The sequence below is a fragment of the Canis lupus genome, chromosome 14 (genome assembly GCF_003254725.2).
Source record: "Canis lupus dingo isolate Sandy chromosome 14, ASM325472v2, whole genome shotgun sequence".
Classification (NCBI taxonomy): domain Eukaryota; kingdom Metazoa; phylum Chordata; class Mammalia; order Carnivora; family Canidae; genus Canis; species Canis lupus.
The window spans coordinates 46118710-46262888 of record NC_064256.1 but is presented as its reverse complement, the minus strand read 5'-3'; the positions used below and the strand labels follow the sequence as shown (position 1 = coordinate 46262888).

General features: G+C 40.2%; 1 long non-coding RNA gene and 1 pseudogene across 1 annotated transcript; one reads left to right on the top strand and one right to left on the bottom strand.

Annotated features, from left to right (window-relative positions):
* Positions 1–54661: 54661 nt before the first annotated feature.
* LOC125752487 (uncharacterized) lies at positions 54662–114223 on the bottom strand. The gene is made up of 3 exons (XR_007402101.1): positions 114024–114223; positions 113469–113610; positions 54662–54807 (listed from the first exon to the last, which is right to left on the bottom strand). It is a non-coding gene; the product is annotated as an uncharacterized LOC125752487 (long non-coding RNA).
* A 28682-nt stretch (positions 114224–142905) lies between these two features.
* The window catches only part of LOC112670886 (rRNA-processing protein FCF1 homolog), a 1498-nt pseudogene continuing 224 nt past the window's right edge, over positions 142906–144179 (top strand).

Below are 144179 nucleotides of genomic sequence, written 5' to 3'. Positions count from 1 at the left end.
TAGGGAACTTATGAGTCAGAAAAATCTGAGCTTAGAGAAAGAGGTTGGATGGGGAGGTGCCTTTCATCTTCTAGACAGAATGAGCTGTGGGGAAAGGGAAAGAGAAAGGACAATGTGGGGAGGAATAAAGCTGTTGGATTTCCTGCTTTTTGAGAGCTGAGTTTTTGTAGCTTGGCATCATTATTTGATTAGACATATTGGAGATTTTCAGATATCAGACTTCTTATAATCAAACACAAACAAAAGAACATTCTAGAGCCAAATTAAAACCATATTTTGGACAAAAAAAAAGTGTGTTTGGCTTATCTATGTTGTAATGCCCTGGTGCAAACTGCCAGATTTACTGAATTTGTACACCAAGAGAGCTGGAAGGAAGCAAGGAAATGGACATTTACTGAGGGCCTTCTTCATGCCACAGTTTAACATGCCTTCTTTCTTACTCATTTGACCCTAAGTGGTAGGATTTTCCTCACACAGTTTACAGATGAGGCCCAGAAGCAACAGGAAATTTGTTCGTAGTCACAAAGCTGGTAGACACCAGAGCTAGGATCTGAATTTCTTAATTTCCCCATTTTGTGGGTTCATATTATTTTGTCTCCATCCTGCTTCATTGCATTAGTGCAGAAGTCAGCAAACTATGGTCCATGGCCACACTGGCCTGCTACCTATTGCTGTAAAGATAAGCATCCTCACTCATTATTGTCTATGGCTGCTTTTTGCGCTAGAAAGGTAGAATAAGTAGTTGTGACAAAGACTGTGTGATCTGTAATGTCTAAAAGTTTGCCAACTGCTGCATTACTGCCCCTGTGCCATGGATCAATGCTTCTCAAATTTTAATTTGCATTTAAAACACTTGCAGCTCTTGTACCCTTCAGATTCTGATCCCTCAAGTCTGAGGGTGGGCTGAGATTTTGATGCCCACATTGCTGCTTCTTGGGCCACATTTTGAGTAGAAAGGAGATAGTCAGTAATGCAATAGTCTGAACACAACTGTCTTATTTCCTCAATTTTTCTGGGCTAGAAGCATAAAAATACCTCCCCTGGTCCCTCTTAGGTAAAAAAAGGTGTCATCTGTCTGACTTCTGACTCATTCCACAAAGACTTAGAGTTCATAGACATGCCCTCCCCCCCCCCCCCCCACTAATCTGCTGTATGATCTGAGGAAGCCAGAGAAGCTCTAATTCCCTATTTGACTAAAGGTAGATACTAATCTCACAGATGTACACCTGTGCTTCTCAACCCTGGCTACACATCAAGATATCTTTGAGAGCTTTGAAAACATTCTGGTTCCAACTCTCAGAAAATATGACTTAATTGGTCGAGAGCAGTATTTTTTGAAAAAGATTTTATTTATTTATGAGAGAGAGAGAGAGAGAGAGAATGCACGAACAGGAGGGAGGGGCAGAGGGAGAAGCAGACTCCCCACCAAGCAGGGAGCTTGATGCAGAACTCAATCCCAGGGCCCCGGGGAATCATGACCTGAGCCAAAAGCACATGCTTAACAGACTGAGCCACCCAGGTTCCCCCAGAGCAGTGATTCTTATTCTTCACTTGACATGGAGAGTTTTTAAAAACCCTAATGTCCAGGCCAAACTCATACAAAATATATAGTGATCAAGGTTAACATCCCAATCATGAGACAAACAGAGATCCTGTGCTTCTTGCTGTGATGCAGGAAGGACACAATATGACCATGATATTCCTGCCAAAAAAAAAGGCATAACCTGAATTTAATCATGAGGAAACACAGTCGACTCAAACGGAGAAATGTTTTAAAAATGCACAAGTACGGTACTCTCTGAAAATCTCAAGGTCCTTCATGAAAGACAAAAGAAAATGAAGGAATAGTTATAGATTAAAGGAGATTACGGATGTGCAGCAACTAGAGGCAACAGTGACGCTTGACCAGAAAGAGACTGCTACAGGGGACATGACTAGGAAAACCAGCAAAATCTGCATATGTTCTGTGGATTAGATAATAATATTGTGTCAAGGTGATATTTCTTGATATTGATAACTGGACTGCCATTATATAAGAGAATGTTTTGTTATTAGGAAAAGTAGGCTGTGCTTTGAAAAAGGGCGTGATGCTTGCCACCTATTCTCAATTGGTTCAGGAAAAATTATATATAAAAATATATATAAGAAAATAGTTAGCAAATGTGGCAGAGTAACACGTGGTCCACCTGGGTAAAAGATATACGAGAGCTCTCCGTGTATTCCTGCTCCTGGAAACTAAATCTGGGTGAAGTGTGTATGAGAGTACCTTGTATTGTTTTTGTAATTTTTTTAAGTTTAGGATTCTTTCAAAAACAAAAGCTAAAAAAATCAAAGGAAAACACATTATTTCTTTCACAAGGGACTCGTGTTTGGAATTGGCCTACATGGATGGTTATTAACCGTGCAAGCGTAAAGCCCAGCCATAAGGGAAGAGAGTGATCCATGGCTATGCACAGATGCTGCCAAAAGCCCCTTCCGGGCTTGTCCATCTGGTTTACCACTGTTGGGTCCACGTGCAGACCTCTGATAATCTGTGCCCACAACCCAAGCCTGGGAGTATAGGTACGCGGAACAAAGTGACAAGGACATGGAGGGAGGCTAAGTGACGCCCTATCACCCAGCACAGACAGAAGAAGGAGGCAGAGAGCCACTGCCCATGGATAAAAGGATGGCTCCTGCTCATTCCAATCCTGCTACTTTCCGAAGAACACCACTCAAAGTCTCCCTGTCTCTTCCTAGGTTCAGTCGGAAGACTGTCTGAATGGATGCTGTGAGTAGAGCAATGTGAGTATCCTAGTTGAGATCCTTGCCAGAAAACAAAAGGAGGAACATGCAGAGAACCTGGAGGGCTTTGCATGATTTCATTCACCTTTGCAGTCCCATGGATTGCAAATGTAAACAGTGTATTAGTAGAGCAGTGAGTCCCCCAGCCCCTTGCTGTGGTCCTCTTGGTATCATTCACCTCTTTGGAAGTGTTTGTTTTTCATGTAGTCCCTTCTCACAGGCTGAGGACTTCTTGTCTCCTCTTCTCCTTTGTCTTGGTCACATGGTCACAATGTGGACAGTCAGAGCCCCAGGCTGGCCAACACTTCTGTGGCTGGCTGGTAACTGGGCCCTCCCCTCCTGCCAATCCGTCCAGGCCTGCGCATGGGTTTTGGATACCTGGGTTCCTAACACCACCACCACTGTGTTGGCTCAAAACACCCACCTGCCTTCAGTATTATTCCCTATTTTTTTACCCAAAGTTCTCAGTTTTGACTCCTCATTTTATCTTTTGCTTTAAGCCCCACCTTTACTCCCTGTAAAACCGACAGCTCTTAGAACCTCCCCGGCCATTTTCAGGTAAGGAAAATAAAGTACGGAGTGACTAATTTATTAATATCACACAATTAGAACTCCAGGTCTGTGTGTTTATACTGGGCTCTTTTTAAAAAAAATTATTTATCTATTTATTTATTTGAGAGAGAGCACAAGCAGGAGGAACAGCAGAAGGAGAGAGAGAAGCAGGTTCCTTGCTGCAGGGAGCCTGACGTGGGACTCGATCCAAGGACCTTGGCATCACAACCCGAGCTGAAAGCAGACACTTCACCGACTGACTCACCCAGGTGGCCCCTCTATTCTTGTTCTTGAAGTCGAAGTTCTCTCCTCCACTTGTATTCAGTGGCATAATATCCAAGAAAGGCATCTGATGGCTTTTCTTCTACTTCATGGATTAAGGAATCTGAGTTTGTGTTTGCCAGTTACTAAGGTTAGATGAAGAGATGCCAGGATCGAGATGAGGGTTGGGTATGTCTTCTTCTCTTCCCTGCAGCTGACCATTTCTTTGGAATGTACAGAAACAGAAGCGAGTGATGTGATTCCAATGCAAATATACTATCAAAACTATCAATGCGCCATGAGATCATTTGAAAAGGAAACCCCTAAAAGATACTATAAAGATCTTTAAACAAAATCTACTAGTCAATAGAGTCAGTTCCTCTCATGTCTGGACACTGAGCTCAGCTGAAAGCAACTCACCTGCAGAGAAACACAAGGACAACCGAATGCAGCCTGTTGTTTTCAACCTCACCTTGTGGCAGCTTCCAGAAGGCTCTTTTCTGGCTTATTTGGTTTCAGTGTCTGGCATCTATTTCTGGTTGTGAATGCTGAAATGAACCCCTTTCAAAACTGGTGCTCCCTAAGCTTCCCCTTGCTTTCAAAAGGCTGAACCAGGGGCACCTGGTGGCTCCATGGTGAATGTCTGCCTTTGGCTCAGGGTGTGATCCTGAGGTCCTGCAGGAAGACTGCTTCTCCCTCTGCCTAGGTCTCCACCTCTCTCTGGTGTCTCTTATGAATAAATAAAATCTTAAAAAAAAAAAAAAAAGGCTGAACCTACTCTTCTGGCCCTTCCTGGAGGGAATGCCCATGGCCAGATCATATGAGTCTGAAATTCTCACCCTCCTGCTCCTCCTTAGGATGCCTTCTGATCCTTTTTTTTTTTTTTTTTTGGTCTGAAGTTGCCCATTGTCTCAAGAAATGTTCATTCCATATGAAGTAGTCTCTTAGAAATAAATGTGTTAAAGCCCGAGGACAGCAGGGACTTGCCTGAGGTCAGGCAGCAGGTAGAGGACAGTGCTGGACTTAGGCTCAAGTCCTGAGCTTTTATTTAGACCAAGCCTCTTTTCACTACCTTGTGCCTTTGAACCAGATGGTTTCAGAGGAGAGGCGGCCTGATGAGTCATGACTCAGGAGTCCAGCAGATGTGAGTCAAGGCCCCAGCCCCACCACTGGCTGGTGTGGGACAGTGAGCAAGTAGATTAGAGGTTTTCTTTCCTCAGCTCTAAAATGGGCATTGTAGTCCCTAACAGGCAAGGCTGTGAGCATAAAAGAAGTTAAAATGTAAAAGTGCCCATACATACAAAGTTGCTCCAGAAATGTAAATATCTGCCTCCACTCTTCAAAAATGCCTGGTAGCGGTCAGCCTTCCCTTCCCATCAGTAGGCTTGAGCCTCTGCAAAGGCAAGCGGGGAGTCAGGGTCTTGCACACACACATAGCCCGTGTAAGCCTGAACACCTGAATCACTTCCTAGAACTTAAAAAAAAATAATTGCATAAATTACAGTTGTGCAAACCTAAATTTTTGAAGGCCATAAGGAAGTTTGAAAAGTTTGAAAAGTTCGTGTTTACCTCACTTAATTCAAAGCGAGTAATAGAATCCCACATCCTTTCTATGTATATGGAAAAGGAAATAGACTTGAGGTTGAAAGTCTTACTCACTACACAGTGCTAATTAGCGTCGGAACTGAGACTAGATCCCACGCCTCTGGATCTCCAGGCCACCACCTTCCAAGCACGATGCATGCGGAACGTACGCTCAGAGATAAGTATTTGCATTTTAAGAGAATTATTTTACCTGTGACATAACCAAATTGGGGACATAATGAGATCCTGTCCAATGGAATTTTATTATTTAACTCTCAGAGTAAGATTGTACATCTTTGCAAATGCTCTTGTCATCCCTTTATTCATTAATTTCCTGTGAGTCTTCATGTATTTGTTGCTTTACTTATTCAATATAACACTTTTTTTTCCTAAAGACTTGCAAGCAACAAGCATATTTCACAGTTGATAGAAGCTCAAACTCCCACCAACTCTGCCAGCTTAGTTGCTATGGTGATAAATGGTTTAAGAAAGTCTCGTTTATTTGAAAATATATTTAGAAATAATTGAGCCCCTTGAGAGCAAAATGTCCTAAATTCTCTCTATGGCAGTGCCTGATATGTTTCCTTGAGGGAACCAATAGTCTTTGAAGGAAACTTCTCTTAATCATAGTAGCTCAGTTGCTTGTGTATGGGTTTCGTGCCTTCTTGATTGTGTCTTGGGCTGGCAGGGCTTGTCCCAGGCTTCGTGAGCATCCTCCTTGCTTGCACACACCAGGGATGCAGATGTTACTCCTGGTGGAAGATTTTTCCCTGTAGGGGCTGTGGATTCAAATTTGATGTTAATTAGACAAAATGTGATTAGAGCAGAAATGAATGCCAGAAGCAGACCTGGAGACAAATGTGGGATAGGGACTTGTTACGTGGGCAGCGGAGAAGGGGCCTGGGCAGTTCGTGTGGATGTAATCCTCTGAACACCCTCCTGTTCTAAAATAATCCTTGCTCTTCCTCTCTATTTTCATCTTGTTTTATTTTTCCTTCCCTTCCCCTATGTTCATCTGTTTTGTTTCTTAAATTCCATGTATGAGTGAAATCACATGGTATTTCTCTTTCTCTGACTGACTTGTTTCGCTCAGCATAACACTCTAGTCCCATCCGTGTTTTGCAAATGACAAGATTTCACTGTTTTTGAAGGATGAGTAATATGGAGGGGAGGGGAGTATGTGAGGGGGGTAATTGGGTGATGGGCGCTAACGAGGGCACTGGAAGTAAAGAGCACTGGGTATCTCGTATGCAACTGGTGAATCACTAAATTCTACCTCTGAAACTAATAATACACTAGATGTTGATTAAACTGAACTTAATTTAAGAAATAAAATAATCCTCACTCTTTTGAATTTCCTCAAATAGTGGCTGCTAAGGCCCCATTAACTACTACTACTACTACTACTACTACTACTACTACTAGTAGTAGTAAATATTAGGACCATTTAACACATGTGGATAATTTATTATCACTTTAATCTTACAACAAATTTATGTGGAAAATACTATTTACATGCTCATTTTACAGATAAGGAACCTAAGATTCAAGTGGTCACAGACACTGGTATTTGGGCTGGAATCCAAATGCACGCCATCTGGGTGCCAATGCCCTGCACCACCCTAACACGAGCTTAGGGGTGTGAGCCAATTTTTGCTGATCCATATCTTTCTGAAATAGACAGACTCTTGGACTCACTATCTTAAGAACTAAGATTCCCATCCCTGTGATGAACAGAGGTAGTAGAGACCTCGATGCCTTAAGATTCTCTCTGTGCTGTTCCGCCCAGGATGATTTGATACTTAGCTTATGTGGCTCTCCATCTGACTCAATGGTACTCCACATCCCACTTTCTTTAGCTCCTTTTTCCAGATATTGGGAAGAGCAAACGGTGACCATCCACATCAGGCAACAGTGGTGCTAACATAGCATTGTGGTTGAAAGCATGTGCTCTAGAGTTTGGGCTGCCAAGGCTCATATCCCAGTTTTACCACTTACCGGCTGTGTGAGACTTCTATATGCCTCTGATTTCCAATTGATAAAATGGTGATGATAGTCCTGCCCACCTCATGGGGTACTCTGGAGGATTAAAGGATATGCATAAAGCTATTAGAATGTCAAGTTCACAAAGCCAGGCCCTTTGGTTTACCCTCTGTTGTGTCTCCAGATCCAGCACATTATCAACACTCAATAGATAGATGTTGAATCAATGAATAAGAGCATTGAGGACAATGAACCCATAATCAATGTCAGCCTTCATTAGTATCAGAGTATCAGAACTTGATTTCTACAGTACTTTTTTGGAGCTGCTGCCTTCTTACAGCATTTCCTTGAATTTTGAGTTGGAGAACTCACACTCGACCTCTCATGTCCTGGTTTGTAGACCCATTTTTGTTTTTTTAAAGGCACTGAGAGTTAGTGTGCTCATTTGTTACTGCAGCACACCCCAGCCTATCCAGACAAATTGCACCTGGGACTGTTGCCAACTTCAGCTGTGGGTCATTTCAATGGGCTTAGCTCCCCTACTAGGCACAGGAATAAGTCTGAACATTCTTCTTTCCCTTCTCACAGAGACTGATTCTAAATCATTGCCAGAGAATTCTTCCCCCTTTTATGTCTGTCCCAACTCTTCCCCTAAAAGATTTAATAACTGGTTACATGGAAACCTTATGTTTCTGGGCAAGTTTTTATTGGCCTACCCTGGATGGTCTTTGAATTTATATATGGTTGAGGATAACAAGTTTGTTTTTCTTTTTCTGAGTATAATTTAGGTTGTGAAGCAAGGACAAAAGCTGAAAGGTTCACTAGGAATTATAATCCCAATGTTCTTTGAACATTTCCAATTTATATTGAAATATGGCCAACCCTATTATGATTTGGCTTGAGAGAAGTGATAACTCTACATGATAACTGAAAGGAATTGAGGTACCTAATTGCCAGCACTAAGAGCTACCCATGTTTTCAAGAAGATGTCAATTATTTTTCCTGGCCAGAACTCTGTAGAAGAATTTTTCAAACGTGGAGCAGTTTGCGGTAACATCTGGTCCTCTGTTTAGTTGAACAGGGAGCTTTCTGTAAACATTTCCCTATGGCTTTTTGTTGCCTGCCGCTTCCTGATCACATCTAAACTTCTCCCATGCAAACTATGTTCCTGGGTGTTTAACAAATTAACATAAAGAATCAGTTGGAAATTCATTTGTTTGTCACTTTGTTTTCTTACCCAATTTAAAGAAAGCTATTTCTTCCAAGTCCTCCTGAAAGTTGATTTACCTCCACATTTAAGAGAAAAATTCAAAATGTTGTCTTTAGCATAAATATGCTACTGTGGAATTCTCCAGACCCTGGTGATAAGTTTGTGGTGATGCAGCTACTAGCTTTGCCCCTGCCACATTCAGGCCAGCATGGCAATCCAGGTGTAGCCATGAAAGTGGAAAAACCTGCCAAGAGAACCAAGCTCACAATGGTGGCCTCTTTACCACCTTGCTCTATGCTGCTGAATAGGCTTAGACATCACTGTGGAGACAAGGGGAAAACCATGGGACCATGTGGCAAAGGAAGAACAGGGTGATAGCTTCTACCTGAGTCTCACCAATGCTCTTGTCAAAGCCACAGAGTCCAGGGCCCCATGTAAGCCCACAGAATCCCTGGAATCCCTGTATCCAGGGATGACAGCGAGACTATGTAACTTAAAATGATTCCATGTGGTTCTTCAGAACGTGCTGGCCCTGACCCATGGACAGTGCATTGTTCAAAATAGCACCAGACTTGGAGGCAAACTGGTTTCAAATTCTGGTTCCATCACTCAGGAGCTATACAACTTTGGAAAAATTACTCTCAAGTTCTCTGAATAACTCTTCCTGACATAATTCTGTCAATTCATTAAATTGTGAGAATAGGGACACCTGGGTGGCTCAGTGGTTGAGCATCTGCCTGTGGCTCAGGGCATGATCCCCAGATCCTGGGATTGAGTCCCTAATCAAGCTCCCTGCATGGAGCCTGCTTCTCCCTCCGCCTGTGTCCCTGTTTCTCTCTCTCTGTGTCTCTCATGAATAAATAAATAAAATCTAAAAAAATAGATAAAAATAATAAATTGTGAGAATAAAACTTTTTAAACAAAGCATATGTGACAAGTGCTGTGGTGTCTGGTACATTGTAATTGTACAATAATATAAATCTGAGTTTGTATTCACTTATTCATTCACTTAGCAATCTTACTGAATCTTACTGAATAACAGGATCATCATCATCATCATCATCAGTAGTAATAGCAGCAGATTTAGTAGTAGTAGTACTGATCACTGTGTACCAAACATGGTTCTAAATGCTCTAAATATGTTAGCTTGCTTAATCCTCATACTGCCATTTTAATTTCCAGATGCAGAAACTAAGGCATGGAGATGTTAAATATGTTGTTGAATTTCCACAGATAGCAGATACTGAAGCTCTGGAGTAAGTATTTGGCCTCAAAGTGTGAGACCCTACTGGTTCCTATTGTGCTCAGCTCTGAGTGTACTGCACAGTGATGTGTGTCAGTCTAGGAGACAGATAATAAACAATAAAGCAGAAATTATAAAGGAGGAAACAAACAGGAAGTTGGAATGGAGAATAAAGAGGTGGGGGAACAGTTGTGATTCACGGAGATAGGAGATGTCATCCCCAAGGTAGTGATATGTGCACCAGGACAGAAGGATGAGAGGGAGGGGCCACACTGCAAGGTCGGGAGGTGCAGCTCAGTCCTAGGCTACAGCTATGCACACGGAAGCCTTCAGGCTGGATAAAACTTAGCATGTTTGGGGATCCATGTGGTTGCACCTTGGTGCCCAAGGGGAAGAAAGGCACAAACTTAGGCTGAAGAGATGGGCAGAGGCAAGGGCATGTAGAGGTCTTGCAGGCTGACAAAGGAAATGCAGCTTTTATTTGAAATTCAGTGAGGAGCCAGATGGTTTTAATCCATTCATGCTCTTTTTAGAAGATCACTCTCACTGCTGTTTGAAGAATGGATTGGGTAAAAATGGGCAAAAAAGGAAGCAGAGAAAGCAATTATGATTTACAATAGTGGTCAATTAAAGGTGATGGTGATTTACTCCAGGTAAGACAAAATTAGAAGTCTCCTTTAGAACATATTAAATATGTGGTGATTATAATAAATTCAAGAAGCGATATCAAGTAGACAAGTGGATGTCTAAGAATAAAGCTCCAAGAAGAGAATAAATGTAGAAGTCAAGAAGGTAGTGACAGTATTTATAGCCCCAGGGAATGGATGCAGTATCCTGGACAGTGGGTGGTCGGGAGAGAGAGACTGAAAAATGAATTGACACCTGGAAAGACTTGGATTCTCCAATATTTGAAGGTTAGGCAAAGGTAAAGGCCCCAGGAAAAAAGAGGGAAGAATCAGTGAGAGAGGTCTGAGGAAAATCAGGAATATGACTTGAGAGAGTGGGAGAGAAGGGTTGAAGCCCAAGGGGTTATTGCTCATGTAGATCCTGCTGGGGGGTGATAGATGAAGAGAACAGGAAAACATGCATTTCCTCTGAAGAGCTCGGTGATCTAAGAAAAAAGCAGTTTCAATATAGTCACAAACAAAATTCAGAATAGAGCTGTTGGAAGAATAAATAGAAGGAGACAGAGAGATGGTGTTCTAGAAATTTGGGGTATGAAGGGGATCCGAGAAATGGCACAATAGCTGAATGGTACTGTGAAACTGTGAGAATTTTTTTTTATTATTTCTTTCCTTTTTTGTTTCTAAGATGGGAAGTATCAAAGCCTATTTGGACACTGGAAGAGTATTGTCCAGTAGGGAGGTCAGTGGTATAAGGAAAAAGAGGGAGGCACTGAAGGAACAAAAAATGTTTTGGGGTAGCAGGGGAGACCCCAAGTGTGAGTTGAGGAAGAGCTCTGCCTCCCTAAAAACTGGGAAGAAGGGGAAACTGTGGAAGATACGCTAGCTCTCTAGACCTGCTCATTGTACAATGAGATCTCCTTTGGATAGTTCATGGGTTTTTTTGTTTTGTTTTGTTTTTCAGTGAAAAAAAGAGGTAGATTACGCAAGCTGAAAGTACAATAGGGAGAGAAAGGTTGAGAAGTGTAAAAAGAAAGAGATGTGAAAGTCAGTAATGAACAAGCAAGAGGCAGATCACCAAGAACTGAGTGGACACTTATTTAGGGCAAAAATTCTATCTGGAGCTAGTAATCATCAATGTGGAGACAACAGCCTGCATACCACGTGATTTTTCTCTGGTAATACTGGCCTCTAGGGGACAATTCCACCAGTGACAGTTTTTTAAGTTTATCCAGATTTTTGGATTTGTAAAGGGAAGTAGGATGGGAGGTGGTAAGTAGAGAGTTCAGAGTTGTGTAATCTCAACTGGATATGGAAGAAAATGAGGTGAAAATTTTTGGCAAAAGACAATGGTGATAAAAATAGGTAAGAATGGAGTGCCTGGGTGGTGCAAGTGTTGGGCTTCCAACTCTTGGTTTCAGTTCAAATCGTGATTTCAGGGTCATGAGATCAAGCGCCACATTGGGCTCTGCGCTCAGCACAGAGTTTGCTTGAGATGCTCTCTTCCTCTCTTTCTGTCCCTCCTACTTGTGCTCTCTCTCTCTCTCAAATAAATAAGTAAACTTAAAAAAAGGGATATAGATAATAATAAACTTCCAGTTTTAAAATAAACAAGTCATGGAACCATCCAGTACAATATAGGGAATATAGTCAATAGTATTATAATACTCTTCATGGTGACTGGTGGTAACTGGATCATTTCATAGTGTATAAAAATATCAAATCACTATGATGTATACTTGAAACTAACAAGATATTGTATTTCAATTATACTTCAATAAAAAGAATTTATTAAAAACTAATAGATAAGAGAAGTTGCCTTCAAACTTTATAAATAGGTCCTCCTATATGAGTGAAAACATTTCGAGTAGATATCCTTCATACATGTATGGGTATTTTCTTGTTTAGCATTTAGATATACTTACTATGTTCCAATACTGAGCTAAGTGCTTTACACATGAACTCTCTTGAGCTTTGTAAACTTCATCGTAACTCCATGAAGTAAAAACTGTAACTATATAATTTTACAAATAAGGAAACTAGGCATGGATTGGTTAGGTAACTTTTCCCAAGGTCACACATTTAGTAGATGCCACAGGCTTTGACTTCACAGAGTCGCTGCAGAGTTCAGGCTCTTATTTGCGTGCATAAAAGTAATCTAATGAATTATTCTACGAGTATATCATGTATGTGATAAAACATATGCAAAAAAGATGAGTTAAAAATAAACAGAGGTCCTAATATTTTCTTTCCATAGTCCAATACATTTACTTATGCATCTGCCCAGGTACATGCACTGTGAAGCCCAATATTAAGGGTGTGGTGAACTGGGTATTGTGCAATTTGAACAAGTGAGCCAGAGGCTACAAGGTTGTGGTTAGAAATTAAGGTTAAGCATTTACAATTTCAGAAGTGGCTTAGCTTGTATGGATAACGGGTCCAGGGTGTGCCCTTAGAATTGTGTGGCTAAAGTAAAGGGATGGAAATATATATATATATATATATATATATATATATATATATATATATATATAGTGATAGGGAATGAGCTGGGTCACCCACATTGACCTTAGCATCTCTAAGAATAAAAACAAATGTTGAGATGGAAGACAAGACTGTACTCTATCCCTTAATATCTTTACAAAAGGAGGGAGGACAACCAAATATCATCTGATGACAACCATGAGGATGGTGGGAGAAATGTCCACAATATGCAGAGCCAACTGTTGAAATATGAATGATGGTTCATCTGCAGGGAATGTTAGACATTAGGTGGTGACTAGAAAGGAAAAGTGACTTTAATAGGCAGAAAGACTTAGGAATACTCACGGTTGTAATCAACCTGTATGGTGGGCAGGAAGAGACCCCCACATTTGCCTGCAGCATCAAGGAAGGACTCACAGAAAAGCTAATGCATCACTTGATTTTGAGTTTTGGCAAAAAGAGAATATGTCAGCCAGATAGACATGGGGAAGAGGACATTAAAGACGGAAGGCTCAGCAAGGGTAGAGTAGACATTGAGACAGGAGAGAATACGTTATAGATTCAATATTGCTTGAGTAAATTATTAGGACATGGGCAAAGTGGGGACTGTAGAAGTAAGAAAAGGTCAGATCAGGAAGAGAATTGCATGCCATTTTAAGGAAGCTGAGATTTAGCCTAGATCTGATGGAGACCCACAGAAATATTCTGGGCTGCAGTGTATTGTAGTCAGATTTGAACCTGGAAGCAATATTGAGGTGTGATTGAATGGAGTCAAGCTGGAGGGAGGGAGATCAACTAGGAAGAGCTGAAATAGTCCTAGCAAGATGTGGAAAAGCCCCAAAGTGTGGATTCAAAAAATAAGGTGGGAAATTATAGTAATATTTAGGAGGGAGAAAATGGCAAGATTGCTTCAGTAGTTATGGGCGAGGGAGAGGTAGGAGCCCATGATAACTAGCAGGGTCCAGGGCACCTGGATGATCTGGGTGTTGCTCACAAGCACAGGAAAGATAGGAGGACAAGCAAAGTTGGAGACTGGTGGCTTCTGCTGGGCAGGTGTGAAGTCTAAAGTGTCTGGAGGAGTTTCAAGAGATTACCTAAGAGGGTTGAAACTCCCAAGGAAGAGATTTATCTTTTTCATTGGCTGTCCCAAAAGATCAAGGAAGATTCTATGACTTCTAGATGCTGCTAGCATTCCTGTGTCTTGTTGACCTGAACTGGACCACCCGTCCTTCCAGGATCAAACATGGTGCCTAGTTATAGGATACACTGATTCTTAAAAAACAAACAAACAAACAAACAAACAAAACAAAACAAAAAAACTCTCCAGCCATCTGCAGAGCTGAGAGTGGATAGGTCTTCCCCAAACCAGATGGTTGACTTGAGAAAAGGCAGGTTCCCAAAGGAAACACCATCAAATATGCACTTCATGGACACTCCACCACCATCAGGCTAAGAAAGAAGTAATAAATAAATCTTTGCTTCAGCTCCCACAGAACACAGGGACCATGGGAACACAGAGAAGGGATGTTTACCTCTGTCTAGGGGGATTAAGAAAGTCTTAATAGAAGATACTATGTATGAGCTGGGTTCTTGGGGACTGTGAAGGAGTTTGTGAAACCATGAAAGTACAAGGAAGGGGGAAAGGGCATTCTGACACAGAAAAAAATACTCAAAAGCCAGAGGTCCAAATAGCATGTCCTGATTAGACTTGTCTGAAAAACTTCCTTGTGACCCAGAGACCATCCTGTTTTGGCCACAGGGATTCTTATTTGTGTGTAGAGAATTAGGTAACATTGTCTTAATCTATTTTGTTTAATTTTATTATAACTTTTTACTTGCATTCCGTATCACTTTGACAGTGGAAAAAGGGAATGGGGATGTGTGTTGCAGTGTTCTTGAACGTAGCTGCTGTCATCTGAGTTTGTGCCCAGCATGGCTCATTTTTGGACACAAAGGGGTTAGATGACAGCCGTTTGATACCAGCTTTGGGAGCATGAGAAAGTCACTTAACCTCTCTGCACCTCAATTTTCTCATCTAGGAAATAAGAGATAATAATACCTTTACTGCAGGCTCATTATTAGATTTAAGCACTATTACCCATGTAAAGTACCCTGCAGATCATATCTCTACTCCCCTGTCAGAAAAATGATGATTATTATCATTATCATTGTTAGTATTGGAAACCACTGGAAAATAAACCCAGAGGAACACTTTAGGACCTTCTGGAGAAGCAAACTTGCAATGACCAGCTTACAAGCAGATGAAACAGCAGGGAGCCTTCTAAGCAGGTTGAGTGCACTGCCTCTCAGTGTCTTGGCTATAAAGGAGATAATCCATCCACTGATTCCTTCAAGGACTAAAGTTCCATAGCCACACAACACAGAAGTCAGAAAATTGCCTTCATCAGTAGCATGGACTGCATTTGGTTTGTGGAGCTAATAATAACTGAGTTTCTACTATATGTAGAGCACTCACTTGAGGCATTTTTATGTATTACCTTCTTTGAGCCTCCATTTAATCCTGTAAGGATTAATTCCATTTATAGATGAGCTAATTGGGCCCAGAATACCCAGTCATACTAGCAGCAAGTGGCAGCACCAGGCTCAAACTTCTGACTGTAAGCCCATGCTCTTTCCATGTATGAGTATGCCTCTTCTGTGGTGATTCTGAGTGGGGTTTCCAGAGCAGCAGCAGAAACACCTGGGAAGTTGCTTGAAATGCAGTTCTGGGGTTCTACTGTAGACCTCCTGAATTGGAAACCAGGAGGTGGTCCAGCAATCTGTGTTTTACCAAGCACCTGGAAATGGACTATGATAAAAAGGGAGTCAGATTCCAAGAGCAGCAGAAAAGAGGGTGCAGGAAGAATTAATAGGAAAAGTGGATTTTGAATTAGATGGGCATGGCTGGATAGGGAAAATACAGTTAGAACCTTGGAACATCTTGGGCTAGAAAACAAAGAAGCATTCAAAGAATGATGGTGACAACTGTGAAGGACAGAAAAGTTAGTTTGAATGAGCTCCTACTGGCCTAATCAAGAACAATTGGAATATCAAAATAAGTAAAAATAATAGGGGCACCTGAGTGGCTCACTTGGTTAAGCGTCTGCCTTAGGCTCAGGTCATGATTCCAGAGTCCTGGGATTAAGCCCCATGTCAGGATCCTTGCTCAGCAGGAAGCCTGCTTCTCCCCCTTCTGCTCCCCCTGTTTGTGCTCTCTCATTCTCTCTCTGTCAAATCAATCAATCTTTAATAAATAAATGAAAATAATAAAGTGTTATAACCCATTTAATAATAAATACAAAATTGGAAACCATAAATCCATATAGATATAAATAGGCGAATAGATTTAAGATTTGATGAAAATGAGATATTGTTATATTCAAAGTGCCTTCCCCCAGAAATACTTAATTGGAAAAGAGAGAAGGAATAACATTACCATGAAGAAGTCTGGCATATGTAACCTCAAGAAAGGGATCAAAGGAACATGATTAATAATAGGACAAATGGAAATAATTTGCTGTCTGATAGAAAGCATTGAGAAGAGCACGGCATTACTTCTGTGATGATCCTTCCAACATTACAAAGCTTGAATGTAATCACAAGGAATCACCACTCAAATTGAAGAAATTTACAAAATAGATTGGCTTATAAACCAAAAAGGCAAGGAAAGGCCAAGAAACATCTCCATATTGAAGGAGACAAAACAGACAGGTGTGATTCTGAACTAGATCCTTCTGTTATAAAAACATTATTACTGGGTACCTGGGTGGCTCAGTTGGTTAAGCACCTGCTTTTGGCTTAGGTCTTGATCAGGTCCTGGGATCTAGCCCCACATCGGGCTCCCTGCTCAGTGGAAAATCTTCCTCTCCTTCTCCCTCTCCTCCTCACTCATACTCTCTGTCTCTCAAATAAAGAAATAAAATCTTTAAAAAAAATTACTAGAACAATTGGCAAAACATATTTTTTAAGGATTTCATTTATTTATTTGAGAGAGAGAGAGAGAGAATATGAATGGGGGATGGGGGAGGGCAGTGGGCAAGGGAGAAGCAGACTCCTCGCTGAGCAGGGAGCCCCAGTGAGGCTTGGTCCCAGAACCCTGAGATCATGACCTGAGCTGAAGTCAGATGTCTAACCCACTGAGCCACACAGGCACCCCTGAGGGAATCTTTCTTTCAGAAGAAAATAGAAGTCACCTTATAATTGATATCATGTTATGTTTATGAATATATGGTAATTTTAGAACATTGTTTAGGATATTGTAAGGTGACACTTGTATTCATTGATTTGAATAAGTAGATAGTAATGTAATAATTATAATTATAAACACGGAATACAAACTATCAGGAGACATCTTGGTGAAAATATAGGCTCTGGGGTCAAATAGGGCTGTATTTTAATCTCACTTAGACTCTAGTCAGCTCCTTTATATTGAGCAAGTTGCCTCACTGACCCTGTTCCTCATTTACAAAATGGAACTAATAATAGTCCCTCCTTCTTTTTAATGTGATACAGTTAAATGAGAAGTACATGGAAAGTTCTGGGTGGAATCTTGGCACATCATAAACCCTAAGTATTTATTAGTTATTACCGCTATTGGCTTAAAGTTGTGGGGTGGTATATTCTTTCTTTGGCCCTTTCTACATCCTCTCCTGTAGAGGACTAATCCTTTACCCAAAGCATCAACGAGGAGAAACCCAGAGCTTGAGAACCTGATAGAGTTGCCTGTCATCATGCAGCAGACAGCCTTCAAGTTTGCAGTCAAGAAGCTTCAGATTCATATCGGAAAAGGTAGCTACGTGAGCATTAAATACAAACATTATCTTTTCCCTTTGTTAATTTTTTAAAAGGACATGGGAGCTTAGATCAAAATTATAGCATTGTGTGGTAAAATTCATAGCATGTTTAGTTGTGAGTTAGATGACAACTGTAGCACTCAGGGTGTGTGTATAAATGGAACTATACTGCTAAAAAGAAGATGGAAGGGGCCCCTGGGTGGCTCGGTCAGTTAAGTGTCTGCCTTTGGCTCAGGTCATGATCTCAGGGTCCTGCGATCAAGCCTCTTATCAGGGTCTCTGCTCAGCGGGGAGCCTGCTTCTCCTTCTCCCTCTCCCTCTGTGCTCTCCCTCTAATCCTCTATCTCATTTTCTCTCAAGTAAATTAAAAAAAAAAAAGATGGAAATAAAGACTCTCACTCAAACCCTGGAGCCACACCATCCCAGCTTTATGACCTTAAAAACAGGATTTCACTTTGTTGAGCAATCCTCTTCCTTGTTGGTACAGAGGGAATAATTATAACCACCTACAGGACTCCCACGAACAGGAATGGATGTGGCAGTCAGTGCCTGGTGGTTCTGGAAGAGAGTAAGCACTCAATGCATTTGAGACCCTCTTTCTCTTTCTTCTACATGTGACCTTGATTTAAGTAGAAAGCTCTTTTAACACCGTATAGAAAGATGAACTGTTTCAGAGTAGTTTTAAATTCAGGAATCGGAGACAGTCTATTGTAATTCCCTCTATCTCAGCAACCCATATCAAATGAATTATAATATTTTAATATCAGGTATGTAAAAAAGCAGTGAGGTCTATTAGTGGGTATAATTAAGCTATAAGGGTAAAGTGACAGCAACTGTCAATAATCAAAGTCATGATCATCATAATAGCAAATACTAATTGAGCACTTCCTATATGCCATTATTACTTTACTTGCAATAATTCAATGAATCACCACACTAACCTTCTGAAAAGAGTGAAGTTGTGATGGAGAACATGTAGCACAGCGTGAGTGTGGTGCTTACACGGAAGGCTGCCTGGCCAGATCGAAAGGCCCTTTAAAGTGAAATTATCTTCATAAATTAATGAGTGTTGAGGAACTGGCCCTCAGCCACATGGGCTCATAAAAACACTCTCATATATAGCCCCAAGTTAATTGGATTTGGAAATGCTGATTCAGGCTTGGGGGGGGGAGGAAGACATTTACAGAAGTCTGATGAGCAAATTAAGATCACAATGTATCCATTTGCAATAAGAAAGAACTGTCAAACAAAACAGATATTTGTGTCAGCCTGACCAGTACATTCTCTCCCTATAGGCAACTCTGTAGAAAAAAAAAGCCAAATAAAAATTAAGATGACTTGGTGAGTGAAAGTAGTTTGGCTGTTGATTAGCATCAGACCACATTAGCCCAACACATCCATTTCCAGATGGGGCCAGTTTTTCCAGATGGGCTTTGGGTCAGGCAGACGTTTATAGGATTTACTCTGCCAAAATTTGCTTCTGTGACTTTCTATTTGCTTCTGATTATTTGGATATAAAGTTAATTTAAGTTAGTCCTATCTCTGTGAACTAGAATATTTTCTCAATGCCTTTTCATGCTCCTGTTCTAAGGCAGGGGTTGGCAAACTATGGCCCACAGGCCAAATTCAGGCTGCCATGTGACTTTGTATTGCCTGAGAACTAAGAGTAGTTTTGTATTTCGTTAAATGGCTGGAGAAAAAAAAAAAAAAAAGAATAATTATATTTTGTGACATGTGAAAATGATATGAAATTCAAATTTGAATGTCCATAAACAAAGTTTTATTGGAACACATGCACGCTCATTCATTTTATGTTTTGGTCTATGCCCGTTTCCATGCTCCAATGACAGAGTTGTGTAGCTGCGATGCTGACCTCATAGTCTGCAAAGCCCAAAATATTTACGATGGTGGTTCAGAGAAAAAGTTTGCGGACCTTTACTCAAGTTCATTATTTTGATTTTATAGTTAGCCTCTCAAAGAGTGACCTCATTTCTCTTACATTCTCTATACTCTGCAGCCCATTTCCACCCAACTTCCTTCAGGTTGCCTGATTTTATTGCCCTCAAGTCTTGATTAAATCTGGAGCTGGAATATAAAATTTAATGATTAATTGGTCATTTATTGAGCAGTTATTATGTGTTAGGAGCTTTGTGCAATGCTCTTACTTAATCCTGAGAGGCTCACTGTGTGATAGATTTTATTACACCTATTTTTAGGGATGAGGAGGCTGTGACCAGAATGTGACTCTAGAGCCTTCAGTGCACCCGGAATTATTGACAGAGCTGGAGTTTTAGCCGAGGCCACCTGCCTCGAACCCCTCTTTTCTTCTTTGCCATCACACTATGATCTCATATAGAGCAACCAAAAAGAAAAGTAACAATCCATTTTCTGGCAAAAATATATGAAAAAAATAACATCAGGTTTTATTTATTGGTATGTTCAATACAATCTCAACAAGTTCTTGGCTGAACATTTTCTCTATGGAGAGTGACCAAATCAGAGGCACCTGGGTGGCTCAGTCAGTTCAACAGCTGTCTCTTGATTTCAGCTCAGATGACACTCTCAGGGTCATGAGATCGAGCCCCGTGTTGGGTCTATGCTCTGCAGAGAGTCTGCTAGAGAGTCTCTCTCCCTCTCCCTCTGCCCCTTCCCCACCACTAGAAAGCTCTCTCTCTCTCTCTCTTTCTCTCTCTCTCTCGATCTCTGAAATAACAAATAAATCTTAAAAAAAAAAAGAGTGACCAAATCAAAATTGCAGCAAAGATGAAGCAGGTAATGCAAATAGGTGACAGGGACCACATGTAGGAAAAATTGTATGTTCAGTTTTGTTTAATTTTCAATTGTTTAGTTTTCTATCTTTATATGGACAAGCAAATGAAGACTATTATTTTTAAAAATGAGCATCAGTAGGGCAGGGGAGATAGAGGCTTCCAGTTATGGAATGAATATGTCACCAGAATAAAAGGCACAGCCTAGGGAATATAGTCCATGGTGTTGTAACAGCGCTGTGTGGTGAAAGATAGTAGCCGCGCTTGTGGTGAGCACAGCATAAAGTGGGGAGTCGTCAAATCACTATGTTGGACACCTGACACTAATGTGACATTGCGTGTCAACTCTACTCCAATAATAATTAATAAATTAACGAATTAATTTTAAACAGTTAAATCAAAAAAATAAAGCAATAATGCAAGCCCTGAGCTTATGGTGACCTGGCTAAAGAGACAGATGCTGCTATGAGGAAATTTAAAGCCAGAGCTTGGGCAGCCCGGGTGGCTCAGCGGTTTGGCACCGTCTTCAGCTCAGAGCCTGATCCTGGAGACCTTGGATTGAGTCCCACGTCGGGCTCCCTGCAGGGAGCCTGCTTCTCCCTCTACCTGTGTCTCTGCCTCTGTCTCTGTGTGTGTGTCTTGTGAATAAATAAATAAATAAATAAATAAATTAATTAATTAATTAAAAAAAAAAGCCAGAGCTTCCAGGTCTGGTTTTCCAAGGGAAGTCATAGAACTGGATTGCCCCCCCACCACTACATCATGAGAATCTTAACCACTGTGCAGGCCAGCCAAGTGCGCGCGCACACACACACACACACACACACACCTATCTTCAGGTGGAATATGGGGGACCGGCTGCCAGGCTCTAAGCTCTGGGATATAACTGGTGGCCAACCTGTCATCGGTAGCCTTCAGACCTCATTGCTGTCAGTAGTGTGGGCTCCGTACCAGGATTCCTGCTCATATCTCCATCTACACAGACGGGGACTTTGTTCTCTCCAGAGGCATCTGAGGGTAGAGGCAATAAAAGTCATATATGAGGCTTTAATTATCCAAATGGCCCTTTTAGCACTCAGTTCCCTCATAACAGTTGTATCTAACGGGCTTTTGATCTCCCTAAGGGTACGGCCTCCTGATTAAAAGTCTTTTCTACTTTTAAAATTCCCCATTTGGCTTTGGCATCTTCTGCCAGCTAATTTGGCCAGCTTTCTCCACTCCCTCCTAGGGTCCGTGGGGAGCACCACAAGTCTGCAAAACAGTGTGCTTGGTCTCATTCGCGTTCTCCCTTTTCTAGAAGTCTGTGTTCCCATCAAGGGGTTGATGCCCCCTGTACATAAAAGCCACTTGCGCTCCTGGCCTTGTCTGAAAGCTTCTTTATAAACCCAAATGTTCATTTCCTCCCCTCAATTATTTAAAACTTTTTAACAAAAATAGTAAACCAGTTTGAGCTGGAACAAATCTATTTTTATAGCTACTGAATCAGCATTCAAAATATCTTTTGAACTGAACCTAAACCCAGCCAAAATTTCATTCTCTTTGGGACTCTGATTCAAACCAGTTTTGAGAAGGGCCCTGAAACGGAGCTGCCAGTAGTCCCCCCACCTCTAATTTAGAAACTTCCAGGGAGGAAGCTAGGATGAACCTTATAAGGGTGCTTATTCCGTGGACTCGTCCAGGAAAGATATTTTACCATGGGGAGTAAGGCTGGAGAAAGGGATGCCCTGTTACCCGGCAGAAGGAGATGGGAAAATGAGTGTAGCTGACAAAACCAGGGGTTTTGGCATTCAGTGTTTTTGTAGAATAATGTGACAGTGTCACTACAAATCCACCTGTTCTTATTCAAAAGCTTGCTGCTGTGTCCATTATCATTCCCCTCTCCATATAAAGATGAATTATTCAAAAGCTTAGTGGACAGGAAGGTAGGAGTCTGGAGTGGTTTCAGGACGAAATTTCACTTAAACTCCATTAAAGGCAGACATGGTCAAGTCCAATCAGTGTTTTTTTACCAGGCTTTTCTGGACTGACTATCCTTCCTCCTGCTAATTCCCAGTTCTCCCCGACTTGCTTTTTCATTCCTTTCCCTGATATCGCTCATTTTTCCCCACACATCATCTACACTGGTTCATTATCACATGTTCTTCAGTTTTATGGTTCCGTCTTAGCTCATCCAAACCGATAGCTCCTGTTTATAGACCAAAGAAATCTAATTATAATACAAAAAAAACCCAACAAGAACCGGGTTGTATAATTAATTCATTTAACAAACAATTCTTGTGAATTATACTGTGTGAGGCATTATGGTAAAGCACTGTGTACAATTCATAACATAAATTCTGCCTCTGGCAATTTTATAATTCAGTAGGAATATCAACATATCTGGAGTGAAAATTATGACCAAAATAGACTTGGGTAAAGGTGTCAAATAGGTACAGATAAAGTACTGCAGAAACAAATGAAAAGTTTGTGAGTTTTCTAAATTACCTTCCCTCACTGTGGATGTTTACCCTGCACTTAATCTTTGGATGAATTGTTTTTTTGCCAGGATTTCTGCATCTAACAACACAATAAAAAAAAAAAAAAGATAACTCTCATTGATGATTCTGAATGCCTCCATTTTTCTGATTATATATTTTATTTGTATTTATTTATTTGAGAAAGAGATGGAACATGCACATGCAGGGAGAGGGGCAGAGGGGCAGGGAGAAGCAGGCTCCCTGCTGAGCAAGGAGCCCTACACAGGGCTCCATCCCAGGATCAGGGCCTGAGCCGAAGGTAGACACTTAACTGAGCCACCCAGATGCCCCCATTTTTCTGATTACAAAAGAAATGATGTCTTCTCCAGAGATCGCACCAGTATGCAAGATGGGAAAAATATGTATTTGATGTGACTTAAAAAAAAATTCCCCAGTGCAAATTCTGGGTTCCCCACTGGATAGAATTATGACTAATAGAGCCACTCACCGATTTTCTTACTTCACTCCTCCGAAAGCCATCTGTATGATGAGGAAAATAGCAGAGTTGTTGTGATCGAATACATCAAGTGAAAATGTTTCAAAATGTATAAAGCGCTGGGAGATATTAATATAATAGTAATTATTATTAACATAACTAAATGAAAAATTGGTTTAAACACAAATGAGAAAATAAAATCTGAGCTTTAATCAGCAAAACCCGGCAGAAACGTGGTGGGCGAGTTGTCATTCTGCTCCATTTAGAATGGCTGCGTTTAGATTTCCTTGTTGCTATTATCAGGACAATTTTGTGTTGCACGTATAATTTTCCTCTCTTTGTCAGAGCCACGTACAACATTTACCCTTCTGAGAATACTCAGGGTACATAGTCATTTGCCCATTTGTAAGCTATTCATGTAGACTCCTTTATCTCAGAGGTACAGGTGATTTTATGAAAGGCGGAGGATACAGTGACTAGAGTCTAAAAGAGGTAGTCGGCAAATAATAACAGAAGTACTGATAATAATAAGGTTTTGTCTACACACAATTTTTTCCCCCACAAAACCCATGTTCTGGCCGTATAATACTCTCTTGTGGTCCTGAGTAACCAAATAAGTTTAGCACGGAATGTGTGTTTATACTAATCAATTAAGAGAGGGTAGGAAATAATGCAATAACTATCACAGCAGTACCTTGTATACTTAGAAACAGCGATAAGTGATAAGCAATTGCCGCTGCACTACTATCCAGAAGCCTATCACAATTTATCACCCAAATATAATTTATAGTCTTTTACACCTGGAGATAGTATCAAGTATTTATCAGGCTTATCTTATTTTTATTTCAGTCCTCCAAGCCAGAAAGTTTTTTTTTTTTTTTTTTGACTTTGAATGTACTAAAAGAGAAAGCAAATGTTATAACTTCTCCCTCTGGCCTGTTTAAATATTTAACAAAGAAACTTCCTTTTATTCTTAATTTTAATTTCGGTCATTTTCTTTTATATTAGAATCATAACTGAGGAGAAGGAGGAATGGGCTGCTATTATCTTTAAAATAACATGTTATACATCCACAGATGACTAAATTATTCATCATTTTTATTCTTCATACTCTTCTTGACTCTTCGCCCAAGCTCATGATAAAACTCACTCTTGCTCTGATTTGTCCTTCTCTACTCTCTTCTCTGACCAGGTGTGAACAAACCAGTGGTCATGCCCCTGAAAACTCCCAATTCTGTTACTTCTCTAGCCTCAGCCATCATTCTTTCCTAGCCTACACAGCATGGCTGGGGTAGATATGGCACTTTGCATAGCTTAGGGGCATGAGTGTTACCAACTATTTCCCATTTCACAGAAATGGACTAAATGGCCTTACTTCTGAGAGTAGCCCAGTTGGGGACTGGGTAGAGGGAGAGATTCTCTCCCTCCAAAACAAAACAAAACAAAACAAAAAAACAAATACAAACTGGATAACATTAGTTAAAACAAAAATGTCCGGGCATAGGAAATTGACCAAAGGCAATCAACAACTTGAAAAGGTTTACTCAGGAATAATTGACGCTCCATTGGTAAATAATGGTGAGTTATGGTGGCCTTCTTGCAACGTGACCATTTCCGCCCCTTCTATGCTTGGGTAGTTAAAACCTATAACTTCACCAGACAAAGAAATTTGATTTACTTTGGAGTAGGTTGCAGGGCAGCTAAGAATTCAGGAAGAATACAGAAAGATTTTGAGAGCTAGAACCAGGAGATCTGTCGAGGAACAGATGCTAAAGGTTCCATGCATACCTGGAGGATTGCTAGACTATGCATGTATATGTGAGACTCCAGAGGACCCAGCAAGCTTGGAAGGACATGCAAACATGCTTTGCCTTCGAATGTTTCTCACATTTAGGATTGCTAAAACTAAAAAGACTGATGATATCAAGCTTTGGCAAGTCATGGGGCAACAGTAAGCCAACTGCATTGTTAGTTGGATTGCAAAGCAGTGCAGCTACTTTGGAAAACATGTTGGCAGTTTCTTAAAAAGTAGAATATAAACTTACTACATGACCCAACAATTTCACTACCCAAGAGAAATGAAAATCCTTGTCTGCTGATCAACTTTATACAAATATTTATAGCAATGTTATTCACACCCCAAACTGTAAGGAGCACACATGTCCATGAACTGCTGAATGAATAGACGGAATGTGAGATATCCATAAAATGCATATTGCTCAGTGATAAAGAAAGACCTACTACAAACTACTGAAATCCTAACGATAGAGATATGGCTAAGAAGCATCATGCCGAGGGAAAGAAACCAGTCACAGAAGCCTATGTTCAGTATGGGTCCATTTATATGATATTCTAGAAAAGGAGAAGCAATAGTGACCAGAAGCTGACCAGGGGTCCCCAGAGGCCTTGACCGACTGCCAGGAGGAGCAGGGAGCATTTGGGAGGGGATGATGGAAATGTTATTAAGCTTGAGAATGCTGGTAGTTGCATGACCATGTATATTTCCCAAAAGTGTCCAAACTGTGCATGTAAAATGGGTGAATTTTATTGTATGAAAATTATACCTGTATAAAGCTATAAAATATAGATTAAAGATTATTTTCTTATTTCCCAATAATTCCTATGAATGAAGGGAGGTTATTAGAGACCTCTAATTTTTGGCTTTAAGTCCCTCTTTATAGAGACACTTGGGTGGCTCAGTGGTTGAGCGTCTGCCTTCGGCTCAGGTCGTGATCCCGGGGTCCTGGAATCAAGTCCCACATCAAGCTCCTCACAAGGAGCCTGCTTCTCCCTCTGCCTACGTCTCTGCCTCTTTCTCCCTGTGTCTCTCATGAATAAATAAATAAAATCTTTTAAAAAAGCACTTCTTTATAATTTCTGTATTACTATTTATTGCTACTATTCATTCAGTTATTTTCTGTTCCTCCTTATGCATCTCAGAATCCCTGTTTCAGTCCCTGAGCAAACCATAACAATGCTCATACAGTACTGGATTAATACCTGCATCTCAGACATTTTATTTGACTAATACTATATATTGCAAATTTCATTTATTAAATACAATCACTGCAGACATAATTTATTTATGACCTGCTGTGAATCTTTAAATTTTTCTTCTGTGTTTTGCAAGCACTATCTACCTTATAAGAGATATGTGTAAAGAATATCTTATATTTCTATTGAAATGTCTTTTTTTAAAACCATTATGTGATAGCATTTGGCTAGCTTTCTCAAATTCAGTTTTGCCCAGTTCCCAATGGAATACCTGTGGGAATTCAGGAAGTTATAATTTGTAACTATATCTAAGACTAAGGCTGACAGTCAACATATTGCCTGACCATAGGGAGCATTTTCATTAATTAAAAACATATGAAACAGAAATGAGAATTAGAATATGAAAGAGACATTGGCATATGGTTTTTCACCTAAGGGAAGGCAAATATTCTTGCCTGAAGTATAAAATATAAAATTTCTCACTAGCAATCTTTGCCTGTGAATCAGAAACCCAGACCTTTATTATCCAAATATAGGAAATCAACCTCTCTGTTACAGTAAATTATTATTTTCAAGTAGTGAGACTTGTTCCCACCTCACTCCAGAATTTCTCCAGTCAAGTAGCTTCAGAGATTATGCCCTTCAGGAAACAATGAGTCAGGTAATAACAGGTAAGCGTGGTGGTGCTTTGCTACATTGTCCCCTGGAGGGAAATGCCACAATGCATCATGGGCATTAAAAATTTTTGTACATCCCATCAATAGTTTATGTTTTCTAAGAAGAAGTAAAGAGGTTTTTAAATTACAACTAATTAGGCAAAAGGAAAGCTAAACCATAAAACCTAACTGTTGGCAAACACTAGATCCAGATTATCCTTTTCTCATTATTTTGAACACTTGAAGGAAATCATATCATAGAAATGATTTTATGAATAAAACAAGCTTTGAAAGCAGGGACATGGAACCATTACAAAAGAAGAGATGAAATAGAGACAGGAATCCAAAAGGGAATGGATGCCATAAAAAAAAAAAAAAAAACAACAACAACAACAACAACAAAAAACCTGGCTAAACGAATCTAACACCTGAATTAAAAGCCTCTATTGAAAGACAGAATTAAAAATTCAGAATCTCAAGTAAGAGGCCTAAGGGCCAAATTTAAGAAGCTGTCTTACGTAGAGAAAAAAACCCCAGGGGAAAAAAAGGAAAGAAAGAAAGAAGAAAGAAAGAAAGAAAGAAAGAAAGAAAGAAAGAAAGAAAGAAAGAAAGAAAGAAAGAAAGGAAGGAAAAAAAATGTTACAGATAATAGTAATGGGAAGATAGTGAATGGAAATCCAACTTAAGAATTATGAATTTCTTAAGAAATAAGTCACAACAATTGGAATAGGAGCAATAATCAGAAGATACAACTAAAGAATACTTGGTTTGCATTGAAAATATAGCCAAGTATACAGACGTAAAGAAAATGACTGGATTCCATGCGTGCCCTAGAAAAAAGAAAGTTGTGAAAAAAATAAATATTCCAGTGCATTTAAAAAAATAAATAAGGGAAATAACAATAAGATAACATTACACATTAGAATAGTTAAAATGCATAAAAGCTGACAATAGCGGAATTGGTAAGGATGCTGAAAAATAGGAACTCTCATTCATTACTGATTGGCATGTGAAATGGTACAACTACTGTGGAGGACATTTGCCAGTTTCTTACGAAACTCAGCAGTCTTAACATATGATCCAGCAATTGCACTCCTAAGTATTTACCCAACTGATGAAAATTTATGTCTAAGCAAAAACTTGCACACTAATGCTTGTAGCAGCTTTTTAAGTATCTTTAGAAAGACCAGGATTGATCAATTTTGCAAAATCAATTGCAATTTTGAGGGGGGATGTTACTTCTATGTAAAGCAATTATAATTTTTATTTAGATAAGATAAAATAGAATGTTTAGTTACTCAAACATATATTTTGATTAATAGAATTAAGAATTAATGTAAAGAACTCAAAAGTAGGAAAATATCTTTAGAGACCAGGAGAGTTTTTTGTCATGTAAATTTATTCTTGATACAAAGTAATTATTGTTAATATAATTATAAAACATTAAAAATGTAAAACATATTCTTGGGAGTATAAGGATGTAATACAAATAATAATTTAATGCTAGAAATCTATGTTTAAATATAAAATCGTTATTACAGAATCTGTGGTGTTAGGAGAGTTCTGATTAAAAGTAAATGTGCACTAATTTCCTTACCCTCTATAACAGTGTTTGAATGGATGCTACTTCCTTTGTGACATATTTTTTGAAGATTTTATCAATTTATCTGAGAGAGAGAGAGAAGCACAAGGCAGGGCAGAGGTGGGGTGAGGAAGAGGGAGAGGGAGAAGCAGACTCCCAGCTGAGTAAAGAGCCCTACATGGGGCTCGATCCCAGGACCCTGGTATCATGACCTGAGCCGAAGGCAGATGCTTAACCCACTGAGCTACCCAGGCACCCCGCTTTGTGACATTTTTAATCATGAATACTAAACACTAGCTTTTCAATAAAGGCAAAGGTAATCTACGAAAACATAATTTTCAAAATAATAATGGAAGAGAGACATTGTACCAGGAAGATAAAAGGCAAAAGAAAGAACATTAAAACAGGGATATAACTGCACAGAATTTGTGGTCAACCACCTTTTGTGATACTAATTATAAATGGGTAAAAATTTACCTAATGAAAACATGTTTTTAAAAAGATGTAAATATACAATATCTAGAAACAAAACAAATGTAACAAAATGGCAGAAAAGTTTAAAAGAAAGAAGTATTAAGGAACCACAGAACTAAGGACAACTAACACAATGTTATACACCAAATTTATCTCAATTGAAAAAAACAAACAAACCCCAAAACAGAGATAGGCATGTCACTATCACTGAAAAGAGAATTCAAGGCAAATTTTACCAATAGACAGTTTAATTTGCATTGATAAAGAGAAAACATAGTAATTATCCATATTTATGCTGGGAAATATGTAAAACAGAATCTTAGAAAATGGGGAAATTGAGGAAAATGTGTTGGGGGAAAACATTACCACATCATTCATAACTTTTGATTGATTAAGGCAGAAATCAAGAAAAAGAATATTACTATTAATATTGAGGTCTTGATTTGTGCCAGGTATTATGTACAGTTCTTTACTTTCATTATCTCATCTAAAGATGTATCTATATGTATGATTGGCCCCTTTTTTGTAAATGTTATTGAGACCCTGAGATCCTAAGCAACACACAAGCCTCCATAGCAAGAGAAAAGTAGGGCCTGGGTGGAACTGTGTCAGCTACACTTCAAAGCTTACACACTTGACTCCAATGTTCTGTGTAAATAATAGAAACAATAATGTAAGCATGCTTGCTTCTAACTTTGTGCCCTTCAGGCAAATTGCTGAGTCTATGAATAATTGTAAATTAAATAAGCCTTTAATAATAAAAAATTATTAAAAATAGTAACAAATAATACATAAATAATTAATGATTAATAATTACATTTGTGTAACTTAATGGAAAAGGTTTCTTAGAGTTTATTAAAAATTAAGTAAATAAAATTAATTCACCAAGAAGAAATACTTGTAGAGGTATCCTGTGGGGCACCTGGGTGGCTCAGTCAGGTAAGCCTGTGCCTTCAGTTCAGGTCATGATCGGGGTCCTGGGATCCAGCCTTAGGTCAGGCCCTGCTCAGTGGGGAGTCTGCTTCTCCCTCTCCCTCTGCCCCTCCCCACCCTCCTGCTCATGTCCTCTCTGTCTCTCAAATAAATAAATAAAATCTTTTAAAAAATATTCTAGGGGCAGCCCCGGTGGCTCAGCAGTTTAGTGCCGCCTTCAGCCCAGAGTGGGATCCTTTAGGCCTGGGATCGAGTCCCATGTTGGGCTCCCTGCATGGAGCCTGCTTCTCCCTCTCCCTCTGTGTCTCTGCCTCTCTCTCTTTTTATGTCTTTCACGAATAAATAAATAAAAGCTTTAAAAAATACTTAATAAAAAATATTCTAGAATTTGGGGGCAAATGCAAAATTAAAAAGAAAAATAGCAAGAACAAGTCACATAAAAAATATAATGTAGTTAATTTGTAGTTAAAAATTAAGTTCCAAGGGTGCCTGGATGGCTCAGTCAGTTAAGTGTCTTCTTCCGCTCAGGTCATCATCCCAGAGTTCTGGGATTGAGTCCCCTGTCTGGCTCCCTGCTCTGTGGGGAGTCTGCTTCTCCCTCTTCCTCTGCCCTTCCCCTTACTCATGCTTATGCTCTTTATCACTCTCTCTCTCTCTCTCAAAAAATCAATACAATCTTTAAAAAAAGATTAAATTCCTAGCTTTAAATGTTTCCATTATGACTTAAAAAAAATAATATAAATACATTAGCAATTTAATTCAACATATAAAAATAATAATATAAATGAGAACTAATATATTGAAAAACATAAAATCAGAACTTATAGACCTAAGGGTGAGTCACTGAAAAGGGACAATAAATAACAAAATTGACATAATTCTTTCAGTATGTATAAGAAAAAGACAAATACAGTAAATTGGCAATGAAAATTAGCTATGCAGGAGATTGAGCACATTTAGTATGTGTAATCATCAATATTTTGGTAATAGATTCACACAATTTTGATGAGATGGGTAATTTTCCAGGAAAATGCAAATTTTAAAAATCTATAAACTAAAAAGCCTGAAGATATCAGGAATTGATAAAGGAATTTTTAAAAAGGGGTATCCAAATTTCCAAGCTCTTTAAGTTAATGTAGTTAATCTCCTCTAGAGCAAATAATTTATGAACTGTCCTATATAAAAATGATTAAATGTTTCAAATTCATTTAAAAAAGAGACATAAAATTACTTTCAAATCCTGTGTGAAAAAAGGAAAACAGAGCTCTTTCATATGATTAAAAAAAATCTTAAATAGAATAATTAGAGCAATATTTTAAATGACTAATCATGACTCAGTTGCCTTCATTTCAGAAATACAGGGATGATGGGATACAGAAAACCTACAAAGTTCTCATCATGTAGTCAAAAGATAAAATTATCTGATTGTTGCATAAGTACAAAAATATCTATAAACCAACTGAGAAAACCTTAAACTAATATTCAGCAAACATATTTAAAAATATATTGCAAGTGTTCCTTGTCCAGAAACAGGACAAGGCTGAATCATCTCAACAGAGTCATTTAATGTTGTTTTTGTATTTCCAGCCAAAACTATGTGAAAACAATCAGAAATACGAGACATATGGTGATGGAGACAAATTATCATCATTTGCAAGTTATATGATTATTTTCTCCTCTATAAACCCTCCCAATGCCCCACAAGAATCACATGCTAAGTATGATTACAGTTACAGATATAAAAATGTAAAATCTTTCTCATATTTTATGAAAAATAGAATGGAAGGTATAACAAGAAAATCCTATTTGCAGTAGCAATAATGTATTTAAAAGCTAGAAATAAATTTTAAAAGGAATGTTCTAGACATATATAAACTACAAAATTTACTGAGGAATATAAAAGGAAACTTGAATAAGTGGAGGGACATATCTTGCTCTTGAGCACTGAAAACGCCTTGATTATTTTTATGAGTTAATATGTAGATCTAATGTCAGTTCATTCAAAATCTCAACAGGACTTCTAAAACTGACCAAGTAATTGTTAATTGCAAAAAGTAATTAATCAAAATATGGTCCAACATTTCTTATACGTTAATATTTATTTCAATTTTGCTCCAAAATGCATTACATTGATTCAAACTTTCAAACTGATTCTTAAGCTAGTTGTTTTTGCTTGCTACTTAAATTAATTTTCTGGCTGGAAACTTTCCATGCTAGACTAAACATAAATTGGAGAGAAAATCCAGGAACATTCAATTCTGGTCATCAGAAAGGGTCGATTATGCACAATGAAACCGCACACAGGGGAAAAATGTCTAACTTCTCTCTAACTTCTACAAGCTTCTTTGTAGCTTGGCAAATTATTTAATTTCTCCTGTCCTATGAGCTGGGGATATATCTACTCAACTGGATTCGTATGATAATTAAATTAGATAGCATCTACAAAATGTACACCACAGAATACAGTATAGATTCATACCTGATAGATATTTTTTTCAATAGGCTCCACTCCCAGCATGGAGCTCAACACAGGGCTTGAATTCCTAACCCTGAGATCAAGTCCTGAGCTGAGATCAAGAGTCTGATGCTTAACTGACTAAGCCACCCAGGAATCCTTATAAATTTTTTCCCTCCTCTTTTCTATTTCAATTTTCCTCTCCCTCTAGTCCAACCAGAGGTCTCTTGCCCTCACTTCTTTTATTGTGCAGAACCTGTAAGATCAGTGATCCAAAAGTAGTGATGACAGCGGTTTAGGCAATCCTAATTATGGACCCAGAAGGAAATACCATGCCCAGAGTCAGGAATCTAATTCTAACCACCCCACCACTTAGCTAAGTGTCTGGGTCTGAAGTATGTTATCTTTAAAGCAAAGAACACCAGTTACTTCTATACAGTCAAGAGATTCCATCCCAGGTGATTTTTTAAGGTATGTCTAAGATGTATGATGGCAGGAAGATGTGGTGGTGACTTGGCTCTGCCCCTTTTTCTAGATTTCCACTCTCACTCTATCATTGACTCGGGTGCTTTGACCCAAGGTAAGACCTACCGGAGTCTTTTAAAAAATTGTCTAGAGTCATGACTCCTCTGTCCTGCATAGTAGACCTGCAGACTCCTTTTTTTCCCCCAATCTGATTCTTTTCCAGACATTCTCAGACCCTTGGTCTGAGAACTGGTATTGGATTTCGTGAAATGTGATCAAATATCAAGGAAGTATATAAAACAAAACTGATTCTGTCACAAGAAAAGCAGAGAAGCTATCAAATTAAGGTCTGGGTGATAACAGGACATCGGTCTTAGCTTACCTGTTTCTAATACCAGCAGGTAACAAGATTCTTTACGGCTCCCAAGTAAATGCAAAAGCAACTGCTGGAAGCCAAATTTAGAAAGATAAGGCAGTTGCACATTTATTGGGATAAAGTGGTGTTGAAAATGAAAGAGAGCTCTGCTTAGCAAGAACTAACACTCTGTGTTTGTTGGAAATGTGCTTTTCTTATGTTCTGTTGGAGCCATTGATGAGGGAAAAGGATAAGGAGTCTCCAGCTAAGTCAGAGAGTGAGAGAAAGGGGTGGGGCTGCCGGGCAGCTGCTGAGGTCAGTGGAACACACAGAACAATGAAGCATCGCAGCACTAGAGCGTCTTGGGAGAGTAATGAGGTGGAGCAAAATTGTTGAACAGACCTCCTTTCAGGAAGATTACAAGGTGTGCTCAAAAGGAACATTTGACAGGCAGCTGGGGACGGAGATGAACGTATCCAGTGCCCACCTGGATGTCAAACAAGCAGCTCATTTTTAACGCGATCAAAATAGAATTGTGTCCTCACTAACCTTGTTCCTGGTCCCTCCCACCTCAATAACTGAACCCCCCCCATTTATTATGCTTGATGCCCAGAATCTAGTCCATGTCCTTGGTTCCTCTTGACGTTATTGTCTATACCAAACCCATCAGCAAATACTTTTTCCTTTGTCTCCAAAGCATCCGATGTAGACATGCACTTTCTGTGGTCTCAGTGCTTCTCAGACTAGTAATTTGTTTCTTTTTATTATGCAAGTGCAAGGGCCTTTTTGTCTTAAAGACACACACACACACACACACACACACACACACACATGCTCTTTGGAACTCGGTGCAGTTTCTTTTGAAGCCTACTGATTGTACAATCAATTTCATAAATAATTCATAAGCAACCAAAAAAGAAGTTACATTATTTAATATATACCTATAAGTCGTACATTATGAAGTTTTTAGACCTCTATCCTCAGGAAGTTTTTGTCGGTAATCTATCTGTATCTGTGAGAAAACTGGTAGTCTTCCATTTTCAATGTTTGTTCTATTTCTCTTTCCCCTGGTAGTTTGTGCTTTATGAAAATGGATGCTGTCACTGAGAGCATAGAAGTTAACAATGATCACATCTTTGTCGTAAACTGTAGCCTCTAGCAGTAAAAAGTGTCCCTCTTTATTTCAGGTGATACTCTTTGATATGAATTCTACTTTGTCTTCTAACAAGATTAGGACCAGCTCACAGTCTCTGTGTACCGCCAACCTCCTCTGTCTCAGAGCTGGGTTTGGTTCAGGGGATTTCCTGTCTCTATCCCTGAGTTTATGAGGGATCAAAAGGCCTCCCCTTCCAAGGCAGTGCTCTCACCTTTAGGTAGGATAGTTTTCCGGTTATTTCCTGGGATCTGCTCTCTCTGGGCCTCTCTTTCCCTTAGCCCTCTGTTGTTGTCTTTGGCTCAATTTTTATTCTATTTTCATCACTAGTTTCTCAAGGTGAGGCTTAGTTTTGGGGGGCGCAGGCTTAGGCTGTGACAGCACTGAACCGTCTGTACTCTGTGTAGCTCGTGCCCTTTCCCACTCCTTGGACTTCTTGCAGGCGTTCCCAAGTTTTACCCTTATTTTACTAAAGATTCCGTCTGAGGGATTTTCCCCCTGCTATCCTAGACACTGCATTTGGTGGGAGAAGATCTGCAGTGATTGAGAGCTCCATCTTCATCATGACGCCACTGCTCCAGTGTGGTATTTCAAGACTTAAAACAGGTCCCTTCAACTTACAGCTTAAAACCTCAAAAGTTTCCCGCAAGCCTCAAAATAGAACCCTAATTCTTTACTCCAGGCTACAAATTCTCACATGATCGGGTTCCTACTAACCTCTCTCACTTTGTTCCTTTAAAGATTTTATCTATTTACTTTTGAGAAAGAGAGAGAGAATGAACAGGGTAATAGGGTAAAGGGAGGGGGAGAAGCAGGCTCCCCCCTGAGCAGGGAACCCCGTGCATGACTCGGTCCCAGGATCCTGGGATCATGACTCGAAAAGAAAGCAGACATTTAACCAACTGAGCCATCCAAGCACCTGTTTCTCACTTCATTTCTAATCACTCCCCTTGCTCCTTACCCCCAGCTTATGTCCTGCCGGGGGCTGTGCCTGGCACAATGTCCCGTCCTCAGAGAGATCTGGCCCCCTGTCCAACCAGAAGCAGCCACCCCACCGCCCCTGCTCTTACCATGCTAGTGCAATGATTGTGCCATCCACTTTGTGATCTGATTCTATTCCTGTTTACACACCTGGTCACATTATGTCTCCTCCATTAGACAAACTCTAAGCTCTGTGAGAGCAGAAATATCCTATCTCATTCACTGCTCTATCCCTGGGGCCTGGAACCTTCCTGGCACACTGGGAGTCAGGAAATATTTATTGAGTGATCAAGGGAGGAATGGGAGGAAGGGAAAGATACCAAGGCACATTATGAGATGAGTGTTTTGCTTTGGACTCGGAAAAAATGGGAGTTTACATTGTACTTCAGTCACCTATGAGCTCTATGACTTTATTAATATCTCAAAGAATCAAATCCATGGGGGATCCCTGGGTGGCGCAGTGGTTTGGCGCCTGCCTTTGGCCCAGGGTGCAATCCTGGAGACCCGGGATCGAATCCCACGTTGGGCTCCCGGTGCATGGAGCCTGCTTCTTCCTCTGCCTGTGTCTCTGCCTCTCTCTCTCTCTCTGTGGCTATCATAAATAAATAAAAATTTAAAAAAAAAAAAAGAATCAAATCCATGTAACATAAAACAAGGAAGAAATAATCTCTTTTTTTCACGCTACTTGGGAGAATATGAAATGAAATCACATATAGAAAAGCACTTAGCAGAGGAATTGATATAAGGAGTTAGCCTGTCTTTCCTTTTTCCCTCTTTCTCTTCCTCCTCTCCTTTCCCCAGTTTCTCCTTCTCTTACTTAGACAATTGCCATGTCAACTAAGACGCAAGTCTTCATGGCCACTCTCAAACATGGAATTTCTTTCCCGAGAAGGCATCAGACTAAAACTTCTGGCACAAAGAATTCCTTGGGATGGCTGTGATGGCCATCCAACTGGATGGTTGTCATTTCAATTCTGGATAATTCCACTAGTATATGAAAAGGTTCATTCTGAGGCATTACGGTCTTACATGACAAGTGGGGGGGGGGGGGAAATAGAGGGAAAGGCTTCTTGCTGAATCTCTTGAGCCATTTCTCCCTTAGACCAAAAAAAATCACTGCTCAGCCATTCAATTAGCAGCAAATTCCCCCAAACATGTCATCATTTACACATTCTTTGATTTTGAATCAAAATTCACTTACTGCTCAGTGAAGTAGCAGTAATAACACGTGTGATAATGTCTTGCTAGAGGAGGCTGAAAGCCCAAGTGCTACTAGAGAAAATGTGGCCAGGCTGAGCTGCGGTGGCCTCAGGAACAAATGTATGAAATGGAAAGTACTAGAAGACCAGGTTGCCATTTTAAAACCTGTCCTGTGATTTTCTCTGATGCTACCCAGAACACACATTTGCATAGTTTAAAAGCAGATGCGGACAATTGTGAGAATTTTCCCTTCCCCTATTTTTACTCACACTCTTACTGCCTTCTCTACTTTTTTGAGCTGAGAAATTAACTCACTTATTTGTCTTCTTCCACTTTTATGGAAAAATGTGTTTGGAGTAACGAATTGTCATTTGCTCACTCTGGGAAATGCCTATCAGGAATTCTGATATGTAGCAGTTTTTATCATCATTTTTGAAACTTCTATAAGTTCAAGGGCACTTGGGTGGCTTAGTTGGTTGAGTGTCTGCCTTTGGCTCAGGTCATGATCCCAGGGATCTGGGATCAAGCCCCGAGCAGGGATCCCTGCTTCTCCCTCTCCCTCTGTGCCTCCCACCTCACCCCCAACCTCGCTTATGCTCTGTCTGTGTCTCAAATAAATAAATAAATAAATAAATAAATAAATAAATAAAATCCTTTTTAAAAAAAATTCTGTGATTTCTGTTTGTATTTCCCCTTCATCCAGGAGTTTTTAATAGCAAGTATTAAAAATTCCTAGGTAGAGGGACTTTCCCCTTGTTGTCATTAGCTTTGGTTTTAAAGTAAATTCTAATTTTACTGCATTATGACCAGAGAGCATTGCTTCCATTATTTATGCTTTATGGGGGTTACTGATACTTTCCCTGTTTCTCAATATTTGATCAGCTTTTGTGACTCTGCCAAGGGCAGTTGAGAAAAATAGGTAGTCTCTATTATTGTGGTGCATGGTTTGGTGTGTATCCACACAATCTACTTATTAAATTGTTCTGATCTTCTATCTCATTAGTTATATTTGCCCTCTTGATCTGTCTTCTCCTGAAAGAGGAATAGTAAAGCCAGCTTTTATTAGTGTGTTTCTAGGTCTCCTTGCACTTCCTGTGGTTTTATTTCACAAAAGTGGTTACTATTTTATTTATGCATATTCTTGTGCTACATATGCATCATGGATTATAGCCATTAACATTAACAAGAATCCTTCTTTGTCATGTCATAGACTTGGGGCCTGAACGTGCAGATATTGGCATTACTACCCTGCTCTTTTTAAATTTCTATTTGCTTAGTATTTATGTGTCCATTACTTTATATTGAGCTTTTCCAAATCATGTTGTTTTAAGTGTATCTCTTGACACAGAGTTGGGTCACGTTTTGTGAACCAATTGAAAATCTTATATGTTTGATAGGTACTTTCTTTGTTATGACCAATATATTTCATCTCAACTGTATCATAATATTTTATGATCATGTGTGTTTTGGTTTATTTGTTACCCTTCTTTCTCGAAGTGATGTGTATTTCTTGGCATACATACACATATATATGATATATATATTTGTTTTTTTATACATAATATATGATATATATTTATGTGTATGTGTTGATAGATACATCCTATTTTTGACATTCAGGAAAATTTGTATTTTTGTTCTAGTAATTATCTTTGTACCTATACCTTTTGAACCCAACATGGGACTCAAACCCAAGACCTGAGCCGATATCAAGAGTCAGATGCTCAACCGACTGAGCCACTCAGGAGCCCCCATATCTAAATACCTTTTTAAATGTCCATAATCCCCTTTTTCTTAGTTGGCCTTTTACTAAGTGATGTATCAGGACTTTTTGGTTTTGTTTTTATATTAATTAATACCACCTATTAGCATATAACAATGAGTTTTATGTACTTTCCTCTTTGTCTCTCCCATCTCCTCCAAATAACATCTACATTATTTCTTTTTTTTTTTTTTATAAATTTTTATTTATTTATGATAGTCACAGAGAGAGAGAGAGAGGCAGAGACATAGGCAGAGGGAGAAGCAGGCTCCATGCACCGGGAGCCCGACGTGGGATTGGATCCTGGGTCTCCAGGATCGCGCCCTGGGCCACAGGCAGGTGCTAAACCACTGCACCACCCAGGGATCCCCATCTACATTATTTCTACTTCATCACAATATGCAACATTTGTGTATTATTCTTCCACTTTCACTTGATTCTTAAATATTTATCAGTGTATTTGTAATACTCATCCCAGTCTTTTTGCTGACTATTCCCCCGTCATCACTGTGTTGGAGGAAGTTCATCCCCTCATAGATTTTTTCAGGACGCAACAGGCTCAGCATTCGCCGAGTTCTCGTATGTTAAAAAACCGGTTTACACATCTGGTGATGTTTGGAGGACAGCTTGGCTGGACATAAAACATTTCTTTCACTTAGTTTTCCAAAAGTAGTGCTCCATTGTTACTTTTCATGCTGATTTGAAAGGAAGTTGTTACTCTAATTGCTTCATCTTGGTAGTAAATATTTTTTTCTTTTCGCCTGGAGACCTTGAAGACTTTATCTCTTTATTTGAGATCTCATAGCTTTGCCGGGATATGTCTCAGAGTGAATCATTCTGGTTTAATCTTTCCAGGTACTCAGGGAGCCATTTCATTGTGTAGATTCAGATGTTTTCTTTCTATTTCTGTAATGTTTTTTGTGAGTTATAATTTTAATTATTAACTCTCAATATTCTTCCTTTTAATGTGTTCCAAGAATATGAATATTATTGTTTCTCTGCCAATCTTTCATTTCTATTACTTCCTCTTTCTCTTTTAGTTTTTACTTCAAACTTTATGCCATTTTAATTTTTTGGTTGTTTTCCTACTTTTCTTTAATGCCCCCTTTTAAAAGTTCATTTGAGTCTATTCTCCCTTGGGCACCTTCTACCTCTTTCTCCATTTCTATGGAATTTTTGTCTTTTCCTTCCACTTCTTTCCTGAACTTAGTCACCTCTTTTATATTTTTCCTTATACTTTGTCCATTCTGGTTTAGGTTAGAGATTTTTTTTTATTCTAGGTGATTTTTTTCACTTCGTCAAATGCTTGAGTACATTAAATCTTATTTAGACTAATATTTAAAGTTATAGTCTGCCCCATGGTTGTTTCTTGACATACATGACATTTCGTTTGCTTATTTGACTTTTATTTAAGATTTATTTGTTTTGAGGGGGGAGTAGAGGGAGAGAGAATCCCAAGCAGACTGCACTGAGTGAGGAGCCTGATGCAGGGCTTCATCCTACCACCCTGAGATCACAATCTGAACTGAAATCAAGAATCGGATGCTTAACTGACTGAGCCACCCAGGTGCCCCTTGTTTGCTTATTTTCTGCCATAGTTTTCTATACAGTGTTCTCCCTTTTTGCTAATTTTTATTATATTGTGGTGTTTTACAAGATTCTTAGTTTAATGGCAACCATTTTTCTCAGCCTAGCAAAGCCCTGGTGCTTTAGTGGACTGTTTTGTTTTGTTTCATTGGTGGAAGAGGGGCTGAGAGTCTTCTGATTTTGTAGTTCCCTTTGTCTTGCAGGACCTTACCTTCCACATATTTTCTTCTTTCCCCTTCTCTGCCAAAGAATATATTTTGCCTTTGTATAATCCCTAAATCTGTGCATAGGAAGGCTGTCTTTTTAATTTATTTATTCATGAGAGACAGAGAGAGAGAGAGAGGCAGAGACACAGGGAGAGGGGGAAGCAAGCTCCATGCAGGGAGCCTGTTGTGGGACTCGATCCCAGGACTCCAGGATCATGCCCTGAAGGCAGGTGCTAAACCACTGAGCCACCCAAGGATCCTGAAGGCTGTCTTTTGAATCATGCTTATCCTTTTGAATTGCATTTGCCTCCTTTAATAGTCTCTGCTCCCTAAAGTCACAGGTGGCATCTGGCTATTTAAATCGCCTGTACTTGGGGATTTCTGCCCTGTAGTCCATGCCTGATAACACTTTCTGTATTTTCAGATTTAGGGTGGATATGATGGAGTCAGATAACTTGCAGTCTTCTTTGCTTTCCTTTCCCTTTTCCCTACACTTTTCTAGATCAGTGTTTGCTCTCCATAGTTGTCCAATGGGATGAGAGAGGGATGGGGCATGAGGGATTATACTTAGGGACATGTCTCTTTTTACTCACAAATGCTTCTTAGTATTGGCATTCTCTGTCTTCAGATGATACTGAGAATATGGTTATGTGTAGAAGTTCGGTGGTCATGATGTTATTTAGTATTATTGGAGGAGTAAATTTGGGGACAATTTTCCACTGTCTTTAGGCAGAAGTTTAAACATGCACTGTAATACACAGAATTTACTAAATTTAATGTAATCTTATTTATGGGTTATTTCCTTAATAATGTATGTTTGTTTTTGTTAAGAAAACTTTGCTCATACTAAGGTCATGGAGATGTTCTTTTATGTTTATGAAGATATTCTTTTACGTTTTATGTTTAAAAAAACATTTTTTATGTTTTTACATTCTCACATTGTAAATGACATCATCTGAAATTAATTCTTTTGGGTGGGTGTGAGCCATATTTCTTTCCTCTTCATCTCCTGTCCCTTTCATTCCCGTTCTTTTTTTTTTTTTCAGAGAGAGAAAGAGAGGGGAGGGATGGGGGAGGGGTAGAGGGAGAGGGAGAGAGAAAATCTCAAGCAGGCTCCACACTCAGTGTGAGCTCAACTGGACTCAATCTCACAACCCTGAGATGATGATGTGAGCAGAAATCAAGAGTCCCATACTTAATCAACTGAGTCACTCAGGTCCCCTCCTGTTGTTCTTTTTCACATGAATATCCAAATAATTCGCCAACCTCATATGCCTAGACGATAACAATAACAATAAATAAGTCCACTAAAGAAGATTTCAGGATCTGTTTGTACTTCTCACTCCTCCCCTTCTTAACTTTCACCCTGCCCAGAGAGAGGTGAGGGTGTGTGTGTGTGTACTGGCAGGATGAAATATATATATAATATATAGTATATAATTATATATTATATAAATATTAATATATAATAATAGTATTCAGATATATTATAATATATAAGTTTTCAGATATTATGTTTATAATTTACCTGCATCAGTTCTTTTAGACTAGTTCTTTCTTTTTTAGTCTGCACTGTGGTATCCTGGTTTATTCCTTCCTTCCTGTGTTTCTTTTCATAAAGAGAAGGAGAAAAGTATAATTTCTTACTACTCCTTCTCTTTTACACAACAGGTGGCATATTATTGATTCTCTATAGCATTTTGCTGTTTTCATTTAAGGATACCATCTAGGAATCACTCTATCATTTCATAGAGATCTTCCTCATTCTTTTACAGAGCCACACAGGACCCCATTATGTATTTGTACCTCAATTCATGCAACCTGTCTCCTATTCTTGGACATTTACATGGTTGCTCATATTTGTCAACTATAAATAATGCTGCAATGAATAATCTTGAGCATGTATATTTTTGATTGTTGGAGGTGTATCTTCCAGGTAAAGTTCTAGAAGTGAAGTTGATGAATGCTAAATTTTATTAAATATTGTGAAAATACAAGGATTTTGCATATATTGTCTGCATTGACAAACTGTTGGATATTTGCTTATCTTATGGATTGGAAAATGATTTCAGTGTATTTTTAAATCTGACCACGGGGGCGGTTGAAACTCTTTTCATGTGTTTAAGGGCCATATTTTTATCTTTTTGTAAATTGTTTATGTCTTTTAACCATTTTTCTATAGAATTTGGGGGATTTTTAAAAATTCATTTTTTGGAAGTTATTTATCAAAGAGGGACCGACCATATACCTTTAGCTGCATTATAGGCTGCAAATACTTGGTTTTAATTTGTCATTTGTCTCTGAGTTTGCTTATGATGTTTTTGTCTTGCAAACTTGTTTTTACGCAGCCAAACTTTTTTTTTAATTTTTTATTTATTTATGATAGTCAGAGAGAGAGAGAGAGAGAGAGAGAGAGAGGCAGAGACACAAGCAGAGGGAGGAGCAGGCTCCATGCACCAGGAGCCCAACGTGGGATTCGATCCCGGGTCTCCAGGACCGCGCCCTGGGCCAAAGGCAGGCGCCAAACCGCTGCGCCACCCAGGGTTCCCTACGCAGCCAAATTTAAACAATCTTTTATGTATCTGAAGTTTCAGTCATAATTAGAAAATCTTTCTTATACCCAAGTTGGACAGGGATTCATCTGCGCTTTCTTCCAGTACTTGCATAGGTTTGTGGAACTTCTTCTTAATTGAGATTTCTGCTGTATTTGGAGTTTCTATGTACATACATTGAATGGATCTCTCTTTATCTTTTTCTGAATGGTTACTCATTTTTCCAATGTCATTTATTTAAAAAAACAAAACACTAAAGTCATATAAGGGAACTTTTTCTGTGAAAGACTAAATCGTAAAGATTTTTGACTTTGACTTTGTGAACCCCGTGCACTCCATTGATACTACTCAGTATAGTTGCTACAGGACAGCAGTGGTCACAGAGAATATTCAGATGACAGGGTGTGTCTGTGTTTATCTCTCTCCTCATTTACAAAGGCAGGTGGTGTATCTCTCCTGGCCTATAAGCTGTAGTTTGCTGAACTCTTGTCTGTTTTACTACATATTTATGAGCCAGGCCTGCACTGTGCTAATTATAGAAGCTTTGTAGTATGTTTTAATATCTGATGAGGCCAATCTCTGCTCAGAGCCCTATCTATCCTTGAATTTATTTTTCTGTATAAAATTTGACATCAACTTGATAGGCTATAAAAAATTAAAAACTCATGGGAAATTTTATTAAAGGTACATTAAATTTAAAATCAAATCAGTCTCAGTTCTATGCCTTATTTGTCTCCTGGGCTTTAGCTCAGCTGCCTTTGGTACTTAGGAAAACATCTATTTTTAGTGTGAAGGTTCCCATTGTATGAACACTACTTGTGCTGCTCTTAATCTTATTTTTCTTTCTTATCCTTTTACTCTCTAATGTTCAATTTCAAATAGCATCTGTTGACTCCATCTAAGACTTATATGCCAGTCAGTAAGGTTATTCTATTTTCCTTGTTATCTGCCCCTTCTTCACACATTTAAAAAATTGTATTCTCCTTACTTTGGCTCCTTACTTACATGTGATTTTTAACCCATGTTCCATATTGTTTTAGTCCTAGCTGTATAATTTAAAAATATTAAATCCTTATTGGCTGTCCTTTTACTGAATTTCTTCTAATTATCTTTTGTTTGAAAGAAGATCATATTCTAATAAATTGCTCAAGAGGAGCACATGTGTACAGTATTCATCGAATAAATAAAAGAAATAATGAAAAAGAATTCAATTCCTATAACGCAGCTCTTGTTTCCATTCTAAGGTAGAAAAGATGATAAATTATTCCAAACTAATTTTTATTATTATAAAAATAATACTACATTTGGGAACCTTTGCTACTTCTATGTCACCTTCCTGAAATATCCAATCCTGTATGTCTGGTAGAGTTGGGACCATCCAGAGCTCTATTCCTTGAAATATATTTAACCTACATTGCACACTTAGCAAGCAGAAGTAAGCAAACAAACTTTTAGAATATGAGTTGTACAGAGGGGAAAACCAAAAAATAGTATCTCAGATCCCCGACAAATACAATGCAACATATGAATGTCTTAGGTAGTGGATTTCAAGTGTAGTAAAATAATGTTAGGCATAATGCAAAATTCAATGCAAATAACTGATACTTATTTCCAATAATTTATTTTTTAAAAATTCCTATGATGATCCATGAGAAGGCTCTGGTGTAATGTGTCTTCTGTCAACAAGCCCGGCATAGTGTTATCTACAGGAGATACTTTACATGCTGATTCTAGCCATGGACCATGGATGATTCTTTCTCTTACATTCCATTCTTGGGCTGTTATGAGACCAAAAGTAGAAGCCCTGGAGAAGCATTGCTTCTGAGAAAGAACTGGTTGTGTAGAACAGGTGTGGTGTGCCTTGGAGGCATGCAGTGAAAGGAAAGAAAAAAATAAGAGGGGAAAGTGAAGGATCCTGGTAAAATAAAAGCAAAATAAGACATATTGACCACTGTGCCAACCTTCCCTGTCCTTTAAAGAAACTGCATTGAAGACAATATAACAATCTCCCAGAATAGGATGATCCCAAATATTAAACACTACCCAAATTACAGGTAGGGATAGAACAAAAATTAAGATTTTAAACACAAAGAACTACTGCAAAAAAAAGTCAGAAAATAGAAGTTTCTGCTGATGCAAAGGTTCTTCACAAAAAAATTCATTCCCTACTTTTTTCTAATAATCATCTTCATCCCATAACCTTTTACTACCAGCATCAGAAGCCTTGACAATTCAGGTGTATTTGAATATGCCTTATAAATAATAAGTAGCACCTCCAGAATCGCTGTCCAATTCTATTAATAAAACATATGAGTGGTTCTCAGAAAGTAGCAAATTTTACGAAGGCTTCTACACACTGTCTAATCAAATTTTATTTTTTCCAGGTTTGAGCAACCATTCCTTTCCTCCAATTTTAATGAATGGAGAATTGCAGCCAAATCTCACATTCCATTGAAGATATCTCCAGAAGTGTTTTGACTTTTTGGGAGATAAGACACTATTTCTGAGGACTCTCAGAAATAATTATGTTCTAATGAAGATTGAGACCTCCTTCCAGCCAGATCCTACCCGCTAGAGAACCAATAAAGTAGAGCAGCCAAGTGTAGAGCAAACATCATCATTCATGAAAATCTGATTAACTCCTATAAAGCATAGAGTTCCTCGGGTAATGTTCAAATGGTAACATCCAGGAACATAAAGGATACCTCTTATGTTCTCCTAAATTCAGGCCAAAATAGAACTTGGCACAAACTTGCAGAAAGACTTATCTCTTAACAGACTCAGAGCTCACTTACCCAGTATGCTGAGGAGCACAGTCTGTCCTGAAATCTCAGGCACCATCAGAATGGGACAGAACCAGAAAGAGAAGGCTCTCTGTTGTCTTGTCCATGTCAAGAACCAGACCTCATGTTAGCATGGCCGAATAGATGTCAGAATGTCATTAATTTCACCCCTCAGAAAAGTCATTCCTACACTGGAAAAGAGTGAGTAAGAGGTAGCTCAGCAGTTTAGAAACATCAGCTTTCACATTCTCCATATAGAGAAGGTAGAGAAAAATCTCTGCTATAAAGAAATATGAACAAGAGGGGACAAGTATCTCTCACTAATAGATACATTCCTTTCAGTTGCTATGGTGAGTGCAAACACGAACACTGCATGCTCAGAATCACACGTGCAGATTGGGACTACCTGAAATAAATTAACTGCTGAGTGGGATCACAGCAAACTCCAAAGTAACCAGCAAACAAACAAAGTAAAAAGAGAGAGAGAGAGAGGGAGAGAGAGAGAGCCAAATATTCAGTTCTGCCATTGAAAATTCATGGGTTACCTGAGAAAAGGAAGAAAATTTAATTTTTTTTCTGATGATTCAAACTGCTTATTTCTTTTTATAAGTTGTGACTCTTGACAGGTTAAGGGTAGGCAGTTTCCCACTACTTATAGCCTTGAAATGCAACCAGGCCAAGATCCATCTTAAATAGACCCAATTCAAAACTTTAAATATTTGAATATTTAAAGCCGGCATTGCCCCAAACTGGGAGCCCTGGATATGCTACTGACATACTAATTTCCAATTCTATTGAAGCTATCTTTCCAATGAAGGGTTTCAAGGGCGCTAGCAGAGCGCTGGGGAGCTGTTGTTCTGATTAGTTGTGTTTGCTCACTCATTGCCTTTCTCATGTGCCAGAATGGGCTGGAGAAGTGGAGCAGGGGCCCTCAGGATCTGAGATGAGGTGGATTGCAGCGGGCTGGGTTGGATCCTTCCTCTCCCCTCCAACCCAGACCAAAAAAAAAAAAAAAAAAAAAAAAAAATCTATGAGTTGTCATAGCAACCAGATTTGGAAGAATCTGAGGTGGAGGTCAGAGAGCTAAAACATGCCAAAACAAAGAAATAAAATCTGTCCACAGAACAGGGTAATTCCAGAGACCATCGCCTGGGGGCTCAAATGAAATCTGCTTCACATCTTCGTGAATTTCCATCTTGATTTTATCTTTACTATTTTACCCTATTCCCGGATTTCCTCTAACAGCAACAAGACTCTGATAAGCTGAGAAAATTGGTCTTGATTCCTGCTTGCAAACCTTTGTCCTGGGGGCTCACAGTTCTTAGTTGCTCACTGGTAAAGCACCTGACTCCCTTAGCAAGCAAGTTACCCACATTGAGATTCAGAGCCCGATTGACCCTGGCTGGCCTTTTAAAGACCTATCAAACATCTCCGCTCAAGGCATTTCAAGTACTTGTACAGAAATAAAAAGACAGAAGATTTGATTCAGAAGTATGAGCATGAAAGCTGCATGTATACCAAAACACTTTAGACTGGGAAAGTGTCGGTGGTAACGATACTAACTTATCTGGTCAAAAAATGTTTTATGAAAAATAAAAGAACTTACTAATTTCAAACATCAATAAGAGTAAGACTCTTTCACCAGCTCTGCTTGCCCACTGACTGGTTAATTAGCAGATACTCAGATACTGGGCAGCCCGGGTGGCTCAGCAGTTTAGCGCCGTCTTCAGCCCAGGATGTGATCCTGGAGACCTGGGATTGAGTCCCGTGTTAGGCTCCCTGCATGGAGCCTGCTTCTCCCTCTGCCTGTGTCTCTGCCTCTCTCTCTGTCTCTGTCTCATGAATAAATAAATAAAATCTTTTAAAAAAATAGTCATATACTGTCATATACTGACTTTAGGATAAAATTCTTTTTGCTTTGAATGCCATGTACTTCTATCTCTGCATCTCTATCCCTTTTCCTTTAAGATGGAAACATCATTGATGCCTACTGTTACTGGCCAGGTATGTGCAGTAAGTCCAGAATTCAATCACTAAATAAATATTTGCCGATCATTCACTGTCCTTATGGAGGCAGCTAGGGATAGAGAAATGAGCAAGATCAATTTTTGGCTATCCTATAGATGGATACCTCTTACCACCTAAAATTTCCTAAAAGATTTGTCATCCTTTTGACTCAAAGATTTTGCAAATAGTACAACAGAAACCCTCTTGTCCACTATTGTGACATGTACACCAGAGTTTAGGGAATGAGAAAAAACCAGGTAGTACTCAAGCCTGAAGACCATATTCCTTATGTTTTAATTGACATCCTGAATGGATCTGATCCTTACCTTACACCTTTGTTTTCTGTCTTGCAAAATGAATGTCCTATGACATTTTAAGCTTTCAATTAGGATGAAAGTTTTTTGGAGCAAACAAAAGAAAATTGACAAATCCTATGAGAACAAAACATTTTTTTTTCATTCATATTGGTTATAGAGTCTCCACCCCAAAGTCCTAATTAGTGTAAGGTGGAAATATTTCTATGTACAATGCAATGAACTTTCATTCTGAAACTAAACAATCCTTTAAAAAAAAAAAAAGGAAGACAATTTATCAGGGTCCAGGAGAGCTGATATGGGAAACTGAGCTGGTCTTTAAGTTGATTCTCCTGTCTTCTACATGATTTAACTGTAGAGAAAAACAATAGGATTATTTACTTTTTTCCTCAAGTTATCTTGATAGTTTGTTTTGGCAGGAGCTTTCCAAGCATTAGGAAATTACAAACTTATATTAATATGTTGAAGAGAGAAATCTGCTGAGTCTTGAACATATGCATGTGCAAGTGCCTAAGCCATGACCCAGAGACCCTATGGGTTATATGGCTCACCTTTGGGAGCTGTGCCTGTGACTTTATGCCGTGAACCAGAGCAGTGTAAACTCATCCCAAAGGATAATCAGAGTCCTCTCCTTAACAACTTGAATGATGCTCTTCAGAATCTTGCCTTTCCACTTCAGTCACAGAGGCTCACCAAATTCTCTAGTGAATGGCACAGTCTCTCCATCTCCATGTATTATGGGCTGACTGTGCCCTTCCAAAAAACCATATGCTGATGTCTTAACCCCCAATACCTCAGAATATGACAATATTTGGATATAGGCTGCTTAAAGAGGTAATTATAAATAAGGGGCAGAGGGAAAGACCATGTGAGGGTACAGAAAGAAGAAGGCCATCTATAGGCCAAGGAGAGAGGGCTCAGAAGAAACCTAACCCTGCTGACACCTTGCCCTTGAACTCCTACCCTCCAGATCTGTGAAAAAATAAAATTTTGTTGGTTAAGCCACCGAGTCTGTGGTGCTTGGTAATGGCAACTCTAGCAAATTAATATACCAGGCAAACAATAAACTCAATTTTTAGTTGCTGTTTTATATTTTTCAGCTCTGTGGTTCTTCACATCTTGACTAACAAATGCTATGTTATATTATGCCATAGAGAGCATAGGTATATATGACTGATACTTATGAAACATTTGGTAGAATTTTGAATAAATTACAAACACAGATATAAATTTTATGTACCAAACCTTGATTCATGGAAAAGTATTAATATTATAATGAAAAATAATAAACCATTTAATGATTATTAATTGGAAACTGGCAGACTAACATGCTAAATGTGGAGAGAAGACTGAGTAAAGTGATAGTAAAAATCATAATTCTATGAGTAAGGCAAGTAGTTATTTTAATAGGGTTGAGAATAAATATTGCAATAAAATTCCCCCTTTTTATATTACTCTTTATTTTGGATTATAGCCTAACAAAACAATATTTTTCAACATATGTATTGCTATGCTGATTACACTTAAAACATATGTGGGTACAGGGTGAATGTGAAAATTTGCTTGAGAGGAGAGAAAAGACGGAAATCCAAAATTTTACCTTCTCAGAAACAAAATATGTAATTTTATAAAACACATAAAGCAGAAGTAGAAGTCCTTACCTTGGAAATTTTGAATGAACTTTGATGTTTTTATGAAAAATGTATGTGTCCACACATGTATTCTCAGGAAGGGATCTAATGACATTTTATGTCTCTCAAATAGTAGCCACTTCATAAGAAGGTGAAGAACCATATACCTAAAGTATAACTCTATTTGTTTAAAAAAGGCCTCCACCTCTTATCAAGTTTCAATGACAGCTTAGAATTGGAAAATCTGAGATTCACCAAATTCCATGTTGTACAAACATTTGTTAAATATTGCATCTATAGATCTGGATAGGGATGAATTGTTTTGCTGGAGATGCAGAGTGTGTGTTTGTGCATGTGTTTGCAGGATAAATTATGTATCTGTCTGCCATAACTGAAGTGTGTCTCCAATGTCTTCAGGCAGGTATCAACTAACAGATCACACAACTTCAAAACCACAAAACCATTTCCTCCTATAGCTACGTTTTTACAAAGGAGAAGAGGGGGACTCAGAAAATGGAAATGTTCACGGTGAGAGCTGGAGTGAGCAGACCCCTACTTCCTTAATGTCCAGCCAAAAGCCTTCTAGCTCGTGTCATTAAATGGCTGGACATCCTTTTCCTGTCACCACAGACAGAAGTGTGTTTTTCCTAGACTTCAAGGTGTAATGGCTACCAGGATTTATTCTGTAGATAAAGGGGTCCTCTTGGCAGTATTGAGCAAAGAGAAGTAATACGGTGTGTTTGCCAAACAGAACAGTAGGAGATTTGGTGGAGTAGAGGGTGGTGGTTGTCAGCACAGGTTCTGGAACCAAGACCACCTGATGGCAAGTGCTGGCTCTGTCACTTGCCATGTGTGAGGTCACAAGCAGGGTTCTTAGTTTACTTGTAGAAACCTGTCCTTTGTCTGTAAAATGGGGATAATGTGTCTGTTTCCCAAGAGTTGCCCTGAGAATTATGTGAATTAGTAAACACCAGGCCTTTAGAAAAGTAGTTGGCTTATGGTACAGATGGGTTATGCCAGAGTGAGCTCATTCTCTCCTCCTTTCTTCCTAGGTGAAGGCCTCGGTGAAGCCTGTTTTGAAAAGAGAAAGAGATTTTTACAATGACTTTCCAAGCTGAACGTCATTTGTCCCCTTCCATTACTTCTGCCCCTGCCCAACACAATTCCACAGTTCCACAACCATCAAGGGACTCAGTGGGACTTTTACTAGAGGAGAAAAGACATTGGTTTGCACACTTTCTGTTTTTCCTGTTAGTTCTCTGAGCTTATCTCTCAGTAATCTTACAGTTTGATATATAGTATGACCCAGGATAAGTCTCTCTGGTGTCTTCATACATGTTAGCCATTCTAAGCTTCTTAGATTTTACATATCACATAGGAAGAAACATATGTTCTTCACTTTTTCTACCTTTGTCCTTTTTTAATCCTTAGCAAATATGTCTTCAGACCCAAACATAGGAAGGGCAGTTAACGTGCATTGTCCATCCAAAGGCCATTCCTCTACAATCAAAGTGGGAAAATGAAAAACACTCACACGGCCAGCCTGCCAGCAGCTGTGGTGACCACGTGCCCCATTTCTGGCCAATGACTTCTAAGATGAAGCCTATGAATTAGATGTCTTGGAAAGTTTTGGTTTTTTTTTGAAAGTTTTTTTAAAAGGATCAGACTCAGATGGCATATTTCTTAAACCCTTTGCCATCCCTTATCCTCTTCTCTTTCTTTTTTGCCTGAAACAAAACCATGTTTAGAAGTAAATCCATAATCTTGTGATCTCAGGGTAAAAGCCACATACTAAAGACAGCAGAGCAAGAAGATAGAAAAAAACTTGAGACCAGCCCTGGTGTCTCAGTGGTTTAGCGCCGCCTTCGGCCCAGGGTGTGATCCTGGAGACCCGGGATCAAGTCCCATGTCAGGCTCTCTGCATGGGGCCTGCTTCTCCCTCTGCCTGTGTCTCTTCCTCTTTCTCTCTCTGTCTCTCTCTCTGTCTCTCATGAATAAATAAATAAAATCTTAAAAAAAAAAGAAAAAGAAAAAAACCTTGAATTCTTGATGACATTGTTCAGCTACAATATCAGCCCAGAAAGCCTTACCCTTGGACTTCTACTCTCCTATGAGACAAATAAATCCGTTATTCACATTTCATGCTCTTTGTAACTGAATACAATCCTAAATGATATAACAGACATTCTAATTCAATTAGCTAGGAATAAAAGGACCCAAAGAAAACAATTATGCAAGATGTGTGCCCTCTCCAAACCACATGCTTTGTAAAGCCTGATAGAAATGGAAAAGACAGCAGATGACAAGTTTTTGCAAAGTTATAAAACTTTCTTATGACTAATGTAGGGCATCTGAATGGTTATTAAAAGTATACCTCAGTACAAGTAGTACATAGTAAAAATGGCTCTGTGGGATCCTAGATGTATATGAGGAAAGCTTGGAGTCCCAAACTGCTTATCCTATTACTCTGAAGACTATATCTCTCTAAACCATGCAAAAATGTAGTTATAGTAATATCCTTGTATGGGACTCACTGCAAAATGGTTGCTTACAGCTCCCTCTTGGTGTCATAGGAAGAAAAATCTTCACAATAACATTTTCCAATTATTTCAACGCACCAAACATTCATTAATGGCCTACTATGTGCAATTCATGGTGCTAAGCATTGAGCATGAAAAGATGGAAAGATGTAGGTCTGATTATAAGTATTCAATTTAAGAGTTGTATAGCTCTATACAGCACTATAATGGTAAGCAGGGGAATATATGTATGTGTGTGTAATTGTATGCATATATGTGTATATATATAAAAAATTGTAAAAAAGATGTTATTTATTAAGTTGAGGGGGGAAATAATGTTAATTAAATGTTAATTAAGCTCCTGTTCCCATACCAGGAGAGTATGTCTTCATCTCAACTCCTCATGGGAATTCTGGCCATAATTTCACCAAAAGCCCCAGATTTCAACTTATATTGAATGTATATATAATGCACTAAGGAAGGTGTAATGACTGTTGCTTATATATAGAAAAGTATCAGTTTCTTATAGATCTATTTTATAAACAACTTATAAAATTCTCTAATCAACTGTAATATTTTTTGTGGGTTTTGTCATTGTTGTTTACTTCCCTAGGTACTCCTAGTAAACCATTAAATCAACAGCAAAACCAAAATAAAACAATAAAACTCAAAACTTAAATTTGCTTTATTTTCAGATTTTTTTCTATTTCCTTTTACTTTCTTTTTTTTAAAAAAAGATTTTATTTATTTATTTGAAAGAGAGAGAGAGTAAGGGAGAACATGAGCTGGGGGAGAGGCAGAGGCAGACTCTCCACAGAGCATGGAGCCTGATGCAGGGCTCCATCCCAGGACCTTGGGATCATGAACTGAGCTGAAGGTAGTCACTTAACATACTGAGCCACCCAGGTGCCTTTCTATTTCCTTTTTCTTCTCTAATTTCTTTCATTGGGCAGTGCTGGTAAAATAGTACCAAATGACTGGGATGATAGTGTCATCCTTGTTTTACTTTTGCCCTTAAGGGGAAACAACCTGCAGTATTACTAAACAAACAAACAAGGAAATAGATAGGTAGGCTTAGTGACAGATGGGCTAACTTTTCATCGGATGCTAAAGGAGAAAAAGAAGAAGAATGCACGCCATATGGGTTTGAAATATCTACAATCCAGATTTCCTTGTCACTAAAAGGTCTGTGAAGTCCTGGTAGAGCTCAAGCAACTCCATCTGAATGGCTTCTTTTAATCTCTAACAAATCTGAGTTGGGTCTTAGAGGGACACAGCCTGGTATGCCTTATCTTTCTCCAACGAGATGAAACAAAATCTTACTACTGACTTACTACACAATTTTGGTTATGATTCAGTAGTATCCCTGAATTTATAGCCCAAGTTTTTCATGAGTGCCTATGACATTCATAACTCATGACTTGTCCCTATATCTGATTTTTGATACTAATAACACCTCATATCCAATAATGTTACTTGAGTAGAATAACATTTAACTTAACATGAATAACATTTAACTCCAGACCTTGATTGTTTTTTTTTAAGAAGTTAGTTGATATTTTTTCTCTCTCATTTACAAGTTTCCTCTCAAGCAGGTTGGTAACTTATTACCTAAATATATATTAGTTAATAAGCCTTTGAAAAGGTGGAAGTTTTGTAGCCAGTCACTTTTTAATAAAAGATACCATCTGTAAAACAATTAATTTACAATTTGCCCTACAATTTTGTATTTGCACCTCTTTGGGTTACTCAACACGAGAGTATACTACCAAAGTTGAAATCACTTACTATATAGTTTAGTGATGCTCCTCTGTCATCCCACCAGGTCTCTATTTTATGTGTTGAGTGCAATATATTCTAGTAAAGTGAGTAGTTGGAAATGCAGTTATGTGCATTACCTTGCCACTATAATTTTTAAAAATATTGTCAGCTTCCTGAAATGTCAAACAATGCCATTTCAATTCTAGTGTGCAATTTTCACCTTATCTATGGAAGTATCCTGAGACAGTAATTGGGTGGGACCAAAGTCGTAATAATTATTTTCTGTAAGCAATGGATAGCGTATAATACATATCACTCTTCCAAGATGTCAGAAAATTTTACTTTTACTTTGATCAGTGCAGTATAGTTAAAAAAAACCTGTCAAAATTATTTCATTGACTGTGTTACTTTTTGTAGAAGTCAGTATTAAGGCATTTAGAAGGAGAAAAGAATGAGGGCTATAAAGAACTGGATAGCTGCTTATAAAGCATAGAGATTTAAGTGTTTTAAATCCTGCATTAGACACTAGGAACTCAAGTTCAACCAACAATTTTATGCATTTATCCTTTGAAAAAAAGAAAGTGGTTTACCTAAAAACTAACTGGCTGTTAAAACTGGATTGTAAAGGACATTGTTCTTCTTTGCTTTGAACCATAAACTAAAGATTAAAACTAAACTAAAAGACTAAAACCATAAACTAAAGACTAAAACTCATTTACTAGGAAAAAAGGTGAAATTATATATATATATATGTATATATGTATATATATGTATATATATATGTGTGTGTGTGTGTGTGTGTGTGTGTGTATTCCTACTTCATTAATGCATCCATCCATCCATCCATTCATTCAGGTAACATAAGCATCTCATATATTCAGAGTCCTGTGCTAAGTGCTAGGGATACAATGTGAGTGAGAAGGGCATGGTATCTGCTTTCATGGAGGGAGCTTGAAGACAAACAAGTAAACAAATAAGCAATATAATTTCAGTTTGTTATAAAGGCTACTAAGGAGTTAAACAAGTGAAAATAGATAAGATGACCTACTTTGATGCCATGATGTGAGGAGGACTTTCTGAAGAGGTGACATTTGTCCTGAAGGAAGAGAAGAGATGCTTCAAGTATTTGTGTCCATTCCTGGGCATCTGATCCAATGATCTGAGGATCTCATTGATTACTGGTATCACAGATGGTGGATCCTATATTACAAACATAGATATAGTAAAGATTCCCTTTGAATGTGTAACAACTCCAAAACAAGTATAAAAGGTCACTAGAAAGTGCACTCATAAAATAGAGTGCAAGATGTATGTCCACTGGTAGCATTAATTGTAGGTAAAGAATTCCAAGTTGTTGGAAAATGTTATTTGCCTGTATAACTGGACAATGAGAAGGATGCCTGAATAGTGAATAGTGTCAGCCCTTCACTCGTTGCTCCTGATTATTCAGAAAGACAATACACCATGGCTCCTTCCAGTTAAAATTGAAACACCAAGTTACAACTTTCATTGGTCTTTTGCTGTTTTCTGCAACTCTGTCTCCCCTCATTTTTATTCTGTTAATTGCACTGTTTTCCTTTTAGGGAACCTTCTTTTCCCTGTGGTATGCAATATTAATAAGGTTGTAAATCACCATGCCCAGCCTGACCTTCTCAAACCAAGCTAACGCTCTCATTCAGGGACACTGAATTTTGAGCTGAGTGATCAAGGATGGAAAAATGTAGTTGGAGTTCATTTATTCCAGCAGCAGCAGTGTGGTTTGACTGTCAGTAATTCCTAGTGTTCATAGCCAGAGAGTAGCCTTGGTTTCCATGAACTTTTAAGCCTGATACTCTCTGTTCAGGCTTTTTTCCATTCTATTAACCATGGAGGATCCTGCCAATAAATTATTTTTTGCTCAAATTATTGAGAATTGGTTTCTATTGTCTGTGACCAAAACTCTCTTATTCTTATGCTTCCCAGAGGGAAGCTATGATTTCATTCCAGAATGAAGTACAACCACAAAAATAAGTCAAATCAGGAAATGTCTTCAGTCAAATAGGTAGCCATTATTTTACATAATAATAATGATAATAATTGAAATGGAAGGGAAGGAACCTCCCTAGAAAGATCATGATAATTCTGCATTTAAGCAGTGATTTAAAAAAATAAAGACAGTATTTTCCATAATTATTATTAAAAGATGTACTAACACTAATTGAGCATTGATATGCATATCAACTTGAGACAGGACCTAATGGGACACAGAACAGGAATGAAAAGAGAAGGTCTTGAAAACTTCTTCGGAAACATGCTCCAACTCAGGGGAACAGGGGCTTCAGGGGAGAGGCAAACATGAGCTATTATGAACCAAACACATTGCTGCCTTTTTCTTACCTCTAAAAACTAGTAGTAATTGCACTAATCAAAGAAGGGGGTGGGTGTCTCAGGGATCACTCCTGTCCTAGGCAGGTATATCATCAGGGAACCATGACTAGAGGGGACTTGATTGCAACGTGGGGACAGATGCCAGCCAAGAGTACTTGAAGGCATAGAAATAAAGCTTCCTACTGTGAGTATCAAGAGCCCCATATCCACATCTAGTATGTGAACCCACTAGCTGGAGACAGTGAGGAGCAGAATGGATATTATTAGGAATCAAGGCAATGAAGGAGAAGGCAAACAAAATAAATTATCCCACCGCATAGAGAAAGGACAAAGAGACTTAAATGAGAATTGATGATAAACACTAAAGTTACATTAAAAAAAAAACAACCAGCAGAAAACAGGAAATAGAAACAAAAACACATGAAAATCCTTAATATATGTGTTTAACAACAGTATCAAAATATGTGAGCCAAAACGAGATAGAACTGCAAGGAGAAATAGATGAATTCACTACTATAGTTGAAGATTTCACATCCTTTTATTGGAAATGGACATACCCAGCAAGTAGAAAATAGGTAAATTTAACAACATCTCTAATCGAGTGGATATAATTACCATCTGTAGACTACTTCATCCAACAATAGCAGAATGCATGTTCTTCTCAAGCTCACATAGATCACATAGATCATTTATAAAGATAGACCACACTCTGAGCCATAACACACACTTTAACAAATTTTAAAAATTAAAAATCAGGGATCCCTGGGTGGTGCAGCGGTTTGGCGCCTGCCTTTGGCCCAGGGCGCGATCCTGGAGACCCGGGATCGAATCCCACATCGGGCTCCCAGTGCATGGAGCCTGCTTCTCCCTCTGCCTGAGTCTCTGCCTCTCTCTCTCTCTCTCTCTCTGTGACTATCATAAATAAATAAAAATTAAAAAAAAAAAATTAAAAATCATATCGTATCTGCTCTTAGAGCATAATGAACTTAAAATAGAAATCAATATCAGAAAACTGGAAAACTCCAAACTACTTGTATATTAAACAACACAATTATAAATACAACAATGGGAAAAGAAGAAATCTCAAGAAAGATTTTAAAATATTTTCAACTAAAATAAAATAAAATTTTTATAAAAATGAAAAAAATTATCAACTTTGGTGGGATACAGCAAAAATGGTTCTTGGAAATCTACAGAATTGAATACATATATTAGAAAAGAAGAAAGAAAAAAAAAGAAAAGAAGAAAGATCAAAAATCAATCATAAACTTCAAACTTAGGAAACTAGAAAAAGTAGAGTAAATTAATTTCAAAGTAAGCAGAAGAAAATTAAATAATAAAAATTCAATCCACAATCAATGACTTTCACAATAGGAAACCAAAAATTGATTCTTTGAGAAAGATCAATAAAATTGAGAAATCCCTAGCTGGACCAGTTAACAAAAAAAGATAATACACAAATGAATAAAATCAGAAGTGAAAGAAAAGATCCTATAGACTTTAAAAAGAATTGTCAAGGAATACTTTTAACAACTCTATGCCAATCAATTCGATCATCTAGATGAAATGAACCAAATCCTTGAAAGACACAATCTGCTAAAACTCACACAAGAAGAATTGGATGATATGAATAATCCTGTATCTATTAAAGAAATTGAATCTATAATTAATAACTTTCCAAAATAGAAAGCACCATTGGTAGATTCCACTAAATATTTAAGGAAGAATTTGTACTAATTATCTATGGCCTTTACTAGAAGATAGAAGCAGGGAAAGTACTTCTTAATTCATTCTTTAAGGCCAGTGTCACACTGATACCAAACCTAGACAGACATTACAGGAAAATAAAACTACACACCAATATCTCTCATGAACACAGATGCAAAAATCTTCAACAAAATTTTAGAAAATCAGATTCAACAATGGTAAAAGTAATTATATGCCACAACCAAATGACATTTATTCCAGATATGCAAGGCTGAGTCAATATTCAAAAATCAATTAATGTAATCTAGTACATCAAGAAGACAAAATAGGGGATCCTTGGGTGGCGCAGCGGTTTGGGGCCTGCCTTTGGCCCAGGGCGCGATCCTGGAGACCCGGGATCGAATCCCACGTCGGGCTCCCGGTGCATGGAGCCTGCTTCTCCCTCTGCCTGTGTCTCTGCCTCTCTCTCTCTCTGTATGACTATAATAAATAAATAAAAATTAAAAAAAGAAGACAAAATACATGATCATATCAATAGATGCAGAAAATCATTTGACAAAATCAATACTTGTTCATGATAAAAACTCCACCTAAACTAGGAATAGAAAGGAACTTCCTCAACTTGATAAAGATAGCTACAAAAAACCTACAGTTAATGTTATACTTATGGGGAGAACCTGAAAGCTTTCCCACTCAGATCAGGAATAAAGCAAAAACATCTCCTCTCACCTTGATTATAAACACTAAAAGTCCTAGTTAATGCAATATGAGAAGAAAAGGAAACAAAAGGTGTACAGCTTGAAAGAAAGAAATAAAACTATTTTTCCACAGATGGTATTGTTGTCTATATGGAAAAATCCCCCCAAATCAACAAAAAACTCCTGGAACTAATATTCAATTATAACAGACAAGCAGGACAAAAGATTAACATGCCAGTTAATTTTATTCCCATATACCAGCAAAGAACAAATGAATTTTGACATTAGAAGCACAATACCATTTACAATAGCACCAAAAATAGACAGGAAGAAATGCTTAGGTATAAATCTAACAAAATATATATTATGTGGGGAAAACTACAAAACTAACAATGAAAGATATCAAAGAACTTAAAAGCTAGAGAAATATCCCATAGTCATGGATAAGAAAACTCAATATTTTCAAGATTTCAGTTCATCCCAGATGATCTACAGATTCAATGTAATCCCAACAAAAATTCCAGTAAATTATTCTGTGGATATTCATAATTTGCTCTAACGTTCATGTGAGAAGACAAAACCCAGAACAATCAGCAGAATATTGAAGGAGAAGAACAAAGGGCTGACACTATCTTCAAAACTTAACTAAAATCTATGGAAATAAATAAATAAATAAATAATAAATAAATAAATAAATAAATAAAATATATGGTAACCAAGACACTGTGGCATTAGCAAAAGAATAGACAAATATATCAATGGAACAAAATAGAGAGCCCAGAAATAGACCCACAGATAGTCAACTGATCTTTAGCAGAGGAGCAAAGGCAATGGAGGAAAGACAGTTGTTTTAACAACTGGTACTAGAGTTACTAGACATCCACATGCATTAAAAAAAATCTATACACAGATGTTACCGCTTCACGCATATTTTACTGACAAATGGAAGAAAACACTAAAAATAAAAGTGAAACTTAAGGTGATGTGTTAATTCTATTATCTTAAGTTCTTGGACTAAATCCTGGAGATTATATTCTCTCAAAGTGATGTAGGTGATGTCAGAAAGGAAAATATCTGCTTCTAGGATTATTCTGGGATTTTAGACTTTTCAGGATTTTTTTTCTGTCAAAATTATCAGAGATTCACAAAATTAATGTAGGAGAAACATCTTCATGGCTCAGGTGGGAAGTGATAAGAAGTGGGGCAAACTGGATAATATAAATCCATAAACACAATTCAATTTTTAAAAACAAATGTGCTGTAAGACACATCAGAAGACATTGATGCAAGAAATTGAAGAAGACACAAACAAATGAAAAGACATTCCATGCTCATGTATCAGAAGACCTAATAATATAAAAATGTCCATATTATCCAAAGCAATCTACAGATACAATGCAATCCCTATCAAAATTTCAATGGCTTTTTCTACAGAAATGGAACAAACCTAAAATTTGTATGGAACCAAAAATGAATTCAAATAGTCAAAGCAATATTGAAAAAGAAGAACAAAGCTGGAGACATCACACTTTTTGATTTCAAACTATACTACAAAACTCTAATAATCAAAACAGTATAGTATTGCATTAAAACAAATTATATAGGTCAATGGAACAGAATAGAGAGCCCAGAAATAAACTCAAGCATGTATGGTTAATCAATTTTGACAAAAGAGGCAAAAATATACGATGGAAAAAGGAGAATCTTTTCAAAAACGATGTTGAGGGCACCTGGGTGGCTCAGTCAGCTAAGCATCCAACACTTGATTTTGGCTCAGGTTATGATCTCATAGGTCATGAGATTGAGCCCCATGTCAGACTCCACACTCAGTAGGCAACAAAAACAAAAATAAACAGGTGGTAGTATACATCAAACTAAAAAGAATTTGCACAGCAAAAGCCATCAACAAAATGTAAAGACAGCATACCAAATGGGAGAAAATATTTGCAAATCATATGTTACAACCCAATTAGTCTAATATCCAAAATATATACAAAAACTTATGCAATTCAATAGCAAACAACAACAATAATAAACAACCCAGTAAAAAAATGAGCAGAAGAATTGAATAGACAGCTTTCCAAAGAAGCCATTACAAATGGTCAATAGGTACATAAAAAGCTGTTCAACATCGCTAACCATCAGGGAAATGCAAAGATATCACCTCACACCTGTTTGAATGGCTACTATAAAAAAGACAAAAAATAACAAGGCAAGGATGTGGACAAAAGGGAACCCTTGTGCACTATCGGTGGGAATATAAATTGGTGCAGCCAATGTAAGAAACAGAGATTCCTCAAAAAATGAAAAAGAGAACTGTTGTATTATCCAACAATTCCACTACTGGGTATATATCCAAAGGTAATGAAATCACTATCTCAGAGAGATAACTGCACCTCCATGTTCACTGTAGAATTATTTACAATAATCAAAACATGTAGATAACTTAGGTGTCCATCAACAAGCGAATGAGTAAAGAAAATGTGATATATATATATATATATATGTAAAGAAAATGTGATATATATAAAAGAAATATATAAATATATAAAGAAAATGTGATATATATATTTCTTTACTCACACATATATATGAGTCGAGAAAATGTGCTATATTATATATATATACACATATTATATATATACATAATATTCAGTGATAGAAAAGAAGAAAATCCCACCACTTGAAACAGCATGGAGGGATCTTGAGGGTATTTTGTTAAGTGAAATAAGTCAGGCAGAAAAAGACAAGTACTGCATAATCTCACTTATATGTGGAAACTGCAAAAAGTCGAATTCATAGTAACAGAGACCAGATTGGTGATTGCCAAGGGTAAGGGGGTGGGAGATGGAGTAATGAGTGAAGGTAGTCAAAAGGTGCAAACTTCCAGTTATAAGATAAATAAGTTCTGGGAATGTAATATACAGCATAATGACTATAATTAACTATACCTTATTGTATATTTGAAAGTTCCTAAGGGAGTAGATCTAAAAGTTCTCATCATAAGAAAAAAAATCATAACTATGTGAGGTAGTGGGTGTTAAGTAACCTTATTATGGTAATCATTTAACAGTATGTACCTATGTCAGATCATTATGTTGTACATCTTAAACTAATACAATAGTATTTGTAAATTATATTTCAATAAACTTGGGAAAGAAAGGAGAAGAAAAGCAACAAACCAGTGTGCTGGACACTGAAATTAAAAATATAATACTATTTACATAATATTAGCTAAAAAAGAAGTGTTTAAGTATAAATTGAATAAAACACGTATAGGATTCACATCCTAAAAATTATAAAATACAAGTGAAAGAATTTTTTAAAAATCTAAATACATTATATTCCATTGGTCCTTTTAAGTATTATATAGAAGGACCAATGGATTAGAATAGCTTAAATAAGTTTGAAAAAGAAGAAAAATAGAGGAAGAATTAATCCAATTTCAAGACCTGCTATATAGCTAGGGTAATCAAGATGCTGTGGTATTGGCAAAAGGATGGACACATAGATCAATAGAACTGAACAGAGATCTTAGAAAAATATTTCCAACAGGCTTTTGACAAAGTTGCAAAGCAATTTAATAAAGGAATGGTAATTTTAAAAAATATGCTGGAGCATTTAGATATCCTTAGGTGACATTTAGCTTCTATCTACACCTCATACTTAATACAAAAATTAACTCAAAATGGATCACTGATTTAAATGTCAAACATAAAACTTTTATTAAAAAACAAGATATACATGATGAGACAGCACAAAGTGTTATACTATATGTTGACAAACTGAATTTAAATAAAATTTTTAAAAAATGGATAAGCATGTTTTAAAAAGACAGGATAAAAATTTTCATGATTTAGGGTGAGACTTGACATCAAAAGCATAATCTATAAGAAGAAAATCAGTAAATTGGACTTTATTAAAATTAACAAGTTTTTTATCTGTGAGGTTAAAAGGAAAAAAGACAAGCCACAGAGTGGGATAAAATATTTGCAAACCATATATATGAGAAAGGAATAATATCTAGGATTTTCAAACAACATAAAAACAGTCCCATTAGAAAATGGGCAAAAGATTTGGAAGGATATTTCACTGAAGAGAATGTACAGATGGCACATAAGCACATGAAAAGATGTTCCATGTCATTAGCCATTAGGGAAATTCAAATTAAAACCACAATGAGATATCACTAAACATCTACCAGAATAGATCAAATAAAAAATAATGACAGCATCAAATGCTGGCAAGGATGTACAGAAATTAGGTCACTCATGCATTGCTGATGAGAATGGAAAATAATCCAACTATTCTAGAAAATAGTTTGGCAGTTCTTTAGTAAATTAAACATGCAACTACCATATGACCCAGAGACTGTACTACTGGGCATTTATCCCAGAGAAATAAATCTTATGTTCACCCAAAAACCTGCACACAAATATTCATAACAGCTTTATTGATAATGCCCCAAACTGGAAACAACCCAGATGTTCTTCAATAGGTGAATGATTCCCAAACAATGGTACCTCACTACCCAAGGTACTTCTCAGCAACAAAAGGGAACAAATTATTCAGAAACCCAACAACGTGGATTAATCTCTAGAGAATTATCCTGAATAAAAACATAGCAGCCCTAACAGATTACACACCCCTTAAAATGATATTCTCAAAATCACAGAATCATAGAAATGCAGATTAGTAGTTCTTGGGAGTTAAGAAGGGAAGTGGCTATAGCTACAAAGGACAACATGAGGAATCCTTGTGGTGATAGAAAGTCTCTATATCTTGACTGTGTCTGTGACAATATCCTGGTTGAGGTTTTGCAGTATGTTACCATTGGGGGGAAGCTAAATGAAGGGGTACTTAGGATTTCTCTCTATTATTTCTTACCAATGCATGTGAATCTATAATGACCTCAAAATAAAAAGTTTTATTAAAATATTAATAAAATATTTACTAAATTAAATAAAAGTATTAATTTAAATTAATAAAATATTAATAACTTTATTAAAATTATTTAAATGATTTACTGTGCTCACCTACTCTCAACCCAGCAGTTCTTCTCCCAAGTGTATACTCAAAAGCAATGAAAAGTTAAAGTCAAACACGAGGCACATATAAAAATGTTCATAGCACCTTTTTTCTTAAGAGCACCATTTGGAAACTATCCAAATGCCTAGCAGCAGAAGGAGAGATAAATAAATTGTGATACATCCATGCAAAATATTACACAGCAATAAAAAAGCCAAGCTATTTCTATATGTTCCAATATGGATGAATCTCTCAGACATAGTGATGAATTAAAGGAGCTAGACACAAAAGTGTACGTACTGTATGAGTCCAATTTCATCAAGTTCAAGATCAGGCGAAATAATTGACAATAAAAAAATCTCAGAACAAAGATTACGGCTAAGGAGGGAGGTGTTGATTGGCAAGGGGCACAATGTCTTTACCTTGATCTGGGTAGTGATGAAACAGGTACATCTAAATATCAAAATCCAAAAAAGTGGTGTTATTATGGTTGTACCCTTTGTGCAAGCTATACCACAATAAAACATGTTTAAAAGATGCCAAATAATTTAAAATAGAACAAGCCAAAACTACCGTGCTAATCAAATAACACACCTCTATAGCCTATGGCGTAGCTGTTTATAACCTGTGGTCTAGAATTTTTCACTTCAATTTGGAAATACTATAAAACACAAAGACAGCTGGATATCAGGAATTAGACTAGAATCTGGGCCATCAATCTTCCATCCAGCAGTTGAACCAAGGGCAGTATGCAAGTAGCACATAAGGAAACAGATGCTGGGGCTAAGAACAATTACCCTCTCTGCAGTAAGCTCCAAGATGCGATAAGCCTCATAGATAAGCATGAGAAAATTAACAACATAAAAGCCAAGTCTCCAAACAAACAAAAAGCAGTAAAAGGAAAAGCAGAAATCATTCTAAAGACTTATGAGAGAATCCATGAATGTGATTCCTCGTTGGAACCAGAATGGAAATGAGGGAGGATTTCACTTCCTCAATATTATCGAAAACTCTTGACTTTGGTGAAAACAGACTTACAAAAAAAGAGTTTGTTAAAAAGCTACAAACCAAGGTTAGGAAGCAGTGAAACATATTTAAAAATGAGCTAGGTCCTATAAGGAATGAATGCCGGAAGAGTAAATCTGTAGCAGTAAGCCGTAAATGCACCATTGGAGCTGGTGAAGAGTAGAATTGATACTGAGGACAATGTAGTCAACAACCTGAACTGTTCTCAAAGAATGCAGAGAAAGGACAGAGCAATGAAAAGTGATAAGATCTCAAATGGAAGAGAACACCAATGAAAGCAACGGCAACCAACAAAAACTACAGATTCAATATAGAATTATAAGTGTTATTTGGGACAAAACCAGGACATTATGAAAGAAACAATAAACACATAATTAAACAAAATTCATCAAGAAAAATAAATAAACTCCCAAAATCCAGTTTTGTTATGTACAAACAGAAAATATTAAGCATGTACCAGACCAAACTGAGGAAAATAGATGCACGCCTAAATATACACTAGCCAAATATTTGAATAAAATAGATTTATTTTAAAAAGCTCTTCAGAACTTCCAGGCAGATATTACAGGATTTTGAGGCACCTGGGTGGCTCAGTCAGTTGAGTATCCGCCTTTGGCTCAGATCCTGATCCTGAAGTCAGGGATCAAACCCAGCTTCAGGCTTCCTGCTCTCTCTCTCTCTCTCTCTCTCTTTCTCTCTCTCTTTCAGATAAATGGATAAAATCTTTAAAAAAAAATTATCAGCCTTCTAAAACAGGAGCCAACTTGACTGAAGAACAATATTACAACAGCTACAGAATTTTGAAGGAAAAATGTTGTGTCTGAAAAATATTTTACATGGTCGTTTCTTTTTTATGTGAAGGCAACGGAAAGATAGTCTTAGATGTCTCTATGCAGGGTTTGCCTTCAAAAAAATGTTCTTCAAGACATGCTTCCCCGGACAAGAAATAAATTTAAAAAATGAAAATCTAACAAAAGGAACTTGTTGTGATGAAAATAGTAGGTGCCTGTCCTATGAGGAAGCCAAGAGAGGCAGGCACTCAGCTCACCAGAAAAATCTGTAAGAGGCAAGTCACCCCAAACCACAGCCAGTTGAACTGTCTGTGTCCATTCTGTTTGAAAATGGTAAGGATACATCAACCATGACCTAGAGATAAGACTATAAAATAGACAATTTCATTGCGAATTATTATTTGTCATTATCACAATGACTCTATTATTGAACAAGAAATAGCCCTTAAATAAAAATTCTCCCTCGGATTCAGGGATTAGTTAAGTGATTTATTAAAATGTCAAAAGCAAAATCTCATCCTATTAACTGGAATGAAATTTAAACAAAATGTTAATCTATTTAAATATAAGTGACAGAAATAAAAATAATATCTTTTACAGAATATTGTAAATTTGTCATAGAAAAATCAAGAAATACAGAAAGTAAGCAAGAGGAAATAATAACCTAACCAGAACTCCAACTCTCGAAGACCCTGAAAGTTTCAACTTAAAAGTATGAATCTAGATTTTTGCCAGCGTCTGTTAATATTTAAAAATAACGGTTTTAAAATTTATAAGTATACATACAAACATATATACATGCATATATATAAAACCTACATTTGTTCCTTGACAATAAAATGCAAACAACTTTATATAGCAACACATATGCTTCTGTAACTTCACCTTTGTTAACTGTGGGAGGAGGTAATGGAGAGGATGTGAGCTCTGGTTGACCCATTGCAGCCTGGGCCCAGGCAGCTGGAGAGATTGCCCTCTACATCTGAAACCAGTTTCAGATTTCACCAGAGAACTCCAGAATTTGCAAACCAACTGCAATAGAGTATTACACTGTGCACCTATAACAAAATTACTTAGCTAAAACCTAAATATTTTCCCGATTTACACTATCATAAACAATGCCATCATCAATAACTTTGCAACACAGTGCACATCTCTGAAATAGGCCTGATCAGAACTTCATACACAGCAAATCACTGAGGAAGCAATTGTGTATTTTACAAGTGTGTGAAAAAATATCTACTTGGGGGAAAAACCTGTGAAGATTATCACTTCACTCTATAGACCAAACATATTGCAGATTCTTTAAAGATTAAAAATAATACAGATAAAGGATAGAAATCAGCAGATACTACTGCCAATTATTTACATAATCTCTAAATAGGAAGTGCTCCCTGACACAATGCAAAAACTGGAAAATGTCACAAAAAAGTACGCATTCATGTGACATAAAAATTTTAAAAGCTGGATGGCTTAGATTTTTAACAAAAATTTTAAAAGTAACACAAAGCACAATCCTATCTGTAATGTCTGGCCAATCCTCTTCATGTGCAAAGGATATTTGAAAATCAGTAAAAAGGTACTAGTTTTCCAGTTCTCAAAGGATAATGGTGGCTGCTTAGATGTTGAGCTTTTCTCACATTCTTCAAAAAAAAAAAAAAATCAACATTGAGAACAAATAAAATGATAGAGTTCACTTCTACAGCATGACCAGGACCCTGAGACCACAGATCAGTTGACATATAGGCTGGGAAATAAATCCAAAAACAGTGCAGACAGCTCCAGCGCCCTCACCTGTGTCCAGTTGCACAGGGTTGCACAGAAGGGAATAGAACATGTTATACATACTAACCAGGGACCCCCAAAATAAGACAGTCACCCTGGGGCAGGAAAATGTTGCCAACAGGTTTGAGATCTGGGGGCCTTGAGCTCAGGCTAATGGGGAATTATGTTGAAGGACTTTGGAAAATTCATGAGAATAAAGCAAATAAGGACAAAATGTTGGTGATTGTTGAATCTTAACAATGGGAATATGATTGATCATTGTATTTGCTTTCAGCTCTTAACTATGCTTGAAATTTTTCATAATAAAAAGTCAAGGGGAAAATCACTAAGAAAACTCAAAGATATTTAAAAAATCTGACCAATTATTAAAACAAGAAAAACATTCATTTGAAATAAAGTTTTGATCTCCATATAAATTAAAAATGTGAATTAAAAAACAAAATACTTTTTTTTTTTTTGGCCACCAGAGTTAACTGGATGTGTAAGAACAGGAATATTCAGGTGTGTGAGGTTGGCCCATTTAGGTGTGGTGAGGTTGGGAGTATAAATTGGTCAAAACTTATTGGAAGGCATTTTAGCGAATTGCTAATATGTCTCTGAAAAAAAAATTGAGTATTTTAAGAGATTTTTAAAACATCATACCTTTGATCATATAATTTCACCCCAGGAGAGAGCTATTATCATAGGTCTAAAAGAAGACCAATCCATGAAGATGCTCATCCAAGCGATATCTATAACATTTGCAAACATTCCAGATGTCCAAGAGTAAGAGAATGATTTTTAAAGTTTTTTTAAAGTAGACTCTATATCCAACTTGGTTTGAACTCACCACCCCAAAATCAAGAGTCATATACTCTACCAACTGAGCCGGCTAGGTGCCCCGAGAATAATTTTTAAATTATGATATTTTCCATCTTATATGGTTTCTGGCAATCAAAGGCATATTTTCAAATAGTGTTGATGATGTGAGAAAATGCTACTGCTAAAGCATTGAACAAAAAAGAGCAAAATAGAAGGCTTTTTATAAAAGACGTGTAGTTTGTGTATATGATCTTAACAGTGGTTTTCTAGGCATGGTGCGCCTAGGAATAGATTTTATATACTTTGCTTTATATGTAAAATAATCTCCTACAATAATCGTATGTTACCATTACAAGATTAAAAAGTAAAGGTAACAAACATTTAAAAATAAACCTCCCTTAATTTGCATGATTCTGCTTGCTTGTTACAGTAAACTTCATATGAGTCTCCCTCTGGATTCATTTGCAATTAATCTTTTTGTTCTATTAGAAATTGCTCAGTTGAAGGGTCTCTTCATTGTTAAAGAGATATTTGTGCAAGAGTACCAGTTGAGGGGATCCCTGGGTGGCTCAGCGGTTAAGCGCCTGCCTTCAGCCCAGGGCGTGATCCTGGAGACCCAGGATCAAATCCCACATTGGGCTCCCTGCATGGAGCCTGCTTCTCCCTCTGCCTCTCTCTCTCTCTCTCTCTCTGTCTCTCTCTCTCACACACACACACACATAAATAAATAAAATCTTTTTAAAATTTTTTTTAAAAAAAGAGTACCAGTTGAGGACTGCAGTCAGGATCCTCAAGCCCATGGGGACATTGCATATACTGTTCGTACCCAAGCAAAGGGTACTAACCCGCTTTGAAGAGGGAACCCGGACTACATATCAAAAGTCCCAAAATTGTGCCAACTCTTGGACTCAATAATAGCACAGGTAGGAGTTTTAAGAAACTGGAGCTGATTTGAAGAAAAAATGGGTACACGTGTTTTTAGATGTATTTATACACATTTTCCACATAGGATTATTTTTAAGAGGGTAAAAATAGAAACAGCCTAAATTTTTATCAGTAAGTAGTAGTGAAATAATCTATAGTGAATCCTCAACATGAAATACTGTATACAAATTTTAAATAATGACCTTAAAGATTATTTATATAAACACTGAAAATACAGTCTGTCTCATGAAAAGGCCAGTTATGAAACAATGTATAGGGTTATCCATATGTACTCATATTTATTTATATGCACAGAAAAAACATGGAAGAATACTTACCAAAATGTGAATAATATTTGTCTTTCGATGATATTTTCCCATAATTCCTATCATGAATATGCATTGTATTGGTAACAAGGAACAAAGGAAAAAAATACTTTGTTTTGTTTCAAAAAAATTAAAAACAACATGGATAAGCTTCACTGGAACCTACTAGGAATATTCTGTGGATGGTGGGAGGGGGTGTTCAGCAGTGGCTGTGGCAAGGCTCTTTGAAAGACCCCCTTATGAGACAGAGCATGAGAGACTCCTAACTCTGGGAAATGAACTAAGGGTGGTGGAAGGGGAGGTGGGCGGGGAGTGGGGGTGACTAGGTGACAGGCACTGAGGTGGGCACTTGATGGGATGAGCACTGGGTGTTATACTATATGTTGGCAAATTGAACACCAATAAAAAATAAATTTATTTTAAAAATAAAAAATAAAAATAAAGACCCCCTTATGGGGCACCTGGGTGGCTCAGTGGTTGAGTTTCTGCCTTTGGCTCAGGTTGTGATCCTGGGGTCCTGGGATCGAGTCCTGCATCAGGTTCCCTGCATGGAGTGTGTTTCTCCCTCTGCCTGTGTCTCTGCCTCTCTCTCTGTGTCTCTCATGAATAAATAAATAAAATCTTAAAAAAATAAAGACCCCCTTATTTCTTCTCAAACTACCATCAGTTTCCCCTTCCTTCCTTGAGACTGCCTAGGCGGTTCTGCAGAATCTAGTTTTTTCCAAGATAGGATGTTTGCACAAGGCAGAGTGACTTCTAGGAGAGAGAGGATGTTGCTGGGGCAAGATACCAAAAAGAACACAAGGCAAAAGGGACATTCAGTGCCGAATGACAGCGTTTCTGGTACTGAGTATGTTTACAATGCTATGAAAGCTCAAAAACGTGTAAAGCTAACTCATTGGTTGACATATTGATGAAACAAACCAGATGCAGATGATCCATGCATAATCAGAACTCTCTGATTTTAGTTATAAAATTTATCAGGCTAACGGCATTAGAAAGCAGGATACAGTGTGCTAGGGCCCCTTCTCATGCTCTCTCCACGTGTGACGGAGAAGTGACACAGACCAAGCTCACCTACTAACTCTTGCTCCTGGCATGTTCTCTGGACCCAAGGTGTTGTGATCCTTAGAAGTGATGGTAGCTCCCAACTCTACAATTCTTCCCCTATACTCACCTTCCTCCATCCCAGGGTGGGCAGGAGCAGCAAACGGGCCCATCTGTGTTCATAACCAACCAATCAGAATTCACTCGGTGGGACAGCGGATTTGGTTAATCCCTTGAGAGATAGAGAGGAGGGACACCTGAGTGGCTCAGTGGTTGAGCATCTGCCTTCAGCTCGGTGCATGATCTCAGGGTCTGGTATCCAGCCCCACATCGAGCTCCCCGCAGGGAGCCTGCTTATCCCTCTGCCTGTGTCTGTGTCTCTGCCTCTCACTCTGCATCTTTCATGAATAAATAAATAAAATCTTCAAAAAATATAGAAATAAAGAGAAAAGAGAATATCCCTATATCAGGAATATTTGCAGAACTTGTTTTTCTCCTAAATTATGTTTGTAGGCAAGGAGAAGGTATAAATAGGCAGATGTATGGTTTTGACTAGAATCCAAGTACCCAGAGCTCTTGAGTGACAGGGACTAGAACAAAGAAGCTTCTATTATAAGGGTTTAGACCCTGCGTCTCACCCCCAAACAGGCATACACATATTATGTACCTGTTTACACTTATTTAGGGCCTAAGAGAGATCCTCATGGAAAACTAAAAAAAAAAAAAAAAAAAAAAAAAAACAGTCAGGAAATGTGTGGCCCAGCACGTGGAGACATACACAGCAGATTAGAGTAGAGAAGTGGGGATGGCAAGTTCCAGCAGAATCCAGGATGGGAGCTGGGCTGGGCAGGGGCAACCCTGGGAGGGAATACCCCATAAGAGAAGGGGAAATTTATACCTTGAGCCACTGGAGCACACTTATCTGAGTCTGGAGTGAGAATCTAGATAGAATGTGTGGCCAGGCAGGTGCTGGGACTCATCCAATGTCAGCTTCCCTGGCTGCCTGAGTGACCCTGCGGTACCTGGATCTGTGGAGGTGCATAAAATGTATGACACTACTGGGCCCTTGGGCAGCTTCTCGACAGGACACATCTTGTATGAGAATAAAAAATAAGGTGGAAGCTTTGTCCTTTTCACTTGAAAAGGGAGGAGCCTCCTTTCACAGCACCATGGGGATTGAAATGACAGCGATGAATTTTTTTAATACTGTGTACCAAGATCCTGTGGCAGGTCATGAATTGACGTGAACGGGAATCGAGATGAGAGACAGTGAGAGCGGTGGTCACCACTCGTGCAGAACACTGCTCAGAGGGACAAACCCAAGCTCTGGGCACAGAAAGGTGAGCATCAGAGATAGGAAAGCAGGTCTGGGGACTCTTAAAATCTGGGAGGAATAAATCTGTAAATAATTGCAAAGCAAATATGTAGTTAGGGGGATTAAGAGCATCCTATTTAAAGTTATGAATATATTTTGTCAATTAAAGCCAGGTTGGTGGAGCAAGACACATAGCGGTTACACTGCAGAGATCAATGATCCCAACTTATCTCCCCAAGTGATGCTTACATTTTCATCATCAAATGTATGTTCTCAGGGTTGAGAATTACCTGTAGCCTGTGTCAATTATTTCCTTCGGATTATAATTATAGACACATTGCAAATGGGAGTAAGGATGAAAAACAGTGAGGGAAATGGCAGCAGTTTATGTGAGATATACAGCCAGGTTAAAGATGGACAGCCATCTTTGGCACCAGTCTCATCAAATGGTGGGATCTGTTTAACCTTTCTTTGACTTCTTTGACCAAAACTAGACAGCCAAACTAATGCTATGCCAGTTCTGGGACTCACCTTGAAAAAAAAGTTAGCAACTGCTTTCTGAGTGGGCAGTCTTGAGTGGGCATGCAAGAAATCCAACTACCCTCCTGGAGATATCGCTTAGAGGGCCCTGAAATTACATAGGGGCTGAGGTGAGCTCAGCTTTCAAGCCATCCCCACCCAAAACCCATCTGTGTGACTGAAGTCTCTTGACCCTCCTAGACCAGACCAGCTAAATATCACTGGATCACCCCAATCATGCCCATGTGAAACTGAAGAATTGCTAAGCAGAGCCTTGACTGAAATTTTGACCCGTGACATTGTGAGTTATAATATGAAGGGTTCTTGTAATAAGCCAACTAATTTTGGGGAATTGTTGCATAGCAATAGATAACTAATACAGTAGTATAGGTTTCATTTACTACTAGGACTATGTGGACACCACAGAGTCCACCCAAGTCTACCCAAGACCCACCTCTTGCCTCACAGCCTCCTGGGGTTTTTCTGTGTCTATGTTCATTGTGGAAATTCTCCTGAGAGAATACAGGCTCCATTTCTTGGAGAATGCTATAGGGATGTCACCAGGAAGCACAGCTCCTTCAGTGGCAGAGTAGAAAGGCCCTTAGAAGGGCTGTTTCATTCCCTTTCTCTTCTTATAATGTTCCCTGAGATCTGCCTCAGGCTTCACTCACCATCTTCTCATGGGGAGACCCTACCTTAGTTTCTCAGCAAACTGTTCCTCAGTCCATAGTCTACCTTAGTCAATGAGAAGAGATGAATCTGTCTGATGAGACTGAACAGGTGAATCCAAAAAACCCCAAATGTCTAGATTATTTTTGGTGCCTATTATATCATTCTTTGTTCTGTTGAAAATAGTTAACATCTATGCAGGTCACTTTCTTAGTTGTATATTGGAAATAACAACATCTACCTTGCTGGTATCTCGGGACTATTGTGAGATTCAAATGAGATGATGTGGGTGGAAGCTCTTTGTAAACTTTAAAATGTTGTGCACTTGCAATTTGTTATCATCATTAACATTACTATTCAGGAATTAGTAAATTATAGATAGTGTTGGGACACGTGGGCTCAGCATTGTGTGATCTTAAGCAATTCAGTTAACATCTTAGCAATTTTCTCATCCCTAAAATAAGTGTTTACTAAATAATATCTAAGGATCTCTCCAGCTTGCAAATACTGTGGCTGTGATTTTTAAGAACCCGTGTTTGGCGTAGGCAAGGTTGTGCATGGTGTTCAAAGACAAATGTGACTCTCTTCTCGCTGACTAAAAATTCATAAGGTAGTCGTTAAGAGAAGTCATGCCTCAAAAACAAATAATAATTCAAATTAACCTTTTATATACAGATTCCTGGGGGATCCCTGGGTGGCTCAGTGGTTTAGCACCGCCTTCAGCCGGGGCGTGATCCTGGAGACCAGGGATCGAGTCCCATGTCGGGCTCCCTGCATGGAGCCTGCTTCTCCCTCTGCCTCTCTCTCTGTCTCTCATGAATAAATAAATAAAATCTTAAAAAAAATAAAATAAATGCAGATTCCTTGGAACCTGAATGTCTTTGATGGGAAATTTGCCAGCTACTAGAGCGTAATGTGCTGGTGTCTTCTGTTAATGCCTACAGACCCACTCTGTGCTCTGGCAGGCTGACTTGTATGGGCCACATCAATGTGCTCCTTTGCTTCATGACATCTGATGGGGTTCTGCTAGCCCAGAGGCCCACCAGGAGATGGAGACAGTGAGAAAAAAGAAGTCAAGATATTTTTAACCTCTGCTTCCTCCCTATGGGGTCACCTGGAGATGTCTGTTCCCTTGATCCAAGGGTACAGGGTCTTCAAGTCTGCCTTCTCCAATGACACTATCCTGCCAAGTTGTGTAAAGTACTCCCTGCCCTTGCCTCTTTGCCTAGGGATGAAAAAAGCTTAGCTGGAAGACTTCACAATCCATTTGTAGGATAGGCAGCCTCCAGGATGCCCCCTCAACCCCGTGATCCTGTTTCCTACTAATTGCACTCTTGTAGAATCCCATCCTCTTGAAAGTGGGCTGGATTTATTGACTCACTTCTAATGGAATACACAGGGGAGATAGAATGACATTTTTGAGATAAGGTTATGAAAAGACTATGAATTCTATCTTGGCCATTCTTGCTTGGATCCCTCACTTGGGGGAAGCCAGCTGCCATGTCCCAGAACAGCTTTATGGAAAGATCCTCACAGCATGAGACTAAGGCCTACCTACAACTATGTGAGTGAGCTGAAAAGCAACCTTTTGTCCCCAGTTGAGTTTTCAGTTGAGACCCCAGGACTGGCTAATAGCTTGACTTCAGTCTCACAAGTGACCTTGAGCCAGAGACAACTACCTAAGCTGTGCCTGAATTGCGACCCACAGAAAATATGAAATAATAAATGTTTGTTGCTTTAAACTTCTGAGTTTGGAGGCAATTTGTTATGCAGCAATAAATAACTAATACACCTTGTAATTTCTGAACATAGTGGTCACACTATGTAAATAGTCTTTTAACTGTCTCCTTCAAGTTATTTTAATTAGACTATGCCAGATGTTTCCTCCCGGGATCACACATAAAATAATATTTCCAAGCATCTAAGTAAATACTCTTTTCAGGTTCATCTCCCCTAAGATATGAAAAGAATAGATCATGATTGAATATAGAAATTTCCCTGAGTTTTTGAGACCTCTGGGTCCCTTGAAAGAATTCTGCTTTATTCTCCAAAGGTGGTTGGTGGGGAATTTGTGGTTTTAAGGATTTAAAAGAAAATTAGCTCCTCAGCTTTAGGATGAGAAATGGACATTGCCACAAGAATCTTGTTCATCAAAACCCATCATCCTGTGTGGGACCTCACAAGCCTTGGTAGCCAAGATGTCACTAAAGCTGGAGCAGCTGAGAGTGAAAATTCAGAGGGACAGTGACATGATAGGGTGATGACAGCAATAAACAGAAATCTTTAACTCTTGGTTGTGAAAGTCAGACTGCCAAACCCTTCACCTCATCTCTTGAACCCTCTCCATAGAACCCTTGGACTACATAAGGTTTCGGGTTTTGTTTCCTTGACAGTCCAAGGAAGGTAGAAGGGGGATCAAACCAATTCTTAGTTAAATTAGACACTTTTTTAAAAAAGTAATATGGCTTGCACTTTAAATAATGGAAAATAATTGATGACTGGTTGTTATGAAAACCAACATGATTACCGCAGGAAGTTCAATAGCAGAAGGAACCTCCCAGGTGTCTCCACCCAGTGGGGACCCCAGCAGCATGGCTCCTAGCAAACCTCACAGGGTGATAACATCCATCATGTCAGCAGATTTCTATGTGTGGTCCAAGGCTAGGCTTTGAGTTGTCTGCTCATCAAAGTGCTCAGTACACTCTTGCCAAGTAGATGAATAAATGGAGGGAAGGATGTATCTCAAAGCTGGACTGGTTTATGAAACCACAGTGTCAGAGTATTAATTTAATATATATTATATACTTATGTATATACCTGTACAGCCATGCTATAGGAGTAGAAACTCAAAGTTGTGAAAGGAATATTCTCTTTGGCAGGTATCTTATATATGCCGAGATCGATAATAATCCAGTGGCTTGGGGAGTATGGGAATTCGGAAAGGCCATTCAAATAAGCCAACTGTTCAGTGATCTCAGTTGAGGGGGCTCAGCACTTCTGCTGCTGCTTCTTCATTTTTCTTCTCTCTCTTCTTCCTCTTCTTTTTTTTCTTTTTTATAGTACTGGTCTTGACAATGGATTTGGAATGTAACAAACCCTGCCCCCTGCTGGATAGAGCTTGAATGGTCACTGCTCCCATATTCTCCATGCTTCTCCCTTTCCTGTACTTCCATGGCTCCCTTCTCCCCTTTGTGACTGAGAATTTCTTAATGTAGAGATATTCAGGCCCACATTCCATTATCCACGATTCTGAAATCTCCCAAATAACCCCCTTCTGAAATTACCTGAAGCTATTTATCATCTACATTTATGCATCCTGGTGTGAGATTCATACCTCCATTGCACAAATGCTGATGATTTTCATGACACATTATGCTAAGGGTATCATATAACGTGTGGTATATGCATTGTATTACAAAAAACCAATCTGAATTCTAAAGCAAATCCTGCCCCTAGGGTTTCATATTTATAATACCCAATTTTCCAAGCTTGGAAACTCTCCCGTCTCTTTAAGATGACTTTACACTTATCTGCCTTGATCTTTTATTTGTTGGTTTTGAGGTTGAACTCTCAAGAGAATCATTTTACTTCCCTTGTTTATCAGTTTTGGGAAACTCTTCACTGTGCAATCCCTGTGAACTGACAATTGGGGGCAGGCAAGTAGTAAATCTGTGCAGAAGGAGAGGTGGGGTGTTAGAAAGGAGAAGGAGGGGCTAGCTGAGCTTTCAAGGGTAAAGAAAGTCCTTTCTTGGAGAAGGGGGCACCAGGGCTCTAGGCAGAGATAACCAAGCAGAGGTGTGAAGCAGCACAAGGAACTGAGAGCAGCTGACTTATTGTTGTGGCTGGGAGAGGTGACAAGAGACTGTATGACAGCTGATCCTGGGACAGTGGAGGGGAGTGATTCAGGGACTTCACACAACAGATGGAATTGTAAGAAAGCCAAACAGTCAACAGCAAGAAAAGAATAGATTGGAGGGAGGTGAGGAAGGGGCAGGGGCCAGGAAAGGCCCTTGCTCAGCTCTAGGAGACAGTCTCAGAACCAAGGCAGTGGGATAAGAGTGGAAGAAAAGAGAAAAAAGTTTGGAACAGAGAATCAAAAGCTGCAATGTTTCATACCATGGCGGGGAGAGGGACGGTATTGGGACGGCATTAAATCAAAGTCCTTGATTGTGCTGGTGGAGCAAAGTTCACTAAGCAGAAGGTCAAATTTGAACAGTCTTAACAGTTGATTGCTCCTTATTTTGAAATGAGAAAAATTCAATTTTACCAGAGTGGAGAGGGCCATGACCAACAAACAAATGATGGGCAGTGCATGGAATTTGAGATTGGCTGACCTCAGGTCTTTACTGCAACCTGGAGCAAAACAGTTCCCCTCTCTAAACCTTAGTTTCTCTGAGAAGCAGGGGACAGTATCATCATCATGGCAGGAGTTGTGGGAGAATGCATAAAGTAAGTATATAACTGAGGTTATGCATGTGACATTCCTGCCAGGGACTAAGTGCACGAATGACTACCAACTACATCTGAATGAGCAGAGAGGTTAAGGGTCTCCCCAAGGTTGCAGAGCAGTGACAGATGCAGGATTCTGATAAAGGATCTCTGCTCCATCCCTCAGTACTTCTGGAAAGAAGGCACCATGGGCTTAGCCTAATATATAGCAGGAGACAGACAATATGGAGCGCCTTGTCTGCACCATTCTGCTTTCTCTTACAGAATTAACCATTAGTAGAAGGTCATTCCTTTGTTTTGTGTAAATTTTTGTCAACATGAATCATAAGTACAGAATCGATCACCAGCCTTTAAATGTCAAAGAGATTTGGCAGAGGGACTTATTGCAATTAAAAGTCTACTTGACGGGATAAGAAGATAAAATTTCCTGTAGGGTGTTTTATCTCATTTTCCTTAGGTAGTTAACTGGCTACAGACACTGAAAGGCAATTACTTGATTCAATAAATGATTCTCACTCCAAGCTGTGGAGGGCTATGCATACAATTTGTTTATTTTTTAAATTGGCCGGAAAATCCTAACTTACATCTCTAATTGGTATCAGCTGTCTTGTATGCCCTGTCAAGCTCATGGTATACCAAGAGCATTTTTTGGTCACTGCCGGGGCTCAAAAATGGCTGACCCCAAGTCACTGCTGATGACCTCACACTGTCATTGACCAGCTGGATCTGAAAGGCCACTGTGTGTTTGGCAAGCTGGCGTTCAGTCTTTCCTGCCTACAGAAAAGGCAATCTCGTGATGTGAATGTTGGACAGGTAAGCGTTATAATTCTGCTTTGGCTACTTATCTTAATCTCTTGAAGCTTGCTGACTTAACTTCTACAGTATTAGAGATCTTACTTTGGAAATGTAAAATGAAAATGATGATACATTTCTTGTAAGGGGGTTGGCAAGCTGGTACATAGTAGATGCTCAGTTAATGTGATGTTTCTTGACTCAGAATGTGAGTGTTTCAGTTGTAAGAGCCCTAGAAGTTTCACTCATTAATGATCCTCTTTCCCATCCCCCTCTAGGTCTTCACATCTCTCCTTCATGTCTAAAAAAACCCCATATAATCTTCCTTGAATCATATTTTTATGTATGTAATTAGTCTGGCTAAATTTTTACTGAGACCACTCAGATAAAACTTCTGATTCATTTTGATCTATTTTGCTTTTGTTTTAAACCTAAAACAGGTCCATACATTTGGTTCATATATTTGCTTTATACTTTTTGTGTAAAACTGACTACCGGGGTTACTAGGCTATGCGTTCCCTGTGTTGGGGACTCTCCTACTAGCTTCACACATCCCATCTTAGCACAGGGCGTAGCACAAGTAGGTGCATAGGGAACATCACTCCTTTGTCTATCTGAAGGTTTTCCTGTCCTCTGGCTGCATGGCTGCAAGTGTGTTCTCCAACTCCACTCATCAGGAGTCACTTAACACATGTTTTGCTTTCAACAGCTCTTGGATTTTTACATTAATGGCTCTGTTCCATTCAAAACCCTTTCGTCTGACTCAGCAATTCTCAAACGACATACAAAATGCTGTCTACGATACATTAAAAGTTTATTTCTGACCAAAACTTAGAATAAGCAAAGTGCTTTAAAAAGAAACAAACAAAAGATGTGCAATTGAGAGTGTTTGCTCAGCTTGCAAATACACTGGAGATCGCTTATTGATGGGAAAAAAATAAAGTCAACTAATTCCATCCTCTCTCTTCTTCCAGCACCTTCCACACAGTTTTGGTGTGCATGAGTAAAAGTAATAATTGCTAACATTTATTAGCTATGAATAGGTAAGATGCAAGGAGCTGCTACTATGTACCAGGCCCCACATCAGTGTTTTGCATGTTCAACTTATTTGTTCCCACAATCATCTCATGAGGTTAGGTGCTGTTGTCTTCATATTCCCGGTGAGGAAATTAGAACACAGAAAAGTTAAACAGCTTGCCCAAGGTCACAACGAGTGTGTTGTACAGACAGGATTTAAACAGAAGGAGTCCAATTTTTAAGCCTGACCAGCCAAAAGAGTCAATATTAAATATCTTATCCAAAGAATACAAGAAGATAACATCCACTGCCTGGAAAGGCCCACTTTGTCATGGATTTCCAAACAGAAGTACAGCCACACATTTCAATGTCAGACAGGAATTCCCTTCAGATGAAGCCAAAATAAGAGTGACCATACTTTTTAGGCAACAAAAAGCCGCAGATAACAAAAATATTGACAATCTCTATTATCATTATTAAATATTATATAAGTAATGTATACATAAATACTAATTTGAACTATATACTTATAAATTATATTTGCACATGTATATGAGTACATGTGTGTATGTGTGTGTATCTATATTTATAGGGATATACAGTGACAAGTATATAGGTACCTGTGGATATATGGGACATGCCTCAGACATCTATATATTCACCATATGTACTACACATGTATCGGTAATATAGCTCAACCTAATCTGAATACACCATTGAAGGATTCTGTTCCAAATACCTCTTGTTCACCTCTTCACATACTCTGGCCTTATCTCTCATTATAGCTGCCTCTACAGGGACAAGTTCTGAACAGCCTTCCACAAGTTCCTTACAGGTGCAGCCTAGTATTTTCTGGTTGTAGGTCCCTCTCACGTCCTACCCTTCTGCATCTCTAGAACAATGACCACTCACAAATGAAACCTGGGGAAGCAAATGACTTGTAAAACAACCCTGACTGATGAGACAGACAGCTAGCAGACAAAAGGCTTCCCCCTTGTTTCTCCAGATCCATGATTCTGAGATACATTTTATAGGTTTTCCCAAAGGCCCATGATATGAAGTGACCGGTCGTCCACTGGGTGATCAACTTCCAGTTGGTGCTAGAGTTCCCTCCTCCCTCCTTCCTTCCCTCCTCCCTTGCTTCCGCTCTCTCTATAATCACATTCTCAGATAAAACTACTCATCATAAACCTTCACCTCCAATTCTGCTTTGGGGGACACTAGGCTAAGACACGCATTATTTAACTTATATCTTCTCTATTCAATTATTTGTTTTATTGCTAAAATATAGTAAAAATTAGAACTTCAACAAGTAATGTTGTAAGTTTCATTGCCTGTCAAGAGCCATCATTTTAGTTTATAGCTTTTAAAAATAAGAACTTTCCATAGTAAAAGGTTTACAACCTGGGAAACATTTATTGCTGGCCAGCAATAGTATGATGATCAGAATCCTCCGTGAATAGTGATTTGTGTCACATGTTTCTGGAAAACAAATTGAAGTCATTCTCTAAGCCAGATCCCAGTTTAAAGGAAAATTATATTGTATCATATACAAGTCCTGGTGGGGACATTATGACTTTCAAGGGCCGTGTATTTTATTAAATGTATAACATGTCTATGTGAAATATTAATAGGGGTGCTGTTGACTCATTACAAATGTTTAAAAAAAGAGAAGAGAAGATGACGGATGCCTGTGGAGTGATGTATTGTGGTTCCCCAATCAAGCGGCTGTGTTTTTTTTGCTGAATCAAGTTCAAAATCAGAATATTTCTCTGCCTAGCAAGCAAACCAAGCCATTTTCAAGTGGCTATTAATAATTTGAGCAGTGGAGAAGGAGAAAGACAGGTCAAAATGTCATCTTGAGGCATCTTGCTTATCAATCATTTAGGATCCTCTAGGGCAGGGCTTTTCAACCTCAACACTATTGATATTCTTGGCTGGATAATTTTGTTGTGAGGAGCTGTCCTGTGCATTGTAGGATGCTTGTAACATCCCTGGCAGTGGCCTACTGGATGTAGTACTATCACCCACGCTCTAGTTGTGACAACCAAAAATGTCGACGGACAGTGCTAAATGTCCCTTGCAGGACAAAATCATTCCCAGCTGAGAGCCATTGGCAATGCAGGTGCTAACTGGCTGGTGTGATGGGATGCCTTACAACACAGAGCAGAGGGTTCAAAGTCTTTGAAGAAGTTCTTCTGAGACAGTTTGGGGTGGTGAAATGAGCAAACCAAAGTTTACTAATACCCAGCTTATGTAGAGGGGGCAAAGAAGAGTAGCCTAAAGTTTGGGACCCAAACTTTGGTGGTGCCTGAGTCACCTGGAGAGATTTTTAAAACAGCTTCCTGTTTTAACCCTAGCGAACCTGATTCAGTAAATCTGATGTCTTAATAAACCTGATTCAGTAAGTCTAATAATTTACTCATAATCTCCCCAACAATAGTGCAGGATTGTAAACCACCCTCTAAATAGCCTTGGGCTAAAAATTAGAAGATCTTGACTTTGGGCAATTTGTTTAAACTGCATTGGTTTCAGTTTCAAGTAAAATGGGATAGATATGCAGACATATAAGCAATAAGGTGAAGAGGGGCCAGGATAATACTATACTAAGAAGACACAGGAACAACTAGGGAGGTCAAGACATATTTGTGTTGGAAGGTGATGCCATGTGGAGTTCCTCACTAAATGTGAACTTCATGTCAAACCATCTCTGATATGACAGCAGCCATATCGTAGGTGTTTACTTCAGATATTTTGGTTATGGTATCAGCACTCAAAAACACTTTTCAGCCCAACCAGCCTACCTGTGCCCCTGCCAAACGCGCAGCCCATTCTGAATGCGAGATCTCTACCTCCACCATTGCCGACCAGACTAAAAGTGGTGCATGTGACCAAGAGCAATGAAGTAAGTCATTGGATGGCTGGCCCATGTGAAGACAGGGGGAGCTGGGCCAATCAGGTTATCCCCCTTAGGAGTATGAACTTTAAAAAATGAACCCAGTGAGAGCCATCAGTAGTGGGAGCTAAATCTAATGTTCCTGAGAAACTGAGAGAGTCTAGACACCATGTAAGAAAGAGATATGAGGAGGCAGAAACAATGAGGAATTAGCTTATATACACATAGGTTCACATAGAAATGGACATATGCGGTTGTCAGTAGCTTCATATCTTTACATAGGAGGCTCTTTCCTACTTTTCCCATCATGGTTCAAATATGCCCCAGGGAAACAGTTCCTGACCACTTGGTCTGGAGTGGCCCAACCCCTACAAGCCAATCTCCATCATGGTCTTCCTTTTAGTTTCTTCATGAGACTGGTCACCGCTGTGATGGTTAATTTTAGGGATCAACTTGAGTGGGCTAAAGGATGCTCAGACAGCTGGTACAACATTATTTTGGGGTGTGTCTATAATAGTGTTTCTGGAAGAGATTAACATTTGAGTTGACAGACTGAGTAAAGAAGATTGCATGGCATCATTCAATTTATTAAGGGCTTGAGTACAACAAAAGAGTATGCTCATGGATGGACCACTGAAGTGGTTATGGGTTTAAGGTGTTCATATATCTACTAAATCCATTTCTGTTAACTGAGTCCCCACCTATGGGGACCATATGGGTGGGCAAATGATCTAAATTATTCCAATCATAGCACCCCGTTCCTCTGTAGTGCCATTACTTGAGCCAAGGGATGAGTGTGTGTGATGATTAGTTTTATGTATCAACTTGGCTAGCTTATGGTACTCAGTTATTTAATTATACATAAAATCTACATGTAGCTATAAAGATATTTTATAGATATGATTGATATCTAGAATCAGCTGACTTGAAGTAAAGGAGATTACCCTTGATAATGTAGGTGAGCTTTGTGCAGTCAAAGGCCTTAAGAGCAAAGCCTGGGGTTTTCCACAAAAGAAATCCTCTACCAAGACTTCAGTATTAACTCCTGCCTAAATTTCCAGCCTGCCAGCCTGCCCTACAAATTTCAGATTTATCAGTACCCACAGTTGGATGAGCCAATTCCTTAACATAGATATATACACCAGTATATGTACCCTCCTTGTTCTGTCTTTCTGAAGAACTATGACTAAGCTGAGTCAATCAGAATCCTTCTCCAGGATTTTTAGAATCTTTCATCTCTGATTGTGAATTTTCAAAGACGTTGGTAGATCCCTGAGCAAATGCTCTACAGAGGATCATCCAGTTTGAAAGCAATGAAGCCTACATGTAGGGATGCAGAGGTCAAAGGTGGAGACAGGGAGCATCCGAGCCTGGTTCTAGGGGTTTCTGAGGTTAGCTGTAATCCCTCACTTCCTGTAATTGGTTTACATGGGCAGCAGACCTTCTGGCTTAAACTAGTTTGAGATGAGCTTCTGTCATTTTCAAGAAAGTTTTTTGTATCGGCTGGAAGTAAATGCTCGGGTTTTGTTCTGTTTCATTCTGGATGAGTCTCGAGACCACTTGGTAGGAGGATCTTGTCTTTGCAGGTCATGGGGAATAATGACTTCACCTGTTCTGATTTCTCACGTAGATAAATAATAATAGGCACAAACGAACATTGTTTTTAGGACCCCTGGGTGGCTCAGTCATTTAATCATCTGCCTTTGGCTCAGGTCATGATGCTGGAGTCCTGGGATAGAGGAGATCCTGGGGTCCTGGGATCTGGACCTGCATTAGGCTCCCTGCTTGGTGGAAGACAGTGGGGCAGACAGGAACTAACAAGCACGTCTCATTTTTCAGTTGCTATGGTCAGAAACTAGGCACGTAACAGAGCTGACTTTAGAGAAAAATAAAAATCAGTGAACTAGGGGGTGCCTGGGTGGGTCAGAGAGTTGAGCATCTGCCTTCAGAGTCCTGGGATCAGGCCCCCATCTGGCTCCCTGCTCAGTGGGGGGTCTGCTTCTTCCTCTCCCCTCCCCCCTGCTTGTGCTCTCTCTCTCTCAAATAAATAAAGTCTTAAAAATTTGTTTTCATGCCTAAGCAAACACTACAGATAAATTTATACTTCAGCCATACCTCATAATGCACTCTGTCGCTTTGAATTTCTCTGCCTTAATAGCTCATGTTTATATTGTATGGCCCCCACTACTGTCACAGTTGATTGGAACAAGGCTCAACATCTCACCCAGAGAGAGACATATACAAGCTGCCCAGTGACCAATCACTTATGAGGTCTGGCTCAGAAAGATGGGCTGGGCAGGTCAGATTCCATTCTTGGGAATTTGGATACAGGCAATTATGAACCTAAGTTAGATGTGGGCTAGATGGTAAATCAAACTCATGATGCTGAATTGAGGACATGGAAATTCAAAATACGTGTGTAGAACATGCAAGAAAGGAGAGCAAGAGAAGAGGATACCAGTTAGTAGAGAGAGAAGCTTTTAGCAGATGTGCGGTGAGAAGCAGGTGCCATGCAGTTGAGTGAGTTCCAGCCCTGCTCTCATGAGGTGCAATGAGGCTGAGCTCCCTGCCAAGTAAAATAAAGCTTTCTTTATCTGAGTTATTCTGAGATTAGGCTCCGTCCCTTACAACCAAACAAGGCCACCTGGAACATGTTCACTGTGATTGGAAAGTGCTTATCACGGGAAGAACCCCAGACTGCAACACTTTAACTGGAAACAGGAAATGCTTTTTAGATGGCAAAGCTTCTTAGTAAGAAACATCGACTTGCAAAATGTAAATTCCAAATCATCTGTTAACATTTACAGGGAACAAACAACTCTCAGAGACCTTATTTCTTAATTAAATGAATTTTTCCCTCTTTGAATACAGAAATGGTATTTTAGGTAAATATAATATCTATGTATAGACGTTATTACATTGTCTGTAGATCTCATTTTTGTGGGAGGAGGAACCTTGGAAAGGTAATGGGTATGTGTATGGCCTTGACAATGGTGATGACTTCACAGGTGGATACTTAACCCCAAATCCATAAAGTTTCATGCAGTAAATACGTATGGCTTTTTATATGTCATAAAATGGCTAAACAATCTCAATTTTGCTACTGTGCATTTCTTAAAAGGAAAAAAATCACAAATGATCCCATTTTTATTTTTTTTATTTATTTATCTTTTAAAGGCCTACTCTTTTTTTTTTTTTTAAGCAAGTTGTATGCCCAAACTGGGACTTGAACTCAAGACTCTGTGATCAAGAGTCACACACTCTACTGACTACACATACTCTACTGACTAAGCCAGCCAAGTGTCCCAATAGTCCCATTTAAATTTTTTTAAAGATTTTATTTATTTGAGAGAGAGAGAGTACATAAGCAAGGGGAGGTACCAAGGGAGAGGGACAAACAGACTCCCCACTGAGTGCAGAGCCTAACACGGGTCTCGATCCCAGGACCTGAGATCATTAACTGAGCTGAAGGCAGATACTTCACTCAGTCTGACTGGCTGACACCCAAGCATCCCCAAAATCACATTTTTTAAATGACAATAAAATTGAGGGCACAATAGAGATTGATATCCAACTATAACCAGGTTTTCTCAAAGAAGAAAAACCAACATGATCAAAAAAGAAGAAGTTGTCCTAGTCTCATCGGAAAGGGAGGATGGTGAAATAAACTGAAAGGGTTAAAAAAAATCGTGCAAATCCTATAACCGGTCATGTTGTCATTTTTTCCCTAAATAAGGAATGCAAATTATAATGTCAGCCCAGACACATAATCTAGGACTAATCAGAAATCAGCATTAACCTGCACAGCTTGGGAATGGCCTTCTCAGCAGGCGCTTAGTATGTGAATGTCCATTTGTGCAAGATGAATGAGTGCAGGTGCCATAATAAGGCCATGGCATTTGGTTATGCTGATGGCCCCTGATGACCAAAGCAATCCATAAATTATAATTGAACTACAAGTGAGTGCAGGCAGCATGTGACAATTCACTCCTGCCCCCTCATTCTAAATTCAAGCCTAGGACTCTGAATGCGGGAGCTGAAAGGCAGGAGTGAGGCTTCTGTGAGGAACACTGTCCTCACCTTTGGCCTCATTTGTGATTTCTAATCTGGAGGTCTCGAGGATCAGAGCTTTACAAAATCTCCCCTGGAAAAAATAATTCTCCCAGTGGCAAGTTTTTCCTAGATATTTAGTAGGGGTCGAAATGGTAGTCAGCAAAAATTGTCCATTCATTCCTTTATTTATTCCGTAAACATTTTCTTGTTCCTTAACTGTGCAGGAAATTGCTACATAGAGACTCAGAGTCTCACGAAGGAACAATCACACACAGATAATCTAGGACAATGGGCAGGAGTGTTAAAAATATATTTACAAGGTTCTACATAGACTCCTGACAGGGATTGCGTAAAACAACTTCAAGGGGTCAAGGAAGCCTTCCCAAATTGGATGGGCAGTAGTGAAGCCAGGTCTTAAGAATGAGCAGGTGTTAGCCGGGCAAAGGAGGGAGTGAGACGGTCCAGGTTCAGGTAACGAATGAGTCAAATGACAGAGGGGAGATGTGAGAGGCAGCACATGCATACAAGAAAATTTTGTATGGCCTTTAAAAAGGCACAAGAGTGTTGATGTAACTTAACCTGTCCAGTGCCAATTACCATTTTAAAAATCAAGCACCGAACATATGCTTCGGTACTTAGGTAGTAGAGTGCTCTAGAGTTCTGGAAGCATCCTCCCCCAAGACAGACAATAAGGGCATGTACCACTAAAAAACCTGGTCCCACAGTGCCTCACTTGGTTCCAAAGCCCCTATCTCTGGAGTTTCTCACTGCTGTTCTTGTTTCTCCTTCCACCAAACAGGACTTGATCATAAACCCCTCCTTAGATGCTAAGGTAAGAGCAGTAGGAAATAAACCTTAAACCCAATTATCTTCTTTCCCAAAGGACCCTAGGAAGTCCAGATGTGGTTATCGGTCATGGAGTGCCAGTGTGGGGCAGGCTGGGACATCTAAGGGCTTATCTGGGCAACTTGCAACAAAGGGAGGAAATATGTGTATTTGTGGGCCAGCCAGGAAACCTGATAGGATGGGGACTTGTCCAATGTCTAACAATTTTGATGAGCTCCCATATGACCCAGGCAATTCCTGCTTCTGAGAAGAATCTTGTGTGGCGGGTAGAATGAGGCATAGGAAGGAGTCATGCAGATAGAGACTGTGATTCCAGGTAGTGTCCTTCTGCCTACAAGGCAGCAGTTTGTGAAAGAGATGATGGGCTAAGGGTGCCTGGGTGGCTCAGTCGGTTAAGCATCTGCCTTCAGCTCAGGTCCCAGGGTCCTGGGATCAAGCCCCATGGACTCTGCTCAGCATGGAGCCTGCTTCTCCCTCTCCCTCTGTTCCTTTCTCTCTGTCTCTCTCTCAATCTCTCTCTCAAATAAATCTTAAAAAAAAAAAAAAAAAGAGCGATGATGGGCTACCACAACTAGTCCTCAAGGAGAGCCAGGCAGCAGTGCAGGGACCTCGCATACTTCTAGATTGTGGGACAGGATGCTAGTCTAAGTAGAGATCAAGAGTGCTTGTCAGAGAAACTGAGGCAAGAGCCCCCTCTTGAGAAGTAGGCTGGCACAGGGCAAGGAGAAATGAGAAAGTGGGATGGTGCATAGGAGTGGCCTCAAACATGCTCAGAGCCTGCCCCTACCTGACAGATGTCATGCACTTGTGAGTTGGGGGCTCTAAGGAGATTTCCGCTCTGATTGGGACTATCTTTAGGATCCATGGGCCTGCCCCTGGTGGCAGTGGGCATATCCTGGAGGGTTAGGAAGAGTCAGAGGAAAGGAGTAATGATCTCAGGATGCCGATGAGGTATAACCGTGTAGGAGCAGCAGCAAGCAGGCTACGGGCAGGGAACGAGTCTTGGGAACAACCACTGCCTGGTAAATGGACTCTGTGGGGCACCAGGCAAGGAGGCTGAGGGGCGCAGCCCCGGAGCACACAGGAAAGAGACGTTGAGGGTGAACTACCCCGCCCTTCTCAGGTTCCTTAATTCCTGCTTAGCCCTTCAGACTGGATTTTCCAGTCTGCAGATTAGTCACAGTCATTGTTTCTTTTCCTTTTGTTTCTTTTTTTGCTCAGCCTCCGGGTGCCATGGCTTATCCAAATCACAGATGAGGGGAAAGAAGAGATGAAATTTTCTGAAAGAATTTGCATTTTTATAAAGTTTGTAACAAAGGAGGAGTGCTGACCCGTAGACCCGTAGTTGAAATGGCTTTTTTTTTTTTTTTTTTTCCTGGCATAGAGCACCTGAGCAGAATCACCCATGAATGGCCCAAGGGTTCACAATTAAGAACAGTTATTGGCACTGAGCATATGGGGTCAACCACTGGGAAGACTGGTGTGAACAGCTGGCCGGGCTGAAATGCACTAAGGTGTTTGGTATCACCTCTCTATTGTGCAACAAATCACCCTCAAACTTAGTGGGTTCAAACAACAATGATTATTAATTATCTTACAGGTTCTACATGTCAAGAACTCAGGAGTAGCTTTGCTTGGGAATTCTGGCTCAGAGTCCCTTATAAAGTTGTAGTCAGAGGTCCACTAGGACTGCAGTCACCTGAAGCCTTGAGTAGGGCTGGACAATCAACCTCCTTCAAGATGGCCCATGCTCGGGGCTGGCAAGTTGGTGCTGGCTGTCAGTGAGAGGCCTCACTTCCTTCCTCATGGGCCTCTCCACAGAGTTCTTACAATACGGCGACTGACTTCCCCTAGAGTGACCATCCAAAAGACCAAGGTGGAAGACACCATGTCTTTTATGACTAGACTTGCCAGTCATGTGCCATCACATCTCTAGTAGTCTACTAGCCCCACAGGCCAGCCTTGCTTCAGTGTGGGAGGGGGCTATGCGAGGGCATGAATATCAGAGGTGAGGATCATTGGAAGCTGGCTACCACAGTTTCGGAGTATCCCATAACCTGTTACCTCCCTTCCATACCTCTGTGACTTTGAATATTCCCTTTCCCTGGAATTTTCTACTGTTTTTTCTTTTCTTTCAAGGGCCAGCCCAGTTTCCTTTCTCTAAAAAAGCATTGCCAACACTTGCAGACAGCACTTCACACATCTATCTATTTTAGAGCTGATCTGTCTGTGAACCTGTTAGTCTGCTGATGGCAGATTAAGTACACTTGGGACCGGCAGAGACTTGGCACCCAATAATGCTGGATGAATGGATGAAGGAATGAACGCTTCTCATCACATCGAAAAGCATCTGTGGCCGATAATTCTCAGTTGCCTTCTGAGATGTCAGGACAGTCCTTGATGGTTGTTATAAACAAAATTCTCTCATCTGAATAGTTGAGGGGAGTAGGGAGTATGTGGCATGACTTGGCTCCATGCAAACTTTGCTGGGCATGATCTTCCTTACGAATTGCTTAATTACAAAATTCCAAGAGAGGCACGTAATCATAAAATTTGAAAACTACCCAAATATTATTTGCAGGATTTCATTTTTAGGTATGCCCTCATCTCATCACAAATGTTATCAAATAGGCCAAATAGGGGCACCCGTGGGGCTCAGTGGTTTAACTCTGCTTTGGCTCAGGTCATGATCCCGGGATCCTGGGATTGAGTCCTGCATCGGGCTCCCCACAGGGAGCCTGCTTCTCCCTCTGCCTGTGTCTCTGCCAATCTCTCTCTCTCTCTCTCTCTTTCTGTATCTCTCATGAATAAATAAATAAAATATTTTTTAAAAAGTAAGCCAAAAAAAAAAGAGAGAAATTATAAAAATAACATCATCCATAGAAAGACTGGGTGGTGGGGGCACAGTGATGAGACAAGAGTAACCAAATGAAGTGGTTAACTGTAGAGGTGGGGTATCGAAATTGCCAAATTTGATACATAAATTATTTTCAACTTGATTATTGTTCTTCAAACTATGCTTTATTTCATTAATTTGTGAGAGGATCGTGATGAATCTGCAACTGAAGAATTTTAGATTTTTTTCCTCAAAGCGTATGGTAATCTGGGTAAGACTCTTGGCTATAGTTTCCTATTTAAACCTTCTAAGTGAAAAAGCCTTGCTCAGCAAACAGTTGACAAAAATAGGTTTCAAGGTAATGAGAAATGCTTGGGGCAAAGAGGACTTCTGAAGAGAATTGATTCTGGCTGGGTCCAGCTCTGAGGACAGCAATACTCAATGATCCACACTAGGATGTCCTGTCTCTCCTCCCAGGCGCCATCTTGGTTGTCAATCCATCAAACCCTGTGCTGAGACTCCTGCTCTTGGGGATTTTGGCTCTCCTAACCTGACAGTGCCTGAGAAGCCCTGGCCCAGGCAATCACTCTAAGGCAGGGGCAACCACACTGAATTCCTCGGGCAAGTTTCTTAATCTTGTTGAGCTTCAATTTCCCTATCTATTAAAATGTAGATAATAATGCTACCTAATCCATAGGATTGGTTATAGTAAACACTATAGGTTCATTAAATATACGTAAAAAGACATACCCCTAACACTCTATGCCTTCCCTGTCTCTTCCCAGCTCACCATTCCCTCTTTCCTAACACTGCTCTTCTACCTGGGAATCCTTATACCTGGCTAGCATTTTCTAGTAATTATTTCCTTTAGGGAGCTTGTTCTGGTTCCTACCCTTTCCATGAATAAGTTTGCTGTGCTTCTATGAGATTCTTAGCACTGGGTGCTATAAATGAATATTCATGATATAGGACTGTAGTTGCCCTGTTCACTTAGCTGTATTTACCCATTAAAATACAGTCCAAAGGGCACAAATTATGCTACCTTGCTCATCATTGTATTGCCAGCACTGAACCTAAAACACGATTTATTGTAGAAACTCGATGAGTGTGAAAAAAAGTTAAAAGAAAAGCAGGAAGGAAGGAAGGAGTATGGACTAAGGGAGGGAAGGAAGGAAGGAAGGAAGGAAGGAAGGAAGGAAGGAAGGAAGGAAGGTGCAAATAGTTGGTTCCCCAAGCCCTATTTTCTGAAGACAGCAGTCCTCAGAAACTGTGCCCCTCACCCAACATACCTGTACTATCTAGATATTATAGATATCAAAGAGACTAAGCCAAAGGAGAAAGCAAGAGAAATCGGATGAGACGGTGCCATCTGGAGATGTATTGTGCCCTCAGGATACACAGTCCTAACTAACAGAAGCAAATACCTCATGGAAGGAAAGAGAGCACATCATCCACCAGAGAGAAACTCACATATATTCACAGTCCCAGCACGATTCTTAGATCTCCTGTAGGGCTTCCTCTTCAGGTGTGTGGAGGGGACCTCAGAGTTGCCTAGAGCAGCATCAAAACAGACAAGGAAAACCAATTGCTAATCCAGAAAATGTTAGCCTTCCATATCTGGTAGGAATGCCAGCTCACAAGCTCAGATGTGCCAAAAAGAAAAAAAAATCGTATCTCTTTATTTTATAGAAGCCAATCCAATTTTATTCCAGCATTTCCCTCATCCCAGGCCTATTGTGAAACTTGACTTGGGTCATCTTCAGGGTTTAGCCTGCATGGGTACTAGTGGTGATGGGTAGGGACATCTGACCTTTGGTTCTAGGCATACTTGGGTTACCCAATCATCCTTGTTTGCTTGGACCCATTCGTAGCACCACTTGTGGTCTCATCTGCCAAGATGCTGGAAATAATGGTCCTTTCTAGGGTCTTGATCCCTCATCAGGAGGCTATTGGGAACCCAGGCTTGTCTCCACTGTTCCAGAATGCCTCTACTCTACCTTTCTCTTCCTACAGCCCAGGACTTTGTGGACTGTGGGAGGGCATGGGGGAGCCCCACTGTGCCTTCTGCTTCTCCAGGCCACCCTACCTCTGCCACTAAATACCCCTGACCTTTTCATTTCTTCCACAAACCCCTAGGCTTCTAAAGAAAAAGCCAGGATTCTGGCCAGACTTCTGCTTTCTGTCCGGCCACATACCTTACATTAGCCAACAAAGCACAGAGCAAGCAGCCTCTGAAGAGAAAAAGGCAACTCAGACAGTGAAAACGAAACCAATAAAATAAATTAATGTCTGAACATATTGTCCAGTCATGCAAAGTCCCCAAAGCATGAGGTTAAGGTGTGTTTTGATACTAGTGGAGATGGAGTACAGGGAGGATTGTGATTTTCCAAGATACCACACATATTCTTCATCGGCTCTGTCCCAAAAAGTGGGATGTGATGCCCAAGTATGTGGTATAAACCTGCTGTGTCTAGCTCACCTTGATATTCTAGGGCTAGGCCCAACGAGGGGGCCAAGCAGGGTACAAACAGTGGCTAAATTAACTCAGTGCCTCACATGCCTTTTTCTGGCAGGCTGCTCCCATTTGGGGGCACCTTGCTGGGAAAAATCTACCCCTTTATAAGTCCATGTATTTATGAGTGAGCGAACCGTTTAGCCATATTGCTTAGAAGATGCAGAGTGTTATCAGTTTGAGAAATATAGTTATCGATCTCTCCACTTTACCCAGAGCTGATTGAGGGATGTGTTTTCTCTTTACATCAATGTGCTAGACGGCTCTTGCTGTGAAAAGATGACAGACGCTGATGCAATTGCCATCTGAGTGTGTGAATCTGCTTGCAAAGCCTGGGAGCGCTTGCTGGAAGGGATAAGTGTGTGAACATGTGTGTACGTGCACACCCCCACACACAGAAACACACACACACAGAATCACGCACACATACATGCGCGCACACACACAGTCTCAGACACACACAGTCTCAGACACACACGTACACACACCAGCCCACGCAGCCCCCCTCCCTGGATTGGTGAAGGTCTAAGGCCAGGATCAATCTTAGCAAGTCTTGTTCAAATATTGAAAAGTCTCTTTTTCTGGCTTCTTTCTCCATAAAATAGTTTCTGCCTTTCAGGACTATTTTCTCTTTCGCCTTATGTTATTGGCTTTCTGAAGAAGGCAGCCCAAATAAAAAGCAAATCTGTTGCATTTTCATCGCAATTGATGATAACCATCTGGTTAATTGTCTGGTCTCTCGGCAAACCTATACATCTTTTAGCTCCAACGTCAACCCCAGACCTGGCCACTGGAGGTGCCTGAAACCAGAAGGTGCTTTTATCTACATCGTGATTTGCATTTAGAGCTTTTGTCTTGGAGACCTCTAGTCGTAGCCTAGAATTACTTCTGGCCTCATGTATCAAAACTGTGTCTGGCTAATGTCTGCTCTGAGCTGGATTCTTTGCCTAAATGTCTTAAGCTCCTCACCAGGAAGTCGTGAAATTGAAAACGTGATTTTCTCTAGGGAGGTTAAAAGATTTGCCCCGGTCACCCCGCCAGTAGCAGAGCTGGGATTCAAACATGGATCTTCCTGACTCAGAGGCAGCTTTGTACCAGTCTCCCCACAAAATATGGAATTGTTGTGTTCACAAACTTGAGAACTGGAGGGTACCTAGAGAATACCCAACCTCTTCAACTTTTAAATGAGGAAGCTGAGGGCCAAAAGCATTAACTGATTTGCTCAGTGGGGTCTCACAGTTTCTGGGTCAGCCGGGGTCCCACTCTTGGACTTATAATAAATATTTATCTCTCCCCTGCAAAAGGCAAGGAGCTCTGCCAAATAGCATGGTGCGTATAACATATGGAAGGTGGGGCCCTGCTCTTGGGTGGTCATTACCTGCAGAAAAATAAAGAACCAACAGCAATCAAGTGCTATCTCTGGATGCTTCGGGAGTGGGGCAGAGAGGGGAGATGTCATGGAGAGGCTTCTTGTCAGAAGTCCATTTCAAGCTCAGTCTGATGAGCAGAAGAAAGCCGGTCACCAAGGACTTGGCCTCAGTCATGATTCAGGAATCTGTTCCCCGTTGGAAGAGTCTTCTTGTCCCAGGTTTACAATGGGATAAGAGATTTCTAAAAGCTGTCCAGATGGGGGTGAAACATCCACCACTCTCCACTGATGAAGGGAGAAGGTTGTTAGGAGGACTGCACGCTGGGAAGCTACTCTTGAAATTCTCTCTTGAAAAGAGGTGGCTTTCTGTGACCATACTGAATTCTGGAAGCAGTCAAGTAAGAGGGTTGCACAAAAGAAATTTTCCTGTGGATAAAGTTGAATTGTTATAAATAGTGACCTACCTGATATCTTTAGTTAAGTACAAATAGATTTCTGCCAAACACACATCTCGATCACATGATTGACCAGATAAGCACCACGTGTGCCTACCTCTATGGCTGACCATATTCCACATAAGAAGGGCCAGAGTAAAAAAAAAAAAAAAAAAAAAAAGAAGGGCCAGAGTATCATCCTGCCGAGACTTCAGACTGCATGAAACAATGTTCATGCCCCTTGGAAAGGCTCCAGAGTCTGTATATGAACTTCCACCACCCTCTCGACCCCCTCCTTGGCACCTTTCCTACCTCACTGTGCTCCTAGACTGACATGTTCTGCACAAAAATATCAAATCCCCAGGCAGGAAGGAGGCATTGGTCAAGGGTTTAAAAATATTGCTTTGCTGATTTCAATAAATAATGTGCACAGTATACTTGGTGAGCTTTTTCAGTTTTCAGCATAACTTCTATAACTTTAGAGCAGTTCCAAGTGTTGCTGAAGAAAACACAAATCTGGAAGATCTTTAGATATTCATTTTTATAAACAAAGGAAAAATCCTGAATTGTTCTGTGTGGTACTCGGTGTTAGCAGGTGTTAGTAATCATCATCTACCCAATGATCCTGCTCTGTGCTGAACCCCAAGCTGGAATGCCTGCACCAGAGATTGGCTAGATGCTCCAGCCCCATCCCCTTTTCTGGGGCACGTAGGAGAGAGTGTGTTTCTAGTCTCTCCTGTAGTTCAGCTGTGCTTATGAGACTGGGTCCACCAGTGGGCTGTAGGAGGAAGCAAGGCACACAGAGCCCCTTGCATGATCCTCTTTTCTCCCTCTTTCTCTTATACTGCAAGGCTGGATAGACTGGGGGAGCCTGAATCCCTAAGTTACCAAGACTAACTGCACAAGCCTCAAAGGAGAGCCATGCACGAGAGAGACCTTTACTGTCTCATGAGATGTGAGCCTGTCTGTTCCTGCAGGTGGACTTGTACACCCTGACTAGCACTTTGTCTTCCCCTGGCCCACCAGATGTGACACAGCAGGGCTGGACTGTGACTGCTGCAGGGGATGCCGTGGGCCCTACCAGTCTGACCCCTTCCTCAGGACTCACCTCCCTAGGTTTCAGCGGTGGTGCCCTCGAAAGGCTCCCAGCTCAGTCCTTCCAGGGCATTCCCTCCAGCCAACGGGAATCACCTCTCCCAAAGTTACACAACCCCCAACATTCCAAGAGCGACCCCAACGTCTGACTGATGGCTCAAGGCTTACAAAGGCCTTGCCTCAGTTTGAGACCCCTCTGCAGAGCCATCCCAGCTGTAGGGCTCCCCATGGGGTCTGCCAACACATCAGCTGCCACTGCCTGGAGGTTTAACTTGGGCTTGATCCTGCTTCCCTATTCCCTCACCACTGTGGTTCCCTTCCTGACGACTCCCGGATCACCTTCCTGTTTCCTCAGGAACCTAGGAGGGACACCTTTAATCCCCATAACGTGCTGGGCTTTCTCCTGGTTGATGACTTTCCCTACACTGTCCTGTCCTTTCTGCCCTCCCATGCCTGCTGCTCCAATCATATCAGCCATTGGCGTCATCTGCAGACCCCATATCATGCCTTCCAGCTGTGCTGCCCCTCTGGTGGATGGCTCCAGAAAGAAGGCCCTCTTTCCTGTACCTTCTTCCACCTGAACACTTATCGCAGGTGTTGTAGCTGTGGGCCTGGGTACTGCCCTTAGATAGTAAACTCACTGATAACACCCCAGGCTTAGCACAACACCTTCCAGTTCTGTGCCCCTCAGAGCCGGAGAGAACAGCTCCATTTTGGGGCTCACCAGGCATGGGGGTCTCTGGGGAAGCCCAGGGGGAGTGGGATAGCTTTTGTACATATTAATTTGTTTTTTTTATTTTTTTATTTATGATAGTCACAGATTGAGAGAGAGAGAGGCAGAGACACAGGCAGAAGGAGAAGCAGGCTCCATGCACCGGGAGCCCGATGTGGGACTGGATCCCGGGTCTCCAGGATCGAGCCCTGGGCCAAAGGCAGGTGCCAAACCGCTGCGCCACCCAGGGATCCCTGTACATATTAATTTGGAATGGTCCTTTCTGTCTTGAAGATTTGGGAAAGGGAGAGAGGTATTTTACCTTGTTTATTGTAGTATTTTTATTTTCACTCATCTCTGGCCCACTTAGCAGTACTCAAAGTCTAAGTTTCTGGAGGGCAGCCTGTCTTCCCAATATTTAAGAAAAGCTAAATGCACTGAGCTTATGCCATGGAGAAGGGGAGAGAGGGAGCGCCTTTGAAAGTTTCCCAATACATGGAAGAGAATGGAAGCAATAGTTTCCCCCAAGTACTGGAGCTGTGATTCTATCTGGCAGCCAGATGGGGAGGGGGTTACCATGGAGCCCGAGGAGGATTAATGCCCAGAATGTGGACTCTGGGAGGTGGGGAGAGTGCATAGCAATTGGGTTGACATTTTATGTCCTTTTAGCCCAGCATTTTAGAAGTACAAAGTCAGATTTAGTTTATTGTTAAGGCAATAGTGTAACATTTCTTATATAAGAGAGTTTGTGTTTGAGAATTTACCCTTAGTACATTAATACTCAAACCAAACTGGAGAGAACTTCTGTGAGGGTGAGAATATTTCAACTGTCTGACTCTCTCTCTCTTTGTACCCTAGCTAGAGGTTTCTGAGATGACTAACACTTTCTCAAAGGCTTGACAGCCCTCCTCCACTCCCTTTGTTCTCCTAGAAAAACATTGTTTAATATAACATGCCTTTCCCCACATCTGGCATATTGTACTGACCTTGGCAGCACACATCTGAATATCTTACTTGGAGGTTTATTTACAGCCTGCCTTATAATTAAAGAGAGATCATTCTTTATTCCCTTGCAGCTTGATAAAATGTATGAGATTTGGGCATTTTGCTGGGTAGATGCTGTTTGGGGATGGAGGCAACGAGATGTGCAGCACGTTCACAAGAGTCACCGGTCTTGGGAGACCTCCGTGTCATCTGGTACTATCACCACCCAGTGACATTGTACCTACACATCTCATCAAGACTTGAGAACATGATGATAGCCCTGACTGCTTATGGGACACGGGTGCCTAGGACAAAGAAGAATGAGTGAACCAGAGCTTACAGACAATTCAGCATGATGGAAAGCCTGGCCTATTGAAGGGTGGAGAATTTGCCCCACATTTAAGCTCTACAGAGATGTCCATAACATCATCCCCACGATGCTATGATAATCAATGGTGTCACGAGGTGAATAAAATGGGGCCTCCCAAGATTCTGTGAGGAAGATGAGTTTTCGCCTTCCCCACATGGGCTGGGCTGGCTCTGGGTTCATGCTCCGTCTCTCTCCTCCGGCTCTGCCAGGACATTGAGCTCTGAGGACTACCGGCTGCCTCCCGGGCCTCCTTGCCCTCTGGCTTCTGATTAGGAGGAGACTTTGCACAGGAGGAGATGCCAGCAGGGAACTGAGAGGAGGACTAGGGGGGTTATGCCCTCAGCTCCCTCCTGGGTCACAGGCTGGCCACAGGGACGTTCCTCCACAGAAGGCCATGGCTCCTACCAGTGAATCCTCCCCTATGAGTCGCAGCCCCTTCTGAGTTTTGATAACCACTCTACCCCTGGCCTGGTCACCTCAAAGAGTAGTAGTCATGGATCCCAAGTGTTTATGACCTCTGGAGCCTCACCACTGTCATTGGTTTCCTCTAACCCTAGCCACAGTCTTTTAGTCTCTTCATAAAACTCTCTATTTACCCCCATTTTAATGTACCTATACCCTGATGATGTGACGTATTACCCTTAGACCCCCACAGGACTGTACTTGCAAAAAGTAGGTGGCAGTGAAAAGGTAAACCTGGTAGGTCTAACAACCTTCCTTTAAAAATCCTGGCTTTGTATCATAACGCATTGTAATATATTTATATCAGTTACATTAGCCAGCCTCAATCTTATAACAGCATTTGTCGGCCATTATTTCCAAGGGTTTATTTGTGCTCCCAAACTAAATTTTTTTTGCAGTATTAAAGCACAGGTGAGTGTTTCTTTGAAGATTAACAAATTCTTCTGGGTTTTGACAATGTTCCAGACTATTCTTTATCCCAATTCAGCCAACTCTGTTACTCACCACGCTTCTCATGCCTTCATGTAATTTCTCCCCTCGAACGTCTCTTCCACCTAACATCTCCGCCTCTCCTAGAAATTCACCTATTCAGTGAATTTTGAATGTCTGCTAAATTGTGTGTCTGCTAAATGCTAGACCCCTCACGAAAAGAGAGGCACAAAAGCCTTTCAAAAAAAATCCACTCTCTTCTCTTGTAGGCTCCAGAATCCCTGCGCTTGTTCTGCTGGGATCACATTCTACTCTGTACTCTGGGTTTCGCCGAGAGTTGCCTGTCTTTGCCACCACATCATAAGCTTCCTGAGGACAGCAAACCCATTTTGATCTTTCCCCACCTCCTTAAGCACCGCGTACATATCAAGTACATGGAATACACTTAGTTAAATATTCTTAGTTAAAGAATCCAAACAAATCACCAAGAGAGCCTACCCCCAGCCAGCAAATGCTCTGAGCACCTGATAGGATATGAAAGAATGGTTTGATGGGCTAAGTTCTTTGTCAGGTGTTCTAGACTTGAGAACCCAGGGGTTCTGGCGAATTTGAACAATTTATACTTGAGACAATGAAGGTATAAACCCCAGAAAAAGAGCATTTCAGGAAGAGCTAGACCAGAGAGGTTGCCCGATCTGAGCTTTTCCAGTCACAAAATACATTCTGTTCCCTCACCTCTTCAGTCCCACTCCTGCTTAGCACTCTAAATAACCAGCCTGGACAGCTTTAGTCACTCTGAAAAATGTATGTAACTGCTGATAAAGTCTAGCCCAAACATCCCTCTCACACTGTGCTGACTCATTTGCCCAAAATACGCCTGACCAGTGAGGCAGAAATAATGATTCTTACTGGCTTTTAACTATCAGGCTCCCCAGCTCTGTTTCCCATAGTCCCAGGGGCACATTCTAATTTGGTACAGAAAAGGAAAAAAAAAAGTATGCTTGCCAATTCCCACCCTGGAATGACTGGAGAAAGAAAATGTATGCAATTATGTTAAAGGTCCGTGTATTTATATGAAAGTGTCATTCACAACCTCCACCCCCACTGCACACCCACCATCACTCCGTCGCCATAGAATTGTCTTAACCTAATTGCATCTTGGAGTTATGCCATTGCCCTATATTAAAAGAAATGAGATTAAACATCACTGCAAAAAGGAGATTAAGAATAACATCTTCTTTACAGAAACTTTCAGAAATCCCTTTCTGCTTCGCTATGGGGAATAGCTTAGATTGACAAGCAGTTGATTTAACTTACGTTAGAAGTATTGCAAAAGGTGTCATCGACCCAGTTTTCCCCTTCTATGCTGGATTTGAGAAAGGTTGTAGCCACTGTTTGCTCCCTATTTGTAAGAGTGGAGGTCTTTGAGAGACACAGTTTTGTTTAACTCTTATTTCTGGTTCCATTCGTATTCATGCCCCTCATATTCATGGCCCTTTTCTTTGTCTTCTGCTTTTATCTTGTCTTGGTATATCTTCTGTATCTTTGCAGAATGCTGAAATATTTTGTGGAAAAGGAAGTATTTTACCAAAAATTTAATGACCACTTTAAACTTTCATCTGCCTACCTCAAGGTAGATAAGTCAAATCACCTTAACAGCAATTGCTCTCAAAGTGAGGGCCAAGATATAGGAACATGCATTTTGCTTCCTCATATGCAGGGACCAGAAGAAGAAAGGAAGAGTCAATCTGCATACAGTCATCATACTCCCTCGATACACACCTCTACCCTCTAAAATCGTATCACCTATATTTTTTATCACACACGACTGATGTCCAGAAAGAACTGATGTATCCATGGTGTTCTTTGTAGGAATTAAGAATGAGAATACAGGTGCACATACTAATTTGTGTATTAAGATATGGCTGTGCAAGCCTTTAGATATTGGCACTGATTCATGCATTTACATTAATTCTCAATTGAAAAATGAAATCCATTGAGTCTGTCTTGCCTTATCATTTAGGGCTAAGCTGTGCTCTGCACCTGTTTTTATATCTTAAAAGAATCATTTAGAAGATCTAAGATCATAGAATGCTAAAGCTGAAAAGACCTCTGTAGTTGTCTCAAGCATAAATGTGCATATATGGGTATATGTTTTTTAAACTTAGTTGCAAAAGTAGCATGTACCTGATATAAGAATATCAAATTGAGAAAAAAGACTATCAAATTGCCCTAATATGTGAGAAGAGGAATGTTAAGTCCTATCACCTCTACCCATACTTCCCAGAATAAGCACCACTAATAGGAGATTTCATTCATTTGTTCATTCATTCATTCAAAAAATATTTATTGAGGACCAATTATGTGTTAGGTTCTGTAGATGAAGACAGGCAGTAAAAAATAAATAATTAGACATAGAAAATAATTTTAGTTGCAAGTGCTACAAAGAAAAGCAGTAACAGGGACCTAGACAGTTACACTTCATGTAGAGTGACAAGCGAGGTCTTTTCAGACAGAATGTGACTACATGACAAAAGGAACAGCAAATGCAAACCCTACAAACAGCAGTGTGCTGGATATGTTCTAGGAACAGCCAAGGGGCCAGTGTAGCTAAGGTGTTCTGAGGAAGAGGAAGAGTATACGAGATGAGATTAGAAATGTCAGCAGTAGGCAGATTTTATAAGCTCTGCAGACACTGTAAGGAGACTTGTTTCTTTTCCAAGTGTCAGGAGAAAATAATTGGGTGGTTTTAAATGGGAGAGTGTGCAACTTGAATAGTCAAAAAGCTTTTGTGTGGAGAGAAATGATCTAGGGGGATGACTGAGGATTAATTTCCAAGATGGCACCATCCAGAGGGAAGATTTACTCTGTATGATTGTTTCTGTAGTATTTATGGTAGTAACTGTTTCCTATTGCATTAAATCCTACAAGAGTATTAATAGCAATAACAAATAGTAAACTGTCCTAGTAGAGTCAGCAAAATCTACCTCATATGTCATGCCAATAGCTGAGTTCACAAGCAGAGGAGCCACATGCGGTAAAGAGTCAATGGCAAGCTGACATAGTTTTAGCAGACTCACCAGTCTGCACCAATAAGAGAGCTTAAGCCTGTTCTTTATGCAATAACTGATATCTATATGTTTTCTTTAGAACAATTTTATTTTCAGTACCTTAATATTCATAAGAAACATCAAAAACAGCACGGAGAATTTTTGTGTATCCTTTAGTCAGATTCTTCCAGTGATAATGTCTTACATAACCATGATACACATCAAACCAGGACATTGGCATTGATAGGATACTATCAGGTACAGGCCTTATTTGAATTTCACCAGTTTTTACATGCTCTCTTCTTAATTTATTTACTTTGAGGGCGTACACAGTACCATGAAATTTTATCCCATGTGTAGATCCCAGTAACCATCACCATGCTCAAGATACAGACCAACCTATCGCCACAGAGAAATGGCCCCATGTTAACCATTCATTAAATCTGTTGTGTTGAAAGTTAGCTTTTGTTTTATGAACACACTAAACTCGGACATGAAGAATACTCTATTTGTGCTTCTTTATTTAACAGTTAGCTTATTAAAATCTATAAAACCACCTAATACAATGTTTCTAGACCTTTAAACATCACAAACACATAAACATTTACACATTTCATGAGTTATCTTAAATATTCAAACATTGATTTAAAATGTAAGGAACCAAAATGCTCCAAAACATTTCAACAAAATCGAGTCTGATTTATCACCTTTTTAATTGATCCAATCACCTTGGAAACAGAACAGAGTATCACCATGACTTCAAAAGATTTCAAAATTTACTTTTTATAGGTTTACTTACCCTAATAACAAGCAATGATACCATAATTTTGATTCACTTTTTCTGTACCTATGTTATACCTCCCCAAAGTTACAGTGATCCTGCAAGACTCAACAAAAAACACCATCTCACATGCATGTGGTAAGACGATGTATTCTAGAGTATTAAATAACTGATTCTTGGCCTTAAAAGGAGATCTGCTTGTGTCTAAGATCTTTCAAATTTATAGGGTGTTCATAAGACCCCTCTTCCTCTTGTACAATCAACCCTCACTTGCAAATGGAACTTTTCAAGCTCATACCTTTAAACAAAATAAGCCTCCCCCACCCCAAAAGAGAAAAATTTCATTCTATTGCACCCTGGCCTATATATGGCAAAATCTTCTAAAATTTGTTCACGATTTTGATAGGGTCTGTTAGCATTTTTGGACATTTGGTATACTTTATTCAAATCTTATTGTAATTAAAACCATCTTATCATAGTTTTATGATTCATGAGATGAGAACTAGTCTACTTTCCCCTTGGGCACCCCCATCCTGATGCATTGTCTAAAATTCATTTTAACCTGAGCTCCAAGTTTGCTTGGTCCTTCCTATCCTTAATAAAATCCTTTCTTCTCCCAGAAATATCTTCTTTGCTCACAATTCCCAAAATGTACCCATTCCTGCCTACACAGATAAAAATTCAACATATGCTTTATAGAAACAACACTTACCCACCTAAATCAACTACTCCATATACATTACAGTGAACAAAAACAAGCATCTACTGTTATAGTCACCATTTTTCTTTTACATTTCTCTTTGAATACATTTTATTAAATGGAACCTGCTTTCAGGCTTTTGGATAAAGAAGTTGCCATATGTTGGCAACCATGTGCCCTATAAGAGACCCTTGGGGATTTTCTAATACCGTATTTGTGTTCTGGCCAAAACAAGATATTCTATTCTAAACCTAAACTTGATTTTTTCTTAAGCTCCAAGACATGGCGTTTGCCACTCTCCAAGGGTCTTTATTTCTTTCTAATAACAAATAATATTAAAGACCAGATCTGAGCCCAAACTGTTTCACATGCATACTGGGGACAAGATGGCACCTGCTTGACTCCTTTAGCAGCAGAACTGAAGAGGTAGTTTCTTTCCAGGGATGTGATTTTTTATTGACAGGGCTGAACAACTCCTTTTCTTGCTATATGTAGTCTGTGCAAATGGCACTCTTGGGTGATGGCAATGAACCACAGGATATTACAACAGCCCTAAATACTGATTTTTCTAATTAAAATATAAAAATGACTACATTTTGTTTCTTTTTCCTTCAAAAGCACAGAATGATATCACACCACCTCCTCTCATTATTTGCTTTTGATGATCATTAGACCTTCTAACTTACTTAGTATTTGATGTACCTATTTCTAGACTTTCTGTGTGCATACGCAATTCAGTTGCTTTCGAATAGCATAGTTTTTATATTTGATTTTTGTTTCCTTAAAATAGAATCCTACTCTACAAATTGTTCTGCAAATTATATACATTATAATAATAGTACATTTTTACTTAACAATATACTATGGGCTTTGTACAACATCAGAACATATAGATTTAAATCCTCTTACTTTTAAATATGCTTTCTTTCAATAATTTATCATTATAATGAATTCTAAGATGTAGAAAAATACCAATTAAACCCCAAATTTAACTGCTTAGAAAAAAATTGTCAGTAACCATCTTTTTTCTCTCTCTCTCTGCATATATGCAAATGAAGGCATAAATTATTTTTTTGAAAAAAAATAGAATGCCAAGGAAAAAATAGTATAAATGATTCAAATAAAAACCAGAGTCTTTATTAGCTGATGCACACCAGGGAGAACCTGAAAATCAGGTTACTCCCCAGGTCAAAGCATGGTTAGAGTTCTATAGAAGGAGAGGGAGGGATATGTGTCCCCATGGCCAAGCCTGGATTGCTTCCTCCCCTCTTTTTTAAATCTTTAACTGCTGCAAAAATTGTGGTTGCAAGAGGTAAAGAATGTTCTAGATTCTCATGCTTCTTGCTCAGGATCACTGGTACAATCTCATTTGAGTGACTGTCATAACAATTCTTTCAAAAGCTATTTTTGTAAGCTTTGTGTTTTGTCAAGATATGAGGGAGGGAAATGAAAACAGGGAATAGCAGAAGGGAAAAAGAAGAAAAGGAAGCAAGGGTCAAAGCAAGGAAAACAGAGGTCTGTTGTAATTCATTTACAAAGCTCATCCTTAGTTACTTAATTATTAAATTTAATTCTACCTGAATTTAATAGAAGACAAAGAGACGAGCAAAACTGAAACACTTAATAAGCTTTATATCAATATTTCTTCACAACAGAAATATTTCCTGAAAGATTCTTGAGAAGCCAAGGGAATCCATAATTTTTAAAAATGGTAAAAGGTCAAAAAACCAAATTTTTCTACTTGTATTCATTTTAGAGAACATTGATTGCATTCCTGCTAAAGATGAAGAAATTAACATTCTCACATTTCCTCCTGCCACTTTCCCGCCCACATTCTTATTGCTGTAACATCATTAATTCTCACAATAACTTTGCCTAGGCCTACAATCAAATGAATTTTAATTCTTACCCTCAGGGCCTTTACAATAAGTTCTCTATTTTTGAGGTTTTTATTTTTATTAATCCAGTATTAAAATAAAATTGAGAATTTTTAATAAAGATTCATGAGTTTATTTTTGCATTTTGCTTTTGTCTAAAATGTCATAATTAATCATCATTTTATGTGGGCATAAGATTCTAGAGCCATAAAAAGGCAAAACAAAATGGACTTCTAGAACATATCTGACCAACAGAACTCTCTACAATGATGAAAATGTTCTATATCTGTGGCTATTGAGCTCTTAAAAGCATGGCAAGAATGAACAAGGAATTCAACTTTTCTTTTTTTTTTTTCATTTCACTTAGTTAAACTTCAATGGCTGCGTGTTGTTAGTTGCTACTGTCATGGACAGCTCAATTCTGAAAGATAATATACAAGACTATTCTCATGACTGGGGCAGGAAAAGCTTTCTTCAACAAGACACAAAAAGCATGAAGTATTAAAAAATGTTGATAATTTGTATTCTATTAAAATTAAGAACATCTTTTTTATGACAAGATACCATTAAAAGAGTAGAAAAGAAGTCATAGAAGAGGAAAAGATTTGCACCTCCTTTACGACAATGGGGTTATATACAAAGTATAGACAGAGTTTGTAAAACTTAGTAAGAAAAACACAGACCAGGCAAAATGGGCAAGATACTTGAACTTTTGACACTTTTTATAAGGGTTATTCAAATTGGTCATAGATATATGAAAAACTGCTAGACTTTGTCATCAGGAAAATAAAAATGAAAGCTGTGCACACACCAGAAGAGCTAAAATTAAAAAGAATAACATTATCAAGTGTGGGTGAGGAAGTGAAGCAACTTGAACCCAGATATATTGCTGATAGAAATGTAAATTGGCACAACTTTGGGGTAGACTCTCTGGCATTATCTACTCAAGCTGAACATACACATTCCCCATGAGTAAGCATTTCTAATCTTAGATATAAGCTGGACAGAAAAGTTTGAACATATACACAAAAAGACACATACAAGAATATTCACAGAATCATTATTCATAGTGGCCAAAATCTAGAAACACCTTGAATGCCAAGGGTCGAATGGTAAGTTGTGTATATCAACTTATGAAATTTTGTTAAATATTTCTCAAATAGAATTATCATTACATGTAATAATACACTTTAATCTTGCAAATATAATATTGAGCAAAGTAAGGTAGACATGAGAATGATTCCACTTAGGTGAAATTCAAAGATGGGTGAACCTAAAAAAAAAAAAACAAAACAAAAACAAAGATGGGTGAACCTAATCCAGAGTATTAGAAATCAAAACCCAAGGGGTGCCTATATGGCTCAGTCAGTTAAAAACAACTCTTGATTTTGGCTCAGGTCATGATCACAGGGTCATAGGATGGAGCCTGAGTCAGGCTCCACACTCAGCACAAAGTTTGCTTGGGGTTCTCTCCTTCTCCCTCAGCCCCTCACCCCTGACTCTCTCTCTAAAAAAAAGAAAGAAAGAAAGAAAGAAAGAAAGAAAGAAAGAAAGAAAGAAAGAAAGAAAGAAAAGAAAGAAAGAAATCAGAATCTTAGTTACCTTGGAAAAGGAAGGAAGGGGTAATAGTTGAGGCTGCCATGTAGTGGGCTTTTGAGATGTTGAAAAGGTTTTATTTCTTGACCTGATACTGGTTACACAGGTGTTTACTTCATGATACTTTAGGAAGAGTTACATTTAGGTTTTGAACACTTTTCACTGTGTCTATTATTCTTCAATAAAACACATTTTTAAGAAAGAGATCTTGAACCCCAGAAAATAATTAGAGAATGACCATTGCTTTTTTTAAAAAATTATTTATTTTGAGAGAGAGAGAGCGACCATGTGTGTGGGGGGGAGAGGCAGAGAGGGGGAGGGAGAGAGAGAACCTCAAGCAGACTTCCTGCTGAGCATAGAACCTGACACAGGGCTCAATTCCATGGCCCTGAAATTAGGACCTGAGCCAAAATCAAGATTCAGAGAATTAACAGACTGAGCCACCCCAGGCGCCCTGGGGAGTGACCATTTCTTAATTAAATGCTCTCATTCTTTGTTTGCTAACACTGGCATGCATGCATACATAAATAAATACATACATAAATAAAATCTCATTTTTATTTGTTTTTAGTTGGTAATGATTTTACTGGGTATTTTTATTCATCTTCTGTGAAATGCTTATTCATAGCCTTTTCTCACTTTTTACAGGGTACTCCTCATTTTCATAATGATTTATGAGAACATTATACAGTAAGGATATTATTCATCTATCTCTCAATCAGGTTGCAAACATTTTCCTCAGTTTGTCATTTAATTTTGTTTAGAGTATAATTTTGCCATGCCAAAGTTTTCAGTTTTATTTCTATTTAGTTAATTTTATCATATCATTTCATTTATGGTTTCTGAGCTTTTTATTGGCTTATAATAGTTGTTCCATGCCAAGAGTATAAAAGAATGTCTGCCTATGTTTTCCTGTAGTATGTTTAGAGCTCCATTTTTAAACATTTAAATATTTCATCTATCTAGAATTTATTTTATTTATGATGGGCACAATCTGTTTTTTTCTCTTTGTCCTTCTGAATGCCAATGGTCCAAACAACAGCATGTGTTGCATGCATGATTCATCTTTTCTACACCAGCTTGATTTCTATTTACATATATACATGTATACATATATTTGTGTGTGTATATCTATGCCTTAAATTCCCTTAGATACCTGAGTTTTCGTCTAGGTTCTCTATGAAGTTCCACTTATATTATCCAGTCTTGCACCTGTGTCTTGATGATGAATTATGGAAGCTGATTAGCCTCCCTTGGCACTAAAGTGTAAATTTCACAATGGCAGCTTTTGCCTCATGTTCTGGCTTCTTCACTCCCAGGCCTGGTGCCCTTCCGTGTGCCTCTCTCCATGTGACATCTCATCCCCTATGTCCTTTCTATGTGGCCTCTCTTTCAGAAGGATGGTCAGATGTCTTACATGGTGGATGGCTCCCATGCACACAAAAGTGTGCACCGTCAGGTCTTTTAAAGGCAGAGCCCTCTCACTGGCACCACATTACTTCTGCTGTGTTCCATATGTCAAGCAAGTCACAGGCTGGTCGGAATCAGTCTGGGCTGATGGCTTAAGGGCATGAATGCCAGGAGATGTATCATTGGGTGGCGTCTTTGCAGACTAGCTACCTCGGTGGACATCTTGGTCTTGCTCTTGGTTCTGTCTACAAGAAGAACATCTTAAGTTTTCCATTGGTATTCGTTGTTGGTTTCCAGTTTTTATCAAGATAAGGAGGGATCTACCATACACAGGGGTTTGTTCTGTTGATCAGAATGGATGCCAAATAGTGTCAAATATAATTTGGAATTTCTAAAGATGAGCCTATGATTCTCTCCTTTAAAATATTTATGTAATGAATCCCATTAATTAACAGAATTCCTGAGCTTGAAGCCTTCTTCCATATCTGAAGTAAACCTTCTGCCATTGTCTGTTCAAGCTGCTATAGTGAAATACCAGAGACTGGATAGCTTATTCACTACAGAAATCTGTTTCTCACAGTTCTGGAGGCTGGGAAGTCCAAGATCAAGGCAGTGGCAGATTCAGCATCTGTTCAGGACCTGCTGTCTGGTTCATAGATGGTGCCTTCTCACTGTGGCCTCGCATGGTGGAAGGAGCTAGGGAGCTCTGTAGGTCTCTTCTAATGGCATTAATCCCATTCATGGAAGTTCCGCCCGCAAGACCTATGTAGCTCCTGAAGTCCCTCCCACCTTCAAATATTATCATCTTTGGGGGCTAGAATTTCAAAATATGAATTTTAGAGGAGCACAAACATTCAGACCATAGCACCCTCTGTAGTCAAAGTGCATAATTCTTTAATATACTTGCAGATTCCATTTGTTAGGATATTATTGAAGAATTTTCCATTTATGGTCATGCAAGAGACTGCCATATAGTTTCTTTAATTTTCCTAACTCTTTAATTTTATGAATAAAGGATATGAGGCCAGAGAGGTGAAATGAGTGTCTCAAATTAGTGAGAGAACTTGTGTTACAAATAATGCCTTCTGTCTCCAACTCCATGAATGTCTACTATGTGATGGTGCCAGGGTCCCAAAATATTCTAGGGTTATCTGTTTGTTTGCTTAATTAGGACAATTCCAAAATTTTTAGAATTATAGAACTTGATGAAAGTGTTCAACATCATCCAGTTAACATTTATTAACTATAAATTATTCAAATAGTGTATACATGTAAGACATCTTCTGCCAGAACCCATTAACCTCTGTGTATAAATGAATACAATTAACTCCCTTAATAATAGCTTTAATAGAAGCTTAAAGAGCTCCTTTTCTCCTGATTATTAACCTACAGGGATGCCCAGGTCATGAGCCCTTTCCAGGTCTCTTCCAATTAAACTACAGCATTCCCAGACTGATCTCACCTAAGTGCTTTGGGGGTACTCTCTGCTACCTGGTGGCCTGTGACCTGTTCTCTCCCCCATCTTGCCATATCCATGATTGCATCCGAGGCCCCTGAAGGGAAGAGACCCATGTGAGTCTCTGAGGAATGCTATACCTATGCCAAGGCTACTATTTCTAGCGTTACTCCAGAGTAGCAATGTTGAAGTTCCAAAGCCTTCCTGTCATTTTGGTAATTGCTTGGGCCCACATATTACACAGCATAACCCTTTGGAATGCTCCCCACCTGCACCCCTACTCTGCTATAACCTGTAGTCTCCGAGCAGGTCAGTGATGAAGCACCCACCCCATTTGTTGATCAGGGACTTTGAGGGAACTTCTAAACCTAACCTTTGGCTCAGAATGGGTCCTTTACTATGAATGTGTTATTTTTGTGTGTATTTTTTCTAAACTTTAGGAGTTAAGAGAGGTCTACAGAAGACTCCACAGGAAGTCTGTGGAGATAAATTTGTGGCAAACCTAACATGGAGCATAAAGGAGAAGCCTAACCTTCTCCAAATGCCTCTCTGTAGAATGCCTCTGTATGAAAAGTAGAGGGGTGGGCAATTACCTGGCGATTTTGCTGTGCAGATTAAATTACACAGATTCAGACCAAACCCCATGCTTTTAAGGAAAAAGAGATATTTTGAAATCATTCAGGGGATTGCAAACGCACACATATGGAGGCTTGTGTGAAGAAACGAATCTAAACAGAACACCAGCAGTGATGACAACAAAACACTTTCAGACTAAATCTAAATGATTTAGTTCCATGGCTTTTGTGTAAGATTTATATCCAAAGTCAAAGGCAGAGAGAATATAATGAAATTGATGATCAATTCAGCTAAAAATTTGAAGCGATTTTGTCTTGGAGTGTTTTAAATATCACAAATAGCTGTGATATCTTAAAATATCAAAAGAGAGAGAGAGGTTCCATAAGGAAATATTAGAATTCTAACAACTTAGGGAAGAATTGCTTGACAAAGAAGCTTTGAGAGTAGACTAATAAGTATTAGAAACCATTAAGAAGAACCAATACTTTAAGGAGTGTGGTCCCTGCCCTCCCCAAAGATGCTCAACCCTCAGAATTGCCTGGAGATGCTATCTATAGACCAAGCAACCCAGTAAACCCAATGATAAAGCTAGCTTTTCAGTATACTCGAGGAGAATGGATTATTTGTTGAGCAATTTTACAACAAGTCATTAACATTGATGAAAAAAAAGAAAGAAGAAAGAGAAAGAAAGAAAGAAAGAAAGAAAGAAAGAAAAAGAAAGAAAGAAAGAAAGAAAGAAAGAAAGAAAGAAAGAAAGAAAGAAAGAAAGAAAGAAAGAAAAGGGAACCCTCATACACTGTTGGTGGGAATGTGAACTGGTGCAGCCACTCTGGAAAACTGTGTGGAGGTTCCTCAAACAGTTAAAAATATACCTGCCCTACGACCCAGCAATTGCACTGTTGGGGATTTACCCCAAAAAGACAAATGCAATGAAACGCCGGGACACCTGCACCCCGATGTTTATAGCAGCAATGGCGACGATAGCCAAACTGTGGAAGGAGCCTCGGTGTCCAACGAAAGATGAATGGATAAAGAAGATGTGGTTTATGTATACAATGGAATATTACTCAGCTATTAGAAATGACAAATACCCACCATTTGCTTCAACGTGGATGGAACTGGAGGGTATTATGCTGAGTGAAGTAAGCCAGTCGGAGAAGGACAAACATTATATGTTCTCATTCATTTGGGGAATATAAATAATAGTGAAAGGGAATATAAGGGAAGGGGGAAGAAATGTGTGGGAAATATCAGAAAGGGAGACAGAACGTAAAGACTCCTAACTCTGGGAAACGAACTAGGGGTGGTGGAAGGGGAGGAGGGCGGGGGGTGGGAGTGAATGGGTGACGGGCACTGGGGGTTATTCTGTATGTTAGTAAATTGAACACCAATAAAAAATAAATAAAAAAAGAAAGAAAGAAAGAAAGAAAGAAAGAAAGAAAGAAAGAAGAAAGAAAGAAACAAGCATTCACACCTTTTACAAGACCAAAATAAACCTCAGGCCTTTGCACAGCTGTTCCACCCACTGGGCGCCCTCCCCCTGCTTGTCTGCCTAGCAAACTCCCACACACCTTCCATAAGCATCTCACATTAACACTTCCTTTGTGGTTTCTTCCTAATTTCCTTTCAAAAAAATCCATAGATATGTTTTATTGTCTACTCCCACTTGATGTGGGTTACCGTCTTGTCACAAATACAGTACTGCATTATAATAATTTGCAGTCCCCTAAATGGAGTGTTTACTCATTCTTTTAACTTCGGCAAGCCCCGCACCTCAACCAGCATCAGCCACGGAGTAGACATTCAGAGTCTTTTCTTTTTTAAGATTTTATTTATTTATTCATGAGAGACAGAGAGAGAGAGAGAGAGAGAGAGAGAGAGAGAGGGAGAGAGAGGCAGAGACACAGGCAGAGGGAGAAGCAGGCTCCATGCAGGGAGCCTGACCTGGGACTCGATCCTGGGTCTCCAGGATCAGGCCCTGGGCTGAAGGTGGTGCCAAACCGCTGAACCATCAGGGCCGCCCAACATTCAGTCTTTGATGAATGAATGGCACATCAACATATGGAGTAATATTGCACACATTGAGATTCCAAGCATGACTTACCGAAACATTTGTGAGGAATATGTTTTGAAAAACTAGATTACAAAAGTGTATGTACAATTAGATTACAGCTATAAAAGAATTATGGTTTTATAGACTCAAAAATAAAACCATCAAAGTATATGCTACTGTTAGAGCAATTAAAATACTTTCTCTCGTTTCATTGCTTTCCAAATTTGTTTTCTGTGATAGCTTGTCACCCATGGGGTTAACATGGCTGTCATAGGATGTTAGAATGAGACTCTTCCTGTAATTGGTTTCAACTGAAGCATCAATCCAATAAATACAGATTCGAACAACAGAGGTACAAACCTGTCCATCACTCTCAAATGCAGAATGTAGAAAGTTAGTGAAAATCTCTCAAATTTTGGATGGTTCAATGAGATCAAAGGTATGTAAAGCCTTAGAGAAGAGCTGTGGGGAAGAGTTTGATAAAATGGGGTTGTTTCTGTTTTTTCTTTCTTCTTTTTAGAGTGATGTGTTGTCTTGTTCCGCTCCCTCATATTCCTCTTTAGGGAGAAGGTAGGGCTGTCAGAGGGCAACAGTGAGCCATCTGCCTAGAGGCCTGGAGGGCAGTCGCCCTTGGGATAAGGTTGCCTCCAACATGTCCACTCAGAAAGTGTTGAGACTCCGTCCCTGACCCTAGGAGACCCAGAAAACTAGTGACTGATTTACAACTGAGAAAGTGAAGCCAAGTGTGGAGTACAGTCTGAGCCTGCCCCAGAAATCTTGAGGAAAAGAGAGAAGGCCCAGATAGTTGCTTTGTTGAGATTAGACCAGTCTCCCAGGGTTTGAGGGGCAAGGGATATAAGAGTTTCTCCACAGTGAGAAAGAAAAGGAGTGGACATTAAGCTGGAATGGGATTGTTGGGGCTCCTGTCCCAGAGGGCCAGCCAAAGAGGTGAGGACACAGGGGAGTGGAACTGGAGGGGGTGGCAGAGTCAGGGGCTTAAGTCCAGTGACGGAGGTCTGACAAAGGAGCCTCACTTAACAGCTCAGATGATGTTCGTTTCTGCTCGAGTCAAGGAAACTGTAAGAGAGAGGGGTCCTGACAGGAAACCTCCAAAGAGTCCTCCAAAGTACTTTATGGGAGAAACAGAAAGCAGCTTTCACCAAATTTAGGGTCTGGCTCATAAAGCACATTTCCCCAACCTAAGGAGACTTGTCTGTTTCCTTGGGGGGCCTGGGTGGCTCAGTCTGTTAATCATCTGACTCTTAATTTCAGCTCAGATTATGATCCAAGGGTTGTGAGATCGAGCCCTGCATGGGACTTCACACTGGATGCAGCCTGCTTAAGACTCTCTCTCTCCGTCTGCCCCAACTAGCCCCCTCCCTACCACTTGCACTCTCACACTCTGTCTCCAAAAAATAAAAAATAAAAATAAAAATAAATTTTTTAAAAATTGAAAAAAAAAGAACTGCCCTCTTTTTCTTCCTCTCCCAGGCCTCCCCTACTGGGACCTTGCTTGAGAGTAATACAGGCGGTAGGCAAGTCGGCAGCACCACGCTCCTTGTTCTGAGAAGCAGGTCCAAATTAGTGGAGGGAAGGAAATGTTATGCCCAGTTAATTTTGGCATTTTGATGATTATAAGTTGCTGAACTTCATATAGTCTGCAAATTAAGAGGGTTTGTTACTTAAAGCAAATGTTTTCTAAGAGAAAGGGAAAGTCAGGAGCCTGCAGGAAAAAGGATTGCCACAGGCAAAAGATTACCACCAGAGGATAACGTTCAAAAGGATGGTGGGGGATAAAACCTAAATGGTGTTTTGATTCCAATCCACACATGGGGCTTGTTCAATATTGCCAGTTGCATTAGGAGAATCAGTCAGTCTCCTTTCTTAATGCCCCAAGAAGTCATAAGAAGAAGTCCAGTTTGGAAAGTTTGTTTGCTTTTGATTTTTACTTTGAATGTTATTTAAACCCTCACGAGCTGTGGAACATCCTACAGTTGTTCATATGCCCTTGGATGAGAAAGCTTGGATCATTGAACATAGGTGTGGAAGGAAACTCACAAGCCAAGGTGTCTTCCCTCTCATTTTACTAATAAGGAAACTTACGGGATAGAGAGTTTGAGTGACTTGCCCCCAACATCACTGCTGGTTAATAGCAAAACGACTTCTGAAGTGCCACACTTCCTTTTCTGATCTGCTCCAAGATTTCCACAGCCTGCTGTAGCTACACCCCCAGTCTGAAAGGAGTCTGAAAATAGAAGAGAAGTGGGCAATTTCTTAACAATGCTGATCAGAAGTTACCGTCTTTGCTACAAGAGCGTCAGAGAGGGGCTCACAAAGCAAGCTTTTAGGGAATGTAGGAAGGTAATTACCTTCCTTTATAATTCATTAGTCATTGTCCTTGTAACCTGAGGCCCTTTGAAATACAACTTGTATTTAGTAGCGTGGATTCAGAAGACTTTGGACATTAATATGTCCAAGAGAGCCTCTTTCATCAGTTTATTATGTTTCCCTTTGACAGGCTTAAATGATTTTTAGAACTTATCTTCACGTTTAGTTAAAAACGACAAAACAGCTAAGATCATAGAGAAAGAATGTTTTGATTGCAATTAATGATTACCAAATATATCTCCTTTAAAGGAACATGAAAATGGAGCTTACCTACTTAAGTGACTTCCTGAGATGAAATTAATTAGGCTTTCAAATCGAGGATTGAAGAAAGGATCATCTGTCCCCAAGCAACTCCCTTAGCAATCTGCTGCAGCATCATTATATGTACCTATTGCTTTAGGGTAAAATAGCCTGTCATCTAAGGATTCTGGGAAAATGCAAATATATTACCTAGAATGGGACATCAACATTTCCTGTGTTCCTTAAAGAGATGACATGATGAAAAATGGCAACCAGGACGGAGAACTTGGCTTGGGTTGAATGGGGGTGGGGGAGATGAGAAATGTTCTGGGCAGCTGCTTATTTTAGGACAGACTGATACAGCATCCAGAGAAGCAACCAGAGAGAAGGGAAGCAGAAAGAAGGCATTGTTTCTTAGTGTGCTTCACATCATTAGTCCTTAGGAAAATGCAAATCAAAGTCACAATAAGATGTCACTTCACACCCACTAGAATGGTTATAATCAAAAAGGTGGGCAGTAGGTGTTGGTAAGACTGTGAAGAAGATGGAACTCTCACACATTGCTGATGGGAATGTAAAATTGTGAAGCTGCATTGGAAAACATTTTGGCAGTTCCCAAAAGTTATAGAGCTACAAAAAGACCAGCATTTCTACTCCTGGGTATATACCCGAGAAACCTGAAAACATAATATCTGCCCGAAACCTTGTATATGACCATTAAGAGTAGCATTATTTATAGCACCAATAAGTGGAAACAACCAGATTGTCTATCGATGGATGAATGGATAAATTGTCCACCAATTGATGAATGGATAAACACATGCGGTATATCCATACAGTGAACTATTACCTTGCCGAAAAGGGAATGAAGGACTGATTCATACTACACCACATCACCTGGAAGTCACTGTGGCAAGTGAAAGAAGCCAGTCATAAAAGGTCACATGTTGTATGATTCCGTTTATAACAAGCGTCCAGAGTAGGAAAATCCATAGGCAGAAAGTCAGTTAGTGGTTTCTAGGGACTGGGAGATGGAGGAATGGAGTAACAAGTAAGGGGTTTCTTAGGGGATTATGAAAATATTCTAGAAGTACATGGCAATAATGCCTGCACAATTTTGTGAACTAAAAGCAATTGTACTGTAGACTTTAAAGAGGTGCATTTTGTGGTATATGAATTCTATCTCAACAAAAGAATTATAGGGTTAGATGATGCAGAGCAGAGAGAGGATGACCACAGAAACAAGTTCCATGTGTAGTGGAGAGTTCACGGATCTCAAGCAGAGGGGAATTCCTTCGATTTCAACCATTTTAACAAGGAGGCAGCATAAGGCTTAAGAGGCAGGAGTATGGAAACCTTTTCCAAATTGTTCTATTTTCTCAATGGAATAAAATCAAAGTCATCATCTAAGAGTTAAGTGGAAGAAGAAACTTGGGGAGGTTTGAGAAGGGAAGAGTGGATAGTACAGTATCTTTGGGAGAATGAGAACATGATGTGACAAGAGCCTACCTGAGGTTTGTGGTCATGCATTTAAAGTGGCATGGGGCATCTGGATTTCATGTTTTCCTCCACCCACATTGAGCCCACTGAAGCAGGTGCAAGGTTGGTGGAGATTGAACCATGGTTGGTGTTTTCCAAGCTAGTGTACTATACTCTTGAGATTGTGCACAAGAGTCATTATGATGAGCTATGGAATCTAAGTGGAATAATGCAGGATGCAAGGATGTGAGAAGGTTAGCAGAGAAAATGTGTGCAAGTTAATGGATTAAGTGCTTTAAGGGGCTGAAAATGGTGAAGGTGGGAGTAGTAGAAGGAGTGGGCTGGAAATTTAGGAAGTAGAGACTGTCAGAATTAGGATGATAGAAATTGAGACTCTATAGTTGTTATTAAGGACAATGTCTAGGATTTATCTTTGGATATGAGTGGCTGCGATAAGGTGGAGGACGAGATCATTAGCCCATGGAATCAACAAAAAGTGATTTTAAAAAATTATTTATTCATGAGAGACAGACAAAGAGAGGCAGAGACATAGGCAGAGGGAGAAGCAGGCTCGCCACACAGAGCCTGATGCAGGACCCAATCCCAGGACCCCAGGATCATGCCCTGAGCCAAAGGCTCAACCACTGAGCCACCCAAGCACCCCAACAAAAGGTGATCTAAAGTACTGCTAAGCCATCCAGTGCCTCAACTTGGACAATATGTGCTTGGAGTAGAAAAAGCACAGTGATAGAGTCTCCCTAGCACTGGAGAAAGACGTCCATTGAAGAACACAGATCACTAAAGTTTGGAAGTTAAAGGATTCTAGAGTGGTTGTAGGACAATTCTGGTGGGGATGCCCACTGGCCCACTGAATCTAGAATAGACTAGTCTTCAGCTGTAGAAGAGGTGCTAATGGACTGAGCAAAATGAGGTGAGCCAGAGCTGAAGCGTCCTAAGATGTAGGTGTATATGTGGGGTTCTTACTCTTTCTAGAAGCAGGTGCTGACTATTGCTTCTTTCTTCTCATCTAGACACCACATTTCATCCATTCATTCAAATTTAGGCTGAAGCTGTAGACCTGGTGGACGTAGATGTCCCACATCTGGCACAGCTGTGAGGACTCCGGCCACCAGTTCAGGAGTAATAAGGAAAGCCAAGGGATTCATGCTTTCTTTAAGCAAATATAAGGGAGTACGTTACAGCATTCAGATTCTGATGAATCAAAACTAAGGACAAAGGGGGACAGACAGGAGACAAGAAAGGATTTTGAAACATTCTTAAAATGCTCAGACCCCATAAAACATTTGATCACAACTAGGTTTAAATCAAGGCTTTCCCACATTTGGTTGTGTGACCTTGGGCCATTTCCTTTATCATTTTGGTATTTTGTTTCTTTTTAAAACTTACTTCAATAATGTGTTGGAGTTCACAGGACAAACGTATTATTGGCTTTATATTTAAAGGCTTTATTATACACAATCTTGTATTTTAAAAATTAGGCAGAAGGGTGCCTGGCTGGCTCAGTCAATAGAGCATGCAACTCTTGATCTCAGGGTTGTGAGTTTGAGCCCCACATTGGAGGTAGAGGTTACTTTCTTTAATAAGTAGGCAGAAAAGGAAAATGACTCCATTATTTTGCAAGATAAATGTTTACATTGTTGCTTTCTTTGCAAATTGAATAATCTGCCTTCAAAATAGAATTAAACTCTCCAAATCAGAATGCTGGCTTGTTAGACATTTATCTCATTGGGCACCTGAGGTCATCTCTTATATTAAGTGTTGGGATCTTTCACTCCAGCACTTGAACAGACTGTAGTAAACAGGGACAGGTCAGCTCAAAAGGCAAAGGAAGGGCTTTTTGTACTTTAACACACTTCTTTTGTTTGGATATTCAGGGTAAACATTGGTAAGGCTGTAGTGGGTTCAGGCTGTAAGGAGACAGGGAATAAAACTAGATATTTTAAGATTCCTTGTTTTGATTTTGGAATAATAAGAAAGAAATTTCATCCTTATGCATTACTTCTGGAAGATGCCTCTTCTGCTGGTGTCTGGCATCTCCTTAGAGCCTTTATGTTGATAAATTGCAAACATCGTATAGTGACACCCGATTTGTCACTGTTCTGGACTCACAAGGCCAATGTTTTAAATGAGGTCTTTATCGTTGCTGTTTCAGGCACAGGAAGGCGGGAGGGAATAGGACTGTGGGCTCAGCCAAATGGGCCACTGTCTGGTCAAGTAGGACTGCCTCTAACACTCAGTCCAAGTGATGCTCATTCTCCCAGTTGGCTGAACATGGCAACCAGACCTTCCATGGGAGATTTGTTTCAGTGCTCCACAGCCATTCATGGAAGAAGGTGGCTTATAAGTATCCATTTATGTGTTCAATTAATATGTATTGATCTCCTAAGTGGTACCTGGTTACTGGGTACTTTTACAATTAAGAGAAGGTAGTACCTTGTTAGCATGTGAGCCAGCATTTCCTTTTCATTCAGTGCTTGGTATTCAGACAACATCTTCCTTGAAAGAATTAAAATTTTCACATATATCTCATTTAATCCTAAAGTCATTGTTTTCCAAGTTCTTGAATTGGCTAGTCTCTTGATAAAGCAAACTATCCAACAAGATCACCAAAGTTTCCACTCAAATTAATAAAAGTAACCACTACAGAATACAATTTATTAAAATAGCTTTGGTTTCTCTACCTTCCTCCACCTACTTCTTTTCACAGAGGTATCCAGCTATGTGGGGTTTCCTTATGTTAGGAATTTTGGTAGAGCTGAAAGCAAAAAGACTCCCAAGTAAGGTTTCTTTTTTTTTTTTCGGGATTTATAAAAGCCAAAGTCCTTTGAGGAGATAATGTTAATCTCCCAGTATGAGACCATATGGATTGAATTTTTTTTTTTTTGAGGGCAAGGAAAGAGAAGAAAGATTGCCCAAGGTTGAAAAGATTCCTTTCCTCCAAGCAGGCCCGAACTTTCTCTCTTGCAGGAACCCCTCTATTAGGGTGGCTGCATAGTCCATCTTGGAAGGCTGACCTCACCCAAGTGTGCCACAGAAGATGCTGAGCTTGAAGAAATCATATAGTGTCTCCATAGTAACCAGAGGGGGCAACAGTAACAAAGCAGTGTGGTGGTGTTCTGGAAAAGCCCCAGAAACTTAACTTGACTGTCACAGTAAGAAGAGGTGGCAGTTAAATAATGTCTAAAGCTGAATTTTGAACACTTTCAGAAGTGGGCAGAGCTCAGATTCAGAATTAAAATAATGTAAAGGAATATATACAATGGAATATTACTCAACCATAAAAAAGAATGAAATTTTGCCACTTGCAGCAACAGAGGTGGAGCTAGAGGATATAATTATTCTAAGTGAATTAAGTCAGTCAGAGAAAGACAAGTACCATATGATCGCACTCATATGTGGGATTTAAGAAGTAAAACACATAAACAAAGGGAAAAAAGAGACATGCCAAAAAAGAAACTCAATTCTAGAGAACAAACGGATGGTTACCAGTTTGTAGGTGAGTGGGGGATGGGCAAAATAGGTGAAGAGGGTTCAGAGTACAGTTATCATGAGGAACACTGAATAATTTATAAAATTTTTTACACTATTTTATTGAATGCTGCTGCCAGTGAATGTGAAATGATTACCCTTGTGAATTAGAAACGTATGAAGATCCAGCGAAGTGGATGTTAAGGACTGACAAAAGCAGAAGTTTATAGAGTATGGTGCATGTGATGGGGATAAGCTGGTGCATAGGCTTCAAGTTCATTTCTCCTTTGAATATTCACTGGTCCATGAAAAGTGGTTTAGAAAACCATCCAAAGATTCATTTACCACAAAAAGGAGCACACTTTCTGAGGTCTGAAGGGATTGGTACTTGAAGATACTCCAGTCAGCAGGGGGTCGTGTGGAGCATTCTGTAGATGGGATTGTTTCAAATCTGCAGCTGCCTGGGAACCCTTCAGGAGGTTGAGCCCACTTCCAGCCGGAGCTGGTGAACCACTTTCTTCATGGTGCTCATGAGAGCCGGGCAGATTACTCAGTGCATGGATCGGTTGAGCCATGGGTCCTCAGGGCCAGACAGAGGGGCAGTCTAGAATTGATAAATCACTATATTGCATACCCCAAAACTAACATAACATTGTATGTCAACTATATTGGAATTAAAATAAAATAAAATAAAAATATTAAAAATGATGTAAATGAAAATTATGAAATGCAAATTTCTTACACATCTATGTTGGTGGACTAGGATTCACTCCTACTACACTAACTTGCATATAGCTTTGCAGTTTGCAAAGTTGTTTCCTTACCTTAATTACTTATGTCTTAGAGTAAATACATGAACAAGCATTATTATCACCCTTGTTGTAGAGGTCAGAGAACTGAGATTCGGAGAAATGGAAGAGATTCCCTAAGAAGGCATAGCCAACTAGTAGCGGAGTCAAGAATCAAGGTCAGATGCACCTGCCTCAGCTAGATCCCTATTCTTTTCAATATGAGATGCTGCCTTTCTAATAGGGAAATGAATAGCATTCACTAGGTGCTACTGAGGAGCTGGCTAAAGTTATTTATATATAACTCACTTGCAACTTAGGCCACATTAAACAATAACAGAATCAGATCTCCATCATAAGTTCTTGGAGCCCCCGTGGGAGAATTTACTCAGAGTTTTCTACCCAGCTGCTTTGAGCCCCAGGCTCCTTCCCAGGCCTTGGGCATTCATCCCATCCTCAAGGGAGCTTCTCCTCTTGGTCTGTCCCTTTAGGGTTTGATATTCTCCCCAGGTCTCCCCTTCCTTGTTGCCCTAAACACAAGCACAGGGCTCTATTCTGCTCCAAGGGTGTGACTAACCTATAGGGAAAGAGTCAGCTCATGACCGCTTATAACAGGTTGTAAAAAAGCTTATAAATTTCTTATAGCAGGGCTCCCCGCTCTCTTAGCATGGAAATGTGACCTCTGAAACCTGAAATCTTCAGCTATAATTTGCTTCCCCAGTTGCGGATGTTACCCAGGTAGAATATGAAATGTCATCATTTCCGCACTGTCCATCACCCTGCCTTGGCTTTATGAACCACAGTGTCCAACCTAGACCCCATGGCTCATCATTTCCAACCTTATCTCGTCCCTTCATTCTCCTTTCTTCTTATTTACCTAATAAAACACCATCCCTACCTGAGCCCTACATCCTCCTTTCCCATGTTGACACCAGCACAGCTGCACAGAACAGCTGAAAACATTGGATTCAATATGACAGCTGCACCAAATCTCACAGCCTAGACGATTGATTTCACTATTAATCCATGAGCCCCTAGTTCCTATGAGCCTTCAGCTGTGCTGATCAATATGCTACCTTTCTCCAGTCTTTGAATATGCTAAAAAAAATAAAATGACCTTTTCCTCTCTCCCGACATGTTCCATGCTCCCTCTTCCCCTCCTCTCTTAGATATTGGCCTTGCTTCTTAATTCATCCTACTACACCATAAGCATGTGCATCCATTTTCTCCTTCTTTGCCTTGGTCCTCATGGGGGAAATGTCCCTCTTCCCACCAAAGGCCCATGCCCCAAGCCCATCCCTCTGGTTTCTGCAGCCATCATCTTTCACTCTCCTAGACCACCATTTCTGTCTACTAGGAATCATTCTTCTCTCATATACTTATACTTGAATATCTCCCATCCTGATAAACCCCACATTCTCCTTCCCAACTCTCTCTGCCCTCAGAGAACTTGCCATTGTTCTTCTCAACACCACAGCAAGACTTCCAAAGAAGTGGTCCGTATGCACCATGTTTCCACTTCCCTACCTCCCCTTCTCTGAAGTGCCACCCACTACTTTCCATCAAAACTTAACCAAGGTCAACAATTACTTCCTGGTTTCCAAAATCAGTGCCCAGTTGCTTCCTCAGATTTCCTTTATTCCTTCAGCAAAACTCAGTCCCACAGACGACTCCTTCATTGTTGAAGCACTTCTCTCTTGACTTCTTTTTCAGGATATCCTCATGGTTTTTCTCTTATCTCCCTGGCCTCGGTATTCTTGAGCGTCTCTTTCTTCTTTATCTGAAGAAAATGTTGCCTTTCTTCAACATCCTGCCTGGGGCTCTTTTTCTTGTCTCACACTTTCTTCTAAGGTAATCTCATCAATTCCCATGCCTTCAAATATTAGTGATTAATCGAAATCCCCCAATAGTAGTTCAGCTTTGTTGAGCTCCAGACATTGATATTGAACCAGTCTTTCCCATTTAATTAAATGTCAAAACCCCTTACCACAATGTTCAAGCCAGAAATCTGCAAAGCAGCCTGTTTTCTCACTCACCTCTACTCCTTGGTCACAATCCATTAACAGGACCTATGTGTATCTCCAAAAGTGCAACTCTCTCTTCTTTCCCTCTCTTCCTACCTCCATTCTCACTATCACCTCTCACCAGGACTTTTGCAACTGCATCATGCTTGCTTTCGTTCCCCCCCCCCACCTTGTCTCACTACAAAAGCTCTGTCCCATAGCAGTGAAAACCATCCTTTTAAAACATAAATCATCTGACCCTCATGTTCTAAACCCACTAAAGGCCTCCGCTTTCACTAAAGGAAACCCCAACTTCTTATCATGCCCCCAAGCTGCAGGTGATCTGATATCTCCTCTGACCCTGTACTATGTTGCTCACACACTTGATTAGTTTGTTCCAGTTACACTGAATCTCCATTAGGGCCACTACACATGCTGTTTCTTCTGTCAGTAACTTTTCTCCCCAAAAGCATCCCCTAACTGTATTTTCTCAAAAGTCTTAGAGCCAACTTCCTTGCCACCCATTCAGAAAGTTCTGAGAGCTTATAGGGCATTCAGATATTGTTCCTGATTCTAACATTCATCTAAAAAAATAATAATCATAAAAAGCACCCTACTCCTACATCATAGAAAGGGATGGACGGAATTCAGTCATAGCAAATTGAGAGTCCATTAAATCCAGAAGTCCTGGCCCAACTGAACCAGATGAGATCATAGACTTCCCTTGACTTCTTGAGCATGGATCCGAGGGAGTTCTGTTATGTCAAAGCAAGTGGATTAAAGTCACATTTCCTTTTTATGCAGAGTGATTGGCACCTACTCTGTAACACATGATCTGTCATTTCTGACCATCTGTCATGTCTGACCCCCCAGTGTTAGGTCTTTTAGCATCTTCTTGACTAGTTTGGGAATCCAACCTTTCCCCGATCTGATTTTGTGGCTTAGCCATTAGCCATTATGAAAATCAGAGTCAACAGAGTCTGCCCTGTAATGGTTTGTTGCGCCATATGGCCAATAAAAAGATTATGATAATTGGTCCTTTTAAAATACACCTTGGCTTTGACTCTGTATGGCCAATGAAATCATTTATTTCTTTTTTCAAGGCCAAATACCTGTGCAGGCGTTGGGGGCATGTACTTCATAACTGACTTCTCATTGAGTCATGTCTGGGAGGGCTTTCTAGTCTTTTAAATTTAATCTGCATGCCTACAAAATTTCAAACTTCAGTAATGTGTGATTTAGAAAAATGTAGGAGATAATACCTCTCCCATTAACAAAAGTTATTTAGAATCATGGTACAAGACAGCATGTTCCTCAGCAACAAAAGAAACAAATTACTACATGCAACAACATGGATGAATTTCATATGCCTCATACTAAGCAAAAGAAGTAAATTTCAAAAGATCACATATTGAGTGATTGAATTTATATGATATTCTGGAAAAGACAAAAGTACAGGGACAGAAAACAGATCAGAAGTTGACCGGGATGGAGGCATGGCTAGCGGTGTGGAGAGAGGGGTATTGTGGTCATTACAAAGCGGCATGAAGGAATTTTTCTGGGATGATTAAACTGTTCTATATTTTCATTATGGTAATGGTTACACAGCCGTATGCTTCCTATGGTACGTTTTATGTGTCATCTCGGCTAGGTTATAGTACCCAGATATTCAGTCAAACATAAATCTGGATGGTATTGTGCAAGTATTTTGTAGATACGGTTAACACTTACTAAGTAGAGGAAGTTATCTCTGAGAGTGTGGGTGGGCCTCATCCAATCAGTTGAAAGGCCTTAGGGAGGAAGAAGAAATTCCCCCTCAAGACTGCAGCTTTAATTCCTGCCAAGGTTTCTAGGCTGCCAACCTTCTCCTGTAGACTTGGGCTTGTCAGCCCCTACAATTGTGTGAGCCAATTTCTTGAAATAAATTTATCTATCATCCATCTCTCTCTCTCTCTCTCTCTCTCTCTCTCTCCCCCCTTCTTTTCTTTGTCTATTTAGATATGATCTCCTACTGGTTCTGTTTCTCTGAAGAACCTAACTCATACAATGTTTATCAAAAATTATAGAAATATTCACCTAAAATAATAACTTTTATTGTATGTAAATTATATCACAATGAATCTGATTTTTAAAAAACTGATTTATAATATTAGTCAGGATTCCGTTTTAGGATGTACAGAAGAAAGTGCACACGTGTGGGCATGCATGTGTGCCCATGTACATTTGCCATGTGTGCCTTTGCAAGTATGTGTGTTTCTATAAGGGCTATGAGGAAGGTGGCTGAGTTTGAAAAAAAAGTCTTTAATCATGAAAGCGGAGCGATAGGGATCCCTGGGTGGCGCAGCGGTTTGGCGCCTGCCTTTGGCCCAGGGCGCGATCCTGGAGACCCAGGATCGAATCCCACATCAGGCTCCCGGTGCATGGAGCCTGCTTCTCCCTCTGCCTATGTCTCTGTCTCTCTCTCTCTCTCTCTCTCTCTCTCTCTCTGTGACTATCATAAATAAATAAAAATTAAAAAAAAAAAAAAGGAAAGCGGAGCGATAAAAAGAAGTTCTCTGTTTGCAGTCTGGGCTGATTAGGAGGTGGATCCGCAGCAAAAGGAGACAGCCCCAGTGCAACAGGACACCAGTTGGCTTCTGTCACTGTACTAATGAGGCCTAACACTTGGGAGGGAAGTCAAATTAAAAGTTAACTATGATTTGTTGAGTACTCCCTAGTCACAAGAGGCTGTGCCAGGTGGTTCAGTGTAAACAAGGTTAATAAAGTATAGTTACTGTCCTCAATGTGCTCACAGTCTAGCAGGGAGCATATTAACAATTCCACAAATAACCGTTACCCTGGACACAGAATGGTAAGAGATATCAGCCAGAGAAAGAAAAGTAAAGGGGGGCAGGGAAGGGGGGTTATCCCATTTGAGTGAAAAGGTCAAAGAGGACTTTGCAAAGTTGCACATTAGCTGGATCAGGAAAGAGGAATATTTCCAGAAGCTGAAAAGGGAGATGGGGAAGAGGGTATTTGGAGAGGAAAAAGCAGTACAAAACTAAATAAATAAAAATGCAGATCTGGGGAAACTTGGACTGCAGGAACTGGGAGCTCCAGCAGGGCCAAAGAGACAGTAAATGCAATTTAGTTATTAATTCAATAAATACTTGTTGAGGGCTTCCTAGGAGGCCAATTTTGCTAGAATATGTATATATATATAACAAAATGGAAAAGGGGAAGATTAAGGTGAACACATGGGATAGGCAAGCCTTTCATTACAAATAGCTTTAACATGTTCCACTTCTATCAGAGAGTTGAATAAACCCAGATGTGAAAGGGGTCACCCTGTGCCTTCAGATCCAGTTAAGATTTGCTCAAGCCATCATTCCACACCCTGTTAAATGCCCGATGTCTTTCTCGAGGGTTTTGATAATGCCCGGGTGCTTAGTCATCCTCACTTCTGGCTCTGATTTTCTAACCTCCCTTAAATCCTTGTTTCCACATTGTGTCTTGCAGCTCTTCTGCTAAGGGTGTTCCACACCCCTCCGCCCATCCTTTTTCATGTCCTCAAGGATCAGACAGGCTCCTGTAAGTCCCCACTCACTCTTGCATCATCCGTTTCTCCCTCCTTCCCTGCTGCATTATTCCAACAATACTATAGAACCTTCAAACTTGAAAACCCTTGTCTTGCCTCAGCTACTGGCCCAATTCTGTGCTCCTGTTCATGAAAACGTGTGCAGTATTTGTCTGTACTCAGTGTCTCCAAGAAGGACTCACATCCCTTCTTGCTATTTAACAGATGGATAGAGTGTGAAGAAATCATAAAGGCTGGCCTTCTCCCTGGGGAACCCTCGAATGTATCAGCTGCTCAGGTTTGTAGAGAACATGAATGTAACCCAGTGTCTGAGGCAGGGCAGTAGGCTAAGGTCTGTGTGCCAGCGATCTGGAAGCCGGCTAGCGAAGCCAAACTGAGGATTCCCATTCCAGAAGCAGCCTGGGGGAGGCAAATTGAGGATTTCCACCCTATTTGTAGACTGACACCAAACCCTCTCATTCTCGGCCCTTCACATAGCCTAGGGTCCCTTATTCTAGAGTCTTTCACTGGTCTTACTTTTTTAAGAACAAAAATCTTTCCTTCTCCCATGAGGTATGTTTGAAGAGGCTAGAATTGTCATCTGGCTATGGAAAGTGAAGAGGAACCTGCTGTCTACAGAATTTCAAGCCCATCCCATGCCTCTGGGTGGTGGCACCTTGAGATGTAGAACAAGAAGCTGCTCTTGGGTTGTCTGGGTGGCTCAGTCGGTTAGGTGTCTGCCTTCGGCTCAGGTCACGATCCCAGGTGATCCTAGAGTCCTGTGATTCAGCCCCCACATGGGGTTCCCTGCTCGGCAGGGAGTCTGCTTCTCCCTTCCCTTGTTCTTGTTCTCTCTCTCTCTTTCTCTCTCTTTCGCTCTCCCATCAGATGGAAAAGCCCAGGTAAAAGTCCTCTCCTGTTGCCTGGAACTGTGATACCTGAGCAGGAATTCAGGGCCGCTGTCTCCAAAGCTACTGCCACCAGGAATGTTTCTAGCAAACTCAGGAGCAGACATTCCTTCTCCCTTCCCCCTCCCTTCCAATCTCCTGCTAGCCTCCCATGGACCGAATCTTCCCTTTGTTCCTCCAAGCATTCCAATGACTTTGTAATAAAGTTCCCTTGTTTGAGTGTCCTGAAGTGGTTTCCATTCTCTGGACAGGATCCCGCCAGGCACGTTCTTCCCTGCCCCGTTACTCGGTCCCCAGCACCACCATGTGAGTCCCGGCAGGTCTGAGCGCCCTCTGCAACCATCGCGTCTGCTTTTGCACACTTGTTTATTGCCTCCTCCCTTCTCATGGGAAGGCCTGGATTTAGACAATAGGAATCCTCTCCTGTCTCATTCACCCTTGTGTCACCAGCACCTAGAATAAACCCTGCCTTACAGTAGATGTACAAGAACTACTTGTTTGAAAGAATACATGTGAAAATCAGACTTAGACACTTTGCTTGGTTCCATTTTTTAAATTATCATCAGAATTCCTTTGGCCTTAGGGACTTGACTGATAGTTTGGGGGAGACAGAGGACACTCCAGTATTCACCTTCCATTCTCCCCTCCTCCAACCTTCCCCACACCACCTCCCTTTAGAGAGCACACCTTCCCCAAATGCATCCCGTGGAAGGACAGTCTCCTCCTCTCTGGCCCCTACCCTACACGGGCATTCGGCCCTGAGCTTACCTGCCTACAGCCACACCTATCAACGTTCCCCATTTGGTAGACTGCCTCCTACCGACCTCGCCTTCAATCTGCCAGGGCAGAGCAATGCCAGACAGGGTTGATTTCCCCATCAATACAAACTGTACTTCTCTTCTTAGAAGGCAAAAATACCCACCACTGGTTTCAATTTAAAACCTTTTTTAAAAATAAGATTTTATTTATTCATGAGAGACAGAGAGAGACAGAGACAGAGACACAGGCAGAGGGAGAAGGAGGCCCAATGTGGGACTCGATCCGGCAACCCCGGGACCACGACCTGAGCCAAAGGCAGACACTCAACCTCTGAGCCACCCAGGCGTCCCTTAAAACACCTTTAAAAAAAAAAAAAAACAACTGATGGTTTATTGCTTCTAGGTCGGTATGAAATCAGGAAGGCGTTCTCAGATATGGGGAAGCGTGGCACGTGAGGATAGTCGATAGTCTCCCCTCTGCTGAATCAAATAACCAATCTTGAGGGTAATAAAAGAAAATAAAATCGGCTCCCTGGCTATTCTCTAGCGGCACGTGCCTACCACAGATGCAAATTCAGGGAGGATAAGAACGGTGGGCACACCGGGTGCCATTCACGACCACCCCCCCGCCCCCCGCAACCTTCCTGTTTAACAAAGAAAACTCTTCCCATTCTAGTGATTTCCAGCAAATGGAAGCCAGCAAAAAAGGCACTCAGCGAAGGTTGTGTGTGTGTGTGAGTGTGTGTGTGAGTGTGTGTGAGTGTGTGTGAGTGTGCAATCACGACGGCTGCAAAGCTCAATAGGAGACCTAAGGATGCCAGACCTGGCCGGGAGGTGCATCGCTCGGGAAAGGCACCAAGGTGGGGAGTCACCTTCAGACCAGGTGGGAGTCGGGAGGAGAACCGACGGCTGGACGGGCCGCGGCCAGGGTTGGCGGAGGTGATGGAGGGTCGCAGGCCGCGCAGAGCACAGGAGAGGAAGAAACAGAGAAGGAGCGGGGTGGGGGTGGGGGTGGGGTGGGGGTGGGGTGGGGGTAGGGGGAGTCGGCCCGGCCGCCAACGGGCTCCGGCAGGCCGCGGAGAGGCGCCCCGGAGCTCGGCTGCAGCTGCGCGCTCGCTAACCCGGCCCGCGCCGCGGCGCCCCCAGGGGCGGGTTAGAGACGCGCGGCTCAGAGACCCGCCGCGGAAAGAGCGGGGGCGGGGAGGGGGCGGGGAGGGGGCGGGGGAGGCGAACCGGGGGGGGGGGGGGCACCCGCTTATTTGCATAACAGTCCTTGCTCCGTCCCCGGCGCTCCCGAAAATGAGAGTTGAGCATCAGGTGGCAAATCCCGTCGATCAAACTCCAGCGCCTCGCTCAGCTCGGGAACCCGAGGAAACCCCTCTGCAACCATCTCGACCAGATCTGCAACCAGATCGAGGTCAATTCTCCTCCGGCGGCGGGAGAGTGGAGGTTAGAGGCGTGCGCGGGTCTCCCCCTAGTGGGCAAACGGCCTCCCCTTGCCCTCGCCGGGCGACCCGTCCCCGCCGAACAGCCAGAAGAGGAGGAGGAAGCAGGGACGTCCCAGGCTTGATTCCCAAGGGGTTCTCTTCGGTGGGAAGAACAAAACCGGGGTGGGGTCTTTACACCCCATTGGAGAATCTTTCCCTTTGGCGTGTTTGTGATTCATCAGTTGGAGTCGATTCTGGGGTCTCCCTGCAAGGACCAGTTAGCAGAGGAGGTAGGAGCAGAGTAAGCAGGGAGATGTTAAAGGCCCAGGTCACCTGCGGGGGGGTGGGGTGGGGGTGGGGGCTATGTTATTGGGGGACAAGCCAGGGAGGTCTGCGGCAAATAAAGAGTAACTGGAGAGAGAGGCTCCCATCCTCATGGACACCATGAGTCCTGATAGCTCGTCCCTTGGACAGTGGCAGGTCAGCAGCTTGGCCAGGCTGACAGTGTCCCGTGAGGTGTCCTTGTACCAGTGTCCCCTGCCGGTTCTCGCCCTGTTGGAACAAACAGCCTTGTGGCCTATTCTTCTTGAAAAATAGGGGGAGTCATCTCTGCCCTTGATTGGTCTTGACCAGTCCTATCATAGTCTGCTCCAGCTATTCTTGGCTTTCAGTAGGAAAACTTTTTTTTTAAAGATTTTATTTATTTATTTATTCATGAGAGACACAGAGAGAGGCAGAGACACAGGCAGAGGGAGAAGCAGGTTCCATGCAAAAGCCCCATGAAGGACTCGATCCTGGAACTCCAGGATCACCACCTGAGTCAGAGGCAGATGGTCAACTGCCTGAGCCACCCAAGTGTCCCATCAGTAGGAAAACTTGAATCTATGCAATGGCCCTCCAAAGAGTTTCTGAGATTCTGAATATGTGCACACATTTTAAGTGTATGTGTGTGCGTGTGTGTATGTACTTGTCCTTTTAAAGAAATTTTTAAAGATTTTATTTATATATTCATGAGAGACACAGAGAAAGGCAGAGACACAGGCAGAGGGAGAAGTAAGCTCCCTGCAAAGAGCCCAATGAGGGACTCGATTCCAGGCCCCCAGGATCACAACCTGAGCCGTAGGCAGACTCTCAACCACAAAGCCACCCAGGCGTCCCTGTAGTTGTCCTTTTGATTTTTTTTTTTTTTTATGATAGTCACACAGAGAGAGAGAGAGAGAGAGAGGCAGAGACATAGGCAGAAGGAGAAGCAGGCTCCATGCACCGGAAGCCCGACATGGGATTCGATCCCGGGTCTCCAGGATCGCGCCCTGGGCCAAAGGCAGGCGCTAAACTGCTGCGCCACCCAGGGATCCCTGTAGTTGTCCTTTTGGATGAAAGCTTATGGACTGCTAATTCGTGGGGTTTTCATAGTATCTATAACTAAGAAATATTATAAAGCACTGGAAAAACTAGCCCCAGCAGCAATAGGGTATTGAGGCTGTAGAGTCAGAATGCCTAAATTCAAATCCAACTAGATTCTTTAGGAAAGTAACTTAATCTCTCCAAGCCTCAGTTTCTTCATTTGTAAGATAGGGATGATAATAGTAGCACTTAACCCAGTGACTTGGTGCAAAGATGAAATGATACAACATATACAATGCACTTAGCAAATTGCCTGACACATATTAATTGCTCTGTAAAGGTTGGACTTTATTACCAAGAGAAACTCCTTTAAACATGTGTAAAATGTTAGGTTCTTTAAAATCCCAGTGTGTGTATCTTGCACTTTCCAATAATTTTGTGATTTTTTTTTTGGATGAGGTAAAAGGGTTATTTTGTCTTTTGATTAGGAAAACATGTAATTTCTTTGAAATAACGTAAGTATCTAGGGTGATGAACTAGATTATAGAATTACAAAATTATATAATTTTAAAGTAAGCAGAGACCTGAATTGTCTAATCATATCCCCTTCAATGCCATTTTATGGATATAATAATCAAGAAGCATCTTGAAAAATGACTTGTCCAGGTCAACTCCAATTTTGTGGCCACAATCCAGGACCTAATTCTGAGCTAGTTTTACCACAGCTCTCAAAGACCTTTTTAGCTTCCCCCAACCCCCATTTCATCAGATTCTCAAAGGTCTATAAAAAAAGAAGATTGAGAATGGCTGTCCCATAGGAAACATCACCATCTATCAGAACTCTGCTCAAATCCCTGACTTCCTAGACCCTTTGGCTCAAAGCCAGTATTTTTTTTTTCCTCTGAGCATTGTGCGTCACAGTCTCCTCACTGTGCATCTTAGTTTTATGATGCATATCACATTATATTTCTCTTTTTGTCCCATTAGAACGTAAACTTCTTGAAGACAGGAGATATGACCTTGCATCTAATAGAATCTGACAAAATAATGTTTCACGAAGGAAAGGATAGAAGGTACAAAGGTATCGGAAGGGCACCTATTTCATTGGTGAACTTGAACCTGAAAAAATTCCAGAAGACCTAAGAGAAGCCCATTGCTCATTGCTGACACTTTCTCCGGGAGACATCTGGAAACAATATGAAGTATAATCAGCCTGTAATCAGGGCCAACAGCACAGAAAGGTTAGAGGTGGGTTGTCAGGAAAAAAATCCAAAACCCATTTACACCTTGGGGACAGGACTCCAGAAACTCAGATGGAAAAAAGATGAGATTCCAGCCTGAAAATAGAATATATGTCAAGGATTTGTTCATAAGAGCATGATTCCTTGCTCTAGCTCCTAGATCAAGACCCCCAGTGAAAGAACAGAGCTGACCAAGTGCTGGGCTTGGTCCGCGCATCTGAGATTGGACAGGGTTGGGGGGTGGTTATCCCCAGCTTTGCAAATGAGAACCCAAGTGGGAAGATGCCAGCTGAGATCCGAGTCTCCCCTGTGTGTCTTCTACTGTTGCTCCTCAGCCTTTCCTCCTTACTGCGCCTCAGATTCGGCCACGGCAGGAGAAGCATGGCCACACTTTCTGCCAGTGCAACAGTTGTTCTCACGGAGCAAGGCCTGTGAACCTGAGCTTATGTGTCTCTGCTTTCACTGCATCTGTATCTTTGGGGTAAATCACCAGTAGTGTAATTGCTGGGTCGTAGGGCAGTTCTATTTTTAACTCTTTGAGGAACCTTCACACAGCTTTCCAGAGCGGCTGTCCCAGTTCACATTCCCACCAACAGGGCAAGAGGGGTCCCCTTTCTCCACATCCTCTCCAACATTTGTGGTTTCCTGTTTTGTTAATTTTCCCCATTCCCACTGGTGTGAGGTGGTATCTCATTGTGGTTTGGATTTGTATTTCCCTGATGGCAAGTGATGCGGAGCATTTTCTCATGTGCTTGTTGGCCATGTGTAGGTCTTCTTTGGAGAAATTTCTGTTCATGTCTTCTGCCCATTTCATGATTGGATTGTTTGTTTCTTGGGCGTTGAGTTTAATAAGTTCTTTATAGATCTTGGATACTAGTCCTTTATCTGATTCATCACTTGCAAATATCTTCTCCCATTCTGTAGGTTGTCTTTTAGTTTTGTTGACTTTTCTTTTGCTGTGCAGAAGCTTTTTATCTTGATGAAGTCCCAATAGTTCATTTTTGCTTTTGTTTCCCTTGCCTTCAGAGATGTATCTTGCAAGAAGTTGCTGTGGCCAAGTTCAAAAAGGGTGTTGCCTGTGTTCTCTAGGATTTTGATGGATTCTTGTCTCACATTTAGATCTTTCATCCAGATGCAGTGAAAACCGGAGACACCTGCACCCCAATGTTTATAGCAGCAATGTCCACAATAGCCAAACTGTGGAAGGAGACTTGGTGTCCATCGAAAGATGAATGGATGAAGAAGATGTGGTCTATGTATAAAGTGGAATATTCCTCAGCCACTAGAAACAATGAATATCCATCATCTGCTTCAATGTGGATGGAACTGGGGGGTATTATGCTGAGGGAAGGAAGTCAATCAGAGAAGGACCAACATTACATGGTCTCATTCATTTGGGGAATATAAAATATAGTGAAAGAGATTAAAAGGGAAAGGAGATAACATGAGTGGGAAATATCAGTGAGGGTGAGAGAACATGAGAGGCTCCTAACTCTGGAAAATGAACAAGGAGTAGTGGAGAACGAGGTGGGCGGGGGCATAGGGTGACTGGGTGACGGGCACTGAGGGGGCACTTGACGGGATGAGCACTGGGTGTTATGCTATATGTTGGCAAATCGAACTCCAATAAAAAAATACACAAAAAAACACCTGAGTTTAGATCATTCTTTGCCTCCCCTGAAAGAATACGCACTAAAAGGGAGCCCTGAGCACCGTGTGTCTGAATTGGGTAAGTGATCACTAACCCAAGAGAAACTCATAAAATGCAGTGTGAACTTATTGACCCCAAAGCATCCCTTTAACATGGCAGATACAGTAGCTTAAGGAAAACTTGAGGTAATGTGCTCATTTCTGATCATTAGGAAGGAATCAGGATTCATTCCTTTTCAAATCAGATTTTGGTCTTGACAGAGGGCAGGAGCAACTTACTTCATTTTACCTTTAAATTATCTGGAGACCTGCTTTTCAATAGCTGGACAAAATAGGTGCTGCGTTTGTGTCTTTTTGACCGCAGAAACTCACCTTCCAGAACAAAAGGACATCATCAAGATTCCACTGCTCAGAGGCAGAGAATTTACAGAGTGATGTTTGAAGTTCTGGGGTTAATTAAACACTAAAATGTATCTGAGAGTAGCAAGTGAGGGAACAATTATTTTCCATGGGATTTAGATCTATTCTGGTCTTTAGTAAATTGCAAATGTTACCGCAGTGCCCGGGTCCCAAGGGTAAGAACAGAAGAGAGTAGTCTGAACGCTACCGAGGTTTTACTTACCCAAATGAGCAGCTTTCGAAACAGGGCATTTGGGTCTCTCCTCTGGTGTTAGATGCTCAAATCAGCAATAGCATCCTTCCACCCACCCAGCCCCTGGCACAAAATCCACTGTGTTTCAGGGAAGAAGGAAGGTAAATACCAGAGGACATAGGGACGATTCCTAGGGATTTGAGGAGAAACTGTCTCCAGGGATGCTGGTGTGGACAGGTGATGCCTCTGAGAGAGTTGGCTGGTTGCCCGCTAATAGCTATTGGCTCTTTTTGTACCACCCAACCATTTTGTTCGATGTTAAAGAAAAAAAATCACATTTTCAAACTGTGTCCAAACTAGGAATGACTGTAGGACACAATTCAGGCTGCCGAGATGAAAGCAGAATATGGGAAATATTTCTCCAAAGCTTCTGAGTCAGCAAAGATGTGTGCCTTAGCGAAGACCTTTGCTCTTCCTCTTATTTCTTCCTGGAATGGATGCAAGATGCTGAAGGCAAAGCAGAGATATGCATGAGGACAAAATTCACAATGCTAGGAAAAAGATAAAGTGCTTGAGTCCTGGGTGGCAACACGGAGCCTCCTATCAAGCCTGGACTCCCTGACTCCAGTGTTCATCATATAAGGCAAACGACATCTTGATGGTTATTATTATGCACTAATTAATGGATTTTTCTCCTACTTGCAACCAAATGCAGTTCCTACAGATGTAGGTCTACTGTCCTGATGATTCTGAGGTTCCATATTTCCCTTGAACTTTGATGCAAATCAAGAGAGAGAAAGAGATGGAGAGGTGTGGTAAAACTGTTTTTTCTCTCTTTATGACCAAATTGAATTAGACTGTGTTTCTGACCTTCAGTGAGATCTGGAGGCTCAAGAGAAAAAAATTTTTATTTCAGAAAAAATGGAAGGATTTGTTTTCACATTTAACTCTATAGCTTCTGAAACTCATACATGCTACAGAATTGCAGTATAACAAACAACTAAATATAATACCAGGCGATTATATTAAGTTCATCAGCTTTCGCATTTAGAAAGAGACCCTTCCTCCTGAGGCCCCAGCTGTCCCTGCTCACTGTTGGGGGCCCCACTTTTACTTCTCTACTAAGATCTTTCTTCTATCTTCCTTTTCCCCCATGTTTCAGGGCCATAAAGCTTTGTCATATCAGCTGACCAGGGGAAACATTTAAAATTCCTATTAGTTTATTTGATAGCAACTTAGCCTCCTGCGTTTTATCATCTCTCATCTCTTCCATTTCATAGTGGAAGAATTATTAATATGTTTTCTTGGACCAAAGGAGCAGTCTCTGGGTTCTCCACTTTAGCTTTGCTTTGATAGTCTCTCAAGCCCCTGATTAAATTTTTAGGCTGAGCTCAAAGTTGGAGGGTTTTGCTCTTCCCAACCATGACTATCAGCACAAAATGGTGTGCATGGGCCAGGAGGCCATGCTGGAATCTTTATTATCTTACATTCCAAAGAAAACTGTATGGATATTAGAGGTTCCTCTCCCCCCCCACCCTCCCGCTTGTATTTATTTATTTTTATTTTTTAAAACTTACTTATTTTAAAGAGAGACACAGAGAGAGGGCTTGAGTGGGAGGGAGGGACAGAGGGAGAGGGAGAGGCAGACTCTCAAGCCGACTCTACCCTCAGCGTGGAGCCTGCCTGAGGGCTCGATCTCACCACCCTGAGATCATGACCTGAGCTGAAGTCAAGAGTCGGAGGCTTAACCCACTGAGCCACCCAGGTGCCCCTCTCCTCTCTTAATAGAGATATTCATGTAGACCCTGGTAGTGCAAGAAACCCAAGTATGAAGAATTGAGAAGCATAGTTTAAGTGGTGAGCATACCCAGGACTAGCTGTTTAAGCTCAGCTCACCAACTCAGCAGCAAGGACCAGAGTTCTCCCCGACCCCGCAATCCCTTCTCTCCAGTAGCTTCCTGTGGGCTGTGGCATGCTCCCTGCCTCAGTTCCCACAGGGTCAGTGGCTCCTGGCTCAGGCATGAGCCCCAGCTCCCCTGTACAGCGACACTCCGATTTCCCCTGTCCTCTTAGCCAGAGCTCCTCTTCCTGTTGAAGTTGCCAACTGCCTGACAGCCACTGTCCCTGGACTGGATCCAGGTGAATCCCCAACTTTGCTCTCACTAGTCATACTCTTCACGTATCTCCTGGGCCATGTCCTCAAGAAATGCGTGTGTACCTTGGCGAAGAGTCAAAGCAGAGCTGCTGCAGGGACTCTGACACCTGTGTTCCCCCTAATATGCACACACGTACCCACAAGAACACACCCATTACCATGCAGAGAACGGATGTTCCGCTCAAGGCCCATCACTGCCTCGCTTGCATCAGGTTACTTACCACTCTGTGTCTTTTCGGGAAATATTGCCAGACCACTGCCATCTCCGCTGGGAGGCGGTGCAATGAAATGGTTAAGACCATGGGCTTAGTGGCTCATAAAGTTGGGCTCACCTCCCAACTTGCTGCTTTTTAGCGAAGTGACTATGACAAAGTTACTTAACCTTTCTGAGCCTCAGTTGCCTCATCTTTAAAATGGGATTAATTGATTATCCATGTGATTTTTAAAAAGGATTATATAGGATGATACAGGTTAAGTACTGAGTACTAGGGCTGACTCCTCATAAGTGTTAGTAATTTGGCATTTTCAATAATGGATTTCTTCATTTTGCAGTTAACTCAGAGGCTGGGAAGCCAGCACCAGCATGTGCACATGCATACACAGACACACACACACACACACACACACACACACACACACACACACACACACGTGAATTGCTTGCTGGTCTCACTTCAGCGGGGACTAGTCCCTCCCCAGGAAGGTAGGTCCGAAGGCTCCTTCTAGCTTCTTCTATTCACCCCCTTAGTAATTTTTTTCTTGGTCCCTCTTACACCAGATCCCAACACAACATGTTAAAAAAGGAATATGGAAGTTTGTTTCCCTCCATTTAGGCTGGCCATGCTCCTAGGAGCAGAGTGAAGGGCTTTTACCATGCTGCGGAGGGGGAATGTCAAGCAAACGGAGAAATCACTGGCACTGGGCAGTTTACAATAAGTCTTCTGAAAGAAATACAAAGAAAAAGCATGGGGTTCACCTAGAAAAGGCAAAACCGTCTAGAGGAGTCACTTGAGATGGACTTCAAAAGAAAGAAAGGATTTCAACATGCAAAAAAGTAGACGGGGAAGGCAGTCTTAGCAGAAGGTGAAGTGAGGACAAAATGTCATAAATTGGAAATTGTGGAGCATATTCAATTTGGCTGGATCAAGAGGTAAATTTCTAGCTTTTCAAAGTAAAGTTTAGCCTTGGTTAATGTTTAGCTAGGCCTTTATTCCTTTATTCCCATTCATTACAGTGAAGGCCAGGGAAAGACCCTTCTGGGAAAATGTAGGAAAGTTGAAGAAAAGTGAAAATCAGGCTTGTGACTTTGCTGGATTTTCTCTATGGGGCCTATACAATCCTGTAAATGAGGAGTCCTTATATGTCCTTACAACCCCATTGTGATACATACACATGATCCTATCTATCTGTACACATGTGTATGGTATGTGGTCATTATGAATGTGTGTGTGTGTGTATTTGTACACACAGGTACAAATTCATGACTGAAATTATATATTCCTATGTATCTCTGCTGGGTAAGACTATGGGAAATTCAAGTAAAAATTCATATCTTTTAATTTTCTTTCTTTCCTCCTTCCTTACTTAGCAAATACTCAATGAAAGAAGCTAAGAGGCCCAAGTATGAAATAAATGGAGCTTTAGAAAACAAAAACAAAATGGTACCTTGTTCATGTTGATAGTTGACCTGAAAATGTCAGGGAATTTGCGGAAATAGAAGTAACATTAGCTAAATAAGATTCTATCCATAGCAGAATGAAGATATTAATGAGCCCCCTCCAGGCTACATTTTCAGAGCCGACCCATAAAATCTTTAAAAGTTGATTTTAACAACCCCCCCTGAGATTTTCTGCCAGCTCCAGAGGAGCAAATTGAAAAGAGAGATCAAAAAAAAGAAAGAAAGAAAAGAGAGATCACAAAGCTATTGACCTCCGTTTGTTCCTTTTCCTCCTCACCCATTCTAGCCTCCACGGCAGGTCAGCATTGACTCCTTGGGGACAGAGGAGAGGAGCTGAGTAAGTTGTCATTTAGTTGCCTAATGTTCTCGCCCATCTCTGACTTAATGCACCTGAAGAACAGTGTACCTCCAGCTTGGCACTTCACTCAAATTATCAGAGAAGTTTTGCACAGAGCATTCCTTATTGTTCCTATAAACACAGAGACAATCAGTGAGTTAAAGAGATGAAGACAGAAAGATGGGAAAGTGACACACCACACATGGCTCCAACGGGATTGATAAAGAGTTTTGCTTTACTCTAAATGTAGAAAAACGGCATTAGAGATTCAGAGCAAGGCAGTACCATGATCTAGTTACGAAGGTCATTCTCAGGGCACCTGGGTGGCTCAATCAGTTAAGCACCTGCCTTTGGGGTCAGGTTCTGATCCCAGAAGTCTGGGATGAAGCCCCACATCAGGCTCCCTACTCAGCAAGGAGTCTGCTTCTTCCGTGCCTCTGCCTCTGCTTCTGCTCCTCCAGCTTGTGCTCTTTCACTCTCACTCACTCTCTCTCTCTCTCTCAAATAAAAATCTTTTTTAAAAAAGTGTTTAAGAAGGTCACTCTCAGAGCACCTGGGTGGCTCAGTTGGTTAAGTTCTGATTCCTGATTTTGGCTAGGTCATGGGATCAAACCTTGCTTCAGGTTCTGCACTCAATGTGGACTCTGCTTGTCCCTCTCCCTCTGCTCCTCCCCCTGCTTGTGCTCTCTCTCTCTCTTTTTATCTCTAAAATAAATAATAAATAAATTAAAATATATATATAACTCATTGTTTTGTAGAGAATTAACTGGAGTGACACGAAATGGAAGCAGGAGGATGAGGTGAGTGGTCTAGGAAAAAGATGTGTTAAGCTCACACACGTACGTGAATAAATATACACCTATATATGCATACCCACGTAGAAATATCTATATATACATATGTTTCTATTTATTTGTAATAAAATGACCACCACACTTTGGCCTTCTGTAATTCTTTTTCTTGTAACAATTATTTTTCTCATCTCTTCTGAAAAATCACTGTTGACCGGTGCGTAGTATTCCATTAAAATGGATGCGTTGCAGGTTATCAGACTAATTTTTTGCTGTTGGCCACTTATTTCTAGTTTTTGTTATTAATGATGATACTTTTAGTAGCATGTTTGCCAAAAGATCATTGAGTATATCTCTGGTCATGTCTTTAAAGTTAATTATTGATGTGCAACTGGGTCTAAGGTTTTCTTTTTAAGTGTTTTGACACAGAATGCCAACTAAGCCCTCCACAATGGCTATTCCTCACTTGTACCCATATCACAAGTGTATGGTGATGCCTGACTCCGCATACTCCCCCCTTATGATTTAAATTTGCCAGGTTAATGAACAGAAATACTGCAGTTATTTCAAGTAGTATTTCTTTGATTATTAATGAGTCTAAATATATAGTTTCTCTTTTCATGTCTTTTTTCATGCATTGTCTTCAAGTAGAGCGAGAGTTAAGCACGAAGGTTGCTTAAAGTATGGACACAAGAATGTGAATCATACACAAAACCTGTGGCGGTCTATAAATTCTCTGTGGTTTATTAAGTGATTTCTTACATCTACCTGACCTCTAGGTTGCTACATGGCATCTCACTTGCTGAGCAAATCTGCCAATGAGTGTAAATAGAAGTAAATGCTTTGAAAGTTGGTCCAAGTTTTTATCTGGTATGGGAAACGTGGTGCTTAACAAATGATCCTACAACACCCTTGAGAATCCCATGCTGGTCTCGCTGTAAAATTAATTGAATAATTAGGGTTTGTGGCTCTCTAGTGAAGGAAAGAAACTCCAATTTTTAGGCAAGCCATGCAAGCAAGAGAGCAGAAGCTCCAGGAGACATATTATGGGAAATGGCTCTCAGCGGCCACCCTTTACGATGGATGGTACCCGGATGCCATGAATTTGGCCACAGAGTCATGGGGTCTGCACCCTTACTTAAATGTAACCATGGATTGCTACCTGTAGGAAGAAAGAAGTCATGCTCACTTTTTATTGGCAAAACATTAAAAATGTGAGAACTTAGAAAGGGCTTAGAAGTTAGGAGACATAAAAGCTGAGAGACTGGTAGTAAAATAAGTGAACAAATTTGTGGTTTTTCATTTCTGAGGTTTAGTGCTGAGCTTTTATTGACTCAGAAGCAAATAGGTAAATCATTCCATGAAGTGCTAACTTGGAGTCTGAATAGCTTTTGACTTTCATCATGCTCAGCTTAAACGGCGGCCGGAATGGGGTTGGTAGGCATGTGTGTCTTTTAATAAATACGAAAAACGTAGAAATCCCCTTTCTCATTTTTTAAAAAAATTGAATCCTGTGACCTTGGAAATAAAACAACTAAAATTAATGTAATCTTTATTCCTTTAACCACAAAGGGAATCATGGATCCCAAGACCCTACCACCGCCCTGGGTTAGGCGTCAGGATCAAATCTCAGTGATTGACACTTCCCACCAAGTCACTGTGCTCCCCGAGGACATCATTTAAGCAAGATTGCCCCTCCAGCCACCACGTACATCAGCGGAAAATACATGATACTAGAATTTTTTTTTAAATCTTTTTGTTCCTGGGGGAATGTAATAAAGTCATATAATAAAGTAACGGAGTCTTTGAGCAAAAGAGGAAATAACATTTATGAATCAACTTCTGTGTACCAGGACCTCTAGTTGTTTTTCTTTTCTTTTTTGCAGTTAATTCTTATAACAATCCTCTGAGATAGCTATGAATATTGCCATTTTTCTGATGAGGAAATTCAGGTTCAGAGAAATGAAGGAGCAGGTTGACAGCCTCAGAGACAGAGTAAATTTAGAGCTGTGTGACTTGGAAGACTACAAATCTCCTACTGCCTATTGACATTCTGGGTTTCAGGATCTGGAGAAAACCCCCCCTTCACTCAGGGAGAAAGAGAGAGGGGAGCAGGAGTGACCAGTGTGCCCAAACCCAGCCTGAAGGGCCTTGACAGGCAATTTAGCTGCACCCTTGTCATGTGCACGTGAGGACATGGAAGCCCAGGGACACAGGCCAAGTTTCCTTGAAGCAGAGTCTGAAATGGGGATTGGTTAAGGGATGCAGGCTGGAGAGGGGAAGAAACTAAGCATAGATGTGGTTTGGGGCTCCCAGCCGAGAGCCAGCACCACCTGCCTGGCTGCCAAGATGCTATCGTGGATGCCCCAGCCCTAGGGGAGCCTCTACAGCTGCCACCATGTGGAGGAGAGACAAGCTGTCCTCACTGAGTCCTGCCCCGAGTCCCGACCCTCAGGATCATGGGCACCATCACGGTTTTGTCTTCAGCCAGCCACTAAGTTTGGGTGGCTTTTTTGCAGTGATAGATTGCTAAAACATCCCCAAAGCTGTATCCAATAGAGAAAGAACATTCCTCAAAGCAAAATCTGGTTACTGTCTCTAGCAGGAGTCTGCATATCCTGAGGAAGAAAATATATGTTAGATAATGTACTTTTAATCCCCTTTATCTATCTCACCCATGCCCCCATCTGCCCCCTCCCACCCCCCGCCCCCCGGCAACCACCAGTATGTGCTCTGTATGTAGAGTCTGGGTTTCATTGTTGTGGTTTATCTCTTTGTTTCTTCATTTGTCTTATTTCTTACATTTCACATAAAGAGTGGAATCAATCATATTATATTTGTCTTCCTCTGACTGACTTTTTTCACTTACCATTATACTCTCTATATTTGTGTGTCTGTGAACTTTGTGTGTCTGTGGGTGCCCCTGAGACTGTGTGCCTGGCATGTCTCTGTGGGTGTGTTCCTATTCTATGTATACATCCACGTGTGTCCGGCGTTTCCACATGTGCACGACTGTGCACCTGCTGGGTGGTGAGGTGCGTTGGTTCTATGTGTATCCCTGTATGTCTGTATATCTGGTGCTACCGGGCTGGTCTCTGTGTGTATGTGTGTTCTGAGTCTGTGTATGTGTGTGTCAGTATTTTCTGCATGTGCCTCTGGGCTCCTCTCTGTGTATATTTCAGTTTTGAGGACATTCCTCCTGTCCTGTGGTGTGTCCCCCAAAAAAGGGAAGAAAGAGAGAAAGAGAGAAAGAAAGAAGAAAGAAAAGAAGAAAGAAAGAAAGAAAGAAAGAAAGAAAGAAAGAAAGAAAGAAAGAAAGGAGGAAGGAAGGAAGGAAAGAAGGGAGGAAAGAAAAAAAGAAAGATACATGTTAGAGTCTCTCTTCGAGACAAGACCTTGGACCTGCTCCTTATAGTTTGCCTTGACCCTCAGAAACCATATCTCATTAGTTTTATATTTTGTCAGTGGTTATTCCTGAAATTTTACCTCTAGGAAGGGAGCACTGGCTATGCCTAGGCAGGCTCAGGGGCCATCCCTTGCAGAGGAATGAGGATCAAACAATCAAATGCTTGATCATAGGAGGTTGAACCCCAAGCAGTGTGACATGTGCCCGAGGGAGGGAATGGGCTGTTACGCCCTGCTCCTCTGAACCTCCACCGTTCCTATTCTTCTCCTTTCTGAAGCCATATGGAAAAGGTAGAAATCCCTTTTCTCATTTTTTCTTAATTGAATCCTATAACCTTGGAAACAAAGGTCATGTGACTTCCTTTTAGATTCCAATTCTATCTTTCAATAAACTCCTTTGGTGCTTACAACCAGAGAGCCTTAGCTAATACGTAAATTTTGAGAGAAAGTAGCCTCAGAATACAGTTCTAAGTTAGCACAGGAGGAGACTGAGGCTGCAGAAAGTTGAGTTTCATTGTTCCAGGTGTGTGGTCAGAATCAGAGCCCAGGCTTTCTGACATTCAGCCACACAATGCATGTCCTCTATGCCAAAGGCGAAGTAAGTCTTGGGATAGAGTTTTCATTTTTCAGGTGGGGAAAATGAAGTCAAGGCTTATAGAGGGGAAGTGCTGCCACCTTCAGGAATGACCCAGACCCTGAGATTGGGCAAGCCTCAATACTGAAGCTCTTCAATGTTCAGTCTTCTCTAAAGGGATACTCCATCTGTGACTGAAAAAAAAAAATCTATTTTATTTATTTATTTATTTTAGAGAGAAAGAGTGGGAGGAGGGGCAGAGGGAGAAGGAGAGAGAGAATCTGAAGCAAGCTCCACACCGGGCAGGGCTCAATCCCAGGACCCTGAGATCATGACTTGAGCTGAAATCAAGAGTCGGACACTTAACTGACTGAGCCACCCAGGTGCCCCTGTGACTGACAAAACCTGAACTACTTACCAAGCTAAGCAGTTACCTTATGCTTTGAATCAATAGTAAAAAGCCACATTTGGCCCTCTCAATTCAATTCTAAAAATTAATGAGAATTTAGCTTGTAATAAATGAGTTAATTGGAAAAATTATTTGCCCTACTTAGTAGAAGGTCTCAGCCGTGAGACTAGAAGCCCTGGAGTACGTTCATGAGATGCTCTTAAAACCCACATAATAAAATGATTTACATTCTTAAACCATGAATTAAAAGCTATGAATCTGATTCCAGAAGAAACAGGAGTGCGGCGTGAACATGGGGAAGCAAAAGAAAGCAAGAAAGTATGTGACCATGAAGTGAATGCTTAGTCTCCGAGATCAGAAGCTTAAAGAAAAGGATAGATGAAAACCTAAAAAGAAAGAAAAGAAAGATCCCGGTGCACTCAAGGAAAGAGAAGTCCCCCAACATCCTTCCTGCTTATTCTTCCAATATTACACACAGCTGGGCCCACCTTACCACATCCTGGTTCATACCAACTTTATCAACTTTTCCATTAAAGCCAAACTTGGTGTATCCCTTGTATAACTGACTGTGTAATGGCTGAAATTGAGAAATGGGGGCAAAAGTATCGAGCGGCTCTAAGGATTGCCAAGGATCCAAGATTTTTTTTAATAATAAATTTATTTTTTATTGGTGTTCAATTTGCCAACATACAGAATAACACCCAGTGCTCATCCCGTCAAGCCCCCCCCCAGTGCCCATCACCCAGTCACCCCCACCCCCCGCCCTCCTCCCCTTCCACCACCCCTAGTTCGTTTCCCAGAGTTAGGAGTCTTCCATGTTCTGTCTCCCTTTCTGATATTTCCTACCCATTTCTTCTCCCTTCCCTTATATTCCCTTTCACTATTATTTATATTCCCCAAATGAATGAGAACATATAATGTTTGTCCTTCTCCGATTGACTCATTTCACTCAGCATAATACCCTCCAGTTCCATCCACGTCGAAGCAAATGGTGGGTATTTGTCATTTCTAATGGCTGAGGAATATCCCATTGTATACATAAACCACATCTTCTTTATCCATTCGTCTTTCGATGGACACCGAGGCTCCTTCCACATTTCGGCTGTTGTGGACATTGCTGCTGTAAACATCGAGGTGCAGGTGTCCCGGTGTTTCATTGCATCTGCATCTTTGGGGTAAATCCCCAGCAGTGCAATTGCTGGGTCATAGGGCAGGTCTATTTTTAACTCTTTGAGGAACCTCCACAGAGTTTTCCAGAGTGGCTGCACGAGTTCACCTTCCCACCAACAGTGTAAGAGGGTTCCCTTTTCTCCGCATCCTCTCCAACATTTGTGGTTTCCTGCTTTGTTAATTTTCCCCATTCTCACTGGCGTGAGGTGGTATCTCATTGTGGTTTTGATTTGTATTTCCCTGATGGCAAGTGATGCAGAGCATTTTCTTATGTGCATGTTGGCCATGGATCCAAGATTTGAAGGATTGCCACGCACACAAAGGAACCTATGCAGATGACTCCTTAGTACAGAGTAACTCAGCACAAATGTTACATCGTGGCCATAGTTGACCTGGACCTTAACAAAGGATCCAGAAGATCCCCGGAGTTCC